At 35.6% G+C, this 144,179-nt stretch overlaps 1 protein-coding gene and 3 long non-coding RNA genes across 4 annotated transcripts in view; 1 reads left to right on the top strand and 3 right to left on the bottom strand.

Moving 5' to 3' along the window:
- Window positions 1-18,452: 18,452 nt before the first annotated feature.
- LOC122362761 (ZP domain-containing protein-like) lies at window positions 18,453-22,259 on the bottom strand. Its single transcript, XM_043264320.1, has 3 exons — window positions 22,169-22,259; window positions 18,630-19,011; window positions 18,453-18,558 (listed from the first exon to the last, which is right to left on the bottom strand). Exons 1-3 carry the CDS (start codon window positions 22,257-22,259, stop codon window positions 18,468-18,470), a joined length of 564 nt encoding a protein of 187 aa, XP_043120255.1. The 3' UTR covers window positions 18,453-18,467.
- A 17,481-nt stretch (window positions 22,260-39,740) lies between these two features.
- On the top strand, window positions 39,741-41,133 carry LOC122323168. Its single transcript, XR_006246960.1, has 3 exons — window positions 39,741-39,826; window positions 39,923-40,070; window positions 40,228-41,133. It is a non-coding gene; the product is annotated as an uncharacterized LOC122323168 (long non-coding RNA).
- A 12,652-nt stretch (window positions 41,134-53,785) lies between these two features.
- LOC122323166 lies at window positions 53,786-134,701 on the bottom strand. The gene is made up of 5 exons (XR_006246958.1): window positions 134,649-134,701; window positions 89,550-89,672; window positions 64,700-64,893; window positions 54,632-54,709; window positions 53,786-53,925 (listed from the first exon to the last, which is right to left on the bottom strand). It is a non-coding gene; the product is annotated as an uncharacterized LOC122323166 (long non-coding RNA).
- A 7,348-nt stretch (window positions 134,702-142,049) lies between these two features.
- LOC122323165 overlaps window positions 142,050-144,179 on the bottom strand; it is a 27,692-nt gene continuing 25,562 nt past the window's right edge. The window contains exon 5 of the long non-coding RNA XR_006246957.1: window positions 142,050-142,582. This is a non-coding gene — a long non-coding RNA (uncharacterized LOC122323165). The remainder of the gene's footprint in view (window positions 142,583-144,179) is intronic.

Here is a 144,179-nt window from a genome sequence, read left to right as displayed (position 1 = left end):
TAAAATATCACTGATGATCAGATTTTATTTTCCTCGCCTTCATTTTCAATCAGAAGTAGTTAAGGGCATTCTGATTTAATAAATCTGCCCTGACAAGTATCTGATTGGTGGCAGCGACACGCGGGCCGCTGTGTGAGAGCCGTCGTCTCTGATTACAATCTTCAGGTGCCGCGTTTCTTAAAGATCGGCCCCTGCTGCCGTGTAGCGCGATCCCTCTGGTGTCTAATCAGCCGCGTGTCCGTGTGCCGCATCACGCTGGAGAATCAATCATCCAATCACTCATCAGCCTGACAGGAAATGAGACAATTGCGCCAGGCGAGACAAAACACCAATTAGCTGCCTTTGATTCGTCACGACTTCTACAGACGTAGCATCTGTGAAATGAATATGTGAAAAAAAAGTGGCATATTCATAACAAAAATCTTACCTATCTCCCTTTTTACCCAATTTCACCAAGACATTACCATTGGTGATAACCGAATAAGGATTTCAAATTAAAACCATATCGTGTGCGCAAAGAACAATTTCCATGCTATTTTCTAGAGCAAATAACTTGAATAGAATAGAAATATTCTTGACTTTCAATTTTGTAAATTTTTTAAATATTATTTTTATCTTCCCTTGTTTTTTTAGCTCTCAATTTATTTATTCCATGAATTGTAGATTATTTTATTTCTAAAAATGAAATATATTTTTATTTTATTATATACCACAATTTTACCTATACATTTCATTGATTCATTCAGTTATTTATTTAACGGTCATCGATCATAAATTATTTTTATGCTGCCTTTATGTCCTTTTCAGATTTCATTTGATATGTTTTTATGATTTTTATGAGTCTACATTTTAAATTTTGACTAACTGTAGAATACAGTAAAAATTAAAAAAAAAAAGATAATCAAAATCGACAAGATCAAATGTTTCAATGCAACTTTAATGCAAGGTTTTGATTCACTTCTTATGTTGACTATACTGTATATACCTACATCTACATTTTTATTGATTGATTGATTGCAGATTATGTCAACGCTACTCTATTTTTAAACTCCCCATTTGTAGACTATTTTAGCATTTCATCATCTTTTGATAATACGTTTGAGGCGAACTACAGCATTATGGACTTTTACATTTAGAAAAGTCGTCATGTATGTTTTGTATGCATTTTGCGAAGCGGCCAGCTTTGACCCATGCACGCAATTTGTGTCCAAAGTGCACACACACACACACACACACACACACTCAAAATAACCAATCCACAGAACAAGTTTTCAAGGTTGCTGTTGACAAGCCCCCTGTGATATATCTCTTTTTTCAGTAACCTGCCTGCATTTCTCGGAGAAACACATCAGCAATATAAATATTTCAGCTGATTGATAAAACAGACCCAAAGAGCGTCCTCCCAACTGTCTTGTGAAACTTTCAATATGAAAGCCATTAGTCAAAGGACGACGGAGGCTCCATTGAAGCAGACGAGCCTGTTAATGTCACCAATATGCTGTTAACGTCCATTTAAAAAATCTTTCTCCATCTAATTTGGAATCCATCAGTGCAAACTTATCCGCCTGTCTCCATTACTTGTAGCAATAAAGACAGAAATGCAGCGCGAGCGAGCGAGACGGGCGGCTGAGCTTCCTCTCTTATCGCCGCGCCGTTTTATCTTCCGCTCCTTCTTAGTGTTTATGCACATACTGTTCTCCAATCACGCTGCTCCCGCATCCTAACAGAGTTCCCAGAGCCAGATTTCCTTCAAAAAGCCCAGTCGTCTGAAACGGGGAGAGCTAAAGTTACCGCCAGCCATCAGAGGTAATTTAAAAACATGATGTTATACTAAAAGAAATTTGTCTTTCACAACATGATTTGGGCAGATGTGGTTTTCTGATTGCTGCCGGTGTTATGTGGGAAGTCGAAATGAAAAGTCAAGGCTTTGTAAGTCGTGTTCGGAGCTCTTCAAAGCTGATATTGCCTCTGTGGAAAACTCACAAAGACAGGTTAATAAATTATTCATCTGTTAATGAAATGACTAGTATACACTGTAGTTTATATAGTAGCATTTCTGTTCATCTCCAGACGATTGTTGATTAGTTTTGTTGCTTACTGTTTAGAAAGAGAAGCAGAAAAACAGTATTAAAGTAATTTATAATTGATAAACTGAATGAATAATTATTTACCATTTCTGCAGTATATATGTATGCTACGCAGTTGTGTATGCATGCAAATTATGCCCATTTTTCTTCATTTAAAAATTCTCTATTTTCTCTACACTAATTTGACTGTCAAATGCAAAGTCGTTTTATACAAAAATTGATTAGAAATGCAAAATATCTAGGCTGCAAAATATTTCGTTTTTTTAGAACCAATTTAAAAATATAACTATCTCACATTTTGTCAGATAATCGGTTGGGTGGCATTTTCTTCTGATGAAAATATTTGTCGAATGTACTATTTTTTTCCCCAACACACCTCAATTTTGTTCCCGTAACCGCTGTTTCACACCAGTGGCACGAAAAACTTCAAAACTGCGCATTTAAGTGTTTGTTTTATTACACTTTAGCTGTCTGCATCTGTAGATTTCTATCGCAAAACATATCTTTAAAGGTCATTTCCTTAAAAAGCCTTTTTTTTTTTTCCTCCTCTTAAGCAACTTTTGCAGATTTATTCCTATCTATCTTTTGAAGTCACGGACTTGTTTGTTCATATATCACATTTCTATTACACTGTATTTCTTAAAGTATGGCAATCTGTTTCCTGGCGGTTTGCAGTAATTCCCTCTGTAGAAAACTTTAATATTTCAGAAAAGGATACAACCGAACTGGTGCAAAAGCTACCACCATTTTTAAAGTACTTTTAAAGTACTAATATGCATTATTTGGGGGCCAAAAAGGTACTATCTGGGAGTTTATTGCAGGTTTTAAAATGTATGCAAATGTGCATATATTTAGTTAGATAATGCATCATTTGAAACCGTGCCTTAAAGTAGGCTACTGTAATTAATCAACAGAGGGAAAGTATATGATAATATCTAGAGTTTTCCCTCAATAGACTGTAGTTGTTGTAGTAGTTACGTTTAGGCATTGGGTGGGGTTAAGGGATCTAGAAAACGGCCATGCATCAATATGTGCTTTATACCGAAAAGCCAATATGCCATGCAGCCATGCAATACATTTTTAGCATATTCACCTTTTCGCGATTGAAAACATTTCGTCCATTTCTGGTCCACCTTGAAATATCGCACTCGGATATCAAACCGAAATATACTTCCACATCCATTCATGCTTCTGATCCGCGACAGGTGTTTTACGAGAAAATCCCATTCAAGACAACCTTGATGAGTCCCGTGCATAAGAGATCAGACCCGATGTCAGAGCTCATAAGAGTCGGAAGCATCAGCGGAGGACGAGCGGCGCAGCGGGTCTCTCACTGATAAATTGCATAATGGACACCTCGGCCGGTCTGGGCCTTTGGGACGCGGGTCATCTTACAGTGGCCAGATGCCGGTGGGTATTTATAGTACTTTTCTATTACACTTTCACCCCGACGCTCCTTTAAAATTCATTCATTTCTTTTCTGTCAAGACCTTCCTGGCTGGCTCTGTCAGGCATCACAAAGCTCTCGACCACACCAGTCCATGGAGTCTTCTCACTCTCTTAACATTCATTTTCTATTTGCCGCTGTTTGCCTTTCATCTCACATCAGACGGGGTCTATTCACGACAACGGATGCATTATTACAAGCGGTGAAGTTGAACGAACTAAACGCTGAACCGAAATTTTTGTAACATTTTTTTGAAAAATTGTATGTAATAATATTTAATGTAGTAATAATACTTTATAACATCATAATGCACTCTCTGTGTATACAGTATATACAGTTTGATTGGGAATTTTTTTTATTAATTGAAAAGAATATAAGAGTATTATACATTTATTTAATGCAAAATACATAAAATTAAAAAACATTAAAAAATACAGATGACCACAGTATTAAAAAAATAATAAATAACTGTTTGTTATTTAAATATATTTAAAAATAATTCTATGAAAAACCTGTTTTTAGCAGCCAATCTGGTGATGCTTTAAATCTTTTTACATAATTTTTTGACACAATTTAATTTAATTTAATTTAATTTAATTTAATTTAATTTAATTTAATTTAATTTATTTAATTTAATTTTACTTTATTTTTTCATCAATAATGCCCTTGCTAACTAAATGTAATTTCTTAAAAAAATTTATAAATAAAAATTACTGATCCAAATATCTAAACAGTAATTTTCTTGTCTTATCTAAATTGAAATAGAAATCGTCTAGAACACTGTGAGTACAGGTAAGTTTTTTTAGGTAATGATAAGTATATATATTATCATATAAGTTATGAGTGACAGTGGTGAGGTGGAGGTTAGCCACTCATATACTGCTGAGATTTGATTGACAGGATAAGATGAACCAGCTCTGAACGTCGTTTAAAACTTAATTTAGTTTCTAATGAAGGGCCTGCACCGTTCTCTTCTCGCTCTCATATTGTTCGAATAAAAGCCTCATTTTTTTTAAAGCGCTCCCACATTATTATCTGACATAATCCTATTCAAGCATCGGCAGTGTAGCGGGTGTAAGAGGAAAGAAATGGTATTGTGCCGAATCTCTGTTCTGATACTCTTTCAAACACGTTCAAAGAGCGGTTTAACTGTGCCGTGCAGCGAGGGATACGCCGTCCCAGAGTGCATTGTGCGGAGGCTGGCTCTTACTCCCAGGCAGCGTGCCGCGGTAACCCGCTTTAGACGCTTCTCTGATGCTGAGAGTCACTCTGCTCAATGCGTCCGCTCCCAATGAATGCCCTCCTCCCACAGTTTCACACACGTGAGGACCACCGGCGACTCGGGGACGTGTCTGATCTTTCCGGACACGAAGGCGCTCTCGCCTTTCGGCTGAATAATGCATTGCTCGCACTTGTGTGGAGAGGAGCTTCGGCGAGACGAGTCAGGGATCCGGGATCATCCGTCAGCCGCGTGCTCTCATTTAAGAGCCGTCCTTACTAGTCATTTACACCGCTTTTTAATGCTAGTGTTCCAGCCACACAGTCGATTTTGCCCTCTGACCCTCTCTTATCAGTTGCTTCTATATGTATAGTGCTGCTGCTTTCCTATAGCACTGTATGTATAGTGCTACTGCTACTTTGTGTGACAGCATTGCTGACATACCACGAGAATCGGACTTTTCCAGGTTCTAAGTGCGTCCACCAACCAAGGAAATGTGAAAAAGATGAATCCAGTAGCTTTGTTTCAGCAAGCCATTTTCTGCAAAACTCTCGCTCCCCAAGTGACTTTGCAATGGGATCTCATTGTAATATCACCGCCCCTTAATCTATAAATTTCCGTCTGCTGTGCGGTCATCGTGATGTAACTTGTGTGTTTTTAGCCTGAACTTGTGTGTGAATGAGAATTCAGTTTAGCACTCGGGCGCTTTGACAGCCGCTTCCTGTGAAAATGAAGCTAATGTGGTTTAAAATGCACGATTTCAATGCGATAAACGTGATAATCAGAACCAAAACAGATGTTTTTAGCAGGTACCAGCTGTAATGTCACAGCTGTATCCTGGAAAGGGGGCGTGGAGAAGCAGCTCATTTGGATTTAAAGAAACAGGCACCAAAATTTGAGTTGATATAATAATGATATAATAATTGATCTGTAGGGTATTTTGTGCTAAAACTTCACAGACACATTCTGGGGATACCGGAGACTTGTATTGCACTTTGTAAAAAAGGGCATAATATGTCAGTCATTTTATTGTAGTATTGTGCATTATTTACTGAAATGTATTACATAAGGAATATACTTTAATAAAAAAAAATTACACATGCATATCTGTTATTTACATTTTTTTTACATAATATATAATTCTTCATTTTAAATTATTATATAGGCTATTGCAGCTGCTTTACTAATAACTTAATACCTTAATTACTTAATAACATAATGTACATATAGTTTTCGTTTTTATCGTTTAATTCATTATAATTAGTGCTGTCAAATAATTCATCATGATAAGCTGCATGCAAAATAAAAGTTTTTATTTGCAAATCATATGCGCATTCTGTGCATATTTATTTTGTATATGTAAATATACACACATTTAGTATATGTTTAGAAAATATTTACATGCATTTAATGTCTGTATTTATATTAATGTAATTCATAGTATAAATAAATATATTTAAAAAAAAAATTCTGAAATATATCCATGCATGTGTGTTAATCACAAATTAATTGTTTGATAGCTCTAATTATAATGCTTTATTCACTGAAATTTATTATTTGAGTAATCTACTTAATAAGCGGTTTGTGAAGCAGGTTCCTCAAATAATGAATTCCAGTACCGTGTACCATGTAAATATAATTTTTATTAAAATAATTTGATCTTCTATGCATATTCATTCATATGGCTATATCGTAATATGCTAATTAGACTTGAGAGCTGCGCAAAAGAGGTGATTTTCAGTGAACAGTGCCTTATATTGTGTCTTTTACTGCGTCTCTTTCACACAGAGCTATCATATAGCTTCTTTTTTTCTTTTCTGAACATAACAGTCGCTGTTCTTTATGCTTTCATTATGGAAAAGAGCCGTGTGAACATCATCATGTCTGACTGTCTCCTTTTGTGCTCCACACAATCAATTGAAACCATACAAGTTAGGAATGACTGGAGGCTGAGTATACGATGACATAATTCTTCCACAGCGCACATGCTGTTGTGTTGTTATGTACAATTTCAATAATCCGGTAATACTACGAATTCTTGACAAATACCATGGTAAACCTGTTTTGTTTTTGTTTTTTAACATTTTCCATTATTAGTATAGCTTTTGGAGATATACTGTGGCCTAAACTTTTTTTATTTATTGGTACCATAATAATGCCATTATTTATTTATTTACACGGCAGTAATGGCGTTTCATATATGTGTGTGTGTGTGTATATATATATATATATATATATATAGATAGAGATATATATATATATATATAAACATATATATATATATATATATATATATATATATATATATATATATATATATATATATATATATATATATATATCTCTCTCTCTCTCTCACACACACACACACACACCCAAAACTCTTTCAATACTTTAGTCTGTATTTCATTACATCCATCCAATCAAATCCGTCATGATATTTCTATTCGCCATTGTTTCATTCTCATTGTTTCGTAGATCTGTTCATCATAATTGCTTATCCAGACTCAACACGATGACGATTCACTCCCTTTTTCGGCATTACAAGTGACAGTCATCCATCTAATTCATTTTTTTCTTCATTCATGTCTAAAATTAGAGCGCACGTCCTCACTTGATGTGTGCTGAATGCTCATTTCCAGTTTCGTCGAAGCAGGAGCTGAGAGCTGTGCCAATAATTTCCCAAAGCATCCTCTCAGAGCCTCTCACAGCACAAATAAGATGCTTCTCATGGTAAAGGTTGCATAGATCAGTGCAGCGCAATCTGTTCAGCAGGTTTAGTGATGAACAAGTAGGAGACCCTCACCTTTGGTTCCAAGGCTGACAGGCTGACCTTTGACCTTCTGCAACTGTGAAGAAGAGAGAGGAAGAGGATTGCCATCTGTTTCCATACCAACCAGAGCTGACTTCTCGGTAGCGCTGCTCCAAAAACCTAGTGAGACGACTACATAGACAGCATTTAAAGGTATACATATGTAATATATATGTAACATATATGTAGGGATAGATATATATATATATATATATATATATATATATATATATATATATATATATATGTGTGTGTGTGTGTGTGTGTGTGTGTGTGTGTGTGTAACATACAATTTATATAAAGCATTGCACATATTACATGCAGGGCTCTGAAACATCAATGACAGGCATTTGGCAAAGTGTCATAGGCGCCAACATCTGAATCAGCATTGTATCCCTACTCTAGATAGCTCGCAAACGTTCAATCATTTTCTGAAAAAGACGACATTACAGCTACGCGCAGATCCACAGATGGAAACTATAGGGAGGAGAGACTGAGAAAAGAAAAAAAGTTGATGTGTCTTTGTGGTTTAGTGGTTGATAGCAGTAATATGTTTCATCACTTATCCAATTACATGTGTTAGAAGAAACTAATCTGAGACTCCATTAAAACAAGAGACCTGGCGGCGTGAGGTTAAACAATAGCAAATTACATTACCCTCGTACTGCTTAGCGAGAAGACCTTGCCATGTTCGTGCCTGTTCATATCTGCTGAGATATTACCAGGCCACCCTGAGCTTTTTTAAATATTATAATTATCATTTTTTCTTCGTGTGGAGAAAAGGGAGACGGGAAGGTTTTTATTTATTTTATTGACTACACAATCAAAAACACCAAGGCCGCATATTTAAATGGTTATTTTAAATACATTTAACTTAAAGACAATAATTACAAACACATTTAATTTTAAAGGTAATTAATGCTGTCTACTTCTTGTTTATATATATATATATATATATATATATATATATATATATATATATATATATATATATATATATAATTTATAAAGGTATACATTTTGTTAAATATATTTTACAGTGCATGACCGAATTTTTGCCTTTAAACAGACAATATATTAATAAAAATAAACACATAAAAACAAGATTCTTTGCAGTTTAGTTTAGATTTTTATTATTATTTATTTATTGCACTGAGCTTTTGAGTACTGGAGGCTTTTATGAAATTGTTTGTCACGCCACAACCCCTTTAAATCACTTTAGAAAACACCGGGCCTGTTACATTTCTGTTATATCCGGAGGTTAGAAAGTGGGCAAAATCTTTGAACCTTCTGCCCTTTGCTGCTCACTGAACTTTCCTGGTTAAAGTTGAAGTGTCATTTTCTGTAAGTTTCCCTGAAAAAATATTTTCTTCTATCACGGTATAATATGTTGAGACAACTATGAATCACGGTTGGTTTTGGTTATCCGTTATTATTTGGCTTGATTGAAGGGGCAAAATTGACTTGCAAAAATATTTTCTTCTATCACGGTATAATATGTTGTGTTTAAAGCATCGACGAGGTTCATAGGCTCAACCGGTGGCGTGAGCTCAGCTGTGAGAAACCTGTAGAAAATAATTGTTAGTGACGAAGAAATGACCCTAACCGTAAGATGAATGCATAACTTTTTGAATTTATTGAAACAAAAGTGCAGCAGTCGTTCTGCTGGAAAAGTGATTTCACTGAAACATTCATTCTTCTTAGGAAACATATTTAGCCGTATTTTTTTCTTTTATTTTTGATAAGCACATTCAAAAGTGTCACAAAGTCTGACAGAAAATAAAGTCGTGCTAGCAAAAGCCTCTTATTTATGCTGAAACGTGGACCTTTTGGTTCCCCAGGGAGCCTTCGGAATGAGCTCTTACTTACTTCCCTCGGAGACTGAAATGTTTTGAATAAAATAAAAGTTTTTTTTCTAGGTCTAAGTAATGATTTCATGACAAAACATGTGGAGACGTTGAAAGAAAGTCGTTACATGTGTCACTGTAGAACTTTACAAGGTTCACGTCAATTTCATTTACCTGCTCTTGAGAGACCAGGCCTTTCCAGACGTACGAACTGCTGTAATGTCTCTGTAACTTCACAAACAAATTATGGGGTCCAAAAATGACATTTATGGCGATGAATATTGCTTGCTGCTAAAAACATGCGGGAAAACGGACACGCATGAATTCACATTTTTAATGCTTCTGTAATTAAGGACTGCAGAAAATATATGAATTTACAATTGTGTCATTTAATGGTATAGATTTATATTAAAGGTGCAGATTAAATATTTAAAATATAAATATTATCAAAGAAGAATACAGCATGATCCCTGAAAATATTACTTGTTTTTCTGTTTTATTTTATTGAGTTAAATCGAAGTCTGCCAAAAGTATGAATATAATTATTATACCAGTTAAAATACAGAATATGTGAATGGAATATCCTGTAAATATTACTTGTTGATATTTTCTTTTTTTTTTGTTTTATTTATTGCACAATGGAGTGATGTGGAATTTTTTTTAAATCACACACACAAATAAAATATAAATAATAAAAAAAATAAATAATATATATATATATATATATATATATATATATATATATATATATATATATATATATATACACACACAAAAAATATGAATATAGAAAAAAAAAATTATATATATATATATATATATATATATATATATATATATATATATATATATATATATATACACACACACACACCATTTTGTATGTATACCATATATATCTAATACTATTTTTTTGCACTTGTTTGCAGTATATAAGCAGAAATCCAAAATCAACAGTCAGCTGTGCACAGAAAAAAAAGAAAACCTCTTGTAATGCTTGCAATGTCCAAAGATGATTTCAGACCAAATGTGGCAGCAGACACACCAAAAATTCAAATGAAATTACGCCCTTAAACTTTTTCAATAAATGAATAAACTGATGCAACAGATTTTGACTGTGGTGAAGACGGGGAGAATGTGATTGGGTGTTTATGCGTGTCAGACTGTTGGCTGCGGCCTGCTCACGATGCGTGACTTTCAGCAACGGCCCATTAATAACATTTAGCGAGTGTGTCTCTGTAATGAGGATGACTAGCCTCTGTTTTCGGCCCATCCCAGACTACTCCACTTTTTTCAGTGCTTCCAGAGAAATCCAGATTATGTTTTACTCACCTGATAACCCCTCCCATCTGTTACTGTTCTCACCGGCCGCCTTTCCCTGTGCTGATCAGCGTCCATCATATTAACAGCAGCATTTAACGTCTCATTGGACAAAGCATCACATGACGGTCGCTCAGATTTCGAAGCCGAATGAAGGGGTTGATTTACTACCTTTGCTGGACTGTGCAAGACAGTCAAAGGTCAGACTCACAGCTTGTCATTCAGTGAGCGTGTGCTGTTCTTTGTTCACGATAAAGCTTCTCGTGAGTGCTTTCTTCATCTAGACACTCTCCTCCGAAAAAAGACAATTTTCTCCAGAGTCCAAACGGCTGATAAAAACAATAATCCACACCACTCCATGCCATCACTTAACATCTTCTGAAGTTATTTGTAAGAAACAAATTAAGACATTTTAATGTAAACCGGCACTTGTGGACAAAATACGGATCCATAAAAGATGTTCTCCTTTCCCACATATTTGTTCAGAACTGTTTTGGTCTGTTATCTGTGCATATCTGTTTCTCTCCTGATCCAGACCATGTGATATTTTTCATTATGGACGTATATGTTGGTTTTTGCTGATAAAACACGATGAACTCGAGTCCCGTGGATTAGTTTGAACTGATTCTGACGGCACCCATTCACTGCAAAGCAAGTGACGTAAAATTTTTCCAAATCTATTCTGATGAAGAAACAAATTAATCTACGTCTTGAATGGCTTAAGAGTGAGTGTTTTTTGTTATTATTCCTTAAAAAAATAATTAACAATAATTCACCCTATCTCTTGGTATTATTGTAGATATATATTGAATTGAATCAAATTCAGAATACCTTTCAAATTCCATATCAGTTCCTGAATTTAAGGATGTAAAATTAAATAGTACTAAAATTGAAATGAAAGATAGATGATAGATAGATAGATAGATAGATAGATAGATAGATATATAGATAGATAGATAGATAGATAGATAGATAGATAGATAGATAGATAGATAGATAGATAGATAGATAGATAGATAGATAGATAGATAGATAGATAGATAGATAGATAGATAGATAGATAGATAGATAGATAGATATATGATAGATAGATAGATAGATAGATAGATAGATAGATAGATAGATAGATAGATAGATAGATAGATAGATAGATAGATAGATAGATAGATAGATAGATAGATAGATAGATAGATAGATAGATAGATAGATAGATAGATAGATAGATAGATAGATAGATAGATAGATAGATAATAGATATATAGATAGATGATAGATATATAGATAGATGATAGATAGATAGATAGATAGATAGATAGATAGATAGATAGATAGATAGATAGATAGATAGATAGATAGATAGATAGATAGATAATAGATATATAGATAGATAGATAGATATATGATAGATAGATAGATAGATAGATAGATAGATAGATAGATAGATAGATAGATAGATAGATAGACAAAATATATACAGTAGATACATGCAGGAAGTATAACAGTAAATAATGCAAATAATGCATTAGGAATGATATCAATACAACAACTTGTTTGTTTGTTCAGTGACAGTGGGTTTTGGCATTCTGTTTTTTGGTCTCTATAGTAATTACAAACAGAACACAGTAATTCATGGGAACACAGTGTGTATGGGAGCTGAATGATTGAGTCTGGGATTATAAATGAAGTGTGATTCCCTAGAAACACAGTCGGTCTCAGCATCGGTCACATGGTCTGTTGTGTCGAGCAGCTTTAGTGTTCTGTCATTAACTCACAGAGAATCTAAGAGCTCCTGCGAGAAATAACACATTAGAAACAAATTACTCTTAACAAGTTATATCCTCAAACACATATACAGAACATAAAGCACAAAATGTCTCTGAGACCGGGATGTTTCATATCTATAAAAACACAGCGCAGAACAAAGATATCATTTATATTAAAGCTGCATAAACAGTGGGTTGCATTTTCCCAAAACACACATAATCCATCAGTCATAATATTCTGCATATGAAACTATGAATTAGAACGAATACGTAAGGGAGCTGTCTTCAGAACGCTGCAAATATTACACTTACTGTACTGTATGTGCCTTCATGTGCTCAGAAGGATTTAAAAAAAATGCCATGAACAGGACCAAAAAAAAAAAAGAAAAAAAGAGAGAGAGATAAAAACAGTAATGTATTTTTTTTTTTATTTACCTGATCATGTTGACCATCTAAATTGTATTATTTTATTGATTTTTATTATTATAAATGTATTATAAATAATTTATAAATATATTATAAATTTATATTATATATATATATATATATATATATATATATATATATATATATATATATATATATATATATATATATACAGTAGATACAGAAGACTTCTCCGTGGTCTGTTCTGCTCAGGTCTAGAAATCAGAGTCTTTTGGCAGGCGAGCATATTGGTTATAATAATATATACAAGTTAAATAGATTACAAGCGTGAAGAAGCGTGTCACCGAGATGCAACTCCAGCTTCTGCCCATCTCATCGCTGCAACAAATCTATATACTTCAGGTACAGTGTTGGCGTCATAGTTGGAGAAAGTACCTAGAACTACAGACTTCCCTCTCAAGAAGCTCACTATAAAAACACAGCCATCTTATCAGTCTGCTCTCCTGCGAAAGATCTTTCTAAGATGTCTTCTTCTCTGCGTCTGGAGCTCAGCACTCGACGGCAACATTCCTGTTCTTCAAAGTTCTTGCTAATACATATTTTATCTCTGGCTATACTTTAACTAAGTGCTACATATGCCATGCTTAATATCTTTTCTCAATAAACTACTACAAATATGATGCTATGCGTGGTCCTTTTACTGAATAAAGTGAACTATGCATGCTGTATTTCTTATAAATCCTCTGTGTGGTCTCTATGCACACGCACAGTAATACAAAAAATACTTTACTTGTATGTAAAATGTTTAAATAATGTCAGTTTCATTTAATGCAAACGCATAGTTATTTTGGCATTAGAGCTATTTCAATTATTTACATTATTTCTGTCCTTCAATAAGCACCTAAGAGCGCATAAAAACTAGATTAATCCTATTAATTCCAAGCACCGGAATAATTTATTTACTATACAGGCTCCCGTGTGTAATTCAAACATCCGCCATATTTGCACGCATTTGCGTCCCTGGATTGCTGTGTAATAGTTTGTTTTACTCTACATCATGCAATCATTTCAACCGCAGTTCATCCAACAACAAGGGTGTACTCATTACTATGTGATTGAAGACAGTGCGGTTGAGCTAATGGCGTGTCTAACCTTCAGCTCTATGCACAGGGCTTTACCCTCGCCGCTTTTATTGACATAAGCCAAACACCTCTGTGTTTCAATCCAGATACATGTGCCAATGCTGATTTGTTGAGGGGCGACCGTGGCCTTGATTTCTGCCAGTGGTGCATTGGAAGCCTGTCAGTACATGAGTGGGCGGCCAAACCAAAGGTCCAATAAACCATTAACATGTGCTGGTCAGTCAAATCACAGAGCGGGGGAAATATATGGAAATGAATGCAACGGAGCGGCCATCAATCACCGCGGTCCTGCAAACGCGGCTCACGCTGATGCTGTTCACTACGCTCTCAGCGCGCTTCGTGACGGTTGGACTTCGCTGTGCTATGTCAGACTTTTTGCAGTTTATGGGTTCAAAACTCCCAGGGAAGCCGGTGCGGAGAAACTCCGAACTCCACAGTTCGGGATGTCTGCTAAAACTAAGCTTATAGTTACAGCATTAACATTTTCGAAACACTACGACGGTAGCTAAATACAAAACGTGGTTTTCCGACAAGAAGCGATGCTGTTTAATCATTTGGTATGTTTCACAATGAAAAGTATAGCTAGTAAAGGAGAGGTATAAATTGTGAGTACTGCTATTGCATATGTTCAAATTTAAGAAGAGATTTTTTGTGATGATGAGTCGGTCTCCTGGTCACTTCTGATGGAGAAGGAGTTGGACGATGATTGGGAAGGGGGTGTTTCATATGGTTTTGTCCTTCCTACTACATCAATCTGAATAGATGTCTGTGACGCTGCTAGCTCGTGGCCAGTGATGGACTGTGCTGTCTTCGCCAGCCTCTGCAGCCATGCAACCGGTGAGAATACTCTGAACGCGGCATCTGTAGTTTGTCAGAATCAGCGGTGACACGCCAGACATCATGAGCTCGTGGGGAAAAACATGCTTTCTTGACCACAGTGCTAAAATGATGAAGCTGCGATGTTGGGGAAAAAAATAGAGAGAGAGAGATGGCAGTATTGTTTTTCATGATCAGTATGGAACAGGCTATTTATCAAGATTATCGTCTGTGGCAGAAAATAATTTAGCCAAAAAACATTTAATCTTGTGATTATTATTTATACCAGTATTTTTTACATAATACAGAAATATTATTATTAGTATTAATTTATGTTTGTTTTGGCCGCTCATGTGCTTAAAATGTTGATGCACTTGAAAATGATTGGAGGTAAAGGTTAAATAAATAAATAAAATTAATTAATTAATTGATACAAAGCTAAAAACTTTACCTGCTGGATCTTCCAAATATATAATTCATCATTTATCAGTAGACCCCATAAAGACTTTAATGAAAAGACTTTTTAAAGAAGTTTATGATTAATATCAGTGTCCACAAAATATTAATAAGCACAACTGTTTTGAACATTGGTAATGATGAAACATTTCTTTGGCAGCAAATATTAGAATAATTTCTGAAGGATCACGTGATACTAAGAACAATGACACTGAAAATTCAGCTTTTCATCACAAGAATAAATAAAAAATGTAAATATATTCAAATAGAAAATGGTTATTTTAAATTACTAAAATGTTTATATATTATTAATAACAAATGTAACATTTTATTTTATTTTATTTTTTGATCATTTCATTATCTTTCGTAAATATGTATCTGCTACTATAGCTCCCTTTGTTTCGTTTCTTTTCTTTTCTTTTGTTTTATCAGCTAATTATATAACCGTACCTGTAAAGATACGGTCTAATAGTAATTAACTACTTCTTCATAAGTAATAACTCGATTCTACTTGAGTTACTTTAAAGCGTGAGAAGCTCGTAGCTCAACAAGCTACAGTTTCAAAGCATCTTCCCCAGCATTGGATATCTATATATTTCCTTGTGCGTTCATACGTCAAGGAAAGCATTCAAGATTAATTATGAAACGTAGAAGCTTGCGGTGTTTATACGTTGCTGAGGGAGCCCCATAGCTTCCGTCGCTGTGTCTTTAAGTCATCCAACATGGGCTCGAACTCGTTCATTCCTCTTCCAGAGCAGCGTGGGCTCTCTTTCTTCTACGCGTGGCTCTCAAACACATACACTCACAGTCAGATTAGAGCTCCGGCCCTCATCTGTAGTTCCCTTCTCGCCCTGAACTCTTATTAGCTTGACAGCGGTTCATTATCTCTCTCAACAGGAGATGTGCTCGCACGCCGTTCTGCCATCTTGATGTGTCTGCACACCACCTCTGCTGAAGAGAGTCGACTGTCCGCAGGAAGTCAGACGGGACAATGACGTGCGCCCCTGAAGACGGCGAGCGTCTCGAGGATGTAAGTTTTGCAATGTTAAAATACTTTTTCCTATTTGACTTCACGTGTGGATACAAGGATGCTAAAAGAAAAAAAACTAAAAGGAAGCCAGTTGTAGGCTGATTCCTTTAGGAGTAGGGTTGGGAATTTTGGATTGTATATATTGGTACCATTATTAATATTTTTTATTGTTTGCTTTTGTTCGATAGATAGATAGATAATTATTAGTATTATTTTTACAAATATTATATGGTTATTGTATAATGAAATATATACTGAATAAAAAAATACAATTATTAAAAATATATATTTTTATTATTATTAATAAGAATATTTTATACACTTTAATATTAATGATGTTCACTTCTGTTAACATTCCTATAATCAAAGCATTTATAATAAATGTTACACACACACACACACACACACAAACTTAAAATGTATTTAAAATATATATATATATATATATATATATATATATATATATATATATATATATATATATATATATATATATATATATATATATATTTTAAGCAATGACTGCTGGACAAATCATCTACTGTTGGCAATTTTCCTCTTATGAAGTGTTGTCCTAACATGGACTAAAGCAGAATAGGCTTAAAAATTTACATAAAAATTAAAAATAGAAAAGTTGAGCCAACTTACAATTTTAAGGCAACAAGATTTTTATTTTTTTTTTGGTTTGTTTTTTTACAACTTGCAATTTCCTGTGCATTTAGAAGAATGATTTTGCTGCATATTTTAAAAAAACACATAAAATAAATAATATTTAGTTTTTGAATCTCTGCCTTTTCCTCATGATTTCGTGTTTTGCCGTACGTTTTAAATGACAATAATTTGCAAAAATGTCCCATCAATGAGTATGATTATAATGAAAGGAGAAATGATGTTATCATGGTCATATAATACCTTATAATAGCAGTGATGAGGAATGCTTGATAAACCAATTATAGTGTGGCCATGTGCAGAACAAACGATGGTTAATTTGAATCACATATTTAATTTCAAATCATCATGTTGAAAGGCTGTGACTGAATAACTGAATAACCCCAATCAGATTTACTGAAGACCCTCACACTCTAATCTCTAAAGTGGCCTATTGAATCAAACACATCATTTATTAAGGCCATTAAAAGTTTCATTGTGCAGACATAACCGTCATACCATTATGAAGTTTTTTCTATAACAAAAGATCATTTAGAGAAACAAGTTGCTTTTGAAGGCAGGAAATAAATCAGGGCAGTGTATTTGTTTCGGTTTTCTTTTCGTTTCGGTGTAAATCTGTCACTGAACAGTTTTTCAATTATATTCATCAAAGCGGTCTGTGCACTTATCACAGCCTCTCTCAATTTCTCTTTCTTCCTCTATTCTTTTTCCGTCAGTCCTCCTTAATAACACACGACTCACACACTCTATCACAACCTCCAGCTTGTCAGTAAAATCATCCGAAACGGTTTGAGCCAATTTAAATATTAAACACTTCGTTCTTTGTGTAATAATAATAATAATATATATATATATATATATATATATATATATATATATATATATAATTTTTATAATAACTCTTTTGTTTGAAGATTTTTTTTATGCATCTTTGGAGTTAATTAAAAGTTTTTAATGATGTCCGGTCCTGTTAAGGGCCCCGGTCTTGATTGATTTTGTAGCCCGCAAAAAGTTCCTAAATGATTTGACAGGTATTGACATATAATGCCACATACATATAAATGATATCTGTTTATTCATTCATTTCCAAACTAGATTCTATAAAACAGTCCAGCCAGTACATTTCATGCACCCAACATCTATAGACCAATCCTTCATCTTAATTATCTGTGCTTTTTCATGCTTCAGAACAGTTTACTAACTAGTAAGTGGTTTACTAAAATTACTTCTTTATATATGTATTATATATGAATAAATATCATTAGAACACAAAAGCAGCGGGTGTTGGGATTGTTGGCCTCGCACAGAATTACCGAACACCTAGGAATAAAGAGAGAGATTAAGTCATTAATGGGCAGTTAATTAATAGGTACAGTTGACTGCTAAACTGCTTTCACCATAACCTTGAGAGAAAGCGTGACAATATGTCATGGTTGTCTGGAATACTTCATACTGATTAGTCAGTAGCAGCGTCAATTGGTTTTTAACCGGAAGGCTTGAAGGCCGAAACGGACCAGTGGCTGATGGCTTGTGTAGAACTCAACCGTTTCATCCAAGATACACCTGTAGAACGTACAGTAATCCATAAAGACTTGCTATATAGAGTGTAACAGATCCATTGTGAATTAATTAACCCGTTTTGGATGATTGTGTAGGATGTTTGGTAGCTGGGGTCGTTGTATGGTGTCGCCACACAAGATTCAACGAAAAGCTCTGTGTTGTTGATCGTAGATTGGGATTCGATCTGCATATAAATCATCTCTCCAAGGTCATACTCCGCTGGATATGTGGTCACGTCTATTTCTGTGTTGTAGTTTACTGTTCTGAAGAGTCCAAAGCTGTAGGTGAGGGTACCAAAGCCTTTCTCGGTGATGGTGGTTATATGTCTACGTGCGGTGAACTCCAGGGAGATGTTGTTTTTCTTCTCGTAACGACAGGAGAACTCAATCTCCACTTCATGTTTTCTGGTAATGATGCTGCTTGAGTCATCGGTCGAGAAAATCTCATTTTTTGAAACTTTTTATCCTCCTGTAGAGGGAAACAGAGCATGAAAAATTATTGGTTTTAACTGCTCTTAAATTAAACCTTTGTTATTATTTGTGCACACCAGTGCACACACGAGTGCCGTTTGACTCCTAAGTGCAGGCAGGATCATTGAGTGGACGGAGTGCAGCTGCTCAATTTCAACAAACATGTTGGTTGCGGTTGCAAATCACAAAACTTTGCATTTCGGTTTTTAAATCATACGTGACAGGAAAGTGTTTATTAAGTTTGAAATATGGATATATATCTTACAAAAAGTATGGTTCCACCACAGGAGGCCTTTATTCACCCCCTGGATCCATGGCTAAAAGACCACATAATGGTTATAATGTGTTTCCTTCATGTGCTATTTTCTAATTCTCATTTCTGAAGTTGTAATTATAAGTTTGTCACACTGAAGCGTTTTCCTGTTGGAAAGAACGTAAATCATAAAGGACAGCTCATTTATGAGTTCATTTTCGCCCATTTATTTGGGAAATCTCATTCAATACAAAATCTATAGTCAATATCCCACAGAATTTTAATGAAATGTAGCGTCGCATTCAGTAGTAACCATATACCGGAACATATCCCACAAGAACATGCAAAAAATTCCCGTCCAGGTCATTGTTAGTTCTAGCCTGCACTATGCAATGCTCTTTTGGCCGGATTTCCATCATGCGTAATCAGACCTCTGCAAATGATTCAGAATGCAGCAGCTTGTCTTGTTTTCAATGGGCCCAAGAGAGCCCATGTCACATCGCTTCTCATCTCTGGCTTCCAGTCAACAAGTTCAAGACACTGGCGTTTGCCTACAGAACAGCCACGGGCTCCGCTCTATATCTATATCCCCTCTAGAAGCCTGCGGTCGGTAAACAAGCGGCGGCTCGTGGTCCCATCGCATAGAGGCACAAAATCACACTCCAGGATGTTTTCTTTCACCATTCCTTGCTGGTGGAATGACCTAACTAACTCCGGCAGAAAACTTTCTGCAAGGAAACGGCCGAAATCCCACTAACTAGCTTGGAAGGATACAGATTCATCACGAGTGAAAAAAAGCTTAACGCACCTTACCCCATTTTCAATATCATAGGGGGAAAAAATTAAAAAAGAAAAGACAACTGCTCATGGTGGACCTCAGACATTAGAACTTTTCAAACGTACTATTGCACACTTTTTAGTTAGGTAATTGATATATATATTTGTTTCAAAAAATATGAAACGTCTGTTAATTATTTAATGAGATATGAGTGATTTATTTAACGAGATATGAATGAATATGCTGCATATTTGATCTTTAATTTTGAGACCACGCCCCTTCCGCGCTTCACATGTGAAGATGTTGACATGTGCACGCGTCTCTGTGAAAGCCCTGATGGACTGCATTTAACAAACCTGCTTCAAAAAATACACAGGTTGCTAGCCTTAATATTTTGTATTAATAAAATAATATGATGTGTTAACCGTTTCATAAAAGCTGTAAGGCACTCAAGGCAGTGCTGTATATATGTGTGTGTAAAGTAAAGCATGTAACATTTATTTATTTAGGAATAAAGCACAAAGAGGGTGTCGCAGAAGATCATTACTGAAAGGGCTGGCTGTTCACAGAGTACTGTATCAAAGCACATTAAATGCAAAGTTGAATGGAAGGAAGAAACTGGGTAGGAAAGGGTGTTTAAGCAACAGGGATGACTGCAAGTTTTAGAATACTGTCAAGCAAAACCGATTCAGTCACTTGGGAGAACTTCACAAGGAGTGGACTGAAGCTGGAGTTCAAGAGTCACCTGCTCAGATGTTTTCAGGAACAGGGCTACCAAGCCATTTCTGAAACTGAGGTTTTGGAGCACTTTATGCTTCCATCCGCTGACAAGGTCTATAGAGATGCTGATGTCCTTTTCCAGCAGGACTTTAGTCCTAAATCCACTTCCACGGTATGATTTTATAAGAAAGATGAGAAACAGTCAATCCAACAAACCATATAGTAAAGAAATTTTACTGTTTTGTTTTGCAAATTAGTTTAACATGGAAGTAAAACAAATACTGTTAAAATGAATGTCACGATTCCCACTACAACCGTAGAGGATCATTTATTGTCTCATTCACAATTTTAATTTGTATTCGTATTGAGACATTATAAAATTATATACTTAAAACTGCTTCTCCGTCTCTCTTTAACGTTAATCAAGTGCCCATTCGCAAACAGTTAAATATAATGCAGTAAGTTAAATATAATAACCCTGGAAAAGGATATGAGCTAAATTTTCTCTAATATGATAAAATGTCCAGTATTTAATGTAAAACGTTTAATGTAAATATGCAAATAATTTAAATAAATTCCGTATTATAAATTTCACATTAGCAAAAGTTTATTTACCTAAAAGAATAATTTATACAGCTTTACAAATTACAATGTGAGAAATTAAAAGACAAATTAATATATAATATAGGCTAAATATAGGCTAAAAAATACTTTAAGCACTAGAATTAAATATATAAGCCCAATAAAAATAGCAGCTCATTTCCGCTTTTATATAAAGTATCTTTAACGACCTTCCTTCCAAACGGATTTTGTATATGATATCCATGGGACAATCTACATTTATATTTAGCAGACACTCTTGTCCTGCAGCTTTGAGTTAAATTGAATAAAACAGGGGAACAGTCAAGAGATGTGAAAAAAGAGGAATTAGCTTCGTGACAGATTGAGAACACAAAGGGCTTATTACATACAACTATCCATAGGATTGGTGCTGTGTACTTTGGAGGTATCAGAGGAACACTGCATTGTTATCCTAACAAACGTCGCTTCCAAAGACAAAGTAGAAATGCACACACAGCTGAACATTCACCGGAGATTACGGACACCGTTCTGGGACAGGCTGCCACACACACACACACACACACACACACAGGGAACGTTTTTCCTATCATCTCTTTCCAAAATCACGTCCAAGAGTCTGCAAAGGCTCTGAATTTTACACTACACATTTGCTTGTCATTTATCTCTTTGATCGTAAATCCAAGCTCAAATCAGAAAGGACGGGACAGAAATAAATGCAGGCTAGCTGTGGAAACACACAGAGCAGAGATGTTTTCCGCAGGCTTGCTTTGGGAAGATTGTGCGTGTTTTGCCGTCTCGTGCAGATCGCACTGGCGTTGAAGACCTGAGCTCTGATCAGCTCATCCCATCGACTGCTGATCGATGAGTCCAGGACTGATGGATCTACAGGGAGCTCCTGCATCCTTCATCTCATCCTAATGTGGAGCTACACGGCCATTTTCCTTCTATTAGTACAGAAAGTCAGAAATAAGAGACTTCACACTTCACTTATATTAACAATACTATCTATCTATCTATCTATCTATCTATCTATCTATCTATCTATCTATCTATCTATCTATCTATCTATCTATCCGTCTGTCTGTCTGTCTATCTATTTTCTTTACTTGCAATAAAACAAGACATAGAAGAAAATATATAAAAACCTAACCTATTATATTTAAATATGTCTTTGAGAATTCAATTACTAAGCAGACTAACACTAAATAAACTAAAACAAATAAAACCGGCATTTAACTACATGAAATATATGAATAAAAACCAACCAAAAATATTTACATTTATGAAATTAAATCAAAATAACATCAAATCCAAAATATGAACAAAAATAAATAAATCTACATATCTGTTGGGTACTATTGGTAACTATATAGACATAAAATAAAATAAAAGTAAAAATAAGAAGTGCAAAAAATAAAACAATAAAAATTAAAAATTTCCTCAAACCTAAAAATCAACCAATCAATACATTTTTCAGTATCTATCTATCTATCTATCTATCTATCTATCTATCTATCTATCTATCTGTCTATCTATCTAATATCACATAGACAGTTACGCAACTCTGTCAAACCAGTTACACATCAGTCATCATAGAGCACAGCATTATGTATGCAGATCATATGCAAATAGCATTACATCTTTAGCAGATGGGCAGTTCTATCAAAATGATGTCTGAATGACTTCAGAGAAGATCTGCTGAGGAAACATGCCAACTTTATTAGAGCGATAATGCTCTGAACCACATGGTTTATGGAATGTGCATTAAAATAAATCTAAGAAGGACAACTATTATTATTAGAAAATGAATTCAATAAGTAGCAGTGCTGCACTAAATCATGATTGTTATTATTAGATAAACATTATTAGTAGTACTGCCCATACCTATGGTTAGGGGTTCGACATGGCTTTTTTGGATTGGACCCATAAGCAGGGACCTAGCAACCACCCAGGACACCCTAGCAACCGCAAACAATTTTAATTACGCTGTGCATATTTAAAAATGTACTGTTTAAACCCAAGTTTGGACTACAGTCAATATTAGCTGACATGACGACTTGTTCTGTGCTTTCATCTGATGGATTTAGGGGCAGCAGACTGCTTTATGATGACTTTCAAACATTAATCTCCCAAAATCCTTTTGCAATAGCTTTAAATTAGGTTTTAACCCCACAGGCGTTCCCCATATGACGGCTGTGCTTTCAGAAAGTTTGACTTTCAACGTGAAGAGAGGTCGCGCCAGAGGTCAGAACTTCAGAGGAACGCCTGTATATTTTGAAAATGTTCCATTTGGAGTCATTGCTTTTAAAAGACGCCCTGTTTAAAGCCGCTGCCTTTCAAACACAGCTCAAGCTATTGTTCTTGGGATGGATTTATTCACTTTTAGAGATACCGTGGAACATTTATTCTCTGCGGGTTATCGAGTGGCCCATTTTGACAAACGCATTAAAATCAGTTCACGTCGCATTGGACCCAGTTAATCTTTCCATTACCTTCATTCCTGTTTAAATAAGTCTATTTTCTCCCCACTAATAGTGTATTTTCATTTGCTAAGTGTCTCATTTGCTGAACTTTATTGAATTTAAGAGGAACAGCTTAATTTCCGGCTTTGTGAGTTGGTATTTTGAAATGGTCTGTTGGGAAGCTTGCAGATTGAAGCTGTGGTCACTTTTTTTCATCTCATTTTCGCATTTGACCAGTAAGATTAATTTGTCTTTTTAATAAAAACGGGCATGTTTAATTACACAGGCTGATTGGAAAAGATTACTGTTTGGGTGAACTCATAAAAACCTGTCGAGAACTTACTCAGCCATATTTCTTCTTTATATTAAAACACAGAAATAAGACATGATGATCTGTATTAAGAAAAATAAAGCTATTTGTAAGACCTGTGGTGCTTGTTTAATAATTTTTCTATTATTAGCACAATTTTATTACTATAACGGTTAAAAATATATGTAAAACATTGCATGGCAATATGTGATGCAATGCATTCAATTCATGCTTTCAAATAAATATTTAAAATTTTTAAATATACTATATATATTATTTGTATAATATAATAAAAATATATATATATATATATATATATATATATATATATATATATATATATATATATATATTTGTAGATATATTATTTACAATAAAGTATGACTTTTTTATAATACACAAAATTAATGCTATAAACTGCTTCATTGCATTGCATTTAATTAACATTTCGTGTTTTCAAAAATTTATATCACATCCATTTTACCACAAAATTCACATTTCAACACATTTTCATGATGATATATCACAATGCTTTTTTTTTTTTAAGGTTATTTCTTTACGTTTATCATTCTCAAAAAAAGTACACATACCGTATATCAATTTCAGCACATAAATGACATGCGCTCCATAAAAGTCGTGTTTTTTTTGTTTTTTTTTAAATCTAAGTAGCCTGTTTAGATGAGTTGAATGAAAGCTCCCTTGTCCTTAAGCATCTGTTCTTGAGAATAAACCCAAACCCTTGCATTTCCTCATCTGTATGTGCAGCTACGTTCGACGTGCATATGCTTCTGTGTTTAATTCATCCTCCAAAGTGACAGTAATTGCTTGACTCATGTTTGTCTGGCCAAGCACAAATTCCAGCAGTGACCAGGCATCTGTCACATTATATCTGTGAAAGGCAGAGTAAAAAATGAAAGCAGGACATCGGGTGCTCTGAGCTCACTAATTGGGATCGAGGAACATCTTGTTGAACCTCCAAGGAACGGGAATATGTGCTTTATACCCCCACCTCATGCTCATGGAGGCAGCGAAGGATGTATTATTTTTTTATCGGGGGGTCGCTTTTCCAAAATACTTCTGTGCCTTATAAATAATAAACAATATTTTTGGTCTGCTTATCTGGCCATCGATCTTATCACAAATGGGATTTAAAAATAGTAAAACGTTGTTGTGTTTTAACAAGGAATCAGGTTTCCTGCAGGTATAAGGTATAGTTTTGAGCAGACAAGGTTTGCATATAAATTGCAACAGTGTATAATGCATCATATCCTGAAACGATTATCAATGCATGAATTAAACTCACTTAAAATGGCAAAATGATCTGACATAGATTTCCATCATACATTCCTGCAGGTCAATGAATGAATGAATTTTAGATCACATTGGACCCAGTTATGTGTGTGTTTGTATTTTCATTAAATTCTATTTGATTGGAACAGCTTTTGCTTTTAGCTGAAGCTCCCGTTTACCATTCCAGCTCATTTTCTGGATTGCTGCCTTTTTAAGCCAATAAAATTGAAAAAATAAATAAATAAATAAAATAAATTGTGCATTTGGCCGGTATGACTGATCGATCAGTAATGATTCTGATTGAACAGGCAGGTTTGATTTCATGCATTTTTTGAAGGCTCTAAATAATAAATATTAATCAAGGTCACCTGGAATACTGACAATTTCTGTTTTTTAATAGTTGTTTTTATCAGTGCACCAATTTCGCTTACATTAAATTCTAGTACATGCAAAAACTACAGTCCGTAACTTTTTGTTTGTAAAAAAAGTAAGAAAGTAGATATCCAGTTCAAAAAATATCACCTTACTTTAGTTAGTAGTATTTTTTTTTTCTCCATTTTCTCCATTCGACATCCACAGTATTTTGGTTTTCCATACTACGGAAATCAATGAGCACCGATGGGTCACCAAATTTCAAAATCTTCCTTTGTGTTCAACAATAAGAACCTCATACGTGGTTAACTTAATCAATTCTGAAAAACGTTTTAAGTTTGGGTGTACTGTCCCTTTAAGGCCGATTACAGGCGCTTGGAATCCAAATTATCCTCCCTTTTCTTCAGTGCGGAAGTGGGTGAGGCTTCCGGTTCTTTGACGCTATAGGTAGATAACAAGGAGAACGGACATGCAGCAAATATTAAAACTGCTTGCACTACGAACCAGCGGGTTCATAATTAACACAATACATTAAAATAACATCACAGGAAACAAAATCAAACAGCAAAACTGTTTTGCACGGCTAAAAACAGCTGGTAGCTTGAATTTACAAATGGCCACTCCCATTTTTACAGCAAGAAAAAGATAGATAGGCCTAGTGTTGCTTATTTTGCTTTGCTAACATCCTTTTGCTGATTCACTTCTACGTATATCGCCTTGCCCTCGCTTGCTCCTGGGAGTCCTGGGAACATCTCCGTTCTCCCTCCTCGCCATGGCGTCTTCTAGGGGCTGAACTAATCTAATGATCGCTCCCTGGGCAATAATATTAGACCTGCCCGTGAGCGCAGGGATTCGTTTCGGAAAGGTCAAGTTTTGCATTTCCCGCCCCCTCCGCCGTCGCCGGGGCATGCGAGTCTCGCGTCGCGGCAGGACCGCATAATTACTCGACGGTACCGGTGTCACCGGAGAAGACACCTCTCTCAGATACGTCCTATCTGCCTCACACAGGAAGCGGCCGGGGTTAAGCGTCTAAAGACTGCTCGTCCCAAACTCCCAAGATTAATTGACTGTGGAAGGGGCGAGATAAAGAAGCACATTAAGACTAAAGAAATCTCGCCGCATCCAGATCCGCTCCAGGTTTTAAGCGCTATTTTAAAGTCGGCCGAAATGTTCTCCGAGCTGTCAAACTCGGAGGCGTAAACGAATTCGAAATCCGGCCGTTTCAAAACAGCAAACTCTCCTCACGCAATGAAAATTTCAGTGTCTTTTATTTAATAGAATCGCATTAAAGAGTAATCATTCCTTGCGCTGTTTCTCCTCAGATTTATGGCATATATAAAGAGAATACCCACGGTCAAGGGCAGTTTTTTCTCTTTGGGGTTGTTGATGATGGGCAGAGCGTGAGCGATCGTGACAAGATGAGGCGGGAGAATCGCGTAGTTCAGCTTTGATCAGCTTTCCAGTTCTTCTTTTCTTGTATCACCCTGGAATGAATGACCTCAATAATGCACAAGTTCAAGAAAGAGATGTGTAGATGATGATGAAAGATTCTCGATGCAAACGTACATCACGAGCTTCGCTTTGCCCAGGTAATCATTCGGCACGATTAATGAATCAAATTCAGAACAATAAAAACAATATCAGGACGTCAGTGATTAAGAAATGAATACTTTTAATCTGCATGCGAACAAATCTGACCGTATGAAATTTTATAATCTATTTAAAACGGGCCTAAATGCCGTTTTGAGCAGTTTCCTGTTCACTTTTCTTTGCACAACAAGAAATATTTTACATTTTCATTGTTATTAATGTTTTGGTTAATGTTTTATTCAGTATGTTGTCATTTTCTAGTGATGTCGAATTATTTAATTGCGATTAATTGCATCCAAAATAAAAGTTTTTGTTTACACAGTATAGTTGTGTGTACATAAAGACACACATATGTACATATATATATATATATATATATATATATATATATATATATATATATATATATATATATATATATATATATATATATATATATATATATATATATATATATATATATATATATATATATATATATATATATATATATATATATATATATTAAAATCTTTTCAAAATCGTAATGATTTAAAATGCCGTCTTTGCTAACATCTGATCTTATTAGATATGTAACATATTTAAATAAATGCAATAATAATGATCAATATCATAGCGAATATCCATCACTGTTTTTTTCAAACCCATATTCCTGCGGAGCAAAAACACACAGCTTGTATTAGTGCACTTCTGCAACACGTAGACGAATCACAACTTCATTTGAAAAAACGCATTTCAAACATAAGTACTGTATCATTTTGTGTACGCATGTTTAGATACAATTGTTTGTACTTAAAGCTATTAAAAGAGCCTTAAGGGATCTCAAAACACACAAGGGTTCAGCCTTACACACGGCACCGCCGCACAACAGACGTCTCTCTGCCTATTACAGACGAGATGCAAACACACGACTCCCAGGAGGGCGAAACAAAGATCTCAATTATCTGTCAAATGTCATCTGCGCCGCTGCACAGCAGTGTACTTCAGGGAACGGTGCTCTTTAAAAGACAGATTTAACACACGGATTTAAATGCAGAAGCAGGATCGTTGTGAGCACTCTGAGTATATTGGTTAATGCTTGACTTTATGAAGACGAATGTGGAAATGATATCCAGAGTTTGTTTAATGTGATGTCGATCCGTAAGTGTGTATCTCAGCTCATTAACAGAACAGGGGGAGAGGCCAAATCCTCTTATTTCAACATGTGCTAAGATTTATTCAAATACTCGACGAGGAAAGAGAGAGAGAGAGAGCTCTTTAATATGACAGAGTAGAACCGACGAGAGCTCTTTTTAACTTTCACTCCACTAAATTACATCTATGGTCACCACCTGGAGTTTATTTTCCTCTTTACAATGACAGGAATGGACTTACCTGGATGGTGGGAATAATGTGCGGGCATTCTTGCTGAATGTTGTGTTGCACTCAGAAGCACTCGTCACAGCGAGGAAATAAAAAAAAGGTTGTAAATCCTGTTTCGTGTTGACTTCATGTGGCCAGACAATCTTTAAAATATGTAAAACACATAATTACCAAACAAACATTTGAATATTCATATTTATTCACTGCAGGATCCCATTCACTCACAGATGGTACGTATCTAGACCCCAAGCAACTGTCATTATATATAGATGCTTATAATGGCAACCCAACACAACATGTATATACAGTCATATACAGTATATAAATATATATGATTCTTATTTTATTTAATTATTAAAATAATAATTATATATATATATATATATATATATATATATATATATATATATATATATATATATATATATATATATATATATATATATATATATATATATATATATATATATATATATATATATATATATATATATATATATACACACACACACACACACACACACATATATATATATATATATATATAAATAATGTGACACCCCAAACAGTTACTGGGTCAATTTGAAATTAAGATGCATACATCATCAGAATAAATAAGCTTTCCATTGATATATGATTTGTTTGAATAGGACAATATTTGAATATTTGGATTTTACTACATGTTACTAGTCAAAATTAAAGTTTTAATATACTTATGGTAAGAAAAGTACAAAATATTTTAATGGAACGTGATCTTTACTCAATATGCGAATGATTTTTGGCATAAAATAAAAAATGTGCTGATACTTTTGGTCCATACAATGTATTATTGGTTATTGTTGTTATACCCGTGCTACTTATGACTGATTTTTGGGTCCAATGTAAAATAATACTATATTTACGTAAAAAACTGATTGTAAATCAAACAGTTTTAGGCCTAGTTAGAGAAAAAACGAAGTTTTTTTTTTTTCTCAGAAGAAAGCACTACGCAAAATTAAGATACGGAGTAAAATAAATATATAAATAAAATAAAGTCTTGGCAGCCTCAAGTCTTACTGCGAGACCTCATAACCCGAACAAGAACAGAACAGTATGCTGGCTTGAATTGCTCAATATCTGAGCGCCGCCTAACCCCGGGATGCTGTCCGATAAATGAACGCCACACTGAGCCGGTTTAAGACAGAAATCAGCGCCGTCTGTATGTTTGTGCTCCATCACACAAACGTGATCAATGGCCAGTGTTTTGGAGGTCTGCCTGTGATGTGCATTTACTGTGGATTGAACATTTGTCTCTGCTACCTGTGCTTGTTTAACAGCAGAACATTCCATGAGACAGCAATTTATCAGAGGCTGAGCAAGCATTAGCCGTACAGCTAAAGGTGACGCTGATTGATAATTAGCAAGACTAATGAGTCGTTTAAATGTTAAAAGAAGCAAGGGAGGTCAAAGGTTAAGAGTCAATCTTTGTCCTCCAAACAGCAGGAAACTGAGTGAACTCACACACACATATATATATATATATATACACTTGCATATATAATTGCAATCTGTAAGTACACAGCATGAGCTGAACAAGCCAATTAGGATTATGAAAACAGTTTCTGTCAGCATTAGTTAGCATGCGCTTTTACGTGCAAGGTAGCATTTAATGGCATTTCCATTCCAAACACAATTACACTTTATGTTATTTACACATAAAAAAAAAACATTATTCACACACACACTCACACACAAAATAAATTACCGTTAATGCCTCGCGGTGCATGATTATTTAATAGCATATCACGGTAATATTTTATATTAATGCTGCAACATTCACACAGGGAAATATCTACTGGTTTATACAGGGAACGTGATTTTTTCTGTCCTCTGCCCCTAAACCGAACCCTCACAAACCATTATTGCAATGTGCAGATTTTTATTAAGACCTTAAAATAAAATATAAAAATGATCTACTATCATAAACTGAACTACACACACACAGGAGTAATAAATAAATGCATTTCCGTTAACACAAATAATAAATAAAAATACGAATAAAAATACAAAAGTTTTACGAAGTTAGATTTAAGACCTTGTAAGACTAATTTAAGGAATAAAATGACATTTATTGACATGTAAATATGCTCTGAAAATGTAAATGTCTGAGCAAAAACACAACGAGGATGATAGTGTTACAGCTTACAACTGATCTCCATCACTTTTTAATTCATTTTTAATGAATTAATTTAATTACTTACAAACAACAGATAAACTATTCTTAAATCAAGGTAGATGCAAAAATAACACGTACAAAAAAAATCGCGTTTTTGAGAAACGTATGATAGAAAAGGACAAACAGCATACACGCTCAGTCAGCTTCTTAGGATTAAATATTATATTTGTTGCCCATTTATAGCATATTAAGATTGAAGAGGCCTAACTTTTAGCGCAAAAGGCCAGTTCTCATTATCCAGGACTAAGTGAGGTCAGCAGAAAAGGAAAGTCACTGCAGGAAGAGCAAGTTATTACGTTCTGATTAAAGATCAGAAAGATAAAATGTGCACAATAAGAGCAGGGACATGCAATAAGAAAGTTCATTCTGATTTCGTGTTGACTCCAACGTAAAGCTCAGGCACGCATCTACAGGCCAAAAACAGACAAATAAATAAATAAAAAGCAGCCAAACCGTTTCAGATGAAACCCTTCACACTGGGGTGTGACGTTTGCTTTGAGGTATTAATGGCTTCTTTCACATATTCGCCGTCTAATCCAGGCTGTGGGAATGGAGGAAGCGCATTTCCATAGAATTGCACTAGCAGGCAAAATTGCATAAACGCAAGTTGGTGAAAAAGCCTTTTTCATCACTCTGCGGGATTAAATCTCCTAGCTAAGCCCAGATCAAATATTGGATTGTTCGGGCTGGCTCAAGGTGAGACGGAAATGAATGGGAAAATATAAATATATGCATATCCTTCCTCCAAATGGGTCTCAAATCGATTTGATTGGATATCTTTGAGTACTTGTTTCTCATTGCTGAAACGATGAAACACTTTGCCCAGAAGTCTCTGACGTGCATCTATTTAATGTGAAAAGTCACATTAAACATAGCGGAAAATATGTCCGTTTTGTTTCTCGAATCTCCTCCCTTCATTTTTAAAGGTTCGTCAACCTCTGCGTAACGGAAGAAGCAAAATAAATAGTTGTGTTATAGACACTGAGGCTAAAAAATGAAGTGAAATTAAGTTTCATTTAGTTAAATTGAGTATGGGAAGGGGATGCATTTAATTACATGTCAGTGGGAAAGGGAATAATACAATTAGTTTGAATGGATTTAGTTCAGATGCAGTTCTGGCAGAGGATTTTTTATATATATATATATATCTAAGATTTGATACTTATGATTTTAAACAGGAAATTGAAGGGTTGAAAAATGAACGGAGCATAAACAGGGGGTCTTTTTTAATGCGAGAGATGTGATAACAGTTTTCAAACTGTGTAAAATCAGGAAGCCTCGTAGGCCTGATAATACAAGGGCTTTCATTAAACTGTGACAGAATGGTGGAAGAAGTCTGTAGCAGGGCTATTCAGTTGTGTTCATTTAATTTGAAGGGGGCCGTCCTGAAATCTTCCTGGGGGGCCCTATAAAATTCGAAATTGAATTTAACTGCATAGTTTAGTAGTAAAATTAAATAATATTACCACGAGTGATATCTATAATGGTTTATATAAGTGCTGTCTGTCAGAATATTATCAATGAAGACCGGTGCCGGTATAGTTACTGATCTCTAAATAAATGTTTCTCCCAATTTTAAGCATTATTAAAGCCGTTTAACATTACAATGGCTAGCGCTCATCGGGGATTTGATTATAAAGATCCTATTGAAAACGAGCTGATTTGGATTTAGATAATGAAATAAATAAAGTTCAATAAAGTGATCTGGATTCATTTCCAAGACATCTCAATGTACAGCGCGAAAGAACATCCAGCACGTTTATGAAGGCAACCTCAAGGGTTTTTAAGACCAAAAAAGTTCATGAATATATTGAACGAAACACTTTTTGTTTAATTTCATGCAAAATAGTAATACATTAGCTGTAATATGGATACTGCGCCTGATCCGATCGCACCGCGCAAACACGATCTTTCTCAATCGTTTGTCTTGTTTTCCAGCGCAAACGTCAAAAATGACGCGCGGCGAGGACATTTTCTGAGAAACTCTTTCCAGGAGCCCTTAAAGCGGGACTATTCACATCCTGAAGACTATTAATAGTTCAATCGTGTTCGACTTGTGCTAAAAAATGGTTTGTGTTCTCAACTTTCCTACCAATCCTGTCCAATGTTCTTGGTTTACAGGGTTTACCTTACTTCTTCAGGGAGGTTGACGATCTTTCATTTCATCACACAGTTCCATGTAATAATAATAATAATAATAATAATGCATTTATATTACACAGCGACTTTAAAAATCGCTTTCACAAAGCGCTTCACAAGCGAACGATACAATGCACACGCAGCAAACAATGCAAAAACAAAATGAGCAATCGTATAAAAGTAATCCTAAAATAATACGTTTTAAGAAGAGATTTAAAAGGCACTAGTGAGCTTGCTTCCCTGATGTCTGCCGGGGGATCATTTAAAAGCTGAGGAGCATACGAAGAAAATAATACGGGTGGTTTTATGTAATAAGCGTTTTGTGTCCTCGGTCTGTCACGAAGCTAATTCTTTCAGCTATTTTTTTTTTCCACGTCTCTGTTCCTTTCACTATTTTATTCGATTTAGCTTAAAGCCGTACATAGATTAAACAGGACAGGGGTGTTTTCTAAATATATGTAGATTATGCCGTGGATATCGTGAACAAAATATTAACCGAGAGTACAGGTGCATCAATTAAAAGGAGGGCCGTCAAAATTACATTATTTATAAGCAGAAACGAGCAGCTTGTATTTTTATTGGGTTTATATTATGCCATATGCTTAATTCTAATGCTTATGTTATATTAATATGTCATATCTCTTATTCTAATTTGTATAAATTATTCTTTTAGGGATGAGATTTATAGTCTACAAGGTGCAGTTATGTGAAATTTGTAATGTAAGGTATTTTTTTATAATGCATATCATGCAGAAGTTAATTGCATCTGCATATTTACATGGAATATTTTACATTAAATATTTGACATTTTATTGTATTATCGTACAGCCTCACTCGAACAAATTCATACAGTTTTTTTGTAAGAATGATCTACTCCCCAAAGCTTTCCTGTCACCGTGGTTTTAGACAAATCATACAAAAACATACGAGTGAGATCGTATGAAGTAATATAGTTATGAAACTGTGTTGTTAGAGCAAATATACTGTTGGATAAAATATATTAATATTATATAAACTTTACTAATTAAATAAATAAATAAAATGAATAAGTAAATATAATTTAGTTTAACTTGAAGTACTAAAGTAACTACAACTAAATAAAATTAAGAAATATATATATATATATATATATATATACACACACACACACACATATATATATACACACACACACACACACACACACACACATATATATATATATATATATATATATATATATATAAACTATTCAAAAGCTACAAAACAGAAACATTTTACTAAAATTTCAAAATATAACTATATTGAAGAAACTGCGTATTTCTAATACAATATAACAAAAACGACAAAACAATATGTTAAAATACTCAAAGTGAAAAAGTCGAGGTTAAAGCTGAACTTTTGAATTTCCAAACCAAGTTCTATAAACCACCCCCAAAAACCATAGCAACCATCTACAATACAGCTAGTGCACAGCAACTTTACATTACATTATATGAAATTTAGCTTGATTTGTAAATATAGCTGTAAATACATGTACAAGTCTGGCTACACTAAGAAAAGTTTAGTCAGCACCTTTTTTAAGTTGATTTTTTTTATATATAGTGTCTGCAAATTTTGCACTTGGTCTTTTAGCTGTTAAAAGTTGATATTCTGAGCCATAAAATTATAACGAAGAGCTGTCAGGTAGGAAATATGTAGAATGTATCAAAAGTAGAGAGATTTAATGCAAAGTATGGCCCTTATATAAGATTCTCTGGTTGTTCTATGATTGATTTCCATCTTAATCAAAGCGGGCAAACAAGGACTCGGATGCGCAGCATGTGGACCCAGGAGAAGGACACGTGGAGGAAGGAAGAACAGAATAAAAGGAGGCGAGGAAGAATGAAGTGAAAGTACTGATGCGGTTCGGTGTCAGCTGCCATTAACTGGGCGGTTATATGCTCCTGAAGCTCAAACACAGACCAGATGATTCCAGATGATTCCAGCTGTCACAGCGGTGAACATGTGGGGGATGGTTTGGTCGTGCCTTTTAAAAAACAGACAGATGTTGTTTGAAGGGTCCTGAATGTTTAACAGGCATAACGTTAAAAAAGGGTATATTTACAATGACTATTTATTAGCAATTATTGAAAAAAACAATGCAGAAGTGTGCAAAATTATTTAGAAATTTTAATGATAACATTGTGAGCCAGCAGTGACTGACACATTAGAATATTGATTTAAAAATAATGAAAATGAGATAACCAGCTCAAATGTTATTTAGCTATAATAATCCTGATTAGACTAAATAAATAAATAAATATACCTGCTATATCTACAACAGGGATATCAATATTTATCCTTATTATTTCTTATTTGTTCTTGTAGTTTATATATATATATATATATATATATTTAAATTAAGAGGCACAATGTTGTTACACATCACTTGTGAAATATCACTATATATATATATATATATATATATTTTTATTATTAATTTTTTTCACATATGCAGGACTAAAGGGCCAATAAATAAATAAATAAACCTTTAGTAGGGCCAATAAATAAATAAATAAACCTTTCTTATTCAATGAAACGTTATAACTTTATAGTATAACTCATCGTTCCTTTCCATGCATCATCTCCACACCCTTTCTGTATCATCGTGACAACAGCTGTTGCTTCCAAAGGATTCATAATTACGCGTAAGTGCTTTTTGCCTTTCATCAATAGCTGTAATTACAGGGAGAGCAGCACCAGGCGTCTCTGCACGCTTATTTTTTCCCTCTTTCGTTTTTTCCCGGGTTCTTGTGGTGTTTGATGAAACCCTGGAATGAATTGCCATTGAATTAAGTCAAAATTACGGAGACCCACTGTTTACAGAACATCATCCGCTCCGAAGCCGGAAACCTGCTAGCGATCACGGCTGTTGAAAAACTCAGAAGACGAGAAGGTTTCCTCAAATGTGAAGAGTTTTAATGCATACATGCACACCTGCTGAGATAACAGCTGTTTTGATTGACACACGATTCACTCCACGCCAGCCTTCATTTGCTCTTCTCGGTCCTTCATTGTACGTCCACTAACATCTCCCACACATCCGCGTTGACTAGCCATGATTGAGAGCGCTCTTCACCACATGTACTGTGGGTATTTCAGTGATGCGCAGCGTGAAAGCTGCAGTGTGTCTTGGAGAGCGTTTAGTGATGCATATGGCCACACTGCATTTCTAGTGTGAACGCTAATGTGTCCAGACAACATCTACTCGTGTAACACATCATCACTGCACACAAGCAAGAGTTTTGCATTTTAAAGCTAAGCTCAGATGAATAGAGAAATAGAAATCCATCTGTATTTTTCATGCTTTTCATTATAAAGAAGTGTGCATAATTGTATTGCATGTTAAAATATGCACTTAAAATTTTGAGGTATTGTTATATATATATATATATATATATATATATATATATATATATACTTGCACATTAGCTAATGCTATTAAATCAATTTCATTAATTGCCAAGGCAAAATTTTAAAAATGTAAATTCGAAATAGCAATTAAATAAAAGTGCTAATATATAAATTTGAAAAATGGCAAAAGCACACAACATTATTACTAAATAAATACTAATACTACAATTAAAATGAACATGAAAATGGGGAAAAAAGTGACTGACAATATTGATAAAATAATATCTTTACATTTTTTAATCAATATTTTCATCATACTTAAATAGGCCAAAAATGTTACATTTAAACTATAATTTATTTTCATAGCAATTAACATGCAGAACTTTTAACAGAGGCAACGTATTTTTCTTTTTTTTATTTAGTTTAATTAGATGGACTAAAAAATAAAAATGCTAACATAAATGCATTAAAATATTCAAAATATTAACAAAAGTTATACATTTTAAAAAAGTTATAAAATAACACCGGTCCTACATAAATGGGTCAAAAACTTACAAGAAATGTTATCTATAATACATTTATTTAATTGCAATTAACATGCAATTGAGTAAAAACGTTGCTCTATATTCAGTATTATTTTTGTAAAAAGTACTTGCTAAAGTGTACTTTTAGCACAAGGGTCTGGTTACAAATCCCTGTTGCGTAGTCTTGATTCAAATAAAGAAATTATTGGTAATCATGAAACAGTGATCAAAGTGTGAGTTTTAGACCTTTACTTGGCATGCGCATGGAAATCAAAGACCCATGCTTTGAAAATATTGACACAATCTAATCTCACATGATTACTGGAGACGGACAATATGTCCCAGCTGACTTCTTGTGATCAGATCATCCAAGAAGAGCGTTTAAACAGGGTGATGGTGATTAACCTTACGAGACAGGAGTCGGTGTGATGGACAACTCTGAAGAAGTACTGCTTGAAATGATCCTAACACAATGCCTGTATGGACACACCATCAGTGCAGACGCTTTAGCTAATCAAGCTTTATTTCACACAGCTTCTCAGAGACATCACACGGAGTGCTTGCACGGAAAGTTGATATCTGAGAAGTCATAATAGTGGTTCCTACTATTTTTCATGTTCTCCAGCGCTTGGCCCAGGAGGGTCACGAGGGTCATGAGGCTGATCTCACACGGTTAGGATAGAAGGAGGATGAGTTGGACTTCTAGACAGTCATCCCAAAATCAAAATAAGGAATTTTATTGTAACATACATTAATATACGCATTATTATTATTGTTAAAAATGTTTACTTTTTTTTTAATTAGACTTTCTTTTCTTCATGCAAATTTAAAATAGCATTTCATTTATTTATTTACTTTATATATTTATTTTTCTATTTGTTTTGGTAGCCTATTTCTGAAATTATATATTATTTTTCGAATAGATTGATTAATTGATTTTTAAGTCTCATAAATCTGACTTATATTTTTTAATATTTCTATTGAAAATTCTTACTTCATTACTCACCTTTTAGCATTTTAATATACAGTATATTAAATTAAAAAGGCTAAATTGTCATTCTATAAATATATATATATATATATATATATATATATATATATATATAAATACAAAGTTCTAATGGAAAATTGTACATTTTGAGATGAAAAAGTTGTTTTATAAATGATCAAATCAAAATTCAAAATTTTAAAAAATTTTCAAAATTTTAAGGCGCACTTCCATACTATTTTAATATACTTTATATTTTTAGCCTGATTACACTGATGCTGTGTCACACGATCCTTCAGAAATCATTCTGCTATGCTGATTTTCATGCAGAAGCGTTTATGATTATCATCAATGTTGAAAACAGTAATGCTGCTTGACTTGTTAATAACTTGTTTCCCTGCTGCCTAAAACGTTTCTGTTTAGTCAACTAACATATTTTGGTCGTCACTTAAATTAACATTAAGTGTCTCCGAAGTAACTACAAATTTTAAGTTGACTCAAAAAATTAGGCAGCAGGGCAACAAGTTATTTCAAGTTGAAACAACTATTTTTTTTACAGTGTCATTTGATGAAAAACAGCACTTAAAAACTAATTTACAGACGTTTTGATGACACAGTATGCCATGAACAAGTGTCAGTAAGAATAACATGCATGTGTGGATGATTCATCTTTAAATCATCCTTCAACGTGTCGTGTGGTGCAGGCAAAATCTGCATCCCAGAATGCATCAGTCTTGATTATGTCACTGTTTAAGGCACGCAATTATTTATGAACATACTTCTTAGCCAGCGCTATAAAACAGTGTGTGATATATGTTGACAGGACAGTGGGCAGCTGGCAGCAATGCCCTTCAGTGGTGATAACATATCCCATCATGCCCTGTGAAGTACCAATTACAATAATTTACATGCAGACACGCAGCGTTTGCGTTACTATATCGCTGTTGATGACATCTAAAGTCAAAGATGATAACATCTAATATTAAATACATCAGCATGACTGTGATCCTCCGTTCCAGCGGAGCATGTCACGCCTCTTAATTAATAACCACCAAAAAAAAGATCATTTCTTGCTACTGATACGAGGAGGGTGCAGAGGTGAAGAAGGTCGGTTCTCCATAAACAATCATTCCCCACGGCATATTTACATCTCCCCCTCGCTCCAGTCTCCTCCTTCGAGCTCTAATAGCCTGTCAACACGAATCTTACGACCACTGAAGGATGGCAAGGAGTGGGCAGCCAAAATGCCACCTTGAAGGGTTTCCATTAGCGAGCGCCCCCGCCAGCGCTGTGAAGGCATGTTAATGCAAATGCAGTGGTCTTCATCTGATAGGCCGCTACTGTCCTGAGCTTTACTCTATGTATTCTTACAGCTTTACTGTCTCTCTGAGCCTCTTTTACCTCGTCTGTCTTTTTGTTTTTTCTTCACTTTTAAGGAGGCAACTGTACTGTCTCTTAGGACGATGATATTAAAGAAAAGTTTTTCTTAAAGTGTTCCAGTTTTAATGCATATATCTTTTTTTTCCTCTCTATTCACTCCCTCCCTCCTGCTGAAAGGTTAAATAAGGCTTCTATGCAAAAACGCAAGTTCAAGGTACACTAAATCTACTAAATGCATTCAAGAGCATGATAAAGCGTAGTATGCAAAAGTTTAGTTTTGAAAAAATGTCGTAAAAAGTGTCTCAAACTAAAAATCGACATCTCTTTCACTCATTTGCTGGTTTCTCTTACATTTGTATTACAATAATGCTTTATTTTTCTCAGGTCCCAGCGTGGCTCTCAAATGAACTTCTTACAGACCGCTTCGGACCTTTCACTGCTGCATGCAGAATGCTGTGAATGTGTGTCATTAATTGGAAATTACATTTAATCTAAGCACAAAAGTAGCACTTTGCCAGCCGCTAATTGCTGAAGACATGCTCCGCTATTCACTGCAGGACTTTCCACGGGGTAGACAGAAAGGAAAGATAATTTCAGGGATGGTGGAGTGGAACAATAGACAGCGCCGAGGAGAAATTGGCCTCTGTGGGAAAGGTCCTAGTTCACTGGAGTTAATGCTGAGCTCTGTATTGAAGTTAAAAGAAGGTATGCCCTAAAGTTGAAGTACTCACTGTGATACTATGCGAGTGTGTATGTTTGTCTATATATGTTAGCATATAACTCAAATTCCGTTGTTTTAAAATTGAATACTGTTACGATACCCGGCATCGTGGCTTTTGTGTGTTTGAATGTATGTGTGCAGGGATTGGCTGTTCCTCGAGGGACGTGATTGGGCGAATCCTGACGTGGACGTCTTTAAAAGGGCGGCGCTCCCAAAATATGGCGAGCTCACTTCGTCGATATTGTGTCGGTTTCAGTTAACAAAAAGTGATTAATGGCTTAAGGAACTACTCTGGAGCGTAGGAGAGGTCTGCCCTTTATTTTTGATATGATTTTGCGATGCGTTTTTGCCTAGGGAGTTAGGGAAGTTGATTTGTATTTTCTTTTCCTTATCGTTAGGTAATTTATATATTTTATTTTATTATGGTCTTTTGGTTTGTTATTCTGGCCTTGGGTCTCTCTGAAGTTAATGCTCCTTTATATATTAATTTTACTTGTTACCCAATAAATAACTTAAAATTCACTTATTCTTATTCTTAAATCTTATTCGCGTCTCACCCATTAAAATGGGCCCGTAACAATACAATTAAAACTAAAAGACTTTCAAACCACATGAGCCAATATTTTATTTACAATGGAACATTGAGAACATAATCAGTGTTTAAATGAAGAAATTTGACAGTTTGAGCTCGTTTAAAATTTGATGCCTGCTACTGGTCTCAAAAAAGTTGACACGTGTCAACAAAGGGCTGTGAAAGCAAAAAATGTTGAAAACATTCAGCTGGGGGAACATATAGCAACTAATTGGGATAATTGACATCAGGTCTGTAATATGAAATATTAGCTATAAAAAGGATGTCTTTTAAAGAGGCAGAATCTCACACAAGTAAAGATCTGTGAAAGAATTTGTAAATAGATTGTGAAATGCGTTCCTCAACGTCAAATTGTAAAGGTTTTGCTAATCTCATCATCTACAGCGTATGACATTGAGCTTCTCAAAAGATTCAGAGAAACTGGAAACATATGTGTGCGTAAGGGACAAGGCCAACAGTCCATCATTCATCGGCATGATTCTGTCATTGACATTAATAAATGGGCCCAGGAATACGTCCAGAAACCTTAAATGTATGTATGTGTGTGTGTGTCTCATCCCTGGATTGTTTTGAGTTTGTTTTCATTCCTCATGAGACCTAGTTTCTGTCTTGTGCTAATCAGTTTATTATGTTCAGGTATGTCATAATTCAATTTACCTTTCCCTGTGTGTGTGTGTGTATGTGTGTGTGTATAATATATAATTGATTAATGAAACATATAGAAGTGAAACTGGGTCATGTTAAAAAAGTAAAAGTATTTTTGTCAAATTAATGAGAAAAGTAGCGTTTTATATACACATACAATTTTTTTTACTATTTACTGCACAAGAAAAAAATTATGTTCTCATGAAAGCGTCTCCTTGTGACGTCATTCTCAAGTCTCCAGCCCTGCTCAAGATGATCTGTGTTGAAGAGGAAGAGAGCTGAGGAAATCAAGCCCAGGGCATTGATGGAGGCCACAGGAAGCCCTCAGGACATGTGCCAGCCGCTCTGTGGGGCTCTTCATTACTTGTTTTCTGTGTCTCTGAGGATGATGAAGGTGTCTTACCTCTGGAAGACTCCCTGCATGATCCCGGTGTCAATGATGGAGCGCCTCGTTCCCCAGAGACTCTACAGGCCATTTGCTCTCTAGCCGCCGATCACGAAGCAGCAGACAAGCTTGCTCCACAGCTCGAGGTGTGATCTTTGACTGCTCCGCTGCCTTCAACAACAACCTGCCGATGTGACTGGGAAACAAGCTCAATGTCTTCTTGTTCACGACCTTCCTTACTGACAACGGGAAGATAGTGAGGATACAAGACTGTCAAACATCGCGGTAACAATTCACACAATAGGTCTCGTTACGTCCAAACTTGCAGCCATACATTTGTAAGATTAAGAGGAATAATCAGTTCTATGTGTGTGTGTGTGTGTGTGTGTGTGTGTGTGGTGTGCTGTCAGCTAACAAAAACAACAGTTCTATACATGCAATAAATATATGTTTGAGAATATAACAATGTGTATTAAACCTTAAATACATCAAGTTAAAAACCTTAGAAATCACAAAAACATACTCATAAAATATTATATTATATACTGAATATCATATAATAAAATATATTTCGTTTCTCTAAAAAAATTAGTGAGATGAAAATATATTTTTTTTAAATTTATAAATATTTATTGTTTTACATGGAATGTCCCAATATACTCAATATATAGACGTATTTAATATCTATATATAATTCACACATTTTACATTAAATATTATAAATTACAGTTTTGTTTGATTTTATATATATATATATATATATATATATATATATATATATATATATATATATATACAGAATGATGTTTTCTTTATATTTTGAAATAGATTGTAATGTTTCTCTTTCATCATTTTATTATATTGTTTTCTTTATTATATTTAGTTTCAGTTTTCTTATTTAGCGACTGCGACTGTTAGAATTGGTCACGTTTGTTTACACAGCGATAAATAGTTAGATAAAACAGAGAACTAAAAGGTTTGAACGCCCTGTAAATGTACAGTAGACTTGTGATGTTCTAGAGCTAACCAGTGAAGGAGGTATTGCTGGTACAGTCCATCTATATATAGTCCATCTGAGCAGCAGGAGGGATCAACACCATCTCAGGTGATTCCAGACCTCTGTGCTTCTGATCGGGACGACCAAAGCCATCAGACTCATTGGGAGAGTAGAGAACAGTGGAAAAATCGTTTCATAATGGGCAATTCCTTTCTGTAATACTGGAGCTCCTTTAAACCCTCATTTATTCTACCATAGTGTTCAAAGAAGCACAGCTAGACATTTACCTTCCCTGCTGCCATCAGAAAATAAAACGTTGTCTCTTGCTCTTCCCGCTGTGCCCAACCGCAGATTATTCTTCGCTGTTACATCAGTAAGGAGTAATGACTTTTCTTTCTTTTACAGATACCGCTAATGCATTCAAGCTTTGTCTGGCGCTGTCTGGCTTGATTGTACTACAGTGTTTATAACAGACTCTCTGCTACACTACAGATAGTCTGTGGTCCAATAGACTCACATTTCTATCTATATATTTATCTATCTATCGACAATATTTTGTAGTAATCTATCATTTATATAATCATGACGAGTGGGTAATTTATATCATTGCATGCTTTAAATGTACCATGTTTAATGTAATTCTCATTTAAAGTTTATACAATACACATTTTTTTAACTACTATAATATATTACTATATTACACATATATATATATATATATATATATATATATATATATATATATATATATATTACTGTATATATGTGTGTGTGTATACTAATATATATATATATATATATATATATATATATATATATATATATATATATATATATATGTATTAATTTACATAATTTAATATTATCATATACAATATAATGTTAATTAAATGACAAATACGCAGATATTACAAATACGTTAGAATGTTATATAATATAAATTGTATGCAACATACAATTTAATATTACATATAATATATTCTTTGGGAGATGAAATATGACCCAAATGTCTATTCATCTATTCATCAAATTAATAAAATTTACATTAGAGTTGAAGATTACTTTTGAAGTTTGAAGTGATTAAGTAATTTCCATGTAAATAAAATCATCTGGGCTTTCGACGCCTCAGATCCGTGATTTGCACATCAGTGGAAGTGGCCTTTGTGAGAAAGGTCACCCCTGGCAGGATATCAGTCTAAAAAGGGTCCTCTTGCTCCTTCCGGGACCTCTAGACATCTAAAGCATGTCTTTGGGCGAGAGCAATCCCACTGAAGTAATTGATTTTTGGACAGTTTGATTGTATCTGTTTACCTGGTGTATTTTAGGCAGGCAGCAGAAAATGCCATATGACTGTTGTTAAATTGCATCATCTGACCACCGGGCACCTCTCCTTTCATCTCCTCCCTCCTCCTCCTCCCCCCAGTCACGTCTTTCACTTTTCTTTCTTTTTTCCAGCTCTCTCCCCATCATCAAAGTTCTGCTCTCTTATTTCTCTCCCCACCCCTGCTCTCTTTTCTAGTTCCCCCTCTCATTATCTCACGGGGCACGAAGGGAACGGCAACTGACTCCTGAACAATTTCAGGATCTCACGAACGCCCACGCTCGCTCTTTAACACGCACAGTATCATCAAATTCCAAAATAGGACCTCTTTCTTTTCACGCGCAGGCGCGTGAAGGAAGTTCACACAAAGCCCGGCGAGGCTTGACAGGATGTGACAAAAGCGAGCGAGCGACTCAGGCTTCAGCTCTGATCAGAGATCAAGTCTCCTCCGCGGCTCCGGGGCGCTCTGGGACTGGCAAACTTCACAGAGTGCCACCTCCAGAAGAGCTTGTGGAACTCGTGTGACAAAACACTGAACCCAGAAGTGACAGACGGAGGGTGTGACGAACAGGTGTCCGCTCTGCCCTTCTCGTACCGTCACCCCGATAGCAGCGCGTTGTCCAGACCGGAGACTCTTAAAAGCAAAGGGGGTTTCGGTGATGCCACAGAAGAACCTTTTTCGGTTCCCCAAAGAAGATTTTTATTGGTCAGCTTTTCCATTTTGCAAATCCATTGACTAGTTCTTCATCAGAAATGCTTTTCGTGGCAAACTAAAGCAAGTCATGATAGACTGGTGAAAAAGTTTTCCCTGGCTAGTAGACGTTCTTGCCCCTACACATATTTATATAAAAATCAAATCATAACTGACCCTCCACAGGCGGCTTGATTGACAGGCAATCTGACCAATCATTATGCAAAATATACAATTTTGATCGGCTCACGTGCCTCTTGAACTGATTGGCATGGATTATCGGACATAGCAACAGTAACTAAGGGGAATGGGTCTTTGCAAAGGGGTCAATTATTACATGAAGCAAAATAAATAAAAAAAAAATTATCATAATTATGAAGTGTTATCTCATAATTTTGACTTGTTGAGTCAAATGTTCAGTTTGTTGGAAAAAAAAAAAACATTGGCATAATTTGACTCAATCTCAATTCCATTTTTATCTCATAATTATTAATACCTTAATAATTTTCATAGTAATTTTTTGGACTTTTTTTGGAGAAATTTGGACTTTCCGCACCATTTCAACTTTTTAAATAACTAAATGTTTTGAATTGTATCTCATAATTGTGACTGAGTATCTCACAATTTTTTTACTTTTTGTCATAATTGTAATAACTTTACATTAACTTAGTATCTAATTTGAAACTTTTTATCTTATAATTATTACAGTACTTTTTTCTTTATCTTAATTTTGAATTTTTATCACATAATTATGACAGTCCATTTTTAGCTGATCTTTTATTTTGCATTTTATCTTTTAATAATTGCTTAGCACCTCACAATAATGTTTTGATATACTCTTTACTTTCTCATTTTCAATTTTATCCCATAATTACGATTACCGTTTCATAATTTCAACTTCTTTAAGAACTTATCCCAGTTCGACTTTTGTCATAATGATGCATTATCATAATTCTGATCGACATATATCAAAGCGTGTTTTGTTTTATTTTATTTTCACGCAAAAACAGATTGCCATAGCACAGAGCATGGCATTACAATCAGAAGAAATCATTGTTTTCATCTTTTCCATCATTTCCATTTAAAAAAGCTTCAAATCTCTAAATGTTTCAGCTGCTCCTTTTGAAAAGCCCAGAGAACAGACTTTCATTAAAGTCCATTTATATTCATTACATCCATTCATATAAAGCGCGTTTGTGTTTGTTTTCTTTAAAACATAAAACAGACGGTTGTTCTTTTTCTAACACAAAGCGCATCGGTCTATGACCAGGACTGTCGGGCCTTTTTATAAAGTCAGGAGGTTTCTAAAAAAAAATGCCTTTTTATGTCATTTGTCTTTTAATTATGCATGTCATGAAATGCTGTGACATCTGATAATAAAAAAAGAGGAATCTGCCAGTTTTAGCTTTTAATTCAAATAGACCATTTTATGGGTCACTGCAATTTTAATATCGTAGATTTAATTAAGATCAGAAAGATTGTTGAGTATGAGTTTGACATGGTTTGATTTGATGCATCTCTACAAGATATCAAATATATGTTACTATCAAAAATAAATGCCTACTTTAAACCGTTCTATCTTCAGCATCTTCGCACCGTCCCCTAAAACGAGCAGATCTTCTTATACGAGCGAACACCACGATGATCTACGAGTAGCTGAAAAAGTCAAAAATGTACAACGCGCAAAGGTAAAAGGGTGCAAAGCGCTTTAATGAGTTCAGTATAAAGCAGGAACATTTTTACGGTTAATAGCAGCGATTACTGCTAAGATCTGCTAAATGTGTGTTTTTCAAACTGGATTTTGTCCCATTCTTCTTGGCAAAATTGCCCGCGCTTCATCAATTTGGACAGAGGCCATTTGTGAACAGCAGTTTTTAAGTCATACAGATGTTCGATCGAAAGCCCCACTCCAGAAAATAAGCCCGATAGTCCAGAGAGTGGCCTACTTCGGATGCATATGAACTGAACGTCTGCATCCCATGACGTAAGCTGATGTTCAAAAGGTTAGGACGTTTTTCTGGCACTTTCATTCATTAAAAATGCACTACATTGATCAAAAGTGACAGTAAAGAGAGAAAAAAAAGCACTTAAGGGCGTCAAATCAGCATATTAGAATCATTCCTGAGAGATCAGGTGACTGAAGACTGAAGCAACGCTGCTGAAAACTCAATATTTTGCAATGCTTTATGAGAATTGGACATCCAGTGTTTCACTCTTTTGGGTTGATTCCTGTTAGCTGTATTAGCTGCGTGTTTAAAATCACTTGATGATTTTCCACAAGTGATATAAAGGTTCAGAGATCTGTTTCATAACGTGGACGGAATAGGTAGGAAACCCATCAAACACACGTCTCTGTAGTCCGAGGAACGCAGCTGTAGTATTTACAAGTGACAATATAACACACCACAAATTACGGGTTTATCACGTTATGACCAACAACAGAAATTTACAGAGTGTGTTTTACAGGCAGCCGTAAAAACACACCGAAAGTAAAAGCCATCAGGTGTCTACCGTGCACTCCAGCAAAATGTGTCTTCACGTGGAGTTAATGTTCTTTGACAAAGTTGAAAACGCGTGACTTTAAAATTCCAACCAAACCAAAATGAACGCTGTTTTTTAGCCAAAGAGCTCTGCGCTGTCAACTCGATTTCACAAAATTAGACCGAAGGCGAACTTGACCTCTCCGTGCTGTCAGCCGAAGATGCTTCAGTGCCCAGAAACCAAACACATCTACAGCTGCTCGGTGAGAACATAAAAAAAAATCCTTCAAATGTTTCAGAAGAACTTCGCTAGGAAACACCATCCAATCGATTCCTAACGGATACAAGCCCAACCCTGCATTTTCTGCCATTTCACTCAGAAATATGGCACATTACTGAACTAAAATGGGTTATGCATGAAGATCTCTTGAATTGGTTCTGCTTTCTTTAGTAATAGCTCAGCCCATGACGGCGCTACAGTGAGCCGACGGCGTCTCACCAGTTTGATATTTACAGACAGTCCTTCCCTAGTCGCTCTCATCTCACTGAAGAGAGCGTCTCTTTCATCACATGAATAAAATGATCACACAAAGTTTCCCTGTAGCTTTCACCTCCTAAGAAAAGCCGAAAGCCCTCCACACAGCCATTGAGCGTCAGATTATTCACAATTAAAATGTTGAACGGCTGAAAGCGATGTTTGTTGTTATTCGGCTTAATTCTGTGGCTTGAGACGGCCATTGTGCACGGAGCAGAAAGAAAGAGATTTTTGTTTTTTTTGCCAAAGTACATTTAAAAAAGTCTAAATTGTGAGATAAAAATCTGAAATTGTTATTATATTTTTTTAATTCCATGTAGGAAACAGGTTTTATATTCTTCAGAAAAAAGAATCTAACCGTCTGTAAAACTAGTATTTTAAAGATGTTTACATCAGGCTGCATTTGTGAAACAGCGATAACTATTCTATTTTTTATACATTTTATAATTATATATGATTATATAATATTTAATATATTTTATTTATAATTATATAATAAAATGTTAAAATATGTAATAGGAATATATTTTTTTTTGCAAAATACAATAAAAAAAGTCTAAATTGTAAATAAAAATAGAAAAAGATAATTTATATATATATATATATATATATATATATATATATATATATATATTTATAAACATCTGTAAAACTATTGCTTTAAAGATTTTACATAAGGCTGCATTTATTTTAGCAAAAATAAAAAATACGGTACAATGAAACAGTGATAACTGTTTTACAATATATATATATATATATATATATATATATATATATATATATATATATATATATATATATATATATAAAACATTTAAACATTTAAATTTATATATATATATACTTTTAATATAATCAATTTAATATAATCAAAATAAATAATACATAAATATTTTTACTGATAATGGCAAATCTTCAAATCAATGTTGAAAGCAGTTGTGCTGCCTAATATATTTATAGAAACCATGATCTATCGTTTTTTTTTCTGTGAGAGCATAAAGTTCAAAACAACAGCATTCATTTGAAATACAAATAATTTGGAACATTCTAAATATCTCTTCTATCATTTGCGATCAATTTATTGTCCTTACCGAATAAAAGTGTTAACTCGTTCAAAAAGTATTTTATAAAACTAATTTATTAAAATAGTGTGAAAAAAAAAAATCACAAAGAATTTTACAAGTAAAAAAAAAATTCAATAATCTTTGAAGAAATCGTATTTTACCCAACTGTTGACATCATAAGATTCTCTTCAAATATCAACGTCTAGAGTGACCTGCAAACAGTTTGAGGATCCTTCCACATGCACCCCTCTGCTTCCTGCGTGCAACCAATCGCAGCTCAGTCAACGATTAGGACGATGGAGGGGAAAGTGACAGGTGGCAGAGAGGAGGATTAAAGCGTTGTATCTGTCAAGCAGCGGCTCACTGAGAAATTGTGGGATGCGCGTGATTCCATTCAGAGCTAGTTAGCATGCTCAGTGCTTTATATCTGCAGCTGACAGGGTCTTACAGCAAGATCAGTGGAGAGCAGCGATTGATGGACCGTCTCAGGTGTGCATGTCAAGAGCAACAAAGAACATGCTAATGAGCCGCTGTTTGTGTGTTTGTTTGTGTGTGTGCATTTCTCACACTCGCTTAGCACAAACAAGTTCAGATCGGAATGATATCGATAATAAAAAGCAAAAAGGACATGTCTAAACCTTTATGCCATTTTCAAGGCAAGTAATCTTGCGTATTAATGCAAGTTGAATACTGTACATTTTAAATTTTGAACATGAAATAATTGATCAAATCATTACTTCAGTGTCTTCAGTGTCACGTGATTCTTCAGAAATAGTTTAAGAAGGCTGATTTATTATCAGTTGTGCTGCTTAATCATTTTTTCGAATCGTAATACTTGTTGAATAAAAAATGTAAAAAGAAGAACATATATTTAAAATAAAAAAATATATTTTCTAAATGCACTACTATTTAAACGTTTGGGGTCAGTACATTTTTGTTCTTTCTTTTTTTATATAAGAAATTAATATTTTGATTCAGCAAGGATGTGTTAATTTGTGAATATTATTATTTTATTATGGTTATATTATTATAAACAATAAATGCTGTTTTTTTTTATTCAGCAAAGAATTCTAAAAGAATATTGCATTTAAATAATAATAATAATAATAATAATAATAATAATAATACTTTAAGACTGAAGTAATGGCTGATGGAAATTCATCTTTGCATCAGAAATAAATGAAATCTGACTGTATATTAAAACAGAGACCCATAATTTTAAATTGTAATACTATTTCACAACATTACAGTTTTTTTCTGCATTTTTGATCTAATAAATGCAGCCTTGATGAGCATATGAAACTATCTTTATCTTCTAACTCTATGGCTTTTTTGTCATATCTCAGCGAATCAGGCTGTGAAATGTACAGTGTCAGATGAAGGTTGGTCCACGACGGAGGCTAAAATGAATTCCCAATCAATCCTTCAGCTCTCTTCTCCTTTTTTTTAAAACAATTTCCATATTCATTTGTCCTCAGAAGCCTGAAGAAGTCATGCGTTTCATGTCTAACACAAAGTAAAGAGGAGCACAGACAGGGCTAATGAGGTCTCGAGTGGATTTGTCCGGGTCCAACCTTCACTGCAACACAAATGACACTTTAGTTAATCCAATTACTCTTAGATCATGATCAAAAATGCATAAGCCTATGAAATGATCCCATCTCAGAAAGGCTGTGTTAGGGTCCTCTCCACCTAGACTTTCTCTTGTTGAGAAAGTTAAAGCTTATAATTGTTGCATTTCTATTCTTTCAGGCTATTTTCGTGCAACGTTTTTAATATTTAGCGCTCTACAATCGAAGCTACGGGAATGAAGCGACGCACGCTTTTGACTCAATGAGCAATAATCTACAGGATCTCAGGATGCAATTCTGTCTATTTTGCTTTTTAATATTCTGACTGTCCTACAGAGTTAATCAAACTTTTCGTAATATTGAACTTCAGGCCACTGACGGACTGAGTCGGCGAGTTTTCTTTTGTTACGGTCAGCGCATTTCAATAAGCCTCCGCCACGGAGTTGGGATGAGATAAAGTTTATTAATAATTTACAGGCGGTCTTCGTGGCCTGAGCTCCGCCGGATCATTTAGGCTCGAGCGCACGCCTCGGTCTGCTGTCTGCTTTCTGTCAAGCGTGGCTTTTATGTCGCTATTTCCAAGGTCAAAATACTGGTAGCATCAGATGTACAGTGAGTGGTCACAGCGCGCCACTCGCCACTAAAGAGACTCTCAGAGCTGTTTGGAGCTCAAAGACTCCTTCGGAAAGGTTCAGAACAATCTATAGAGCAATCCATCACGCTGCTAGCCGTATGACAGCTAACTTCCTGTCTCACACTGTGTGGCCTAGAGAGAGGCTGCGTGGGTCAGATGCCATTCATAACCATAACGCTCCACCGTTCAGATACAGTGTGTGTCAAGAAGGGTTTCGCAGTTGATCAGATATGAAGTTCAATATATTCTAATTCAATTTATTTCCATTCCATGTTTACACAAGATTAAACATCTACAGTAATTTACTGTAGTGTTGGACGAACACATAGGAACTGGGGTGCAGAAAAATGCCAGCAGGTGCTCCGGACTGATGAGTCAAATATTGAAATATTTGTCTGTAGCAGAAGGCAGTTTGTTCGTCGAAGAGCTGGAGAGCGGTACAATAATGAGTGTCTGCAGGCAGCAGTGAAGCATGGTTCCTTGAATGTTTGGGGCTGTGTTTCTGCAAACGAAGTTGGAGATTTGGTCAGGATTGGTGTTCTCAATGCTGAGAAATATAAGCAGATACTTATCCATCACGCACTACCATAAGGCTTATGATTACTTTGCAGCAGGACAAGTACCCCAAACGTACTGCCAAAGTCATTAAGAACTATCTTCAGCGTAAAGAAGAACAAGAAGTACTGGAAGTGATGGCATGGCATCATCGAGTGTGTCTGGGATTACATGAAGAGACAGAAGGATGTGAGAAAGCTTACATCCAAAGAAGATCTGTGGTTAGTTCTCCAAGATGTTTGGAACAACCTACCAGCAGAGTTCCTTCAAAAACTGTGTGCAAGTGTATCTAGAAGAATTGCTGCTGTTTCGAAGGCAAAGGGTGGTTAGACCAAATATTGATTTGATTTAGATTTCTCTTCGGTTCATTCATTGCATTTTGTTCATTTATGAAAATAAATGTTTAACACTTCCACTTTTGAAAGCATTCTTTGTTTACAGCATTTTTTCACACCTGCCTTTTGCACAGTATGTGTGTATATATATATATATATATATATATATATATATATATATATATATATATATATATCGTCTTTACTCATAATTCATAGTAAGAATAATAATTATTATTATTAACAATAGTAATGCTTTTATAATTATAATAGTACAAGTTGCAAAAAAAAGATTAATAAATTGTAGAGCACAATAACTGTTAAAAAAGGGGCAATATTTTATCCAAAGCTGACAAAAAAACAAACAAACAAAAAAAAGACTGCACAGTAAAAAGTTTTAATGTGACTTTCAAATAGTTCCATATGTTTAGATTTGCTAAAAATCTTTTTTGTGGATTTTTTTGAATACTTCACAAATATATTGTATATAAATGTTGAAGCTAAGCTGGAAATTCTTGAAGAAAACTAGTCAGGGTTCTTCAGCAGTTCGTCAGCACTGAGACACATGAAGGCGATCTGCGGCTCACGGTGGGAGTCTGATGTATAGGTTCTGTGTAGGAGGCGGTACTCTGACAGGAACACAATGAAAAACAACCCCTTCTACATACGGTCCTGCCAAACTGTCAGAGAGACGGCTTCATCTGCCATTCCTCACAGCTGCACCATACAAAAAGCCCACCAGCAGCTCCGAGCCCAGAACGCTCCCAAACACCAGCCTGAGCGAGACGCTAAATACATGCAAATTACAGTGCTTTTGTGGATTAACACCTGCACTGGACCGTCAAATACTTCGCTAAAGGGAGGACGGGTATATTTTCCGTCGCTTCGGAGTTTTGCCTTTGTAGTTGCAAACTCCCACCAGGGTTGCTATAGTTAACTAACAATAAAAACTATGTGAAAGGTTCATTTGAAAAAACTGATTTTTAACATTTCTCAGAAATCGTGTTTTTTCACTGTGCTTTTCAGTTAATCCCAATCAAAGTGCAGTTGGGTTATTTGATTAGGATAAAAAAATAACATAAAATAAAGCTCTTTAACACAATAACCAAAACAAAACATGATTTTTGAAAATTAAAAATGGAAACAAAAAATTGTGTGCAAACAAAAAATATATATATATATATATATATATATATATATATATATATATATATATATATATATATATATATATATATATATATATAATATATTAAAATATAATAATATAAAATTACACTATTTGACAGAATGGCAGCCTTTTTATTGCTGCTATATTTAATATGCATGTGATTCGTGCATTAACACATTTCAAAATGCATGAATTTGAGAATGCATAATTAGAAGCATTGTTGAGTTGTGTTGAGCGTAAACCAAACATGAATACAGAAAACAGTCAATCAAAGTCTTATAGCTTAAAATAAAGCAATGGCAACTTTAAGATTAGTTCGAAATCACATAAGTCTTTGAGTTTAGCGTTCTGGACCAGAAACGAGTTTAGCGTGCCAGTGATAATTTCGCTGACTGTCTTCGTCTCCCCTGACTTGAGCAAAAGGGGTTTGATATCCGTTTTTGATATCTTTCAGCTCAACCCAAATAAAGAAATCTCTTGAGCAGCTCTCTTGCCCGTACTCGAACACAGTTCTGCCAACTTGCATTTTCTCCAGCATGCACAGACACTACATCTGGGCCGGTTCTGCACTGCTGTCCCAGATCTTCACATCAAAAAGAAAAGACCCAGTCCACACGCTCAGTGGGATCGGCCTCTTTAGCCTTACATTTTCAGTGTTTGGGAGAAAGTTTTAGTTGTGGAAGCTCTATAGTGTGTCTGTGAAGCTCTCGAGTGATTTGCTAAGTACCTCTGAAAAGAAGTCTTCGCCGAAGCTTCTGCATTTAGTTGGATTCTTTATCAGGTCTGAACTCGTTCGAGTCAATCTGATGCAGTAGGTATCAGTCTGCACATCACGTTCTTGACAGCTTCTAGAAAATCCATGACTGAAAAAAAAATCACAAAGTTAAATAAGATACACAGTCTCAGGGATTTTGGCATTTAAATCAAATATTTATGTTATAGGGACCAATTAAAAACAGTTAGGGACTATCACTAAAACTACTTTCTTGGTAAAAAAGGTGATTATAAGTTGTTTAATATTCAAGTAAAAGCAGCTACATTTTTTTGCATTTAATTTGTACTCTGTTACAATTTTAATATATTTATAAATATAAATTTAAATTTATTTCTGTAATGACAACAACACCCAGGATTATTAAAATTAAAAAAACCTAAATAATAATCATATATATATATATATATATATATATATATATATATATATATATATATATATATATATTTTTTTTTTTTTTTTTTTCAAGCTAGTTGCAAGGCATTTCAGTTTAATCTAATATGATGCACTAAAATAACTAAGTTTCAGTTCCATGTGATCTTTTGGAAATCAACCAGAAAACATTTGTGCATCTTCATATTTTGTGGAAACAGTAATACATTATTTAAGACTGTTAAAATGAAAAGCAAAATAAAAAACAAAAACATTAATTGAAAAATAAATACAGTTGTAACACTGTTAATGCCTTTACATTTTGATGAATTTATTGCATATTTGCTGAATAAAAGTAGTCATTTCTTTATAGTGTGCTATATAAACTAAATGTGTTCTGGGAGTTGTATGTGGTTGCTTACCGGTCCAAGTCAGAAGAGCCCATTTAAAGCTCGATGATGTTCTTGCCAATTGGTTTGACACTCCTCTGTCATTCATGTCTGTAAACACAAACAATGTGGAAAGAGTTACACAAACAGCGTCGACGGCGATGCTTGACTTACTGCAGCGATCCCCACTAACAGATATGTGATAATTACTGAACATATACAGCATGCAAATGAATTCACTTTCACAAACGGTTTCATATTTCAAGCCCAAGAGGCCTGTATTCTGAACCACCTGTTCTGCACAAGTGGGTGTAATTGCTTTTTGGATGAAGTAGCCGTCGTGCCGTATCGTCTCCAACTATTTGCATGGCAGTGACAGAAAGCCTTTTATCCCGTGTACGTTATCGCTGCTATCTGCAATACAGATGCCAGGTCGGTCGCCGGTTTAGGAGTCAGCGATGATCAGAGGCAACACAAATAATCAACCCCCCCTTTCGCCGAAGCATTACGGAGATTGCATCCGAGGGAGTGACTGATTGTCCCCAGTTTATCTGATATTAGGGGAAATGGATTATTCAGACGCTTCAACAATTGTCTGTGGAAGCCCGTGGCAAGAAAACTCATTCGCCTGATCCTGAAAGATACAGGCCCAACGCGGCCGGACGGCTTTCTTTATAGATACCAGATGGGAATTTAGAGAGGAAATTTCCTGCCTCTGAGGATGAAATAAATGTACGACAGATAGATTTGTATTTTTGCCATACATCCAGTTGTTTGTCATAGAGAGAGAGAGGACGCAGAGTATTTTTCGTTAGCTATTAGAACCCGACTTCTGTTTTGATGCGCCTGCAACCAGTCTGAGTCGCGAGGAAGTCGTTCGGCATCTCAACACGAACAACTTGACACCGAACGCTGTGGAGAAAATGACATAATGGAGAATAAATATAAAAAGTGCTGCAGTTGCACACGCGCGGTACGGCGGGGTCACCGAATCAAGCAGTCCCTTGTCGGGTTTGGTGACTCTGTTGTTGTGTATCTGCAGCCGTTCACATCGGAGCAGTGGTCACGAATCAAGCAAACATTAAAGGAACACGCCACTTTTTTTTCAAAATAGACTCATTTTCCAACTCCCCTAGAGCTAAACAGTTGAGTTTTACCATTTTTGCATCCGTTCAGCCGATCCCCGGTCTGGCGGTAGCACTTTTAGCAGTAGCTTAGCATAGATCACTGAATCTGATTAGACCGTTAGCATCACTCTTAAAAATGAGCAAAGAGTTTATCAACAGAGATATTTTTCCTATTTAAAAGTTGACTTCTACAGTTAGAGAAATGCAAAAATTGGGATTTTCTAGGCCGATATAACTAGGAACTATACTTTCATTGTGGCGTAATAGAGAATTTTGCTGCCTGAGATTGATAATATATTTATTCACGCAACCGTTCAGTCTGGTTCTCTCACCTGATTGGCTGAGAGCCTTTCCTATAGTATCCTAATAGTATGATTATCACTATCTGAATCTCTCCATATTGTGAGATTGTAGTTAAGTCTTTACATTTTTGATGTATATGTGAAGATGCTGACTTTTTGACGATTAGTTTCTAAGTTTTTTTTGGAGATGTGAGATCCGGGTTCATAGTGGTTGTTCAAAAAAACAGCTTTAGATCTGGAATTTGATGCTGTGTTTTATGAACAAGGTGTTATGAAAACTGATAAATTTTGGTTATATTAAATGGTCAATCTTCGTTTGTATTAATCCATTTAATCCACAAATAGTAGATTCATACTAGATTTTTATTTCATTAAATCCTGTACTAACTTAAGTGCTGCTTTTCTACTTTTGACTCAGTTGTAAAAGACTTCGTAATTTCATAATAATTATTACTAATTATTAAGACTGACAACTGGCATATGCTTTATCTCTGCAAAAATATAAGCAGTAGAGAAGTTTAAATGTTATCAGTTTTTAGGTGAAAAAAAATTGTAAATGGACATCAGGAAAAAAAAGGCATGGCTTTTAAGCATTATTCTAGATCTATAAATCTCACAGAACTCATTCAACACGCAATGTGATCAAATGCAGCTTCTGATAAATCCCGTTTCAGATTTACATCCTCTGGGACGTCCGTCTTTACAGCAGTGATGTGCAAACGATAGAATTTACTGCTGCACATAAAAAACAACCCCTCGTAACCCCATTTAGGTCAGTGTCCTGTAGCCTGTGGGAAGAGCGGTGTACAGTTGTTCACACCAAGTGGAAAGTGTGTGTGTGTGTGTGTGACGGGGTGAAGGCAGGGCCACCAGCCACTTTAATTAATAAGAGAATACCTCTGGACGACAGCCCAGAGCCCAGCTATCATACAGCCGTTCTGTCAACACACACTGCCAAAACTCTGGGGTCAGTCCGTGTGAGGTGAAACGCGGAAGGACGAAGTAAGATGTAGGAAGAGATGCTAAAGCATTTGCTTGCATTTAAAATTAGGTAACCAGCAACTGCATCGCTTAAACCTGGCTAAAAATGGCAACACTACACCTACTCAGTTCAGAATTGACACTCGTTTTCTGAGGAGAGTTTTTTTTGAGGAGGAATCTGCATTTACAGCAGAAATTGTTTAAACGTGGTAAATGAGAGCACTGCACTCTTATTGGTAGATGATAATGCTATAATCACATTGGCCAAGGATGTGCATTCAGAATAGAGTTCATAGATGGTTTATTTTATTTTATTTATTTTTTGTTGGAAGGAATGTAATACTTTTATATGGAAAATATGTATTACATTTAACAAAAGTCACAATAATAATAATAATAATAATAATAATAATGAAATACAAAATATTTATATTTAAACTTAAAAATATAAAAAATGTAATCAGTCAAAAAAGTTAATTATAATGTCAATGAAAATATTAAGCAGCATAAATAATATAAATGTTTATTGCTCAAAACAATCAGCATATTAGAATGATTTCTAAATGTTAATGTGACACTGAAGACTGGATTAATGATGATAAAGTGATTTAGTGATGATTCCACTAAAATATTCCACAATATTCTTGTATTTTCATTCAATACAAATAAATAATTCCAATCCCAAATATTTAATAATTTCAGTGTTTATAGAAAGATGCGAGGTGTTACGCTTAAGGCGTTATAGAGTGCTTTCAAGGTGGTTTCTCACTAGTCCACGTTAAAGGAGTCCATTTTGACATTTTTAGATGTTTTCTGTTTTTTGATTCCCATTATGGCATCCAGCATGCATAAATAGTCTGAAAATAAAATGCATAAAAAAACGTGAGAGCAAATTTTCCCCTCAACATGCTGCACAATCTGAGATATTAGTGCGTTGCGTGAGTTATTAAACAGAGTTAGGGAGTAGAAATATAAGAAAAGATGAGACCGGCTGATGGCTTCTTGCTACACATACTGTAAATTAATAATTGATACCGGACCCATCATCTATGGCGAACAATTTCCACCAAGGAGACAGATGAAACTCCATTTGATCTTCACACCACACAGACATGCATTTTGATTGGCTTCAATGCTGATTAAAGGAATAACCAATTTGACTTAAATGAGATTGGTCCTCTGATGCAGTAAAATGACTTGAGTTACAGGTCTTAAGTAAAGTACCGTTCATTAACTCCGTACGTCATTAACGTTTGAGGATAACGTCTTCTGATTAGACTCATCTATTCGAAGCATCTCGCTTATTTATTTGACAGGGTCTTTTTGTAAATGTACAAATGCACATACCAACAACCTCCGCAAAAAAAAAAAATAATTGAGGGGCAAATTACACTGAAGCATTTGAGATTGCATCAAACTGGTAGAGACAGGAAATGTGTGTGTGTGAGAGAGAGAGAGAGGGAAGGGAAAATGTGAGATAGGAAAATGAGTGCGACATTAAAGCAAGACACTTTATGATGTTAAATGGAGCTCTGGCAAATGTCACTCAACCTTTGAAACACTTGAATCAGACACGTCACCACAGAGTGAAGGTTTTATTGAGCTCTTAAATATTCAGTTTGGTCTTCTAAATCATTCCTGTCAGAACTTTGGAAAACCATTTCTTAAAGTAATTTTTAGAAAATCCTCTGTTCTGGAGCAGACTAGAGGTTTGCTGTTCAAAGACGCCTTGGAGAAGCAGTTCACCTATAAATTAATATTAACTGAAAACGTACACGGCCTCGGGCAATCCAAGATGTAGAGGAGTTTGTTTGTTCATCAGAATGGATTTGGAGAAATGTAGCGTTGCATCACATCACTTGCAGTGAATGGGTGCCGTCAGAACGAGAACGAGTCCGAAACCTCACAATAATCTACACCACTACAGTCCATTGGTTAACTTCTTGTGTAGTGAAAAACCAATCCATTTAAACTTAAAAAACAAAATAATAGTCCATAATACAAAATAATGTTTCCTCCAATCAAAAAGTTTTCCTCTCAGATCAAAATCCACCAACACATCATTTAGACTATTTTCCCTACTAAATGGTGCTTGACCTGTGCATGTTTTTCAAATAAGGTAGAAAGCTGGAAGATTACAGATATTAGAGTTTGAATTTAAAAACATTCCTATTAGAATTTCGACTTTTTTTCTTTTCACTTCCAAGATGTTAATTGATGGATTGATGGATTACTTGTGTTGCTTTTATCAGCTGTTTGGACTTTCATTTTGACGGCACTCATTCACTGCAGAGCTGCTACATTTCTCGCATTTTGTATCCATCTTGGATCTTTTCCTTCAACATATGCGTACTGTATCTCATAAGCAACATCTGTCTAATGTACTTGTTCCAACAGATGAAAAGAAAGCCCATTCACATATGTGCCAATATCACCCTCCACCAAGACATGAACGCTGTTAAATTTACTTTGCATTTACACTTTTATCTAATGTTACCCAGAGTACATTGCATTCAGGTCACGCATTTTACAAGTTCATGCACTTGAAACAGAATCGATAACCTTGACATTGATTGCGCACACTCTGTGCTATTGTAAAATCCAGATGCTTCAGTTATTGATTGCATGCATATTCTGCTTATTAATTACGCACTTGCATTTGCTTTGAGCAACTATTAAAAGTTCGATATCAGCAAAGAAACCCTGAGTTTTCATGGAGGTCAATGCTTCGTTCATGGGTATTTTATACAAAATAGTTTCCAAAGTGAAAAAGATGCGTTTATGCTTATGGAAGGAACACTGCTTCAGTCATTACTGTTCACCTCTCTGTGGTATCCGAGATTGAAACGCTGTGATTTTTATTTTTATGGAGTATATTAATGTGTGTAGGAGACAGTGCTGATATGTTTTGCTAGGAGATGTTTCAATGTGCCGAACGGCTGCCTTCTTGTAAACAATTTTATTATATAGCAATTGTTTAATTTCCGTATTCGTTTATTCCTTTACCCACAAAAATCTGAGAAATAGTATTGGAGGGCAATTGTTTTCCATTTTAGTTTTATTGCATGTCGAAGTGTTTTCTTGATGTTTTTATTAGCTATTTAAACAATATGCTCCGATATGTATTAGTGAGGGAAAATGATTTGCTTGCTTTGACCTTGTTGATGTGAGCAGGATGGAAAAAAGACAACCACTGGAGAAGATCCATTTTGGATCTTAAGGAGACCATCTGTTGGTAGAGAGAGCTGAATGCGAAAAGAAGACGACCTATAGAGAGAAAAACATAGCCGAAATCTCACAAAAACATGTCCAGGTCACATTAACGCAGAAGGAAAGAACAGCCAATTAAACAATTAATTTAGGAAAATTTGCAATTATAATTTGGATGAAGGAAATGAAGCCACTTCGGGACCATTAAGGTTTTTTCCCCCCTGGTTTACTGACATTATTGTCATGATAATTAAACACATTTTCCCTCTCAATGACTCTAGAGTTGTTTTTTTAATTATTTTAAAATCAGAATAAATTATAAGCATCATTCTACGCTAAATGCTACCAAAATACTTTTTAAATGTAATTTGCATAAATGTTCTAAACACAATTAAACACAAAATTCTCAAATATCCATCCATCATCCATCCATCCATCCATCCATCCATCCATCCATCCATCAATCCATCCATCATCCATCCATCCATCAAAACTCTGTATGTATAAATGTTTATACAGTTTTCCAAATGTAAGGTTATAAAAAAAGAAAATGCTTCTAGTAAGGCCATTCCTTTGACACCAAACAGTACAAGTCAAGTTCATGATTTGATGTATTTACTTAATTTTGTATATAACCATTTGACCAAAGAGCAAAAGAAATTTCCATACTTTTTTGGCATCTGCATTTATGGCAGGCCGTCCTCTTCACGGTGGCTTGATTTTTCAGGTTTTGGACAGTATTTCTACAGCATGAGAGGAGCAGTCACGGCGCAGGGAGACATCACACTGGATTCGTGGGTGACGAGGAAGAGGGAGAATCAGGTTTGTAATCATGATCTGTCAGCGGTCGTCTCAAGAGTCTGAACCTGAGCTGCAGACAGACAGATCCTCACCATCATCACAGCCTTATGTTGTGTCCTCGATACAGTACATAAACGCACCTCGAACAAGCGTGTTTACACTGGACGTGTTCCTGCATTTCAAAACCCAAAAAGAATCAAACAGCATCTCGTTTTGTCTAAAGGTTGGACCTAATGAAAATGAAATCTTTTCCACATATGCAATATATGGTATTTATTAGTAACACAAACCCCTCAGATGTTACACCTACGGGGCACATTGTCACATTTTATATTCATTTTTGATTGGTAAATAAATAAAAACAATGTGACATCAGCTCTAGACAAGTGTGACATTACTGTTTATAAAAAAAAAGAGTACTTTGAATCATGTGGATTAATACAGACAGTGCTCAGTGATTTTTTTTTCCCATATAGCCATTATTTGTATGAATGATTACAGCTAGAAAAATTTGCTCAGTAGCTCACATGACACAGACATTATAGTATTTGAATGATAAGAATGATGAGAACGAAGCCTGTGAAATTTAGTTCGAAAAAAGAACTCAAATCTGCATAAGGGAGATCCGTTTGGTAATTGAAAAAAAGCAAAAAAAATAATAGAAAATAAAATATTAGATTAGATTAGAACTAACTGCAATAAAATATGTATAAAGCAGTACTGAAAATTATTAATTATAAAATAAGAAATTGAAATACACACACACACACACACACACACACACACACACACACATATATATATATATATATATATATATATATATATATATATATACATACGTACACATTTACATTTTTTTAATGAGAACTGTTGTACAACTTATTCCAACATTTTTTGACCATGTTTTATATAGTATAATATTATTTAAAATATTTAAATACTAAAATAACCCAGTATCTTATCCAAACCTAAGCCACTCTGAAAGTATGAAGACTACATTTGAAATCAAATTAAAAGCGTAATTATGAAACAATGCGAAAGTTCCTTTAGAAAATGAATTAAACATGGATGCTTAGGTTTCACTCCCAAAATCTAAATTAAAATATTTAACTAACTAACTTTAGTTAGCTAACTGGAACATTTTTATTGTCACTGACAGCCAGTAAGATTTAGTCCGTGACATCCGGTCTGTGCTGTCGATCAGTGATCTGTACTTTTTAACTGAATCGATCTGTGAGCTGGTTTGTGTCATCCTGAAGTCTGCTGAGCCGATCCTTCCTGTCTGAGTCATTAGCTGTCATGACGTGACCTCAGATCTGCTGATTCCAGCTGCCGCTCGGCTTTCCTTCAGGTATCATCTGGAGGAGAAAAGCTCACAAAAACCTCATCCTACATCCGGTGCACCATGTCAGGCTCTTTTTTTTTCTCCTCCTTGACAGACTGGACATTATTAGTTTCAACACATTCTACACAGCTTTCGGTGGTTTATTGCTTTCATAACACTGCAGCAACATAATAGAGGTGAGAGGCAAAAGCTTGCCTGTTTCCGTTCTAGCTGCTTGTATGTATTGCTGCAATTATATGGGATACTAGGATAAACACAAAAACAAATCACAACGTGTAGTCAGTATCAGGTACATGTACTGTTCTATGTAGACAGTGTGTGTGTGTGTGTGTGAAGAGTTTATTTGCAAAAGCAGATAACTCCATTTTGTCATGTTTTTTATTATATTATCACTTTTTTAATGTGTTTTATTGTTGGTCACCTAATCAAAATAACCCAGCTGAATTTTGATTGAAATGAATAGAAACGCACAATGAAAAAACATGATTTAAGACTTATGAAGTCTTCCTATATTGCAGATTTTTTGCTTTAATTGTCTCTTATGGTCATTAAAGACAGTAAAAATACAGTAAAATTCAATAAAAGCAGTAATACTGTAAAATATTATTACTGCAATTTAAAATAATGATCGCCACACCTACTTGACACAGTATTAGATCAATAAACAAATGTGAAAACAATGCAATAAAGTCGAATATTAGTTTACAACAAATATCCAACCCAGAGACAAAAACACTGGCATTTAATTAACTAACTACATTTCTGTCTCTCAGTACATTGTGTCTTATTAAAAAAACAAACACACAATATTTTCCCAATTAGCACTGCAGTAATCCCAACTACAGAAAACAAAAATTATGTTTAAATAAGATGTTTGTGCACATTTTCTATTGATCATGGCAGCAGTAATTCTGCTGATGATCAAATGATGGAGGGCAGCATTATAACCGGGCGCACGTCCAGACTTACGCTACGCTTTTGGCATTTTAAATAGACGATTCTAGAGTCTGGATCGCAGGTTGAGTAATTCATTAAGGTCCTAGTAAAGTCGCAACATACAGTAGTAACACAACCCAGGACCCTGAACTGCCCAGCAAGACGAAGAACCGCACAGAACAAATCTGTGCTGAATTTGTGAGGAAATCTGCACTGTTAACACGATTTTTATAAGAATAAAAAGCTTAATTATATTGTTTCCCTGAAGTAGCTTGTATCTCTAACCAATATAGAACAGCAGTTCTTGCAGAATCGATATCCTATATGAAATACATATATGTTCCCAAGATTGTGTTTAGACAGGATATGAGATTGTAATTACTAACTTAAGGCACGGTATTGCTAAAGACCTCAGGGTCAGATAATAATATAAAGCACAATATCCTGAAAGCGGTTCACAATAGTGACATGTAATGTACCTGGTGGTTAAGTTCATAAAATGCAATCAAATATGAACTGGTAAGACATATTAGTAACAGAACATTTTCTGCACAAATGTACCTAAAATTAGTTTCCAGATGACGTAAAAGGCCAATAACATACATTCATGATTACATGAACAATGCAATCTCAAAATGCTTTTATTATACTATATGATGTGCAAACTAATACATTTTACTGTTTGCATCACGAAACAAGCTTCATATGTATGGCTTTTCTGGTGTGGTAAACTTGCTCGGTAGTGCACCCGGTGAAGCACAGCACTTACACGAATCACACGCCAGAGCTTAAATACTTGTAAAAGCAAGCTTTTCTTGCTTTAGCTAATACATTTTTACCTTAAGTTTGCTTTAATGCTATCAGTTATGTAGATAATAAGTTCGGGCTAGGTAATATACTCATTTCAAATGGACTTTTTTTGCCACTCACTTGAAAATCTGTAACGCATGCAACAACCGACGCAATAAAAAGTAGCTTAGCTTAGCTTAGCTTTAACGTTTAAGTTTCAGAGAAAATTAAGCATGCTATTTAGCACCATACAGGAAACATGTCTCTTTGAATCTGCCATGAAACACGCTATGACCAACGCAATGTAATTTTGTAACTATTTGATAACCACAGGTATGCTTTTCGTGACGCTGCGCAAATTTAAGGGAGAGAAAAAAATAATTATATTGCTCACAGTGCCTCTCGCGGACGTGCAATCCTGCAAATTGCACCAAAAACGTACCCACAGCAACATACTTCAGGTTTTCCAGAAATGCAGGCATCGTGTCATATTTGCAACGAACACGGATTAGCAACGGAGTGTATAGTGTTTTCAGGGGCCACTCTTCCCAACCGCCCTTGAAATGATTGCAAAAATGACAACGGTGGACATGCTCGCAGAACTGACCTCCTAGACGCTTCGGAGGGGATTACGGCTTTAATGAAATAATCCTCAGCCGATCTCCAGCGTGCTCCGTGTTTGATTGGAGAAATCGTGTGGGTGTTTTGGCTCTCTCCGCGGGTAGCAGCCGAGTCGATGTCACGACGAGCAGCCAATTACTGCGCCATACCGGTTGTCCTACGCATCACCAAGGTGCCAACCTGCCAAAAACAAAAGGTGTGAGAAGCGCGAGGCTTCACCGGTCCTGTGCGAGATCTTTTCTAAGCATTTTGTATTATTTATGTTGCTGTAAAGATCTCAACATAGTAGTCACTAAGGCATAACACGTTCTAAAATTACTAACCGAGTGCGGATTTTAAAAGAAAACATGTTTTGAAACAGGTGGCTTTCCCAGCTGGCGCTTTGGAGCCGAGTTCAGCATTTCTCTGTTGTTTACAAGAAATCAACAATGACCCTATTTACTTTTATTAATATAAGTTCCTGGTCTGCTTTTATTCGTCTCAGAGAATACGATCAAAAGTCGTCAGTGCAGACGGGATTTTACACCTAAAATGTAAAAACACGCCAAACTTCACGGAAAGGCAATAAAATGCGCATGTTCTGTGAATTTTAAGCTAATTATAAACGTGAAATGAGTTACATTTATGTTATTCATCACTAGAATGTACAGAATGAATAATGCATACATAACAAGCACATGTAATTTGTATTATTTTGTTATTATTTTTAATATATCACCGATATTAAATTTAAAGTATTTATACTCATTTATTAAATATTATTTATATACCTCATCACTTATATTTGTCTTTGAATATTAATACATTTGAGTTCATAATCTTTCATCATAAAAGTGTAACCTTTGGTCCCAGATATTTTTTCCCTGTCAGTCCCGCTGCACTTGAAATATGTTTTTGTTTATGCGATTACAGTCGTAATGTGTTTATTTTTCAAGATAAACAGATCTCGGGGTAGAAGAAACGACAGCGACCTTTGACCCTGCTCTCAAATGTGTCATTTTTGCAGATGGACTGTGACTCCTCCGCTTATTTAGACAGCTCGCAGGAAGAAAGTGAAGAATTGCTTTGTCATCTCATTTAAATCCTGTCCATCCACCAACCGCTGATTGTTTCACCTGCCGACATCCACCTCGCTGAGACGAAAATGCCTCCAGGAAAATGAACTCTGGGGAACCGAGCTCTTAGATTGTTCTGGCAGGGGTGAAGCGGGTTGGCGGGGCGGTGTGTGTAACACACTTCATTTTCCCACCACACGCTGAACTTAGCAAGTCAATCGACGGATCAGCGTGTGGGCTATTCGCAGGCTGTTGCCATGGTTTTGTTAAACAGTGGACTAATCTACCTCTTCACACATTACAGGAACTCACAGTCACAGTCGCTGAAGGCTATGATTCTTTGCTCATGTTTTCTGACTTGGGTGGGTGATATAACAATCTGTCAAATGGTACACAAACGGTGAACCAAAAAAAAGTGCAATGAAATCTATGATTGTACATAAAGTAAATGTCATAAATGCTGTAGTGAAAGGTCAGTGGGCTGTATAAGAAATGGTTCGTGAAATTTAAATCACAGTTGGCGCGAGAACTGTAGCATTGTCCTGAACCGCAAGGTTCAGCGACCAGCGCTGAGCTTCAGCATGCGTAAACAAACTCAGCTAAACTTGCATTTTGAGCTAAAACTGATGAAAGACAAAAAAAAAAAAAAAACAATAATCAAGATGTTACAGTCTAATGGCAAACCGTTTATAAAAAGCGTCATCGCAGCTTGACTCCATTCGCCCAGACAGTTCGTCTCCACCTCCTTGTCTTCCCTCTGTCTCTGTCCTCTCATGTTTACTCATTTCCTCTCCGAGCACATTATTCCTGCTTTTACTCTGCCAATCAAATCTACATGCCCATTACCGAATGGAGACTGGAGTGGATCACAGCTAATTGTTTCTCCACACATCAGAGCGGTGATCTCACACATTAAAGGGGCTCTGGCTCTGTAATCAGAACAATGCAAGGATCTGCGCGAGTTTGGAGTAATAAGAATTATGCTAATAGCCAAAATGATGAGTTTAGAGAGAAAAACGACACAGAGACAGTGCAGTTCAAGAAAAAAGGCCTGTTTTGACAACATAATTACTTATTAAGCTTAAACTGCTTCGTGCCAGTCAGATACGACACAAAGAGAAGGGAAAACTCAACAGAGATTGAGCTAATGTTGTCTTTTGTTGTCAAAAGCAGAGGTGACAGTAGGACGGTAGGCCTTCTCTCAGTAACTGAGCTGCTGTGAAGGGTTTTTGGTCATTAGTGTTCCCAGATACAGAAACCGACTAAGCTTCGGCTCAAATGACAAGATCAGAACTGAGTTTACTGCAACGATGGGGTTCAATTCAGAGTTTTAAGGAACAGTTTGTCCAGAATGAAAATTATGTCTATTTATTCACCCTCGTGCCTTTTTTAAAAGTGTATTTTATTCTGTGGAGCACAAAAGGAATTTTGGAAAAAGCTTAATGCAGCAGTTTTTCGTTCAGCAATATTTCATAGTGATCATGGAAACAAAAAATAAAAAACACACACATTATATATATATATATGTGTGTGTGTGTGTGTATGTGTGTGTGTGTGTGTCTGAAGTGCCTCCATGATCATTAGTATATATATATATATATATATATATATATATATATATACATATATATTTTATATATTATATATATATATATATATATATATATATATATATATATATATATATATATATATATATATATATATATATATTATGCAGCATAAAATAGTAAACAAAATTACAACATTTCCTCAAGCCGGTTATCACTTTGTCTGGCAATAAACCAAAATTAAAAATCATAATTCATTCATATTTATTCATGTAGCAGACACTTTTATCCAAATTGACTAACAAATGAGGAGTACAACAAAGATCAGCGGGATGCATTCTCTCCCAAAAAATATGACTTAGGAACATTAATGAATAGGAACATTAATGTTATACTATTAAATATGTAAATATTCCATATTAAATCTAACTAAACATAAATATTACTATTTATTATATGCTATTCTTTGATTTTCAGCTGCCTTAATTGTTTGTTTTGTACTGATCACAGGTGAAGTCAGGGTTTGCAGAAGTTGGCTCTGTTTTTGGCGGAGCACAAATTGTGTGCTGGGCGTGTTGAAGGGTTTCCCGGGGGGCTTTCTCTTTGGGCCGTGTGGGAAGGTGCCGATTGGTTCCACCACAATGCAACCCACAGCGACTGACTAGGCCTCCTCTCTCGCAGTTTGTCACCAGCCGTGCGCCAAACAGATGGAGCTCACACAGCGTCATGCCGTGCCATGAGCTACCTGGCACCGAAATGAGAACGAGGAAAGGGAGGGCGGCTGAGAGAACTGGCGAGGACTCGTTCTGCAGTCGGTCTGACTCTACCGGATTCTCAAGATGATCTGACGTGGTTGATTTCCAACATCTTGACCTCCTTCACAACTTCTATCAGAAGAGAGCCAGCCAAGTTAACCTTAAAAAGGCGAGAATAACAACCTGGATGTCAACACTGCCAATGTATGTTAAATTATGCCCTTAAAATATACTAAAAAACACATCAAGCTTGGTTTATACATAAGAAACAGTGCAAAATTCAACAAGGCTACGGAAAATACTTTTTAATTCATGAAGAAAAACAGAACTGACCTCCCAGTGCTAACCTGACTGAATTTGTTGCACAGCACACTTTGGTTTATGGATGTGGAATCTAGTGTATGTGAAGAATGGGACCCAATGGAGTAAAAAACGGTAACTATAAAGATAATGACATTAGCATCTACACCAGCGGACAATATCATCTGTTCATTCCAAGTGCACGCACATCTGTCGCTTTAAAGTGCCCATCTTATGGATTTTTGAAAATTACCTTTCATTCAGTGTGTAACAACTGAATGAAAACATCCTGCAGAGTTTTAAATCTGAAGGGTAGCATGTGTTAATTAAAAAAAAAAAAGAAAAAAGTTGACTCTGAATCATCTGAATCAAACCTAATGTCCTAAAATGAAACATTAGCATATTTATTTCCGGCCCAATTGTGCCAGCAGACCTGGGAAAACTTAATTTTTCATGCTGGTCTGAATGAAAATGCAAATTCATCCTTTGCCACTACATGCCACTTTTGGAGCGATAATGAGGTTAAATCAACCAATCATCGCAGACTAGCATCACAAAAAACAGGGCTTTGGAAAATGTATCCTTGAGAGAATCGTTTGGGAGTCATTGAGCAAGTAAGGTAAAAATAAATACAGTTTATTTTAGTTAGTTTTTTGACCTTGCATGCATGTCAACCTGTTGTCGGGGACTCCCAAAACTAAAATATGAACATTTCATAATCCATAATAGGGGCACTTCAAGTTCTCGTGCTCCTTATGAAAGGACGGCATCTGATTAGGTGGATTTTTTTCTGCTGGAAAAACAAAACGTGCTGAAAGTGATTTTAAAGATATCTTTTCTCTGTGCCTTCAAATTGTTGCAGTTGTAGACTCTGCTACTCTTTAACACTAAGATTGATTTTTAGAACTATATATTAATCAATATCTTTCTTATTGTAGGTGGGCCTTAAGACTTGAATAAATGTACTTCATAAAAAAATAAAGTAAAAACTGAATTATAAAAAATATCCAAGAAGTGGTTAATAATGTGTACAGTCACATGAGCATGAGTGACAGAGCAAACCAAAATACATGAATCTAATTACAGTTTCAGCGATCCTCTAAAACAGCCTATGAATACCTTCAATGCAATTCAAGCAGCATTGGGTAAAAGCATTTGCCAAATGCACAGAAATGTTAAACGTCAGAAGCATTTATGTTTAACGTCAAAATGATGACGAGGAGCAAAATGATTTGACACTGGATTGAAATGACAGTAAAAGTTGGCAAACAGGAAGACAAAAAATGTCTCAACCTCATGCTGTTCCAAACCTTTCTTTTTATTTTGCATACTAAAACGGTCATTTTGGGCTTCTGTTGTACACTAAACCCTCGGTTTCACAGACGAGGCTTAATGTAAGTCTTAGCTGTTTCAGTTGAAATAAACTGGCTAATCTTTAAATATATCAGTGCCTTTGTTTTGTCTCGAGATGCACCCCGGTAATGTTTTTATAAGAATTTTGACAAGACCAAAGCACAAAAGTATTCATATCACTTGCATGTCTCTGTGTTTTTATGCATCTCAGAGAGGCTTTGGAAAGTGATTTGCAGCGAGGGTCCTATCCTACGCCTTTCAAAGCTAGCTTGCAAATGCTAGGCTCTCACAAACGGCCTACCCTGCCTTTAAATGCTGAGATTTTGGGGAAAACTGTTCCTTAGCACTGAAAATACAAAGAACAGAAGAGCTGGCACCAAGAGCGACCCGACACTAAGAAATAAGCCCTGACAATGGTAAGACTCAGCAAATGTTACTTTCCCAGAGAGACAAGAAAGTACAAGCAAAACCTGCTACAAAGGAGTACAGCCTGTACTAGTCTTCACCGATACGAAACAAATCTTACTTTTTGACCCTTATGGCCTTACTGTACACAAATTAAGAGCACATTCTTTCCCCGTCTCTCCACCGAGCACTGACGATTTCAGCAGAAATGGAAAACCAACAGAGTCCCACACCTGGCCAGAATGTGCAACCACTGCCGCGAGGTGTACGAGAAGTCAAGGCCAAGAACCTGCGGGAATCAAACTCTGCTGAAAGTGACCTTACTCGGTCAGGACCGGCCTCTTCAGATATTAGCGTAAACCAACAGAACGCATACAAGAGCAGAATCCACCATTAAGAGTAAACGCTCGTGCTAATCCTGAGGAAAAACACCAAATGCCTTCAAATCCCCATCTGCGGATGATAAAGCATAACACTTCTAGTTTTGGATCAAAAGGATAACTTTACTTAACTTTGCCGTTTGTTCGTGCATGGAATCAAAATCCTTAGCTTTGAACCGCGGTGGTCTGGACACAATGAAGTCTGTAGATTAATCGACAAGAAAATGTGTCTTTCAGTCAAACAAAGGCTCTGGTTGCTTGATGTTTTTTTGATTATTTTGCATGAGCAGCGCTCTGAGATGCAAATGCACTTTCAAAATAAATCTGAATGCCACATGGGGCAGGGATGGGGAAAAATGAAATTATAATTAGTAATGCTCAACAGTAACTTCACATGAAGCGAGCGAGTCAACATTAATTCATCTCGGGATGTTTTCGTTCTCCTTTGTCACACGCAATTTTCTGATGAAATTTTCCTCAATGGTAATAGGATGTCTTAAAGTAATACCGGGGTCTTTCTGTAATTTAGGGTACATTTCATGCCCAATTTTGATAATTATATTTTTTTTAATAATTTTCTTACATACAATAATCACACAAATATATTTTCCGGCACACGTTTTTTTTCTAACTTTAATTCAAAATTGATTGACAGTGAACTCACTAAGTGAAGACGTCTAAATGAATATGCATTTATATCATCTGCAGAGCATAAAATCTTAACCTGATCAAGAAAATAACATTTGTTGGCCAAACAAGCCCCCACATTGAAATGAACATAGTCTGTAACATAGTTGACAAACATCTTTTTCCTTGTAATATCAAAATGTACTTACATTTTTTTAAGCTCAAATACTTATTATTGAGAACAAAAATAAAATGTACCACAAATTATACACTCGGCTCTATATTATCTTTTCAACCTGACTTATTTACTACTGTATAACGACTTTCTAAGCTAAAAATCTAGCAGATATATCACTCTGCCAAAGACCGTGTGGTCTCATCTAACAGACTAAGCACCTGAAGTAAACAATCGCTTCTATTTTAGGAAATGATTCTTCTTGAGTCCTTTAAGATTAACGTAGCCGTCTGCGTGACAGAATAAGAACGTGTGTGAGAGTGCGATGGAGGAAAAATTGGACAATCTGTTGCCGTATCCAACGCTTGCACCAAACTGTCAATTAAAACATGATGCCCAGATGTTTGGCTCCCTTCGTTAAGTTTAATAGAGATTTCTTCATCAGTTACGAGCCAAGCTCTCACGGTCCGTATCAAGTGACGAGTGTACTGCACTTATCGCCAACACTTTACCAAGGTGGCAGCGTTCTAGAACGCTACTTTATAGGGACACACGCAGTTGGGTGCCATCCTATGTTGTTTGATAATGACATTTCCTCAAATTACTCGCCTGTAGCTGATGGGCTCATTGTTGAGCGCTTATTTTTCCTTCTTACCCGAGGGAGGTTGGGTAAAAGTGTTGGCTGCTCTACAATAAGTAAGTCTCACCTTGAATCTCACCTTAGAAAGCAAAACAAAAAGACATATTTCAGATTAAAGACTCTATAGGGCTGGGGTGTATGTGATCACACACTAATATAGACTGCAGAAACCTAAATAAAACTGCAGAAATCTTTGCTGTAAAATTCCAAATAAAAAGAAAAATTAATGAGTTGAGATGCAGTACCTTTAACATATTTAGTTCACTGTATTATAAAAAAACAATATATATATATATATATATATATATATATATATATATATATATATATATATATATATATATATATATATATATATATATATATATATAAAATAGGTAAAAATAACCTAATTATTTAATAAATGAGTAATTTTTTCATTCTTATTACTGTTGATAATTATAGATTTGGAATAATTCTAAATATTCTTTTTCTTTTTCTTTATTTATTTTTGTTGAAAGAAGCATGGATATTGGGGTATATGGGTATATTACAAAAACAAAGATGCATAAAAATTGATCAAAAGATTCTATTTTTAAGAATTGTTATTTACTGATCTTTCTATTTATCAAAAAATCCTGAAAGAAAAATGGTTTCTACAAAATATTAAGCAGCAAAAATCTGTCTCTCAACATTAAAATGAATTATTAGAACCATTATTTCTGAGCACCAATAATCAGCATATTAGAATAATTTCTGAAGGATCATGTGGCACTGAAGACCAGTGAAATGATGCTGAAAATTCAGCTTTGCATCAAAGGAATAAAATACATTTTGAATATTTTCAATTAGAAAGCAGTCATTTTAAAACGCAATTATATTTCACAACAACTTTGCATCCGTTTTTACTTTTTTCAAATAAACGCAGTTTTTGGTCACACCGCATATAGGCGCCTACCTGTACTTTTCTCAGGTAAATAATAGTTGTTTGCCCTCGTTTAGAAACAGCAGAAAGAAACAGAGTCTAAATCTCCTCTAAATCTCAAATCTATCTTGGCCGCGATGCTGGAAATTACAGAATGTAGTTCAAGACCTCTCTCTGAAAAACACAAACACATTTATAGCTCACACAGATTACGTGACGGGACCCTGGGGAGATAACACTCATCTGTGAGTGAGACTGCGCACGCTGACATTGGACGGGGGCTTTATCAAGCCCAGGGGCATTGTGGGATACCGAAGGACCGAGCAGATCATCGCTCAGGGGACCGGGGCTCCGGGTCTGCCTTTAATACCTGCCTGCATTGAGCAAACCCAAGCGCCATTTCACATTTCCCTGCGGACGGATGAGTGATTGCTCTCTTCTCGTACCACACATACTGGTTTATGCACAGAAAGAGACGCGCAAACCCTCGTGGGCTAGACAAAAGCGCAGTGCCGGGAGAACAGACTGGCGCCGGAGAACAGTCAGGCTCATGGGAGGCTGGCGTTCTTTCAAGATATGAACAAGGAGTTAGAAACCGGTGCCTAAAACTGTGCTCTGATTCACCATCTACCCCAAGGTGGTGCTGTGCTATTAGCAATCTTCTGGTTTGCTTTTGTCGCTGCCATTTGTATTTTTGCCCACGTTTGATAATGACACGCAGTGCGTGTGAGGCTGAATTTCGGAGAGGGAAAATGAGTCACATGCCGGTGAGATCGGTTTTCAATATCACGCCTGCTGACGTCGCGTATGTAGGGAAGCACAGTAGTCACTTATCAATGTTTTTTTTCCTAACTTGCATTTTTTAACAGCTGCTTCCAAAAATGCAACTAAACGGAGCAACTTAAGGACGAAGATCATTGATTAGACTCGGAACGATCTTTACAGTGAATAAAAAGAGAGGTTATGAAAGCTAAAATTAATATTACGACTGCTAATTGCATCTCTGGGTGCTCTATGTGTGACTGAATAACAGCTGTGCTGTTAATTTCAAAACTGTCATGCGAATCACCATTTCAATTAGGGGTCATTTGTTACAAAGTCCTGACCAATCATCACACAGAGCTTCCAGATGGGTCTGAAATACTAAACGCAAGCCTTACTATGCCTTAATAAAGCCTTAACAAGCATTCACTTGTATTTTCCACAATGAAAATAGCACTCATGAGCAGGTGCCAGCAGTGTTGGCCAAGATTACTTTTTAAAGTAGTGCATTACAATTTTGCACTACTCCCCAAAAAAAGTAACTAAGTTTTGATTGTTTGTATTTACCATAAGAAGTTATATGAATTTATATCAAATGTAAAAAGCCTTTCGCGCCAAAAGCGTATTGAATAAACCTAAGGTTGAAGAAAAAATGTATTCTCATCTGTACAGTACAATACATGAGAAAGAGGTTCAATGCTCTTCAACAATTAAACACAATGAAGAACAACTGTTAGTTTATTGTAATTTTTGCTTATTAGGATGGCTGAACTGGATCACAAGAGGTCAGCAAAAAGACATTGGTTAATAAAATGGTATTTGTGTTAACATTGAATTATTGCAGGTTTGCGTCATTTTTCGCATTCGACTGTTTTAATTCGTTTTGATGAATACTACATCTGTTTTTTAGTTACATTTAGTCTAGAACTAAGCTGCATTCGCTCGCACACAACACCACTGCCCTCCCGATTTCTCCCAACATTGGGACAGGACACTCGTCAGTCAATAAATGGGAAAACAAAGTAAAGCAACGTGAATTAAAAAGTAAAGCATTACTTTACTAGTTACTTGAAAACGTAATCTTATTACGTAACTCGCGCTACTTGTAATGAGTTACCTCCAACACTTCCTGCCAGAGACTCCAATAAAGCGCGCTTTCTGATTGGGACATATTCCCTGTATAGAGACAACTTGTTACTTGGCAAATCTCACTTTGAAAAAACAAAGAAAAGTTTGGGATCTTTAGAAGTTGCATTGATGATCTACAGAATATAGGTAGAAGTCTAGGCTCCTATTTTAAAACCACTTAAAACATGACTCACTCAATCAGATGTCGGTGTTCACCATCGCAGATAAATCATGTTTTTACGTATTTATGAATGTAAGTTTGCAACCCTGTGCGTTCCCAACAAGATATGGTACTTTGGATTGAGAACATGACTGTCATATTAAGGGTTGTTCCAAACCTAAAAAACGGTGCACTTCAAACTTAGGACGCTTTCAAAACATAACCACTGAAGGACTTAACCAATAAGTGAGGTTATCAGGGGGCCCCATCTGATATCGACAAAACGTTTTTTGGCGAACAATCCATTTGTGTTCTGGAGAGCCTCAAATAATCACTCACTGTTCAAAATGTCAAGTTTTTCTCAGTTGCTCAGAGTTCGGCAAGCTCGCGAAACCTCTCATTATAACAACGTGTAGATACGATGTAAACAAAAGAGTCGTTGTGCAGTGCAGACAGCTTAAGAGATCGTCATGAGATCGCAATGAACTGAAGTGAACGACCCTGCATAACATCTTTTTGTTTTAAATGTAGCACACTTTACACGCTTTCTTGGCTGTATAATACTGACTCATAACGGATATACTGACCTTAGAAAGAAAGAGCTGTATTGTGTCCTGATTTTATTTGTCTTGATGTTTCATATGACTCGCTCGTGTGATTTTTTTAGGCACGCCGCCATAGACTGCTGCGCACACAAATAATAGGTTAGGTTTCTATTTGTTTCTCATCAAACCCAACCATATGGGATATTGCTTACTTTTTACATTTTTGAGCTGGTAATAAATGACTAATTTATGATGGTATTCATTCATTGGTTAAAGTGAAGGAAACAAAGCTAAATTGTAACACTGACTCATCCAATATATCCTCTGATTCATGATAAATGTCTTCCAATTTTTTTTTTTTTTTTTTTTTTTTTGAACTCCAAGGCAACGGACATGCTGAAAGGACTTTTTTTTTGGCGTGACTCTTACAGCGATTATACTTGAGAAGTTCATAAAGCTACAAGACGACGAAAAGCTAATTTCTTTCCACCAAAACCCATCCAATATGGAGATGGACATCTTCCACGAACTTCCATTTTCTTTAACGAGGTAGAGGAAGAACATAAGCTACCAAACATATGACAATACATATTCATATTCATATTTGATATAGATATGCCGCTGATCCCTAATGCACGCATGCATAGACAAATGCACACGCATGAGCGCGCGCTCAATGAAAATGAATATGTCATACGATTATGATAGATGCTCATGAGAGAGTAATGTGCTCCAAGAATGATGACTAGAGTCAAATTTACATATGAAAAAGAGTTCAGTCGGAGGTCTTCTTCATACATTACAGTAATTTCTGTTTGACTGAGTGTATGATTCGATTTTTTGGTTATGAGGAATAGACAATTTGAGCCATTAGGTCGACGGTTAGGCTGACAAATAACTCTCGGTTAACCAGGGTTAAAAGAGTGTCTGTTTGAAGACTTGCATCGCGTGGATGTGGCACATCTATTTTTGTTACTGTAAAGATATCACCGTATGACATTTGTAAATGTCATCAGCACTTTTGCACTCTTCATCAAATACGAGCAATAATTTGGTACAGACGCGCGTGTTTGTGAGCGCAAGCGCGCGAGGAGCAGCAGGCAGTCGGTTAGAGACTCAGAAAATGTCATGAAGGGTTGATAGTGGCTGTGTTGAGTATAAAGGAGCTGTGAAGCGAAAAGACACATTACTGTGACATTAAAGAGGTCTGGGATGTGCTCATAAATCAACGCGAGACGTGCCGAGGCACCACAGATGATGTGCTTTGTGTGAGAGGGCTAAATGCGTCTTGCGCAGCGAAGAAAAAAAAAAAAAACTCGGAAAGATTTCGCAATCACTGGTTGAGAGTCAAGCTGACCTGAGATGACTTTGCACCTTGCGGCTGTCGTATCAATCATGCAATCAAGAGACATGTTAAGTGATAATTGAAATTCACATGTGCGATGGGCCGTGCGTGAGCGGAGAGGATCATTCATTTAAACATGAAATAGGTCAGTGGCGTCCAATGATTTGAGCGCTTTATATGTTCACTGACATTAAACTGACCCTCCCATTAGACGGATTGAAATTTCAAAGGGTCCGTCATGTGGACAGAGGGTTTTTATTTTATCTTGAAGGCCCGCAAGCTGACGTTCAAGCGGTATACATTATGCAGGCCACTGTCCAGAAGCATATTAACAGCTCCTTTAAAAAAATTCATCCGTTTTAGTGTGAAATAATTAAAGCTGTCAGTTTAACTTGCACAAAGTGTGATTAAGTTATTGTAAAAAAATCCAATAAATTACAGCAATTAATAATGTTCTGTGTTATAATTAGCATATCATGTAATTAATCTTGTTAATTGATAACTGACTGACAGCCATGTGTTAGTGGGCATTGATAGCATCATTTCAGTATTATTGATATTAGCTTTATCGTATACTATTAGTTTTAGCTAATATTTACTAATGTTTTCTCTTTTTACCTTAACTTTAAGTCTGTTATTGTTATTATTATTTTAATAAATAGGCTATATCAATCAATCACTTTATATAGCGCTATTAACAATGCAGATTGTAGTATAAAAGAGCAGAATAGAGTGATAGTAATGTAGAAAGACAAGATTAAGCACTTAATTATTTCATTAAATGCAGAGACAATCTTTGTAATAAAATTTTCGATTATTAGTTTAAAAATGTATGCAGTTATAGTTATTTTAGTTCAAGTTAAACTAGACGAAAATTAATTAATTTCACGTAATGTTTATTTGGCATCATTTATAACTGCCTAATTATTTTTATATAACAACAACAATAATAATAACAATAATAATTGTTATAATAATAAAAAATATTAATAATGATGCGTTAGTACTTAAATTTAGGACCTAGTAAGCTCAGAAAAATAAATAAAATGAAGATAAATAAATAATAAATAAAATTATGATTAAATAAAAATAAGCTAAAAAAATTATAATAAACAAAGGGCAATCGGTGAAATCTGATTCATGAATTCTACTAATCTCTGGTATCTTTGTTTATTAAATTGTTTAAAAAGTTCTGTTGTATTCAGTTTGCCATATTGAACGGAATCATTCAGAGAGGTTACTTTACTGAACTTTATTCACTAAGCTGGAAGTTTTCATCAATAAATGAATGAATATTCTCATATAGTGAAGCAAATTCTGAAAAAACTTGACTCAGCTGTTATATCTACCAGTATTACTACAATTATTTTTATAACTTTACTAAGGCCGTGAACATACTGACAGGACTGTTTTGACGCAACTTACAGCGATAATTTTAAGTTTATAAATATTCATGAACTGAGCTGCTGTGGCTGGTTCATCACGACCAAACTGTGTTCGGATTTGTAAAGGCTTGTGGAGGATATCTTGAAGACACAAAACAAATGCAAAATACACCTTACTGGAAACTGAGACTGAGCTGAACACTGTTAGGAGTTTTTACTAAACCCTGTGTTACAGAACAGCATTGTTTATAGGCTGATTAGGGAAATCATTTGGTCTGCCGTACACACTAATTGGCAAATTTGCAGTTTTTGTGCAAATTTTCAAGCTGATTAGAATAAGCTAAGAGGTTTGTTTGTAATCCTGAGAGGTTAGAAGTATTCTGGGAATTGCTTACAGTATGAAAATACATTCGGAATTTCTAATAAAAGTTATTATTTACATACAAAGTTGTAATGTATAAAATATCGCCGTGTTTTCAAACGAATAAAAACATTACTGCTGATGTCTGTCTTTGGAGCCTGAGTTTTAGCATTGGAGGATCAAACTATTATTTCGATTGACAGGCTGACAGAAAATGACTGGACGACTCTCTATGCCAGCTCAATTTTACAGACAATTGTCCTCATGCTGTCAGAAATAAGATCATAACCTTTCAAACAGAAATCAGTTCTATTGTGGAGCTCTGTAAGGATGGAAGATATGGTAGCTATATAAGTGGATGGCTATTCGCCTGGCAATAATGTAATTTAACACCAAGCAGTCTTGCAACAATCTCTGTTCAAACACACTCAAGTCATTAGCTGTTCTTTTCTTCTTTCTTTTTCCTGCAATGTCTCGGATTTGTGTCGATGGGTTTAAGACTTAAGTTTAACAAAGCTGTGCACAGTGGTGGAACTTTACACCATTGACTTTTTTTTGTGAATGGAGGCCTACTGCAAGTGAAATGACTCTCTTTCGGTCCTAGGTTTCCATACGCTAACGTTTACGCGACCCTTTTGCGCTTATAAGTGATATATTTTCCTTGTCTGACAGAGCTCGAAAAATAACACGAGCTTCGAATGCATTCGGCGATCGCAAACTTGACGCGTCGTACGTCATGCAAACTGCGAGGTGAACAAGTGAACATTTCCAAGAATTTCGATTTGCCGAACATTTACTCATGCTCAGGCCAGCCAAGATGAAGATGAGCTTGCTTCTTCATCAGAACAGATTTAGCAGTACGTCACTTGCTTACCAGTGAATGGGTGCCGTCAGAATGAGAGTCCGGCTGATAAAATCCAAAATAACGTTTGTAAGAAACAAAGCCATATCGCTTTCTCCAGTGAAAAAGTCTTCTTGTCTGAACCATGAGACAAATATGCACAGATTGAGCACCGTTTACAAGCCAAAACAAGTGAATTTTGATGTAAGAGGACAACAGCAGAGGCACTTTTTCACTGGAGGGAACCTGTTATGGTTTATGGACTGTTATTTTAGAAGTAAAAACATATTAATAATAGCTTTTCTCTTACAAAAAACATAGCCTTTCACTTCACAGAATCTTAACTGGCAGACTGGAGTGGGGTGGATTAATTATGATTCATTTGTTAGCTGTTTGGACTGTCATTCTGACGGCACCCATTCACTGCAGAGTCTGAGCAAGTGACGCAATGCTAAAGTTCTCCAAATCTGAATCTTGGCTGGGCTGGGAATGAGTAAATGTTCGCAAATTGAAATTTTTGGGTGAACTATTCCTTTAAATGCCAAACAGCCCATGCTGCCCTGCTGTCATCCTTAGTATTTCATAATAATAATGATAGCTAGGAGTTGCTGGATATTCCAGGAACCAAGGGCTGTATAGGGCGCAGTTGATCGGCCATTATTAAAGCCCTGCAGAAATCAATGAAGTCCTGTCACATTAAGTGCATCTGTATTCCCGGCACAAACTCGCTGGAATTCAAATACTTACCTGGACGCAGACAGGAGGATCAGTAGCTAATTATTGCTTTTAAATAACCAGTGTGGAAAGGGATGATAAACATTGTGAGTTTGAGTTATAATATGATTTTTCTTTTTTTGTGGCTGGAAGCGCCTGAAGCGAAATTCCAATCACGTTTGCTGAGGACACTGTGGTGCGTGAAGATTCATGCCATGGGGAACATATGTAATTACGCAGAACTCTCTCTGTCACATAGAAACACATATTCATATACCAAATGAGATTAGTATACCAGCGGCACATAACATAGATCATATACATCACGTTTCCCATAAAAGATCCATTATCTCAATCCAACGTGAAACCCAGCGGCGGCGATATTGGTGTGCGGTGGAGGTGAAGGTATTACAATCAACGCTTGAATCAACCGCAGTATTTAGGAAAGACTCTAATTCACGCCAGAAAACTGTGGCTTGAAGTGCTCGTGCTGAAATTACCATTGTATGCGCAAATGCATACACGCTATGAAAGTAAACACTGATAATGGCGCTCTATTAAAGATTAAAGCTGCTGTGGGTTTCAAAAATGTTCAAAGGGAGAGAAATGGTAAGAAATAAGGAAATTTTCAATCGTTTTGTGAGGCCCCTGCAAGTATTTCTCTCTATTACTCTCGTCTTACTCTTCTGCTAAATAATAATTAACATTTATTCAGAATTGTGCAAATCATAGCAGTTAACCTCCAATGCAGTGGACCTCCATTGGTAACCTGGTGTAACAGGTTATTTATTTAGTAAATATAATATAATATAAACCCAACCATCTAAATATCGCCATGAAAAATGTACATGTACAAAGATTCTGTGTTTATTCAGTGCACCATAACTTGAGGAAAGTTATTCTTAGTTAACCATGTACACTGAAAAAAAGATGACTTTCTACATTTTTTTCATATGCATAATGTGTGATTAAAGTCCTTATGAAAAGTTAGACAATTTTTTTTACTTTTTCCATCATTTTCCATCAAGCAGACATTAAAAAGAACAAAAGTGACAACAAAGGCATTTAAGATTGTACTTCTATTACAAATGACGTTCTAAAACGCTCTTTTGAACCTTTTGGAACCTGAGGAAAAGTTTTCACAAAAATACGAAGCAGCCAAACTTTTTTGCAACACTGATAATATTAAATGTTTCTTGAGCAGCAAATCAGCATATCAGAATGATTGCTGAAGGATCAAACATATAAGAAAGTCTCGCCAACCCCATCTTCTGAGCAGTGGTGAATATATAACACCTTTCTTTTTTTCCAGAGCAATGAAAATTTCACACGCTTCTCCAAAACCCCAAGCCCTCGTGCTAGAACACAACAAACACGTGCTCCATGGGAATCAGCACGAACGTCATTTTTTTTTCTTGTTGTCTTGTTGCTAATGTCATACACAGAGCCGTCTCTGCAGAGTTTGACCTCCACTTTTATCTCCACACACACAAAGGTCCTGGACTAGCCTTCCCGAGCCTCTTCAGATCCCCTATTAGTGATTCCCTGGTGTGGTGAAGAGCGGCCGACAGCATTCATATTTAATCGCTACAGATCAATTATTAAACTCTGGGATCTTATCCCCCTTCTCTGGTGTGAAACATCTAATAGGATGGGACATATCCCCTGACTCCTTCTCTCTCCTCCGCCCAAACGCTTCTCCATGGAGTAAATGGGATGTTGAGCAGCAGTGGAGCTCTGTATTACTACCGCAGGGCTTTCTTTGTGTTTCGGGCCCTGGAGCGAGGAAACCTGACCTGTGAGTCTAAACAAGCCCATTTGCTCTGGATGAAAGTATGGTTAGCGTGGAACCAAATCTGTTCCTGTACTCGAAGTGATAGAGGATAACAGCAAATAAGACGAAGCTCGCAAACTGAATGAGAAAAGCGTTGCTTAAAATATATAAAGAGAGTTGTTTAGGAGAGTGTTTATAGTGTGTGGAAACCTGGCTTGGAAGCAATCATTATTATTATATTTGAAATGTGCAGCATAAGTATAAATACTGAGAACAAAAAAAAAAAAAAAGATTCACTTAATGTTAACCAACAGCAAGTAACATTTTGACCTATTTTAAGTAGAAAGACTGAAATAGCATTTTCTTTTAACTGCCAACTTTTGCTACTGCTTTTTCATAATCAAGTAGATTCTGATTGGCCATCAAATGTTTGTTTTTTTCATTAATCAGCATTTAACTGTGAAAGTGACTCCAACACAGTTGTATCTCTGTGGCATTATCATTATTATAGTTAGGGCTGATTTAAAATGTACCACTATAGCTTCAAAGGCCCTTTATAGCATCTTAATTATCTGAAAATAACACCGAGTGACACAAGTGCCACGGAACTTCCTGAAATGACCTCGAGCAGATGCTAGAAGTTCATCGCATGCAACTTATTGTGTGTCACCTTTCCAACAACATGGAAAATAACTTGAGAGAGACTGACATCTTTCCTTTCAGCTCTGTCTGTGGCTCTCGTTCTTTCCCTGAAGTACTCCCTGGAGGTGCTGATATTTTATGAGGCGTGAGGACTGATTGAAAAAGACATTCAGACCCATGGCGGACTTGAGAGAATGGAATAGCTTCTCATCTTCCATTTCTTCCCTGCCTGCTCCTCTCTGCTGCTTATTTCAGTCATCGTGGCTGAATTGGACACCTGCTGTCTGTAGTTGCTGGATCTCCCAGAGCTGCTATGCATGTGCGTTTGCGAGCGAAAGATGCTAAAACATGCGTACGCGTCTATATGGTACTGGAGTGTAGCGAAATAGGCTATTCAGTGATGGAGGAACTTCATTAGTGACCATTGGGAATTCAGAATGGAGCCGCGTGGGAACGGGATCTTATTACACGTATGGATGTTCGGAATAGCATGCCCCAATGAATCATTCACAAACATTAAATGATTAGTTCACTATCAACATAAAAAAATGCTGAAAATGTACCACCATGTCGTCCGATATATTAGAGGAAAACATTCCAGGGGAAATAAAAAGTCTCTTTGAGATTGACGAAAGAAAGACATGAACATCTTGAATGAATTTAAATTGAAATAGAATGTGTAGAAATGTAAAATGTTACAATTTAAAGAATTATTAAGTCAGAACTGCAAAATATAAACTCACACAATCAATAAATGTTTACATTTATCGTGCCATTATGAATATACTTAGATGTTCAGCACACGGCGTATATGAAATGTTGAAATATACGCTCATTCATTTTAAAATTTGTAAATACACAAATATAGTTTTTTTTTATTATAAATATTGAATAATGAATTATTCACTTTGATTGATGCTCTATTTATTAAATTTATTATATAATTAATCTTTTTTCCCTATAAATGCTAATATGCCAAAACACGGCTGTTAATTGTTTTGACAGTATTAAACTTGGAGAAATATGTCCAATTAGTTGAGGATAAAATTATTCTCCAACATCAGGGAATACAGAGGCATAATTATTCCAAATTAATGATGTGATAATTTATGTATAGTGTCAGACTAATGAAATTCTTCTGTAATTCCAATTCAAATACCAACTCTACATCTCTACTCTAAATTTCATTCCTCCAGAGTGTGAGAAGTGAAGGTTCGATCACTTCCTCCCATCTTTACGCCACTTCAAGACGCGAACCATTTTGCTCTGCATCAGAATGCTTTCGGTTGCCAGGCGACAGTACCAATGTTTTTGTTTTTTTGTTTTTCCCTCCAGTGATAAAAATGATTCTGTGCGGCACAAAAAAGGGGAAAGGTATAACAGGGAAGAGAACCAACAGAAGAAATCAAATTACGGTTACATTTCAATCTGCCAGAGGTGATGGGATGCTTTAACAAGGTATAAACGTGCAAACATTAAATAAATTAATAAATAAATAGCAATCCAAAATTGTCATTATGCAAATGCGGAGGTCTTCAAAAGGTGGTCACCATTAGATACAGGCTTCGAGGCTTGGCTTGTTTAATTCATCAGAAGCTTTTCACATATCTGTGTTTCACCTTTTGAAGGTTTATTAAAGCAAAACAGCTAAAATAAAACCTTATAATTCACTGTATTCACTATAATAAATAGTTATATTTACTGTCAATAAAAATGGAAATAACTCACTTTTTCAGCTGAAACTTGTTTATTTTTTCTATATATTTGTTCCATAAAGATTTAAAAGCTGCAAAGTGCAACAAAACATTACGAACTTTAATTTGAAAGAAAAAAGTATTTCAGCATCAGACAAAAAAAAAGAATAATGCAAGATAACGATTAACGGCATGAATGAAGGAAAGACCTAATTGAAACAAAACAACATAATTGATTTAAAAACAATAGAGAAATATAACATTTAAATTTGTTGATTGTGCACAATATACTGTATATATATATATACTATATATTATTAATATATATATATATATATATATATATATATATATATATATATATATATATATTAACTTTATTGAAAAATATACTGTATATATAAAGTGTTTTAAGAATGTGAGGGACTTCTTGGGAGTGGGCGGAGCTCTGCTAACTGCGACTCTCTGATTGGTAGAATTTTCCGTATAGCATAAAAGAGGATTTTTTTTTTATACTAGGAATTCCACCATTAAATGTAAAACATAAGCTAGAATAATTTAAAATAATGGCAACAAAAGCATATAACATTGATTAAAAACCTTAGAGCTTAAGCCCCGTTCACACCAAGAACGATAACTATAAAGATATAGTTCTAAACTTCGTTCTCAATATTATAGAATAGCAGAGACCACACTACAACTATAACAACAAAGGCAATATTGTTGGAATCACTTCTTTGAGGGATTTTTTCCAGCTAATCGCTCTTGGTGTGCACGGGTCTTTAGAGTAGGCCTGTCTTTAAAGTTATCGTTAAAACGAACACTGTCCCTATGGAGAAAATGATAGGCAATTTTTACGAAACGTACGATGAGTTTCTTTTTTCGAAAACCCTGTATCACTTCTGAAAGTACAGTCTGTGCAATTCACATACAAAGCACGGTACACAAACTTTACAGAAAGTAAAAAAAAAAGTTGACGTTAACAAGACAGTGAAGATGAAAACGTTCGGCGGGGCCTGGTAACGTGCGAGAACAAAAAAGCAAATCTTGTCGACCCTTTAAATAATTTATGCTGGAAATCAGAAACGATTTCTAAAGTCAGGAGGAGGAGAAGGCATTCCCAAAACTAGAAACAATTGAGCGCTGTGCTCTTTGACATACAAATGAGAGACTTCAAAGGCTTCCTTCGAGAAACTGTCAGCTGCACAAGCCATCTACTATTCCCTGATGTGTTCGCCACTCTCCCGGAGAACTGCGGCTCTGAGCTCAGCAGAAACGCACGCTTGGTTCTGGCTGCACAGAGAAACAGGGTCGCGGCTCTCTCAGGCTTTTAACCTCATTTCTGAGGATCCGGTAAAGCCTCAGTTCTCCTAAGATGTTACCGAGTGCCTGAAGGGCAGAGAAATACAGTAAGCATCGACAACAGCAATGGAGCCTCGTAATTTTAAGCGCATTTCGAATGCCATTTCTCTTTTGCATCCGCCACATCAGCAGTAAGCATGCCGCGAAAAAAGGAAGAGATTATGACAGTAACATTATGCGTAAAAATATAATGCAAATGATTTTTCAATCGTTCTTGTTGTTCTGTGCAATTAATTGTCAAATTAACAGCAAATTGAAAGAAAGTTTTTTCAGGGTTTTATATTTTTTTTTTATTTTGTTATTATTTTTAGGATTTGTATGACTTTAAAGCACATTTCTGTCCAAATGTCTTACTAATGTAATGCTTTGGATGTCTAACTATATTCGCATTGCTCTTAGTGGTGATTTGCACACTTTCACGTAATAAAAATGTATTGTAACTTTTTTTTTTGTTCGCTTTTTTTATGATGTAAAAAAATATCTCAGTGCAAGAATGCTTAACTTTTTTTCTGCCATAAATTATACACTGCTCAACAAATACCAGCACGGTGCATGAAGCCTTATTTATTTTAGACGGTGTTAAAAATTAGATTTGTTTAATGACTTGCACGTTATTCTCAGTGGTGAAAATTTGCATAATTTTATACAATAAAAAAAATACTGTAAGAGAATTTTGTTGTAATATTTAATGTCACAAATTAGCCTAAATGTACAACAGATAGCATGATGTATAAATTTTCTTTTTCACATGCATTGTTTTTTGTTTTGTTTTTATGGATATTGGGTTAAAATGATCATGTGCGGTTGAAATTAAGCTCACATTTGACTTGAATTGTCAAGAATTAGTAAAATATAGTTTCGATATATACAGCAGGACTGGACGTGTTCTCAACAGGTTATGTGAGAAGCACCTAAACGCGCCGTGCATTCAGACGCGACAGCAGTTGTTTTCGCTCTCGACGGTCACACAAACAAGTGACATTTTTCACTCCGGTCTGAACCGACGCAAACCCCCTTCACAATCCACCTTCATTAGAGCTCCACTTCACACGGCTCCGAGCCTCGGCTTTAAATAGAGAATTAGCTGCTGGATCGCTCTCTCTTTCTCACTCACGGCTCAGGACTCATTACCCACAGTCTCAGGCAGTGGGTGGCCTAAGTGTTAAAATGATTTATTTTCGTAATAAATACTCAGTCTCTCTCCGTCTCTCTCTGTCCTCCTGCGTGTTTATGCATTCCCCTGATGTAGCCCAGCCAGACTAGAACACTTTTACTAAGGTGACTTTGATTCCAGGGGGTTGTTAATGTTTTAACAGTCTTATGTGGCTCCACTCACTTTCTTTTCCTATTACAGGCCTTTATATCGGTCTTAATGTGCTTTTTCTGTGCGTCTGTTTTCATGCAATGCAGATGAGATGTGCTGTCCGGGTCACGGCACCATTTTATGGGCAATGGTTAACATTCTCTCTTAAAGTGTTATGAAACCCCTCATTTCAACAAAGGTCAGTTCATACCACAGTTTTAGAAAATGCACAAAAAAGTAGTTAAGGCACACCGCGACGAGAGGAGAGAATAAAAAAAACTGTCTGTGCTCTGGTTTTATCTCGCGTTAATGGATTTAACGGTTTCTCTCACAAATGCTCGCCGCAATTCACAAACGCATGCAACAAAATGCTGAAATGTATTATGCACCAATTTGTATGCTCACAAAACAAATACGCACAGGCCATTTTGATTACGCAGTTTAATGCACAAATAAAGGCAGAGCTGCTTGCATTCGTACTCTATATCGAAGATGTATGTGTAAAAGGAGGAAAACAGAAAACATGTGAACGCACATTTGCATTTTTTATGACTTTGGAGGCTGTTTCTCACTGGCGATTTCAACCAGAAAAAAAGGCCTTAAATCTATAAATCAACAGCTTTACTCTTAAGGTTTTAAATTAGACATGCTAATATTAAACTCTACCTTGGGCAACACATTTATAGCTCTGTGTATCTTAAAAATCTCAAAAAATGAGTGTTTTTGAGTCATATCATGTAAAAGTATTTCTTAAAAAATACTCATAGCAATTCGCACATGCATGTAACAAAAGGCTTATAACGTGTGTACACCATTTTGTATGCTCACAAAACAAATACACACAATCCATTTTATTGGAAATCACCTTAAAATCAATAAACTGCAGCAGTACTCTGAAGCTGGGGTTTGTGGGTCCCGTTTGAAATTGTTTAGTTTGAATGTTTGTTCTATTTATTTCTTAATGCTATTAATCTAATCTAAAATAGCACTGCATAATGTTCACAGTAAAAATTAAATATAGAGTTAAACCGCACCAAACCCAAAGAGTGGGTACTCAGTTGAGCTTTTTCTGCATCTTGTGGTTGAATGCTTTAAATTATTTTGAACGTCTTTTAGGCTGGCCTCAGTCAGTCGGTTGAGATTGCCGGGGACTCCCCCTCAGCCATGGACCCCAATAATTGTTACCACTTTCAACACCGGCCCAGAATTTATATCTATATATCTGTCTCTGTCTCAAAAAATGAAATACATTTACAATACATTTATATACCTGTCTGCATCTAAAAAAAAAACCATACAAATAAGTCATGTCACATAAGAGATTTCACAGTTTCTCTCACAAATGCTCGCTGCAATTCACAATGCTTTTGTATGCTCGCGAAACAATTACACACAGCCAATTTTATTGGAAATCAACGGTGATTTCAACCTGGAAAAAGCTTTAAAATCTATTAAAAAGACTAAGTGCCACACATCCGTATATACAAACTAATAGATCATCTCACATAAACAGATCGACTGCACAAGGAATTGTTCAAAAGCAAAAGCTCTAGGTCTTTTCCAAAGTGTTTTTTTTTCTTTCCTCCTCTAGCTGTATATTTGTCTCACAGGGTTGCTGCTTTGCAGTGAGTGTTAAATAGCTTTTGGTGAGTCCCATAATTTGTAACATCAAAGCTATGGATGTGATATTTTGCCAGCACTTTGAAAACTACACAGCCTTCATAGCATATTAGTTAAATGTACTTTACGCCATCCGATTAAATCCTGATGGATAAAATTACGTTATAAAGATGCACGCTGCACTTATTCAAGCAAAACCTGTTGTCAGCTCAGTGAAGCCGACCCATCCTAACTGTTTACGTCTCTCTATGCACTTTCACATCTATTTCCCTGTCTGACGTTGTAGTGCGCACCGAGAAAACACTGGTTGTGCTGACCTCTCTACCTTTGGCCAAGGAGCCGTGAGATTAAAACAGCCCACGCTCTCTCTCTCTCTCTCTCTCTGTCATCAACAGTCTCGCTCGCTCAACTTATTGGCCCCTGAGTCGGAAGAATTATAAATTCAGGTTATCCCTCAGAATTAAGTAGATAAGGGTCTGTGTCCAGAGCTTATCCTTAATTTATGCAGATACTCTCGGAATCCCACGTTAAGAGCTGGATTTGGCTCCAAAGTAGTCCAATTAGATGGTCTATTCGGCCTCATCATACTTATAATTCAAATTGTTTGGCTGAGTGAGGTTTATGCAATACAGGTAATGATGAGCGGGAGAATCTATCAGCATTCGGCAATTGAGAGTGTTTAATATTTATGACGAGTCAAGATGTCTTTTCCAGCTGAATACAAATGCATTTCTGAGTGTGCAAATCAGCTGAAAATTCTCAATTTCTGCCCCTAAAGTGTTTTTGTCATTCATGTCTACTGATTTTTTTCTCTCCTCCAGCAAGACCATTATGTAAACTAGATTGAAAAACAACATCAACAACAACACCACCACCAGCACAAAAAAATAATATACGAATCCGCACTTCACTGGGCTAAATCTTGTATTTTTAGATAAATGTTGCACGAGCTGGGTACGAAACACCTGATTGACATGCCTGGCCTTTGCTTTCAGGAACCCTTGAGTGCTTTGCGGTTTGTTTTGTGTTCGCTCTTTTATGAATGAACTTGCTCACCTTGTCTTGCAAAAATCAGATCATGATTATGTGCCCGTCCGTCCGTCTGTCCTTCTGGTGGGCTCTGTCGAGGCTTGTAAAGGGAGGACAACCCAATGGCAGGAGTCATTTGAGTGCCTGTCGCTTGGAAATAAAAATATATACATTGAGAAACATGGAAGCGACATTCAATCAGACGGCTGTAAATTGTACCACAGATCAAAGCAAAAAAGGCACATGTGGTGCATCAACAATTCCTTTAGATTGCTATAACGCTACAAAGAGACAAAAGTGATAAATATAGTTGCAAGCAACTAAAATCAAAGAGACAAAATGGCCTTAGTCAAATGGCTGAGGGTGGTTTAGTTATAGCGCCCCCTTTTTGAGGGAATTCAATAACATTTGGTGCGACTATTAGAAATTCCTTTTTGTCATTGCATAGTCAGTTTCATGATGATTGGACAAGGAGTTCAGAAGAAACAGGCAAATTACTCAATACAGGACATAGCCAAAATGCACTGGTCGACACAAGGCAAACTGTGGTCTAGGTATATCTGCTAGGATTCTTAAATGTTGAATTGGAAATTCAGATCCTGGAATGAGACACCTGAAAACTACTCTTCTGAGTCTTGTTGTTTTTAAATGTCCAGACCAAAACACACAGTGAAGAGAGTCATGCTTCACATATTGTATTGAACTAATGACAAGGGCTTCTGTAACCTCGTTCTCTCAGCTGTGAAATTACAGCTCTGCCTTACCAGACCCATATAATGAACACAATAAAAGTGAGGGAGGGACAAGATGAGTTAATAAAGAAATTTAGAGAAACAGAAAGAAATTTGTTCAGAGGACAGACCCAGACTTCTAGCCCTGTTTAAGACTATAAATTCAATGGGTTACCTGGATGATTCAATTTGCTACAAAAAATGTGTGTTCCTAAGACAACTGCATTTTTTTAATTAAGGTTATATTAAAACTTTGAATCTAAAAAAAAAAAAAAAAAAACCTTTTTAATACCTTTTTCTCAATATTTTGTTCTTTATTCTTTATATCTTTATTCCAGACCCACACGTTCAATCTTAAAATATGAATTTAATTTTTTTTTTTTACATGGTTACAATTAAGAATGAAGAAGATATATACCATATTGACTGTGAAAACTGTTTCAATCTAATATCTAACTATCTATATATATATATATATATATATATATATATATATATATATATATATATATATATATATATATATATATATATATATATATTATTATTTCAATCAAAATACAAATTTTTAAAATTGAATTACCGCAACAACCAACAAAATATAAGCTATAAAATCTCTGAATATTTTTATTATGGCTAAATTATTTCATTTGTGTATTTAAGATACATAAAATGCTATTTAAATAGCCTTTTATGTATCTAACCCATTGCTGCATAAATGTTTAAAATGTCATTCACACCACAGAATAATTGATTTGAGCTGTAATAGAAATAAAAATGATGTACGTTTTGGATAACTAAAAGTTTAAAAGTCCCAAAAAGTGCCCATACTTGAAGAAACTCCCATATACTCTATAGTCTCTTGAGTTGTTTAACAGTATAAAACTCAACAGTTATGCACATTCTAGAAATATTGCATAAAAAACACTGGATGAAAACGCAGAGACGTGCATAAATAACTTATGCACACATTTGAGTAGTATAAACCTTTTATCTGATAAGAAAAAATACACATAAACTGCAATGAAAACTTTTTTACAGAATAAATTTCTCCATACGCATCGGAAAAGTCATGTGACTTTGTGCTGTCAGACAGGATAACTTGACGAACCAGCTGACCGATCTCATTCACAGCATCTATATGTTTTTATGGTCGTTCTAAATTGCACAAGCAAAGTCTGTCATCAAGTATTTCTTTATAAACACAACTTTGCTTCCAAACAGCAGCATCCACCTCCGAAAGCAGTGACAGCATCTATTGTGCTTTGTTTGCTTGCCCTAATAATTACATTCAGTGGCTTTTCTTACTGATATTTAGTGCCAGTTTACCAGAAAGTGATGGTTTTGTTCTCTTGGACTCGCTGGATGGAAATGGTGCTGGGTGCTTTTTTGATAGTTCTACGCATGGATGGAAACACATAGCCAATGTCTACCTCAGTAAGAGCCTCCATGATGGATTCAACAGACATGTGACAGTCAGTCATAATCAATACACCTCTTTCACTCCTAATTTGACTCTGATCTCATCCGCTCCCACGGATACAACTTGCACTTTGCATTTCAATAGCTTCCAAGCCTAACCCTTGTGCACAGTTCCAGATGTGTGGCAAAATATGGATGAGATGAGGTCGTGCGCAGCGGGGAACATGCTGGAACATGCATCCAGATCCTCATTTATGGAACATGTCCTAGATATGCAGCTGAGAAGCAAAATAAATCAACACTCACACTGTGTGATTGTGGCTTTAATGCAATTCTGTGCATGGCACGTCTATAAAAGAACTCACAACAGCATTTCAGAAAGTCTTATAGATATATTTGCTTCTTTTTGGGGATATAATGCAGCATTTTCTAGCTCAAATAAACACTGAGCACAGAAAATTAAACAAAGGTTTGAGGAAACTTGATTCAGCTGGTAAGGAGCCTCTATCCTTGGCACCACAGGGTCACAAACGGCACCAAAATAAAAACCGACGTGGCTGTGATATAAAGGTAAAGTAGTAGTCATGGAAATGGCCTGTTGGAGCTAATCAACCTCAGCTGCAATAAAAGTCTTCACAATGACCTCTACCTGAACTTTGACCTTAAAGAGGAATATAAAACAACATGACCAGAAACTCCTTTATAGACTCCTACAACAAACCTCTGACCCAAGGATTTCAACAAACTTGCTTGTTCTCTAACAAACCCCTTTTGTTAATTACAATAAAGTCTTTATTCATCACCTGACAGCAGCTAATGAACTTCATTAAGCGGCTTTAATGATGCACAAATTGCGTACACGGCATCTTGTCATTCAAAATCTGTATGATTTTCTTCAGTGGAAGACAGCAGAATATATAGTGCTCATTTTCATAACGGATATTGTTAGGCTAAAAAAATCAAAATAAAATCCACATGACCATACGGCACTATATCTCAAGGATTCGAAAGCTATACAATAGCTTTCTGCATAGAAAAGGCCAAAATAATGTTATTCACCTGACAAACTCGCCTTTCGCCACAGCTCTTAAATCTTACTTGATTTAAAAACCTGAATTCATTTGCTGCCTTAAATTTGTGTTGTGTAGTATATAATTGAAAATACTCCAGCTATTATTTTTATAGGTAAACAAATTATTATTGCCGTTTGTAATATTTATATATATTTAATATAATAGCTTTTATTTTTTTAGTTAAATTTTGTAACGCTTTGTCATTTCATTTTTTCTTAAATTACACACACACACACACACACACACACACACACACACACACACACACACACACATATATATATATATATAATATAGTTTTAATTTCAGTTCATAACCACAATGGAAGTCAATAATGCCCTATTTGAGAAATTTTGAAATGTTCTCCATATAAAGCTATCATATGCTTCTTCTAAATATGCTAAAGTCATACATTATGGTGCAATTTTTATAAGATTTTTGGCATATAAAAGCATACCCACTGCACAGAATTTCTAAAATCTTCAAATGGAAGAAAGAAACTCATACAGATTTTGATTGTTATATATATTTTGAGTGAAGTGTCTCAGTCTCTCAGTACTGACCTGTTCCACATGGGTCAGTTAATTGATCATTCATGGGTGACTTTTGGTTGCTTTGAGCTGTCAGTCTTTCAATTACTCGGCTAGGCTACGACACCAAGATAAATAAATCCAATTCCTGCACACTTTCATTAAGAACACTTTGTCTTCATTCCTCGACACCTATACGAGCTTGTAGTCCGGCCAATGGCAGAGAGCCGTTTGTTTGTGAGTAATGACCTAGGTGATGTACAGGGACAGAAGGTCATTCATCCCACGGAGGATGGACTCACCAGCAGCCTGAAGCTTCTCTTTCCTTTTTTTTAAGTTGCTTTATTACTTGTTGCTTATTTTTTGAGTGGCAGAAAGCTGCTCTCTCAGTTTCCCTCAGGTTATGGGCAAACTTAAACAATAAAACTCTAAAAAACAGTGTGTGTTTGTGCCTGGCGAGGTTCGAACAAGAGACCTGGGAAGAAGGAGAAAGAGAGAAAGAAAGTGTGTGCGTGATAGACAGATACATATCAAAGTTAATGAAAAAACTACACAACTGCAGACCTTCCTCTGCTTACTCGTGCTGAATCACACGGCTCAAAAGCTGATACCCAGCAGACATTATTGGTTTATGAGTGCGAGCCGTCCATCAAGGCTTTGGCAGATACAGTACTAAAGAAATGAAGGAAATAACTAGTTCGGTCATGCCTAATTTCACACCGTTTTCAAGCCCCGCTTGGCCTGAAGCTCAACGCCTGCTTGCACACGATACACAATATTCCCAAAACTTCAAATATAAAATAGGAAATTATGCCTGATGCTGCAATGATAAAATATTTCTGAATGTTGTTTTAAACAAGAAATTTCGGAATTGATTCATATAAAAGATCGTTTTATAATAAAGTTTGATATATATATATATATATATATATATATATATATATATATATATATATATATATATATATATATATATTTATAAATGATTAAAAGTCTTATTTAAAATAAACTTTAAAGCAAGATGGTATGAATAAATCTGTTTAATTAATCTATTTGAAAACTCCTCTTGATTAACATTGGATAATGCCAGAGAACCAATTAGACAACAATAACTAAATTAGTTTATCTAATGAGAGCCAGACGGTGGCTTTATTATAAAACCCCACATGCATTTATTATGCTGGATAAAATAAAGCCGCTAACTATTCCATTATATCCACTCACTCACAGCGCACTTTAGGACAAGTGCTGATACTGTGTTAGCTTGGACTGACTAATGAGTTGCAGAATTGCCGAATCACTTTGATGTCTATAGTGACATGCTTCAAACATAACTCACATACATTACGCATTAATGGCCAACGTCTCAGAGGGGAGGCCGGTTAAGGAGCGCCTGTCACAAATTCAGAAATAGAATCACAGACACGTCTCGAATCTGAGAACTTTTCCAAGAATACACGATGGCTTTAGCTTTTACATCACATATTGTTTCTCTTTCAGAACAGGAGAATAGGTTCACAATGTCCTGTGTCGGAGGTTTCTAGCACACATGCATTACATTTACAAGAAAGTATTGAACAGATCCAAAGCTACTGATGGCACACTGATGTTGATAACAATTTGCACAAAGCATATGCTCGAAATGATATTAGATCTATAGCTTTCTTAAAATAGCATACATTAAATGCACAAAATTTGAATGTTAAGCTATTTTTTAAGACATCACTTATGCTCCCCAAGGCTGCATTTAAGATAAAAAATACATAAACATTTGAAAATATTAATATTAATATTTTTTTTGTTCTAAAATGTAATTTATACATGTACTGTAAAATAAAATTTTCATGATGATCGTGTCATGATCGTATGCTGATTTGCATATTTGGACATTTCTTACTAATATTAATGTAGAAAACAGCTATACTTCCTTATATTTTTGTAAACCCGTGGTACCTTTTTTCAGGATGCTTAAAATGCATTGAACAGATCCAAAGTTACTAACAGCGACTTGGTGACTTTGGCATTGCTAATATCTTTTCATCAGTTGAGCTACAGAAGCACATTAGGCATTATTTGAGCTAAATTACGTCTTAGCTTAGAAGTCGACTGTGTCAATTAATTCATGGGTAGAGAGTACATTGCAGTGAAATTCAATCACCTGTTTGATTTTGAGGACTGCTTGGGTTCCCGTGGAGGTATTGATCGTCTGCCAAAGTTCTTATAGAGGCTTAAAAACGTTAAAAAATCTAAGGGGGTTGAAAATGAAAAGCAACGGGACATTTTGACCCAACTTGAGTAAGATTAAATTGAATGGTCACTTGATTAAGAAAAGGAAAGTTAAATAAGAACAATGAACATCCTCTGACCAAATTAGAAGGACATTTTAACCTCCCTCAGGGCTTTAGACTAGAGCTTTGTGGTCTGTTTGTAGTCAGAGTTTGATTCTTTTGGTTGGTTCAAAAAGTCATTTTACATCCGCGGTTTGAATCATGTGGTTTGCGATCTGTGAAAGCAATTCAGATTACATTGTGCAAGTGAACAACTATTGATGCTGTATAATTATACTAATTAATTATACTTTTAGTCCTAATCAAGGCCAATGTTACCGATACACACCTGAAGTTAATTCTGTGTAAACTCATTCTTAAAATTGTTTTGGTAGGACTTGAGTAAGTAAAATTATTTTGCTTACCAAAGCTATATTTATTTGTAAATAATAAGTGATCTGATGCTTTGAAAACAGTTTTGCTGCTAAATATCTTTATGGAAATAATGATACTTAGTTTCTTCCCGGATTCTTTGATAAATCATAGTAAATTTTGCATGAACACATTTAATTAAATGTTGCTTGTTACTTAGTATTTGATGTGCCGGATGCCCCCTCTCTGTGTTTCATTCTAAGTGAAGATTCTTTGCAGTTCGGAAGTGCTTTGTCCATGAAAAGCAATAAAAAGCTTTGATCATGAAAAAAAAAAAGCCTATTATGGAATAATGCATTTCTCATTGCTGCTTGTCTCCCCTAAATTACGAGCAGCTCACACAATCTCTTATAGTCATTTCAAAAAAGAGTGGCCGGAAGTGTGTTGGAGGAATACAACTATGAATGAAAATAGAAAAACTGAGTCATTACAGGTAAGCGTCAATGCTGACAGAAGTGCATCATGATTTGTCTAAGACCATGTAATTAAATCAAGCTTCTTGACCTCAACCCAATGCTTTTCTTGTGTTTGTGAATCGCATCCAGGCTGGAGTTGCATGCATGAGGACCTGGTTTCATTGCTTTTGTGTTTTGTGATTCTAGGACGGTCCAGCTCGGTGTGCGTCCAGGACTTGGAGAGACACTCGAGCAGAATTAGCCTGGCTGTGGGTTCTTGGAAATCCACCAGAGAACAACTGGCACCGAAAGCTGGGCAGAAACGCCTCTGCTCTCCTCAAGGTGATGAACATGCCTGGTGGGACCACCTTGAAACGCCACACACACACATAACCATTTGAGCAGAGGCCAAACAGATGATCGCAGTATGAGTTGGAGATTGCCAACGGGATGCCAGCGAGATGCATTACCCATCACCCAACAGGGATAAATGATGAGCATCATCGCCATGCAAATACCTGCCACAGTGAATCACACCCCAGCGGAGGAGATCTGCGCGTCCTCCAAGCCTAATCTCTCGAATGCCAAATCAAAGAGCTCACGGTACTAATTTACCTCTCTCCAGCTGTTCCGAACGAGCCAGGACGCATGCGGAGGCGATTGAGACATCTCTGCAGGGTCGAGGCTTATAAAACAGTGCTTGGCGATCTGAGAACAGGACACGTACGATGATGCACATGTGGTGCGTTTGTGCGCGCTGGGAAGCACTGAGCATAATGACAATATGGCATTACCCAGCCTTGCGTAAAGCAACACAAACAGCCTACAGCAGTAGACTTTACTATGGGGGTCCCACTCCCGACGTGGAGGAGAGAGCATCTCGACCAGACAAGCATCACATTGAGTCTGTAGCCTCAGGACTGACAAGGATGTTCTTGTAAATGGAGACTAACACAGATGTAGCAGCCATTTCTTCAGAACTTCACTGTCTTAGCCATTGAGTGGAAACCTCGCATGAGAAGAGTCTGCATAATCAAATCAGGGGTCATATAGCGCGATTTCATGATTTCTGTTCTTTTTTTTGGGCGTTATAAGCTGTGCAAATGCATAGATGAGATCCCTAAAGTTGCAAAGACTAAAATGTCAAACCCAAAGATGTTTTTTTAAAAGTTAAGACTTCACCACGCCTTTGCAAAACATATAACAAAATTACAAGTATACTTACAGTATAAAACTACTAAACCAGTAGTTTACTGAGACTTTAATGTGTACTAAACATCAATATACCTATAAGTTCACTTTTAGTGTAGTTGCAGGACAAGCTAAAAACATTAATGTAAACTAGTCGTGTACTGTACTCATAGTTTAATATTGTTATACTTAAAAGTACACTTTTACATACTAGAAAATGGGCCAATTTAGCCCAATGAGTATTGAAATAGTATACTTACAAGTATAGTACTTTTTGTTTAATGGTTGGTATCTGGGTAAATCTTCCAAGCAAAATGTATCTTGCATAAAAATCGAAAGAGCTGTCGGAAGCAATTTGTGGTGTAGTTTGTTTATAGCCTACATTTAGCTTTCTACTTATAATAAATGGGTTTAGGCTTTAAAATGCGTAAATGCTGTCTCATTTGTGAAGATTATCACAATTACAAGAAAACACTGCTCTGTATATAGTTATAGAGTCACGGCAATAGTTAAGTCAATCTGAATAATCGAATGCATTTTCAAATTAAACGTTCAATCAATGACCAAAGTTCACAGGTCAAAGGAAAAGATGTAAAATGATGCCTCAGTGGATATTTGGCTACTGGTTAGCATTATTTAATAGTGGCGTCAAACAATGGAAGAGACCCAACAGAATAGCATGCAACAATAAACCACTCATAATTAGATCAGGAACATGCAATAATAAAGAAAATCAGATCATTTTATATTTCAGTTGGGATTTTTCATTCATCTAACTTTTAATTATCTTAGAAAATCTCGCCGCCTGATAAAGAGCAATGGATGAACTGACAAGCCACAAAGGAAGAGGGAAGATGGGGATAAAATGAGCCAAACGCATACCAACAGACCAGGAAGTCTCCGACTCGGAGGAGAATTCGGCCTAATTATATTTTGCTGGGTGGCTGAGCAGACCAGGCCTAGTTAGCACTGCACCAGTGAAGACCACAGCTACATTAACAAGAGCTGCCCTGCCTGGGACAAGTGATAATTATCATCACTAAGCCCTGAGAGAGTGACAAGGACTAGCTGCTCTCAGGGGCACGTCTCTAATGTGGTAGAGAGGACGAGCCGAGCGCTAATTATCAGAGTGAGAGAGCTCCTATCAGTCCTGTTCCTGCAGCACGGAGAGAACCCAGACACCGATCGGCTGCCGTTTTATCAGAGCATGCATGATACTCGGGAGGATTGCTTGGACACTTGTTGTAAAATTGAACGCGCTACAAAGCTCCAGTTTCTGGGAACCGCGGCCAGACATTTTTTTGTTTTTTCAAGAGGCGATAAGAGGCTGATAAATATCCAGCAGCTTCTTACAGCACCATGAGCAATGGCCATGAGCGAAAGCTAAAAATAAATAAATAAAGACAAATGGTATAAGATCATTTGCTACTATGCAGTTTGTGTTTTAATATTTTGGAGATGATATAATCAGTGCCTTTTTTTTAGTAGAACGTCACAAATGCACACCGAACAAAAGCTGTTCTGTGGGATTTCGCATAGAAATTGCTAGTAAATTTCACAAATTATGAATTATAAAGAAACATAAAAAAAAAAAAAATAACCAAAAACTGACGATTTAACATTTTTGTTATTTTATATATTTTGGGTGGGGGTATGGGTAAAAAAAAATATATATATTTAATTTTAATAAAAAATAAATAAATGCATTTAAAATCATATGTGACAAACTGCAATTTTGTTTTATTTCCATTGTTCAATACATTTTAAACGTCTGAGCTTGACCAAAACATATCAACATATCAACATCACAACCTCAGCATATTTAAATGAATTATTTACTTTATTAATATTTTAACATTACTAAGACATACTACGTAACAGGACTGACTCTCCACAGCTCATTCTGGTTTGGTTCTGGTGTGAAGTGTTTCTAATTTCATCTATAGCTAAATTCATAAATACTAATCTCTCCTACTTTCATCTGTCTTCCCTCCATTTTTCTTTCCTGCCATTAGTCTTCCATCAAACATCAGCAGGCCTTAAGTTACCCATCAGGGGGGAAGATGGGAGGTAATTACAGTAACCTAGCAATAAGCCCAGAGAGCTGCGACAAGATGAACAGATGGAGGACAGAGGAGGAGGATGAGAATTTAAGACTCTTTTAGCAGGTAATCATGGCACAGAGACTGCTCTGAAGCAAGTAGTGGAGTTTGTTTTTGTGCTACCTGGTCTCATGGTCTCTAAACGTCAGTTTTTAGGGAAATACGTATCAATAAGTACATATCACTGCAGTTTCCAAAAGATATGCACACCAGAGGCAGCCTTTCATTCCTTTTTCACACAAATTTACAGCGTTTTGATTAATAAAGCACAATTTTTGCACAATTACTTGATGAATGTCATGTTATGCCTTCAAAACAATATTAATATGCATCAGATATTTGAAAACCGATGCGTTTGAATGTTAGCAGCACATAAAGTGCACAGATGTACATATTTCTATGAGACCAGGTTGGTTTTGCAGCATGGAGTACCTTGGAAATAAACAAAAAGCAAATGACAAAAGTATAAATAAAAACGCAACCCTAATATTTCCCCTAAAATGTTCTCTCTTTTGTTAATTGCATGCAATCAATCATTTAAAAAAATAATAATCATGCCCTCAGAATACTACTAACTAGCATGCATTGATGTGCTATAAGCATAACTAGCGTACAATATGATGATGAATGATGCTTTGTGGTAATTCTCAGATTGAAGAGAGTCATCAACAATGGCCTGCAGATGTGATTAGAATGCTGAACCGCAATCGTGAGCGAAGTCTACGAGGGTGAATACGATTAGACGCCGCTTGTAACGAGTCTCTGAAAAGGTTAAAGAAATCAATCAACGACGCAACAAGCCACACTAAATACTGTCAGCTACTCACAGCTATGTGGAATAACAACTGCGTAACTCATTTTCCTTGGAATAACATTCATTTTCACAGTTTGTGAGTGCCCTTGAAATGTATCACACGGCTAAACAAGTGAAGCAAGTTTAGACAACATCATTTTCTGATTTGGAATCAGTCTCAGGAAGTTAGGAGGAACAAGTGGCATGGGTGTAAATGCTCACACTGTCTTAAGTGTCATGTTGAGCTGCTGGTGCAGTGACAAGGAAAATTTCACAAAAAAAAAGGCTTATAACATACTATTTAAAGTTTCCAGCCGATCAGACACGCTTTTTGATTAATAAAACTCAATTAAAGCATCACAATGGAATGCAGAAAAACTAACACTAAAGAATAAGGGAAAAATATAACGGTAACAAAACAGAATTCAGTTCACAGGGCCCTGAAATGAAATTTTTATCAAGCTTTTGATATTTTGTTGTTAAACTGTGTATGTTTTGATATTTCCAATTATACATGCTTAAAAAAAAAAGAATCTGTGACTAAAAGATTATTAAAAGGGTCTCAGTATTTTTTATTTTCTTTTCAAAAATATTGAAAAATATATTTAGACTTTTTCTAAGTATATATATATATATATACTTAGAAAAAGTATATGTATATATATTATATATATATACTTACACACATACATATACACATACATACATACATACATATGCACACATATACAGTGCTGTCAAATGATTAATCATAATTTATTTGCACCCAAAATAAACATTTCTGATTTCATAATGTGTGTGCTCTGTGTATATTATATTATGCACATATAAATACACACTATATATTTAGAAAATTTATAATTTGATATGCATATAATTTTATATATATATATATATATATATATATATATATATATATATATATATATATATATATATATATATATATCTTAAATATATAAATGCATGTGCATTTATACATAAATAATAGATATACACAGCATATTCATATAATAAAGTACGTAAACAAAAGCTTTTATTTTGGATGCATTTAACTGTGTGACAACTCTAATACACACACACACATCACACACACACAATACAACATACTTTTTTGTTTCTTTTTAACCAAAAGATTACTGTCTGTGTGTGGCTGCTATCTGAGTGATTTTATGTGTTCGGGGTGTTTTTGTGTCTGTGCAGCGGTGCGTCTCTGCATGTATGATTGTGTGTTTGTGAAACAAAGGCAGGAGGTTGCTCAACTCTGACTGCTGTTCCACGGGCTATCTGTGATTCTCACTGTATGAATGTGCTCTTTTTCTCGGTGGCTGGTCAGCACCGGTGGGACTCCACTATTGATTTGCGCATAGCCTTGTGGGTCTGGATAAAGTGTGTGATACCAAACAGAAGCACAGGCTGAGAAAGGGTCCTGTCACAACAAAGAAAGCGCAGTTACACATTAAACGAGGTCTGCGTTTCCTATATGACAAGGTATGCGAGGATGTGAGAGCGCGCAGACACACACTCCAGATTTATGTACAGACAAGAAGGATTTGTGTTTCAGGCTAGATGGCAGATTCTCTCCACTGACTCAGATAAAGAGGAAGAAAGAGAGCGAGGGAGAGAAATATGTCACACGTACCAAAAACATGGATCCTCGAAGTAAGAAACAACTGTTATGTGTTAATGGTAGATAAGACACGTGCTATCGGCAAACTTGCAATGTCATCTTGCTGTTATCAACATCTCCTAAAGGGATAAAGCTCTGCAAACCAGTCAAGAACGGCTCCACGGCACCCCAAAAGAAATAAATACAAATCAAAAATACAATCAAATAAATAATAATAATAATAATAAATAAATGTTGCATGCATACACAGACACACACACACACATACATTTATATTATGCTTGAAAATATCATGAAAATAATGGAACAAGGCATCTATATAATCTATAAATCTATAGAAATTTTGTAATAATTTTTGTAATTTATATATATATATATATATATATATATATATATATATATATATATATATATACATACATCTTAAACTACTACTTAACCAAGATTTACAAATTAATTAAAATACAAATTTAAAATTACAATACTGCTGCTTAAATAGTTTCATGAACAACTATTCTTTGTGCCTATCATCAACCATGGCCTATAGTGAGATCTCTGTAAAGTGAGGCTTTGAGCGATTTATTTCCTAAAATACAGGAAAGAAGTGCTGTTTTGTGAATGTAGTCATGTTCCCGTGGACATGGACCAGAAGTACACGGACCTGTGGATTGAAGAACATCTTAAAATCTGTGAAACAAAACGAGCCGGGGATATCTGGGTCAGCAGGAAACCTCTGACGCGCATAATTTTGGGCGAGAACATCTCTGTGCGAGCAGCACGAGCACCTGGACACGGCTGACCTGACCAGGACGTCCAGAAAGGCCAGATCACGATGTACTTAGAGAACAGACAGGTCTTTCAGCGAGTACAGCTGCTAGAGCAAACGCAGGCGGTTTTTCTACTTTTCTACACTGCGATGTGCTGAGGGGGCAGAATCGGCCCGAGCGACTCCAAATGCTCAATCAAGTAGGCCAACTGTGTTATCAGACTCAAACTGGCCTCACTGGGGGCAGCGCTGCAGGATGTTTGGCGTAATTGGACTCCACTGGGAGCAGCATCACCGCATCCGTCACCGGAGCTGCCTGATTGGTCGATCAACATGTATGGACTTAATCGTTCGGTTTGACCCTGAAGCGCAAACAGGATCGAACGAGCGCATATTTACATGACATTATGACAGTCTATCACACACAAGTCCAGGCAGGGACTCGACTTCCGCTGCTTGGAACACAAGTGGAAAAGTACTGTGCTTGCTTCTAGTTACATGCTGGAGTAATTGGGAAGCCATTGCGCCGCTGAGCAGAAAGAAGACAGGACACACAAGGGATCACATTTTGCATCATCTATATGAATTAATAGGCCAACTGACCCTTCATGGAGTGTACTGGTGCACACTATTTCAGTCTCATTGCTTCTGGAAATATATAATATATATAATTTATAAATATATATATATAATTTATAAATATATATATATATAAATATAAAAAATATATATATATATATATATATATATATATATATATATATATATATAAATAATAGATTAAAAAATTACAAAAATCAGCTAATACTATCTACCTATCTCTCTTTCTTTCTTTCTTTAATATATATATACACACACACACACACACACATACATACATATTATTTTCAAAATACATACGTATTTTCACTCTTTTCAAACATTACCTAAAAAGGCCTATGGAGAGCTGTGTGCTTTGATCAAAAGCAAATGTTTTATATGAACATTTGGTCACAAACGTTTCCAGGTCACATGACAGTGACACAAGGTAGCTTTAAATTTTTCAAACTTCAAAGTAACTGAACATTTTATTTAAAGGAACATACAAATGCTCTGAAATGTTGCAACTCATTCTCACAAATCCATTGTTACCATTGTATGGAACATGTCTGACTGAAAATCACGCTGTTCAACTGAAATTTCCAACTCATATGGGACAAAGCTTGAAGAGCTACTTTTTTTAATACATCAAAATGTAATGTCCCCCAGCATGCAGCATTACTTTTTTTAGCACTTTTTTTTACGCACTACCAAAGAGCCTTTCTCTGAGAAAAGAAATTATGCAGCAGATGTTTTAGTATTGCATAATTCAGTCCAAAATTGCTCTATATGAATGAACTCAAGTCCACTTTTGTTCCTTTTTTTGTTTCCCTAACCTGTGGTCATCTGTGCAAGAGACCCCATATGAGAACATCCTCCCGTTTTCAATTCAGCTCATGCAAATTCAATCGAGCCACGCCGAGGTAGATAATTAAACAGTTTTAATTGTGTTTGCAGACGGCTCTTCTTGGAGGAGCTGTGCAATTGAGAAACTGACTTGAAGTAGACCTTTCAATGTCACATACTTGTGAAAATCTCCTGTCATCTGGCACAATGACACTGCGCACATGCAGAGAATTAATGAAAGCGTCAATTTGCAATCTCGTGACTGAAACCAAAAAAAGGGAAAAGAAAAAAAGCGAAATAATAAAAAAAGTATTATTATTACATAAAAATGTATTAATAAAAAATGTAAAACATAACTTTAATGTAATAAAAATATGTGCTGAAATAGAATAAATAAATATATAAATATATAAATATATATATATATATATATATATGTGTGTGTGTGTGTGTGTGTGTGTGTGTCTGTGTGCATGTTCTATCACTTTAAGTAAACACTTCAACACTTAACAATTCTCAAAAATCAAGTTTTTTTCATTGTGCATTCCAATTAATCTCAATTAATCTGCATTTCTTGTTAAAAAATAGCTTTTAAAAACAGCTAACTCTAACACAATACAACACAAGAAAAACATGATAAAATACACATTAAAGAAAACATGATTTTTGAACATTCATCTCTTTTAGCCAATAAACTCATCACTTGTTCTTTTTAAAAGTCAATTATTGACATCCCTATCCAACACTAACAGTATTTACAGCCATATCTTCTGGTGTTCAGGCTGTCCTCATCTCCAAACTCATCTGTGCGGCCCAACGCCGGAGGAAACACACCGGGGAAACGCAGAAACCGTAGTGACTGGAGCTCATTAAGAAAAGCAATACGCCCGTGAAAGCGCATCAGCATTCTTGCATGATAAATGTGCTATATTTGTTTTCTAAGAAGTGAAATTAACTAATCTTTTCGTGGCAGAGAGCGTGTTGAGTGCGCAGCAGCAGTGTTTGTTGCTCATCACGTCCTCCTGAACTCGAGATTGAGACTATTTGCGAGAAAAGTCGAGAAATTGACTGCGGATCCCTGGCAGACAAATTTAAGAGGATTAGTGACTTTACGCCTTGATGACACACAGTCATTTTCAAACTGAAAGCTCCGGCATAAGCGGTGAAATACATACTGTAAACAATTTAGTTAATAAGTTAAAGCGGTTACTCGTGCTATTGTCAGTAGTTCAACAAGTCAGAAGAAAGAATTGCAAAAATAATCACCCTCAGCGCACGAAATTAAAGCATTTCATCTCGCATTCATAAAGCTATAATAGACTTTTAGGTATTAACAAGGGAAACACTCATAAATTTACAATAACGGCAGCTGGCATTTACCCGAGAGGAAATTTTTATTGCGTAAAGGTTGCTCTGTCATAGCCGGAGAGACTTTATCAACCTCTTCGGTATGATTCACTGAAATAGCAACTTTTGCCTCAGATGTTTCGTTTGAGAGACAAAACAGTTTGTGTGGATTGCATAGATAATTCAGACTTGTACGAGCTGAATGGAAAATGAGATTTTGCTCAAAATTTGCTCGCACACCGTTTGAGAAACTGACATCTCTTCTGATGACACAGAGGAAAAGTGAGACTTGCGGGGTCTTTTGTTCTGGAGAAAAATCATTGTGGGCAATACTGTAGATATGAGTCACGTATCATACCTCAGAATAGAAATACATCCAGAGCAAAACGACTAGCAAATTAATCAACTTGCATTTATTTATACTGCACTTTATACCGTACGGATTAATTGCTTCAAAGCAGCTTCACAGTAAACAAGAAAATAACATCGGTTTTAACGTTGCAAAGTTCTTCAGTTATGAAACTAATTAAATATCAACCGTAAAGCAGCTGTGAAAAGACATTAGTGTCATTATTCAGCTGAATTCAGATCAGCGTTGATTTAATTTCATTCAATAAATGTGTGAATGTTCATTATGAACTTACAGAAAACAACAGTTATTTGTCGCCTCAATTCAGTTTTCATGATAAAATAAGCTCAGTTCAGCTCTAGAGAAGGCGGTACGATGTTGATTCAGTTCAGTTCAACGTTGATGTCGCAGTTTATCCATCGTGAAGCTATTTTGATTGAGCCATAAAGCAACTCTACAGAAGACAGTAGCATCCCCATCCAGCTCAATTTGCTTCATTTAGTCAGTGCATTCATACTGATACTGATATAATTAATTACTAACTGGGTTAATGACGGCTGCTGAACTGACAAAAGTGACAAATCTATGCAGTCAAATGTAAATGAATGTCCAAGGAATGAACTGACTAATAAGCATGAATCAGGAAGCATGTGCTCTGAAGTTCCTGTCAGTTAGCGGAGGAAAGGATGCTTTAAATCAGTCACATCTCACTGCAACAGACTGCAAGACCGATTGCCTTATGAGGTAAGATTACACAGACATACAAAATATGCATGCATACGTTTGTTTCTGCAAATTTTCATAGACCTCTATTACTTTTATACTAACCAAACATTTATTTTTATCCTCTAAACCTAAACCTACCCTTCACAGAAAATCTGTTTGCATTGTTAAAGATTACTCTATATATATATATATATATATATATATATATATATATATATATATATATATATATATATATATATATATATATATATATATATATCCCCTACGGAGACCACAGGCTGGGTCACACAATGTCAAAAAAATCCATGTTTTACTATTCTTATGGGGACATATAGCAACAAGTACACACACACTATAAATTCATTTTTATTCAAGAACAAGATCTGCAAAAAGCCCTCAAATGTACAAAAGTAATGCACTTCATTATCATATAAAAATAGTAAGAACAGTGCTTCATTATCAAGTCAAAATAGTAACAATGCAAAAACTCTTCTCACGCCTACAAATGGGCTTCATTATCTTTATGCAATTAGGACATTCGCCCATGATTTCACACAGACAAATGTGAAATTCCTACCTGAAAGTGGACTTTCAAACCCACATAAATAGCATTAAATGTCATCACCAAAAATGATGTGGCAATGGGAAATTACGATTACTAACATAATTTTCTAATGTACAAAATATGTTTTCTTCTTTCCTTCCTCTCTTGGGATAAAAATAACATGTTCAACAAAACATGAGCTCGATAACAAGTTATTATACAACTATTAATCATTATATGATTTAAACACTGCTAGTAGCAAAGAAAATGATAAAATACATATATACATTATTTTCAAAAAGCGCACCTTTAAAGTACAAAGCAGTTCATGATCCTCTTACAGTTCACCTTCATCTGACTGCTACATTTTGCCCTTCTCTTATACCAGCAGGATAATTAAACTCACTCATGACAATAACACGTCATTATAATTCCCAGGTGATCTTATATAAAGCTGGCGTGTGATCTGTGTGTAAGAGCTCATGTGTGTGTGTGTGTGTGTGTAAATGCCACACTGCCCACCCGGCGTGTCACACGGAGCAGCGGTGACGTGATAGGCAGGTGTGACATTTACCCTTATAATTTCATCCTCCCTTCTCCCATCCATCTATGTCCATGTCACACACACACACACACACACACACACACACCTCTGCTCACAGTGCAAACTCTGCTCTCTGTGTCCCTGCCTCCTCGGTGTCTCTACAACTCCACACTAACATGACTAATGATCCACACATCAAATAATCACCATATTATCTAACACGTTTTTTTAAAGGGGTCATAAGATCTTGCTAAAAAGAACATTACTTTGTGTATTTAGTGCAATGCAATGTGTTTATGTGGTTTAAGGTTCAAAAAACACATTATTTTTATTATTTACATTACAGTTGTCTTCCTAAGTTCTAAAAAAAAAGAGGTTAGCTCTGATTGGCCAGCTATCCAGTGTGTTGTGATTGGTCGAATACCTCAAGCATGTGGCAGAAATGTTATGTCCCTTACTATAATGTGTCCCGATGCAATGACACAAAACAATAAACGCTATTACAAATTAGGCGTTCGTTGCATGCAGTGAGGACATAGTTACTGTCTTTCGCCACTTCACATCTTGTAAACATGACCACGTCTGCATTTGTGATCGAGAAATACAAACAACAAGCGCTACTCGTCATTGCGCAAAAAACTCGCATTTGAATAATAAGTAGCAGATTCTTTTCATAAGTAAATGTAACTTACTTAAAGGTTGTGAGTCAGAAGCACCAGATGGTTCTTGCAGATTCACTTTATAGCCTCTGTACTCAACTAGAATAGGCTGCTATGATTTGGTGTTATAATTGGTCATAAATCATATATATATATATATATATATATATATATATATATATATATATATATATATATATATATATATATATATATATATATACACTCTGTTATTTTATTTTGACAATCTAATAAATAGTTAGAAGGTAACAGTGAACCATCAGCACTCAATAGTTTAAGTTTAACGTGCAAACCCATTTCCGGCAGTCTTACTTAATTTTGTGCTTTAATATATGGGGGTGGGTTGTTGATGCCGCTGGCCTGTTTTGCTGTTAGCAGTCCAGAGGCTGTTGTTAAGATCTATGGCATAATGAATTTCACCAGGTGTCAGCTACTTCAATATTTCAGCCCCAAACCTGACTGTCTTGCCAAGAAGGTAAAGGCCAAGATAGTGACATTCATCTATACATAGTTGTCAACACAGAAGTACAAAATCAATGTCAAAGTCAACTGACTGAAGAAAACCTCACTGAATAGAGCTGGAAGACAAGCTACAGTCTATCAATAAGCAATCAATGACTGTGTTGACATGCACAAAAATATTCAGATGTCAAAACCAAATGTTAATCTACCGATCTATGTTTTTACAATACTATAACATTCTTTAGTTGCCACAGCATAAAATGGACCTTAATCGAAATGCATGTGAACACCGTTCAATGTCTGTCTCTCTAAATATCCAAAAATGCATTAGCTATAAAATAGATTCGAGCAATATGAACACAAAGCCGGTGTGGGTGGCCCGCTGATCCGTTTCAGCTATTGTGGATTGTTTCATAGTTTTATTTGGCACACTGTTGACAGAGTTTTGGCAGCTTTGAATGCGATGAACAAAGCAGCAGCAGTGCAGCAATTTGAACGAGCGGCACCAAAGACAAAGCGAGACAGATCCAGAGAGGAACATTTTGGAAAATGAGAATTCTGCTCGTATGACTTTTAGGGACTCGTCTGCACCCGGAGGACATGGCGAGGGGCTTTAAAAATCCAGGGCGTCACTCTCAATTCCACTCAATTCCTTCCCAATGTGTGCTGCTGCTGTAATTTCGCATGATTTATTTACTTTTTGCCAGAGGGTGAGGCAGAATGCTCAAAGATTAATCCAGAATCCCTGCTTTTTTTCAGACAGACACCAGCATCTAATGCTTCATTGCGTTAGAAAGACTCGTTTAAAGAGATTTTATATTTTTAGTTTGACGTAATTTGCCAAAGAACACGCTTCTGTCATCTAAGGAGCCACATTTAACCCTTTGAGGTTCAGGTATGGAAAGTTCAAATATTCTCCTCGAACAACATTTAACATCCAGTTCTCATTTTAAACCTTAATCTTCATTCTGAACCTCATTCAACCCTAAAAATGAACACAGACCCTTGAGAAAACAGCAGGTTCACCTAACCACTAGCTAGCAATCCAAATACCAACCTGCAATATGCCTCTAAAAATATCTACAGTTTGAGTGTTGTGACGTATTTTCTCTTTCGTGTGTCAGTAAAACATTTCTCTACTAAAATTGGTGGACACCAGTAACACCCTTTCATAAAACACTAAAAATGTGCATAGATCAGGCAACCAAAAATCTAATTTCAGCAAATAAATAATTAAAATAATAATATAATATACACATTTCTTGTTCATATTTGGAAAAAAATAAATACATATTGCCTATTTGTGAATATAATTTATTTTCTAGTTTTCAATTATATAGTCCATTTTTAGTCCATCTTCTGCATTATTTAAAAAATATTTGAATATTTTGAATATTTATTACGTATAAAAAAGTATTAAGATATGTAGAAGAGATATAGCGTGTGTATATGTGTGTAGATATATATATATATATATATATATATATATATATATATATATATATATATATATATATATATGTATGTGTGTGTGTATTATATTATATTACAATCTAAATCAAAATGCTGGCAAAGAAATTTTTTGTTGACTTGTTTTGAAACCAACAATGCTTCTTCTCATCTCGTGATGAGCATTACTAGAGTCCACAGTTGCTGTTTACCAAGTGATTGCTGTGTATAGCAGAGCACGAAAAAAAAAACACAGTCAAATCAATTAGCAAAAAGTGCAAATGCTTCCTTCGCCTCTCACATGCAAGCTAGCTAATCCATTTGGATGATGAATCCATTGTTTACACTGCTCAAAGACATCTCGGCTGGATTAAAAAACAAAAAACCCCAAATCTAATTAACCTTTTACAGTGTTTCCAAATCAGAACCCATTCAGCACGTTCTTCTTTCTCTTTCCTCCTCCTTCTTCCATGTCCCTCTTTGTCTGTTTCCCCGGGCTCCGATGCATACGCATATTGCCTTCAGACTGCCTATTCTCTCTTACGCACCATTTGAAATGAGTTCTTCAAAGTTGCAGCCTAATCTATTCTTTATTAGCTTCCTTAAAGTAATTACTCCTCCAGGGCCAAGCCGCCACACTAAAAAGGAAATGAAGGAGAAGTCGGAGCACCAGGATCTTTTCCTGTGCGTTCCGCGACTCCATCGCTCTGCTCTTTGACACGGCTGATTTGAAAGCGCTGTTTATTACGCCGGGCCTGACAGCGCACTTTTTGGTTCACGTCTAGGTGCCGACTTAGTTTAAGAAGATTTTGCCCTCGTCAGGCTTCATCGGGCAGCTTCAGGTTTTTATTTTCTTTGGATTGTCTTGCCTTTGTTTGCTTTTCTGAGCTGTTAATGTTGGCTTATTTGAAAGCACAATTTCAGCTGAGTTCCTCTCGACCTCTCCTCTCCTGTGAGATTTCTGAATCCTCAGAGCTATGATTACTGCATTATATCGACCCAGCCTGTTATTATTTCTCCCCCGAAATGATTGTGGTTTATGCATTTTCTAAAAACGCGAGTGCGCTTTAAACAAAGGGTCAAAGTTCACCTGCTTAGCATGACCCACTTAGCTTTGCGAGCTATTCAAAACTTTGAGTAGATGCTTTACTAGTTTTTGGAAGGCATGGAACGCATCGCATTACTGAACACCCGGGACTGTGCATGCACTTTTGATGCCATCAGTCAATCTGTGCTGTCATGATGTCATTTCCTGCAGCTCGAAATTGATTAATCACTTGACATTTACAGCTCAAATGATAGGCTCAAAATAACCTGGATGCAGAAAGTGGAATTACATATTAGGGGAAAAATAAGGTCTGTGGCTAATGTTCACATTTTTACGCCTGCATCAATTACAGAAAGTCATAGCCCAAACATAATTTCACAGTTTAAATGCCAGTGTCTTTTATAAGTTTATGACATAAATGACAAAAAAAGATTATATATATAGAAGTTGCTACATATTGTAATTACTGAAAGATTTTGTCCTTATATTGGCCTCAAAAATAGATAATGTATATAATAGATAATATAATGTAAAATAATGTAATATATGTAATATGACATGGTATATTTTTGATATAGACGTACTTATGTTATATTGAAAACTCAACATTTTGAAAGAGACTACTTTCAAAACCATAAAAAATAGATTATTCCCAAAACCAAAATATGATATGCATGCAAGGTCAAAAAACACATTTATTTTTACCTTGCTTGCTCAACCACTCTAAAACAATTCCTTTAACCATTCATTTTTCCAATCCTATCCTTTGCGTGACGCTAATCTGCGGTGACTGGCCAAAGTGCTTTCATTTTCTTCTAATCATGCCTTTAATTCCCGATAAAGCAGTGTTTGCGAGCACAGTGATGCATTTTTTTTACATTGCTACCGCTATTTTACCGCTATAAATGCGACATCTAGTGGCTAAGAATCAATTCGCGTTTTCATGCAGACCAACAAGCTGGCGGGCAATATGCTGTTGACATCGACATGAAGCAACTTGTTTCAATCATTCAGAGTCGAGTATTTCTTTTGAGAGATAATAACTTATACAAGGTGCACTTCCATATTTAAAACTCGCATCGCAGGATGTTTTCATTTACTTAGAGCTGTGTTACACACTGAATGAAAGGTTATCTTCAAAAATCCGGGGCCATTTAGTAGCGAACACCACCAAATAAAATCAGTGGAGAAAAAGACTAAATTGAGAGCTTGATTTGCATAACTTTTGTAAATAACACAGTCATCTCTAAAGCAGATCAAGGACACAGGTGCAGATCAACCAGCCCTAGAAACATTTCAGCACAGATATATTTCAGCGCTCGTGTTTGTGAGAGTCTGATGCCTTTAGTTTGACTCTGCTGACTTACTTTCACCGCTCCAAATAAGAGACGGGCACCATGACAATAGCATTTCATTACGAAGCTTTCATCACATAACTCTCGAACCCCAGAGAAACGGTGCTCCACTTTAGACAACGCTTGACCTGAACTTGACTGGAACTAATCGCTGCTGAAAATTAACCGCTAGGCAGTTTATTAACAGAAACAAGTGGATGAAAACAGTTCTATTCATAGGCGGGGATGAAAATGAAGAGGCGGAAGTTTGAGGAAAGACTTATCTGAAAGTGAAATGAGAAGGATGCGTGGTTTAGAATAGAAATATTCAAGGTTATTTTCATGCTGCATGAGTGGGTTTCGATTTAGCGCATGCAACGCAACGCAAGCCAGTCAGGTTTTGAACAACACGGTGAGTAAATGATGACAGAAGTTTCATTTCTTAAAATAAAAAAAACAAGCTTCGCATTTCTACAAAAATAACCTAAAACAAAACAAAAAAATTCTTTCATGAAGTCTCCGGTGAACACAAGCAAAACCTGCGTAAAACATGATATCTTTGCAACATCACAATCGATGAGAGCGTTCATCAATCTGCGTGAGGCGATGCAGCGCGCAGTTCCTTTCGCTGCACTTTCATCTAGTGCGCACTTGACAGAGAGCAAGAGTATCGACTGCTTCACATGAGGTAAATCTTAGCAGCAACAGCGCACAGCTTTTAGCCAAACAAAACACATGATTGATGGACACTGCTGGTAATGAGGTTAACGAAGAAAGTTACAGCTGAAGCCTTCCCAACTGCATAGATAAAGAGAATTAGAAAAAGAAAGAAAAAAACAGCATGAAGCGTGAGGTCTGTTCCAAAACATAACAAGCTCCCTCGCTCTCCGCTGCCCATATACTGTAGGAAGCGAAACAGAAATGGAGTTTCATAAGAACCTTATTCGAACGGCCTCTTCGTGGGTAGAAACTTTCACTCAATACTCAACTAACACTCCAGCTTCTAGCAGTAAATAATGCATAATAAAACGTGTCGATAACCTGGTTTGAAAATGTTATGGACACACAGCTATGGCTTCTGAATAGCTGACCGCTAATGAAATATGGCTGGTAAAAAAGCCATGCTAATGACCAGCTCCCGGTGGTTTATCCACGCTCTCCAGGAAGTAAAGAGACATCGTTTCCAAAGTGTCAAACTCAAACATATATTTTTGTTAGAAAATGCTTTGATAAAGCAATGACCTGTACATATCTGACACTTATAGTAATAATAATAATAATAATAAATGTTTAATTATTAAATAATATTAAAACAATATAATGCATATATTATTACATTGCTATTATAAATAAATAAATCAATACAAAAAATATTTTTATTATTTCAAATGTTATTTTTACATATTTTGTGTGGTTTTCTAAAATGTCTTATAAAATTCAGTATGTATTTTAATAATAATAATAATAATGTTTAATTTAATGTAATAGTTTAATATAATAATTACTGTTTATTATATAATAATATAGATAGATATATATTATATTTGTAGTAAAATAAATATGATAATAATTTAGATTTTGATTATAAAATAAAAATGGCAATTTTATTATTTATATATTTAAATTAAATATATTAAATATATTTATATTATTCTAACTTTATTTTTATGTTCTGTATGATATAGTTTTCTATGCCCGGCTTCACAGGGTTAAGAAACCCAGCTGCCTTCGCTAGAATGGTAATGCAAATTTATCCAGCAGTTTCTTACTATTTATATCTATTAGGAAAAACTTTGTCGAGACCTTGTTGCGCAGCGCTCTGCCATTGCCTTTTTTTGCAGTGCTGTCTTCGATTTTGGCTGAAATGAGGCAACTTAAAAACAGCATAATTTAGGTGCGGTTTGCAACAGCGAACCTGCAATGCCTCGGCTAGGTGTTGGAACAGAGCTGATGAATCATAAGTCAGTTACACTGTCAGGAGAGTTTTAGGTCATGGAGAGAAAGCCCTGAAGAACAGTGTTGATATTACATTACACGGGTCAAGGAGAAGGAGGCCAAAAAATGAGCAGCGAGCTCCAGCTCTGCTCTCCAGTCTAATTAACTGCTGAACACTTGTCATATCCTGATCCAGAACTTCAAAATCCAGTTATTACCACGTTCAACTACAGACCGCAGTCTGATATAATTGTGTGTGTACGGCTGGGACACACAAGCGTATCTGAACCCAGATACGAGCAATAATTGAACGCGAAAGCATAGCAGCCACTACTGAAATGTCTTTGAGAGAAAATGTTTTCATTAACAACTTTCTGCAACTACTTAAACTTAGTTAAAACTTAATTCAACTCCCAGTTCATCCAAAAATCAACATCTTGACATCACTTACTTGCTACCATCTTCACAATCTACAAGTTGTTGGGTTGTCTGTTGAATATAAGTTGACAGATTTGGATGTTCAGACTTGTTCTTGTGCTGAAAAACAGAACAAAACGAACTGGAAGAGAACACAACGGGCAACTTATTCAGTCAACGAAAAAATACTGCTGAATGTCCACATAATGGGGATTGGGGTTTTTGGACTCCACAAGAGATGATAACTGGAGTCCATTTGACTAGTGCACTTTATCCCAAGTCTATTGAAGCTTTTTGGTGAGAAAAGGCCGATACTTAAGCTATTATTTGCTGCATTTCGCCACAGCTTTTGAAATCCCATTCAGTTCAAATATGGCAAAACGTGACTTACTTAGAAAAAAAAAAAAAAAAAAAAAGTACAAATGAGATCAACAGCAGACAGGAAGATTTTCAGCAAATGCTGTAACTTATAAAGTAATGACTCTGTGTGTGTGTGTGTGTGTGTGTGTGTGTGGGACAAAATTTGAATATTTTGTTTTATGGAGAAAAAAAATTGGGACAAAATTTGGAATATTTTGTTATCTATGGAAAAATATATTATATATATATTGATCAAATACATTGAAATAAACAATCAGCTCACAAAACATTTCTTCGTATGATAAATGTATCCTTTTATTTCCAGGATGCTTTATAATTAGACATTATAAATGTCTTAAAAATGTCTGTACTGTCCTATTTATTTGATAAAATATACAGTAACACTAATATGGCTAATATTATTACACTAATATTATTACAATTTCAGAGAACCGTGTTATATTTCAATATATTTTACAATGCAATTTATATATTTTTATGCAAAGCTGAATTCTTCGGTGATCCTTCAGAAACCTTTCTAAGATGCTAATAAACCACAAGATTAGCATTTATTTATTTGCTTTTATTTTTTGGTTAGCATACGAGGCTTCTTTAAAAAACATCAATGGCTTAAATTGGTATTTATTTAAGGCAAAGCGGCTCCGGTGCTGCATTTCCACAGAAGAACCCCAACACCTAACCTCAACTAAACTTTAACACCATTCATTTTCTTCCCCGCAGGCAGCGTTCTTCCCTTCAGCGAAAGTATCTGAATTAAGCTGAAAGCCTGAATTCTGATCACAACACATTTTTTGCCTCTCTAGGCCCCAGACTTGGCAATGAGGGATGAACTGTCTGAAAACACTGCGGTGAAATGTCACGTCTCGGTGCGGGGACACACCAAAGTGAATAAATTCAAACGTACACCACCAGAAACAATAGCTACCCGGCGCCGGCGTCCCAAACATGTGCCGAGGCTGACAGCTTCAGAAGTGTAAAATGAAATGAACACAACTAGCAAAGAAAAACACCGGCGACAGCTTTTCAAAAAAGCTCCTGGGGTAATGGCCCCAACATGTCGCTTATTGGCAAACTGACAAAGCAAACTTGAAATTATACAGGAAATGGGATTGGGGAGAAGGTACTGTGAGCGGGATCATTGAATTTAGACATTATAATTATGGCTCCCAGCATGCTGTGGCAGGAGTCGGTGCTATTCGCCACGGGACTGTCGAGGTGAAGAAATCACACACCACAAACAACTCGCCGAGCGTCGAGCACAATTCTTTTCTACTTCCAATTTATCGTTATATTCTCACAATTTACCTTTTTATTTACTAATGTGCTGGAATGGCCACCACCTGCTGCACAAAAATGAAGAAAAGAAAAAAATCCTAGTGCTCCAGTTAAAATAAACAATGAGAAAATCGTTATAAAGTGAACAACCAGTTGCTCTCTTTTGCTTTCATTATAAAAAAAAAAACAAAAAAACAATTGAAATAATTTGCAAATCATTATAATTACATAAAATCACGAACATTACAGGTCTATATTTTCTTTATAAGTTGTATGAGATATACTATACACTGTATAATATTCTATGAATATTTTTATTGCATGTATTATTTTTATTGTATGTATATAGCAAATATGCAATTGATAGTGCATGCATTAAAACATACTCTCTCTCTCTCTCTCTAAATAACGCATGATTTTGAAAACTTTTTTTTCAGTTCCATCAGTTTTCAGAGTATAAAATAGTTGGCCTTTTTTCAAATGATTTATAAATAAGCTCATACCATAATGAGCTTATAAATAACACAACGATCCACTCAAACGCTGATTCATTCAGGAATGAAACGATTATGACTGAATCAAAACCGAACTAAATCAATTTGTTCAAAAGGGCTGGTTCATTTTCGAACATTCTCGGACAAGCCAAATTACGAGCGAGTTATTGAATAATTCATGAACCTTAAAACCCAACTACAATTGGGATTTGAAGTCAGGTTCGGTTCATAATCTAACTTTGGGTTTCAAGTTTGTAATTCATTTTAATGCCGGTGCAGATATAAGAGAACAGAAAATCAAGGAATAGTGATACATGTGCAAATGGTTCAGAGAAACACTAGAAGAATATAAAATAAGTTCCATGTCTCTCTTCCTCCCTCTCCGCTGTTCATATGGCAGATCATTGCATATTCCTTTTGTTTCCGGAGGGATCGTGACTAGTGTGAGCCGTCACACCCCATGCCTGTCAAACCAGGTCAAGATGCCAGCGCTTTACAGACTAAAAGTGTGAGAAAAAAGAACAGAACTTGATTTCAACTTATTTTCTTTGGACTTTATTTTGCTATTCTATTTGCTACGTCAAGAACTGAGTATCATGACATCCCCGTCACAAATCAGATCTACTTAATACTGAGCAAATGGACTTTCTAGGAATAAAAAAAACACCCAACATTAAAAAAAAAAAAATGGCATTAATCACAGTCAAGGATTGTTATTATTCATGATTAATCGCTAATTTAAAATACTACGATTTACCTGTAAATGTGTTCAAATAAAGAAATGCATGGCTTATTAAGGAAACCTCCGCCAGGTGTGACATAGTCCTGATTATTCTTTTATCATCATTCTTCTGATTTTATTCAGCCATTATCAGCCTTTATACTGGCAATAAAATGTTTATTGCAACATCGCTTCAATCCCAGTAAACGTCTACCCAATATTTGTCGACCTTACGAGAAATATTAAACAAAAATGCATTACAAAGGAGAATTGGACCTGTTCTGCAGCTGCATTAGAGCTAACATTAGTATCACGGTACTGAATTAAATTTGTTAGATTACACTTTCACTCAAAACCCATTTTAAACCACCATCGAAGGTTTGAAATGACTTCATTTTGCCATCACATGTGGAACTTTAGTTGTTCACTGTTGTTAAAATGTGCTATTTATAGCCTTTTGTACTGCTATACAAATTAATTAGCTGCACAAATTAAAATTTCTGATACATTACTAGTGAAAGGACCATCATAAACCATCAAAGGACCAGCATCCCAGCATTAAAATATATGGCATAAATGGCGAAAACCTATTTTGACGCAACTGACCTGCATTCAAATCCGTCTTTTCAAATGTTCTTTTCCATTCAAATCATTTCAAATCATCAGAAAAGCATTTATTTGCCATAAAAAAAGAAGGAAATCATTTGAAAATTAAGTATTATTAGGGTTAGGGTAGGTGTTGGAAGGGCTTCATTATCCCAGTAAGGTTGTCAACCATGTAATTTATTTAATAACATTTTGCATTTTTATAACATTTACACTCAATAAGCTGCATTCTGTTTTATAATGCACTTCAAAACTGAGGTGCAGATAATTGCCTCTTGCAATAAGTGGTATAAATAGCAGAAAATGCTAGTTGCATATCACTAAATGATGCCATATAAAAATCAGTCATGGGTGCGTAAACTTTTGAATTGGGTCATTTGTACAATTTCTGTTAGAATTTTTTAGCATAAGTAAACATCTGTTAAAATCTGCAAAAAAGCTTATTTCAATTATTAACATTTTGCACATTCTGCATGGGGTATATAAACTTATGAGCACAAATGTATGCACCTATATATAATAAATAAATCTCTAAAGCTCCTCTGAGCTACTAACCAACCCATTGAAGCTTCTTCTTTACAAGCCCACCAGAGATCAATTTGAAATAAACAGCTTTACCAAGACTTTCAGCGAATAAGTGTTTCCTCAAAAAGCAACAGCTCTGTAGTGTATGTCTTTGTGCAGCAAGCGAGAGGCTTCCATTTAAACCCACCAGGACACAGACCGAACGCGGTCATCAAAAAGCACTGTCAGCGTCCGTGTGGTCAGCCTTTCATCAGCAGTATAGAGCTTCACGGAGAGTCGCACACCGGGGGACACGCAGGGTCTCACAAAATCACGTGTGTGTGTGTGCATGTGCTATAAGTGGGTTTAAATTCATGTTACCGAGAGACTCACCTCTGGTGACGTTTGTCTTCTCCTAGATGAGCTTTTCTAGGAGGAGACCGAAGACTGATCTTCAGCTGAAGAGATGGCAAAAATGCTCAAATGAAAATAAAAAGCACACTTCTGAGAAACAGGCAGGGTGCGAACTACGGGAGAGCTAGGGGGAGTTCGTCTCCTCTTAATAAGACATGTGTTATCCCCTGAAGGTGTTATTTTGACGTGCCATTTCAGTTTTGGGTAATGCGATCATCGTGAATTATTATGTGTAAAATTGCGAAATTATCATTCGTTCGTGCATGACGGTGATTTAAACTTAATTCACTTCAATAAAGATAACACTATTATATACACTATTCTTGTCATGAGCATCAAGGTGTTTGTGTAACTGAAAGATTTGTAGGAAAAATATAATTTATTTATTATTAATTTTATTTTATATATATATATATATATATATATATATATTTATATTTTTTTTTTTTTTTTTTTTTAAGACACAATATACTATTATAATGCACATTTATGCTACGCGAAAAACATGCCAAAATCATAATGCTTAAAAACTGTTTGACTGTAGGCCACTTCTACCTCTCCAATGTTAAAAACATCGCAGGCTGCAGTCACGGCACAAGACCTTTCTCCATTAGGGGTCAACTACTGCTCTGACAGAGACAGAATCAGAGAAACAAGACTAAAAGAAACAGATCTGAGCATCCTCAAACGGAGAAAGCGGGTCTGTATTTAGCTGCCGTTCGCTCACGCTGCCTGTCATCTCCCTCAGGAACGCTTGTGAAAAAATTCACTCGGCTTTATCCCTCAAGGTAAACCGGTTTTTAAATCGTTTTTCATACATTTTGTATGGCAGTTATATTTGCCCCTGTTCACTCTTTACAAGAACAAAATGTCACGGCTGGAAATAACAACTGTCACAGCAACACGCACTTATGTCTGCTTATCAAAACACTGTCCATCCAGTAAAGCTGCTGGTTGACAGACTGAACGAGTTAAATGAGGACGTTTTAGAAATGTCAGAGAAAAACATACTAAAAGATGTACTGAAAGCAAATTGTGGATTTCATTTACAGAACAAACACTCGCGGGAGAGGTCAAGTGTGTGAATGACTGCTTTTGAGCAGCTGCCTTATGTGCATTAATAGGTCTAATCTACTCTCCGACGGGGTCGTGCAAAGGTCACAAATGCATGCCTACGATCTTTGCCCAGTTCTCCACAGCAATATGTGTATAGATGCTCAGCCTGTATCTAATCGCTAAGTTATAACGGCTAAAAAAATAAAAAGGCTGGACATTTCTTACCCTCACCCTAACTTGTTAATAATCTCTAAAATCAGATTTAATGACAGATGAATGACAAGCAGCAAAAACTGATTGTAAGCCTATAAAATTGTTCTTCAAATCCAACGTGCTTCCAAGATCAGCGAAGGTGTTGATCCAGGAACATGTATAAAAAAGTGCCTCTATTATGGACTCTGAAAATAACCTTTCAATGAAAGTGAATGAAAACAACCTGCAAAGCTCGAAATCTGAAAGCGCACCGCGTATAAAGTCATTGTCTCAAAAGAAAGAGTCGACTCTGAATCACTGAAACGAGTAGTTTTCAAAAGAGTCTGGTGGATGTCAACAGGAAATATCACTTGTTGCGCATACAGACCTGGGAAAACGTAATTATTGCGTTGATCTGAACGAAAATTGGAAGTACGTTCCCGGTTTTGGAGCTGTAAAAATAGCCGTTTCCCCGGTAACGCTGTACACAAAGCAGCACTGCTAGCAGGCGTTACAGGCATAATGGCATGGAAATTAAATCAGCCAACCACCGCAGATTAGCATGTCGAAAAAGAGGGAAAAATTCAGCGTTGAGCAAATAAGTTAAAAATATGCATGTCAACCTTTTTGTTGGGTCCTGAAACCAAAATACGATCCTTTCATAACCCATAATAGGGGCGCTTTAATTATATTAACTTCTATATGCTTTATTAATTGATTATTATTTAAGTGTTAAATAATAAATCTTGTGTTGACTTAGTTGACTTATGTTATGAATGCGTCTTCTGAATTATTTCAAGACATGGTTGTGACAACGACTCATATCTGGTGCACCTTCTGGTTTTATACTAATGCACAGCTGCTGAATAAACACTTCTGAGGTGGATATATACGCATGCAAGTGAAAGCGTACGTGAAAGTATGAATTAACAAATTTAGGCAAGTGATATGCACTCCTACAGGAATATGCGAACACTGCGTGAGGACCCTGAATGCAGCTTCACCGTCAGCACACAATAAAAAGAAGATATAGCCAAGAAAGGACAGGTAATCTTCGCAGCCATTCTGTTGAAATTCAAAAGCAGTTTCTCTCTCTTTCGCTTTTCACCTCTCCTTGCTATGTGAGGTTGGGGTATTTATTTGGGCACATCTATCTCACTCTTTGTTAGTGACAGTGTGGCGCTCACTGAACCCGACGACGAGTTTAAGCTGAGGACACACCATATTTTTCCCCACTTCCTTCCTCATAACAGTCGTTCTACTGTGACAGTGTGTTGTTTTGTTATTCTCAGCCAACTGCAGAGCTGCATCTGTTCTCCTCTGCCTTGTTAGTGGAAAGGCAACTGACAACAAACCTATAATCTTAAGCATTAAACTTTACAGTTCACCCATCATCGTGGATATGAATGATACTGTAAGTTAAGACTCATGACTTATTATGGATATGATATAAGTGAGATGGTTTTATACGCTAAGGAGTCGAACAAATCAAGAAATAAAATAAAAAAACACTTAAAATTTTAGAAACACAGTATTGTTCCTATAGCAACCCCAGAGCCTTTTTACAAAGTCTTAATAGGTTTTCATGCTTGATTTATTTTACACAGTGTACATTAGTGCCTCTCTTCCAGGGTTGCCAGGTTTTGACAGCAAAACCCACCCGAATGCAACCCAAAACTAGCCCTCTCGCTTTTTAGGTGGGGTTCCTGGTAAAAAAATCGCGTTCCCGCGGGGTGAAATGCACTATTTTGGTGGGTTCGCCTGATAAAAGTCACATTCCAGGGGCTAAATATCACGTCCATGGGGTCGTTTCAACCCGCGGATATGAAAAACATCCCGCAGAAAGAGCGTCAAAGCAGCTCAATTACGCTTTTTCCAGATTTTGCACTTAACTGAACAAAAGACATATCAAAACAAAGTGTGGAATGTTGCACACTTAATGCATCCAGGTCAAAATCAGATACGTGTGCAAAATACTGTGCCAAAAAAGTAGTATTCTTTTAGCAGACGTTAAGCTTCGTAACTTTTTTGCCATAAACAGTAACATTAAAGAGATACTCCACCCAAAATAGAAAAAAAAAGTCATTAATCACTTACCCCATGTCGTTCCAAACCCGTAAAAGATTTGTTCGTCTTTGGAACACAATTTAAGATATTTTTGATGAAAACGAGGAGGACTGTCCCATTGACTGCCAAGTAAAATACACTGTTAGAGTCTGAATACTGCCATCAGTGGCTCAATCAAAATGCTATGAAGTGAACAAAACAAAATAATGACTTTATTCTACAATTCGGCACAGTAACGTCACTCACGCTCTACTGTGTCACTATTCATCCAAAATATCTTAAATTGTGTTCTGAACAAAAGCTTTTATGGGTTTGGAACAACATGGGGGTAAGTGACTGATGACAAAAATGCTAATTCTGAGGTGGAGCATCCCTTTAAACACATGAACTAAAGATGAAATTATTAATAGGACCAGTTTAAAACACTGTAGCGACCTCATAGCAATGCACTGGCAATCAACCAAAAAATTGGCAGCAACTTCATAAGCACCATTAGAATTTTCTGCAGAAAATGAATCAGGTTGTGAGTAACGTCTGGCCCAAGCACCTGTCCTGCATCTTCAGCCAGCCTGTGCTAGGACCGGAGAACTTTTACCACATGGCGATTTTAAAACTTTAAACAGCTCTCCGGGGCCCGGGTCATTTCCACTATCCTCACAGCATGTGCACAGCGCTCTGTTATTCCGAGGCTTTTAGCAAAGCTCCACCGCAGTCACCAGCTCTCCCTCTGGAGAACCGGTACGATCAGACAGGCCTTGCAGAGAAGCAAAAGAGATCAGCTGTATGTGTGTGTGGTTTGATGTGGCGATAAATATGAGATATGTCTTGCAGTGGTGCTATATTGCACACATTAAGCACCGTTTCACACAATACAGACGCTGGCCATAAGGAAGCTGGTTACATGTGCCTCATGAAATACATTTTCTCGTCTCTGTCCATATATGATATAAAAAATTTACTTACATTATTTAAAAATGGAAGCCGTCTTAGTTTACTTTCAGCATAACAGCACAGTTAAATCAACGAATACGAATGAATATGGGTGGATTGTAAAGTTATTCAGTTTTTCGGTGTCCGTGTTGGGATTTTTTTCACCTCACATAAATCTAATTGTAAAAAATTAAACATTGTTTTAATTTACAATAATTTATAAGCTTGTAGGTCCTGAATATATAGATATAAATAATATATAAATAATAATATATAAATAATATATAAATAAATGAACAAACACAGTGAAATAAGTAAGCTAATATTAGAATTTCATACATATAAAATAAATATATAAAATCTATATAAAGATATAAATATATAAAAATAAAATCTATATAAAGAGCTTATTCGCAAGAGATATTTGCATCTGTAGATCTTTATTTTAAAATATCATTGTTATCATATTTTATTATACAAAAAAGTTTGAGTGAGTTTTGTAATGTAATGTATATATACAATTATATATATATATATATATATATATATTTTTTTTTCATCATCATCATTATTATTATTATTATTATTATTATTATTATTATTATTATTATTAATATATATATATATATATATATATATATATATATATATATATATATATATATATACATCAGCATCATTAAAGGAATAGTTCACCCAAAAAATGTTATTATAAAATTATTATTATACCTATAGCTGTATATGACTTTCTTCTATCAGACAAACACAGTCTGAGTTAAAACTTTAATCTGACTCTTCCAAGCTTGGGAAAGCTACTGGATAGCGGCCATTATTTTGAAGCTCTGTAAATCAGATATATATCTGCAAGTACTGCAACGTAAAACTAAGCTACACGGGTATCACGTGACCTCTGAAGCAGATCACACGAACCTTCTGAAATCGTTACAATATGCTGATTCGCTGCTTAAATAAAAGCTTCATAAAAATAAAAGCACGGATTCAAACAACGAGCGGCGGCACAGGAATGCTCCCGCTAATTTCCTTTGGCCATGTCTGTCTCATCAGCTGGCCTGTGATGAAGCGTTTGCCTGCCTTCACCTCTCCACACCATCTGATTCTCACCTGCTGTGCACTGAGCCGTGAGTGATGGAGAGGAACTCTCAGAATCACGTCCGCAGGGACGTCCTGACACCCTCGCCTGCTCCACACCACTACCAGCCATCAGCAGATGGCCATGCCACCTGCCACACTCCATCAACAAAAGGTCCAATTATCCCATAAGCCCCTGCACTCACCTTGATATCCCACAATCCCTCTTTCCCACACCTGTCCACTCACATTAAAGCCCTCACTAGTCATCATACCGGAGTTTATTGCCTCAGAATCCGAGTGCAAGAACACATGTTTTCTTTGATGACCGCTTTGATGGCAAACTGTTTTGATGAAGCAAGTTCTTCACACTCTGCAGAACATAATTAGTTGATCTAAAAAGTTTTCCCTCCAAAAACAGATACCATTTTGACATCGTATAAGCTGGTTAGCTGTGCACAAAGAGCCATATTCAGATCACGTGACCAGCCAAATATTTATTAAGTTAAACTCCTACGGACAGTTTTGGCTGTAGAAAGGAATTATAATACAATAATGTATGCAAATACAATATATATGACCAAATGATCAAAATCCTCAATGTTATTGTCAGTATCAAAATAAAACAAAACAGTACTACTAATAAAAGTTATTTAATTCAATAATATACCAATACAATTTACAATACAGTGTTTTTTGCTGTTACATGTAATGATATTTTTATTGTTGTTATTAATATTTCTGGATGAACACTTGGAGCAACTTAGGTTTGCTTTATTATCCATACAAAAGATTTTTTATTTTTATTAAAATCATTCTAAAATATTAAATATTATACGGCTTGTCAACCCCAAGTTACTGTTGTACCGCAACAGAAATGTTATCATTCGCTGTATATCATCTTATAAGAAATATTATTGAGAGATACAGATATTTTATGCAAAAAAAAAAAAAAAAAAAAAGTCTGCTATACAGTTATAATACTCACGGATATACATTACGAGTTCAATATGAATAGTGTCACCTTTTGGAAATATAAAAAAAGTCTGCTATACAACTGATATAATACTCGCTGTATTGTATAAAGCCTGATGTATCAATATGAATAACTTTATTTTTTTTTCAGAACATATAATCAAATGTATCAAACTAAATACTTGAACCGATTAAAAAAGCACCTCCACATTTGCTCAATTCTCGCTGTATTGTACTAAAGCCTGATGTATCAGCTATGATGCTTAACTGACACTTTTTTTCAGATCGAGAACTGGCATGGTGTGAAAAAGCTTTTATTAGACTCCGGACTAAGGTATCGCTTTTCGATTCGTCGATTCAGGTAAATACCTGCTTTCGATTAACAGTCTAGCACCTCCACATTTGCTCAAATTCAGCAAGCGTTATCTCTTAACTCTGCCGAACGCAAAAGTAACACTAATTATATGGTATAAATGTCACGTTGTAAACGCGGAGAGAGAAGGCATGTGGTAATGGAACCTGGTTTTGAAGAAGAATGAAAGAAGTCATTAGCGGATAATGATTTTAATTACACTCTCTTTGTCAGTTACGGCATGCGAAGGCAGCGCTTGACAAGAGGTTCCCCCTCCGCATAATTACAGTGTGATTGACATGCTAAATAAACAGGGTCTGAATGACACTGACTGCGCGCAGTTGCCAAGAGCAACAGGTTGATCGAGGAACTGGAAAATACATGTTTGTGATTAGAGGCTAGCGCTGCGCAAGAAGCGGCGTTTTTATTAGACTCGGACTAAGGTATCGTTTTAGGATGTCGATTCAGGTCTGCGAAGAACAAAGGCTAGACCTGTGTACAGACGTACGAATCTTTTCCCGACCAGACAGAAACGTCACTGCGCAGAGACTGCTCTTTCAAAGCTCAAAGGGCTTCGTGAAATTCTCATTTAGAGACCATATTTTCTCCTAAAATGATTTAGGACACAAGAGATGAGACATTTAACGTGTTAAATGAAACGTGGGCCTTCTAGATCAGATTGTTAGAGATGAGTTTGTGCAAGATCTCTGAAATATGACAAGCCTGACAAATTTGAGATGTTATGGAGATCTCTTCTGAAACTGAAGAGGAGATGCATGTCAGATTCCTGGAATATGATCCCCCAAAAAAAGTCTCAGTTTAGTCATCATTCCAATACACTGATAAATTGTGATAAATTGTTACCAATTACTATTAGCACTCATTTATTAATATTGTTCTAATCAAAAAGAGTTTTTGCTAGAGTGTTTGTGGAAATCATGATTTATTATATATATATATATTTATTTATTTATTATTTATTTATTTTTATTTTATTTATTTTATTTATTTTTTTTTTTTTTTTTACTTTCTTTTTTTTTTACCAGAATTCAGAATATGTATAATATTATTTTTCATTTATTTTTTAGGTTTTACTTTTAATTTAATGCATTTTTGCTGAATAAAAATATGCTTATTTGCTTTTGTTTTTTTTTACTTTGAATGGTATTACAATAAAATATTATACAAAAATATTCAGCAGCAAAACATTTTTTTATTAATAATACAAAATGTTTATTGATTATCATAAGCAGCATGTAGTAATGGTAGTAATTATTCTAAAATTTCAACTTCACAAAAATAAATTACATTATAATAAGATAAATATATTACAATATCAAATATATTAGAGCCAACCAATAATAACAATAAATAAATAAATACGTAAAACGATCTAAGTCGAAATAATTTCAAGAAAAAAAGTAAAGATGAATTTTGAAAAAGTCATTATGTTTATTACAATTACATTTTAAGTAAAAAGTCAAGAATGTACATACTTGTGGCTTGTTCATTTCATCAGTCAATATTAATATTACTGTATGTTTTCATAAAAATAAATGCAGCCTTAGTGAGCATAAGAGACTTTATTCAATTAAAGATTTTTTCCAAACTTTTGACTGGTTTAAAAAGTGAGAGAGAGATTTTCTTTCCTCCGTCTTGTTTTCACGCGCCATCATGTGAAATTTAACAGGTTAGTTAAGGCAACCTGTTAGTTCACGGCAGCAGCAGACAGATTTTTGGAAGTTTATGTAACATCAGGTTACATTTCAGCGTGATGACAAACACATCTGCTGATGGGAGCCACCGGGGACACCGGACCAGACATCGGCTCATAAAAGCCCACCGTCACCGCAAACTAAATCAGACACAGACACACGTGACCTGAAAAGAGCTTCATCTAAATGATGGATTAAAAACAACCAGGACTGTTTCTAAACCCACCGTCTTTAAGAAATAAACGGGAATTTAATCTGGTATCGTGTGAAATTTTGGAAACATTTAGACAGTGGAGGAAATACGCGTTTGGAAATGCATTTTAAAATCTCATGAAAAATCGATGTTTTTAATGAAACAAAGTGACCAAGCGAACACTCTATGCCACTCGTTATCGCACGCTTTTTTAATTTGCATTAAATGGAGTATCCGTTTTTTCCAGTTCCACATATAATCTGTCTGGAAAACATCTCACTTATCTTGAACTATTTACGGAGACTAAAAAGGTCTACTTACGAATATCACAAATAACTGAAAGCGGAGTTTCAGGAAAGAAGTAAGTAGACTTCCGTCTCTTTCTAAAAATATAATTTTCTCCCTGGGTTAATAGTCTTTTGTTTACGTAACAAATACAGAGAAACCGAGCACAGCTGGCTTTCAGAGGTAATATTCCATTTATTTTCTCAGAAGAGAAAAAGACTTTAAAATAAACGTAACCTTTCAAAACAGTCCTACAATAAGATCAGTAGAAGCCCCAAGTCATGCTTTTTTTGTTTTATTAAATAAACACCAAATAATAATAACTGCAATAATGAAAATTAAAGCACAATTTGCATTGAAAATTCTGTCAGAGGTCTAAATCTATCTATCCTTTTTTTACATTTTAAATAATTAATTTTGTATGAATTAGTATTTGTATATAATTAGAAACTGGAAGTGAATATAATTAGGGCTGGAAATGAATAATACCTAATATTTACATGCATGATTGTTACACCGTTTACAGGTAAAATGGGCAAAAAAAATAAAACATGCAGCTGGTAACGTTTAACATTAAACCCATGAATATGCAGATCATAATGTTAAAGTCTGTCGTTGATTTATTACCTCTGTACACATAAATACAGGCAGCTACAAAGTCTCATATTAAATCATTACGGTATTACCGCAACATGTAAAGGACATTAAATTTTTTATTTTTTTTTTCTCCTATCTCACATGTTTTTGTTTCATATCACAGTATAAAAGTTAGAATTCATCTGAGATCCGGCTGATTTGGTTCAAGGCTCAAAACTCCCGATGGAGAAAAATCCCTATAAAGAAAACAAATTGGGGGAAAAACACTACAGAAACCAAGGCCACCGAAAGAAAAAGTGGCCTTGAAATGCACTCCTATCAATAGAAGATGCCGTCTACGAGCACGGCCTTACTAGAAAACAAACCGATAAAGCCCTTTAACCTATATTTAACAGTAAGCAGAGGGAAATGTTGTTGGTCAAACGCATTCAAGTCTATTTGTGTAATTACAGAGGAACAAAAAGAGCGGTTTGCACTGATGCTAGGCTTTGAAAATAACCGCGGGGAGAGCGATCTGGCACTCTTCCGTCTGGCTGGGAAGTGCGTGACATGGAGAGCCTTCTCTTAATGGATTTCCCGATGAGCTGTTTTTGCAGGAATTAAAATGCACGATCTGTCACTTTTGAGGCCTCAAGTCCTTCACCGAACGCTAATTCGTTCAGCCCTCACTCCAGTACAGGTGTACCTGAAGGTGACAGCTTTGATTTTAGTGCCTATCTTGAGACAACTCAATTAAGCCAACTGTGATTTCTGACGCGCCGTCTCGATTTGGTGGGGGATCGACAAAAAGCGAGAGCGCGAAGCTGAACTTGCGCGGCCTGTATGCATTCACGGTGTTTTCTTTCTGTCAGGTAAATGACAAACGTTTCTCATTTTCCAATAGCAGGCTGACCCACTTTTTATTTTAACTGCGAAACGTAGTGGAAAAAAATGAGACCGTATCGCATCAACTTGCAGCAAATCTGTCATTTCCATCTCTATTATGCCCTAAAGCACCACATACAAAAATAATATGTTTTACAATGTCAAATAAATCTTTTTCCCTCTATGTTTCGTGTAGTGCACATACAGTGTTCACCCTGAATCGCTGAATATGTATATTGTGGTAGGATTTAGTAACAAATCTTCTGTCGGTCTGTTATTCTTTAGAGGGTTTGCGCACATGAAAATTAAAATTCATGAAAAAAAAAAAATCACATCATTTCAAACTTGTATGATGTATGATGGAATACAGAAAAAGCATATTTTCCATGCAACAACTTTATTTGTGTGATAATAAAACAATACAAATTGAATATAATAAAATACAGACAAATAATGGCAACTAAATTATATAAAATATTTTATAGTAATATTACATCTAAAATATATAAGTGAAATATATATTTTTGGTGTAATTGGAAAATATAAAAAAATTAAATATAATAATATAATATTAAAAATATGAAATAAAATAAAACTATGAAAACTAACTAAGCAGCTTTCTTATAATCAAATTATATTTACAAGAGTAAATACTAAAATACTAGTTAATGTCAGTTTATTTCTTTATCAAACTAAAATTATGTAATATGTAAAAAAACATTTTCAGCTTTACAGAACAAAGCACATGCAAAAGAAAGCAAAGCAAAATAGCATATAAGTTGGAAACACATATATATATATATATATATATATATATATATATATATATATATATATATATATATATATATATATATACATAAATATTATATATATACATATATATTATATATATATATATATATATATATATTTATATATATATATACATAAATATATATATATACATAAATATTATATATATATATATATATATATATATATGTATATATATATATATATATATAAATATTATATATATATATATATATATATATATATATATATATATATATATATATATATATATATATATATATATATATATATATATATATATATATATATATATATATATATATATGAATTTCTGTCTGAACTCTGCAGCAAAGCATACGTTTTCCTGATATATATTAAAAACATGCCACTACATGCCGTGTGCTGCCTCATGGGCCCGTGACTCTGCCTCTGCGATGACCTTTACGACGGGCTTTTATGCCTCAAAGTCCAGAGCGCCTCTTTCACAGATAGGCAGTCAAGACGCCCTGAGTGAAATGACCCTCGAGTCAGACACGTATTAAACCCCAGAGTTCTCACCCATCAGCCAAAACAACTCAAGTATCCGGCAAATACAGTCACACATATTCCATCGGATCCTTCATAAACTGTGAGAGCACATCTGTCACTTACATGCTGCACTATCCGAATCAGTGTTTCCAAAAGAGCCAGAGATTACAGGATAGACTCGGGGATCACAAAAAGGCAATTTTCACAGGAAAAAAAAAAGAATTATGCATCAGTTCACAAATTGAACCCTTCCACATTAAAAATCATTGGATTGGAAAGAGTCACTGAGATGCTTATTGGATTTCTCATTTAAAGGCCACAACTTTTCCATTATGTGAAGAGTTTGACTCCATTTTGGTAGACATTTGCATTTCTTTTTCCTTTTTAATCACGCTTTATGCATTTTGGTTTTCTTTTCTAGGATCATAAAAAAGTAAACAAAAAATAAATCACACAAAATTATGCTACATCTTTTAATGCAATTATGCAAAAAATCTTTTCGTGTTTATTTTGCTTCGCAAAGCACTTTGAATCGCATAAAACATGCATAACAAATAGATGCATTTGTAAAAAAAACATAGCCAGAAGTTGAAAAAAGAACAATTTGGTTCAAGCTAAATATTTCTATTGTGTTTTACTGAACAATTCATGTAGGTGATTATCCAAAAAAAAAAAAAAAAAAACTTGTCTGGTAGACTTCCATTGTAAGCATAATACTGTACGACTGAAGGTCAAGTCTGTGGTAAACAACATCATGTCTCAAGTGCAGGACTGAAACAGCCCAGAATCCTTGAGGACACAGTGAGTTTGTTGGTATGTGGATGTTTACCTCAATGAAAAAAAAAAAAAAAAAAACCAGGCTGCTTCACTGTTGTGACCCTGTCATGAACGGTCACAAACTTTTACATCTTGTTCTATTCAATTAGCACAGTGCTGCCTGAAGAGACGTCTTTGAGAAATGTTCTTCAGTTCTCAAGTGGCACTGCTGTGATCTTAAATTAAAAAATCTATTCACTCGCCTCACAGACGTGGATTCACTTATAACTCCAGGCATTAGTTCTACTTGTTCTCTCCTGCTTTACCCATTATGCCGAAAACGCTCAAATTCACAGCCATTCATTTGCGTCTGTCGAGGGCCCGATGCTGCAGTTTCTTTTAATCCGAAATTTGATGGGCCAATAACAACTAATTATAGACCATTGTGCGTTCTCAATCTGACCAATTTACATTTACCTGCCTTTGCAAACATCTCTTATTTCTGTTTTTCCATTTTAACGTGTCTGTAATTAGTTAACACCGCTTCGGGTAATTATACCAAATGGAAAACACTCTGAATCAGCCTTTTGCGTTTCTCGAGTTTTATGAGTTTTTTACGGAAAACCTCAGAAGTGGGTGGATGGATAGATGGAAGGAAGGAGGGAAGGACAGATGGACGAATGGCCAGATGGAGTAAAAATCTCAAAGGTGGATGGATGGATGGAAGGAAGAAAGGAAGGACGCACAGACAGAAAACCTCAGAGGTGGAAGGATGCATGGATGGATGGAAGACCTCAGAGGTGGATAGATGAAATGAAGAAAGGAAGGTAGGAAGGATGGACAGACAGAAAACCTCAAAGGTCAAACCTCAGAGGACGGACGAACGGACAACCTCAGAGGTGGAAGGATGCATAGATGGATGGAAAACCTTAGAGGTGAATGGATGGAAGAAAGGAAGGAAAGATGGACAGACAGAAAACCTCAAAGGTGGATAGATGAGCGGAAAACCTCAGAGGATGGACGGATGGATGGATGGATGGATGGATAGAAAACCTCAGTGGTGGGTGGATGGATGGATGGATGGAATACCTCAGTGGTGGAAGGAAGGAAGAAAGGACGGATGAATGGATCGATGAATGGTTGGATGGATGGAAAATCTCAGAGGTGGAAGGATATATTCTTTTCTTTAATACTTGCATCTAAATATAAACTTATATTAAATGTAAAAAAATAATGATTTAATATGAATATGACATTAGATAACACAAACACACAGGTCTCTCTCTCTCTCTCTCTCTCTCTCTCTCTCTCTCTCTCTCTCATAAACCTTGACTGGCCACTCTCTCTTGTCTATTATAATGGAAACATTTGAACTAAAATCAATATTTTATGTCTATTTATTTATTTATTTATTTGCTAAGTAGTCGTGTAATCAGCTTCATGTCTGGTTCCTGGTCACTCTGTCTGGGTTTATTCTGCAATAATGACTGGCTGACGGCACCTTATACTTTATGTATATCTCGCAAATCACAATGAATTATTTAAGTCGCTTGTTTGCTTTTGTAGTCTCAGCATATTAACGTTTGGAAAAACCAAACGGATTTGTTGAGAATACAGAATGCCTGCACACCCAGCTGGGGAGAAGGGCGTCAGAGATTTCCGCACATGGCAGAAAGAAAACACAAGCAATGTGGGCCAGTGATAGGCTCCTGCCATGTTTAATAAATGACTTGGCAAAGTCTTCGATGGGCCGTGCCATCAAAGCTTGCAAGCTTGGCGGTTGGTATCGTTGCGAAATTGCAGAGAGCGGCGGGCCAACCGGCGGTTCACCCTGTGCTGCAGAGACATGTGAACGGAGAAAGGCCATGCTTGAGCTCCACTCGAACGGCAAATGAATTCACGGAGTGCACTTAACCTTGTTAAAAAAGCATTTCACGGCAAGAGTAAGAAAGCAAGGGTTGATCTGGGTTTACGTTCATTCTACCTCGAGTGATGCGACACTGAAAAGCAAAACTCCACAATCAGAGCTTTTATATCGAGTGTTTGCCTTGAGTAAGTAGAAGAAGTCTCAGAGCTCATGATAGCGAAACAGGAATTATGTTTTAGTTCCCACAATCCCACACTGAGAGTCGCGATTGACTTTGTGGATCATCTGAAAACTGTTAAATCACCTTGAGAACAAGATCTCCTTCTAGAGCACTTTCAGACTGATTTAGAACTTATTTATACACCAGAGAATATTGTCCTAGTTTTGATGTGTATGTTTTGTATTAGCGCAATACTGCCATAAAGTATTAACATATAATCACAGTCAACTATTGAATACTGTACCTCCAACATGCCTGCCTATCTATCCATCTATCTATCTATCTCTATTGTCATTTTGAATCTATTGATCTATCATTCTGAATATCTATCTATCTATCTATCTATCTATCATCTATCTATCTACCTGTCATATATATATATATATATATATATATATATATATATATATATATATATATATATATACCTGTCTGTCTATCTATCTATCTATCTATCTAACTTTACAGCTAGAATAGGCAGTTTCAGTGGTGCTACAAAATAAAGCATGCTTTCAAACAACCTTCAACAACAAACAACCCAATCCCAGCTCTTACCGCTCTATTAAAGCGAAGGCACGTCTCGTGTGAAAGTAGGATACTTACAATATAAGTCCAACATATTAAAAATACTTTTATCTTGAAGTTAGCTCACCTGTTGAGAAGAAACACCGGAAGTGTATTGGCATTGACACCGTCGCCTGAATTTTGGACAAGTCTTCACATTTTGTTTTACTAAACAACACTGATTGGCTCAGCCTGCTCCGGTAGCCCCGCCCCCGAAATGCTATCGATTCTACCGGTATGCAAATGCGAAGGCTGACAGACAGGTCGGACACCCTATCATCGCATTCAGAAAAATTACAACGATTGGGCAAACATTTTTCCACGGAAGATATATATTTATAATATTTAGACCATTTTATTTTATTATTATTTTTTATTGCTATCATCCCGAGAAGAGACTTTAAACCAATATATAAAAAAAAAGTCTCTAGCTAAAATCGCCTACCTTTAAAGTGTCCGTGTTATAGATTTTTTGGAAATGATCTTTCGCGCAGTGCGTGAATTAAAACATCCTGCAAGTTTTACATCTGAAAGTGCACCACGTATAAAGTTATTATCTCTCAAAAGAAAGAGTCGCGTCGACTCTGAATCATTCAAACGAGTCTTTTAAAACGAATCCCAAGCCGTTTAATGCTGATGTCAACGTGAAATATTAGCGTGTTGCCCGCCCGCTGGTATTTCGCTTTAGTCTGAATGAAAATTTAAAATAGTGGGAGGAGGGCAAAAAAAATAAAAATGTCAAAGGAATCGTTTGGGAGTCGTTAAACAAATAAGGTAAAAACGAATGCATATTATGGAAGTGAAAAAGAAAGTGTTTTTTGACCGTCCATGCATGTCAACCTGTTATTAGCGACTCCCAAATGATGCTTTCATAACTCATAATAGGGGCACTTTAACAATGCTAACAGTGAATGAATAATACTAAATTAACACATTATATATTATATATATATATATATATATATATATATATATATATATATATATATATATATATATATATATATATATATATATATATATATATATATATATATATATATATATATATATATATATATATATATATAGCTATCTAGAGTCTTAAATACAGACTGATAATGTCAGTAAGTGAGAAACACGAAACAGGATGCTGAAGAATAAGGGCCAGGATCAGTCTGTTTGACCAAAGGCAGTGTAAAACGATATATTTCACCTTCAGCTTTCATGATGGGCCTTATTTCCGAATGAATCAGAAAACTCAGCAGTGAAACAATGTAGGGTGCAAGTTGATTGGATCCTGAAAAGTTAGACTATCATATTACTATTCCACAGTCGCATGGTCTTGGATAAGTCAGCAGGAAAGAAAAGTAATTTCAGAGCCCAAACGTACTACGTTTTGATGAAATATGATCAAAACAAACATATTTTTCTTTAGAATAATGCACACTGATGAAGCTAACCCGATACGGCCTGGGACATTTACACACACACACACACACACACACACACACACAGGAAAGTATTTTCATGCATGAAATCAATTTCGTGTCATCTTGAAAGAAATCAGAACTGCGCAAACTTTATGACACTGTCTATTCTTCTAACATGTTCATTTGTATCATTCTCCAGATTTATTGAAGATTGCATCATGCATTCATGTTTGTAAAACCTCATGCAAATAAAAACGAGGCCGGGGATTTTTATTCCATCACTCATAGAAAACGTGGCAAGGCTTCCGGTCTTTAATGCACTGAGAGTAACTCGGCTCCATGTACCGGAAAGATTATTCATGCGTAACAATTCAATTTATCAGGAGGGGGACGAAATAGATTGAGGGACGTTTTGTTATCCTCTCACTCGGGCCATCAGGTGAGGAGGGGAACAGGACCTGGTCATCTCCCCAGAAATCAATCAGTGTAAGCGAGTACAGATCCTTCTCCCCGCTCTGCCTCGCGGGCCGTCTGAACAAATCAATTTCCCCTCATTCATTCCCGTGGCCTCCTCCTGGGGCATCTGCCTGTCAGAAAATCTGCATCTTTCACCTGACAGATTACCATTGAGAAAAAAGATGTGAGGAAATGAGGAAAAAACTCAGGCTCTCGGCTTGAAACTGTGTTGCCAGGGAAACCGTGAGAGATCCTAAAGACTCTCTTGATTTGAGAAGACAGAGATTGACATGTCTTTAAAAAAAAAACAAAGTTGCAATTATTTGTAATAATAATTATGTGTGTGTGTGTGTGTGTGTGTGTGTGTGCGTTCCTCGTTTCAGCTAGGTGAGTGTTTCACAGCAGGGCGCTAAAATCGGCGGCAAGAGAAAGAGAAATAAGCAGTGGGTATTCATTACTGCCGGACTGAGTCCTCAGCCGCTGATCGATCTGCTAAATGAGAAAGTTCAGAAGTGAACTCTAAAAGACTTTCAGGGTGAACGATCGGATTCTTACAAGTTTTACAGCTAAAGAAAGAGAAAGAAAGAGAGCGCACTGTTACACAACGAATATGTACACACACGTACACCGCCATTCAAAAGTTTGAGGTCAGTAAGAAGTTAGAGTAGAAGTCAGTACGAATATATAAATATGAAGCAGCACAACTCTCAACATTGATAATAACCAGAAATGACTGTACCAGTAATGATGGAGAAAATTCTGCACTGATCACAGGAATAAATTACAATTTAAAATATAGCACAGAAAACAGACATTTTATTTTTGATGCTGTATTTTTGATCAAATGATGCATAAAATACTTCCTTTAAAAATGCAACACCCTAAACTTTGTGTCTGTGTGTGTATATATATATATATATATATATATATATATATATATATATATATATATATATATATATATATATATATATAAAATAGAAATAGAAATAAATAGAAATAAAAGTAAACTTGTGTAGCTTGCGAGCTCGGTCGTTCTGGCTCACTTCTAAGTGCAGCCCTCCTATATAGACTACAGGTGCAAGTCCACACTTTTTGGGACAGGCCCGTACAGCTGGAGACCTCCCTCTCAAGAAGCTCACTATAAAAACACAGCCATCTTATCAGTCTGCTCTCCTGCGAAGATCTTTCTAAGATGTCTTCTTCTCTGCGTCTGGAGCTCAGCACTCGACGGCAACATTCCTGTTCTTCAAAGTTCTTGCTAATACATATTTTATCTCTGGCTATACTTTAACTAAATGCTACATATATCATACCTAATGTCTTTTCTCAATAAACTACTTTTAAACATGATGCTGTGGGGGTCTTTCTTTCTACTATTCAATGACGTGAATACAATACCATGTGTACTGTGTATCTTATGAATACTTATCAAATAAAAGTATTCAAGTATTTGAATAAAAACAAATATTCTGTGTGGTCTCTTCTTCTTGATAAATCAGTAAGACATCACAATGTGTTCACAATACAAGGTATCACTCAAATAAACAAGGCAAACTTACAAAATCGAAAAAAAAAAATATATATATATATATATATATATATATATATATATATATATATATATATATATATATATATATATATATATATATATATATATATATATATATATATATATGTATATATATATGTATATATATATGTATATTCATGTTTTAGAAAATACAAATGTGTATTTATGTTGAAATACGGCTTAAGTATTACAGTAAGGTCTAACAAGAAATCCAGCTGAACCTCAGTTTTCTTTCTTATCAGGTTTACATGCAATTTTTTTTTGTTGCCCTATATTTGGCCTCTCATATGTAATCGCTGTTTCCGTGATTAAAATTTTAACTTCACCTTGATCAATATTTGCAGCTTGAGTTCGTCCTCCGTCCGACCCACGCGAATACACTTTACATGCAGGCCATGAAAACGAGCTCCAATTATTACAGTAAATATTTGAAAGACCTTGAATTCACCATATGCTGCAATAAAAGTCACGGAGCAGGACTTTCAGGCGTGTATCCCCATGAAAAAATAACAACAGACCTTCGGTCCACAGAACACATGCCTTCTGATAGCGTGCGTTCATCAATATGTCGAGTAATTGCTCTAGCGACCTTTACTGATAAGAAACTGTGGCTCCCCAAATCTCTATCGCTCTCCGTCAGGATCTCTTTTAGTATTCCTTCTCCTCTATACATTCAATTTATCTCTGTCATTTTCTCAGTCTCCCTCTGGCTTCTGTTCCAATCACATACAAACAAAACGAGGCTGGAAGAACTCTAGATAGCAACTTCACCGTGACTATAAACAACAACACTGGCCTGGAAAGTACATGATAAACACAAAGGCAGACACACAGGCTGTAAATGCACAAGGGTAAACAATGCAACAAGATCACCTGACAACAAGATACGCATGAAGGCGGTCGGGAAAGGCTAGGATGTGACCGCATATACCGGACACAAAGGAAGCTTTCTTCAGCGTTTGACACTGGGGACCCAATAAAAAGATCTCACAAAATTCCGAAACGGCGATACTTCAAAGTAAAAAGAAAACTACGTTTCAAAATAAAAGACATGAGACTCACGCAAACATTGCTGTGCGCTATTTTGTTCTTTCTTTTTTCCTGTTACGCTATCTAGATTTTTAGTGTAATGTATTATGTTTGGTGTAAAATGTACTTTTTTTTACAAATCAGACTTATAACGTATATAGTTGATAGTTTTTGTATTTTGTTTATTTTTTGTATTTATTATTATTATTATTTTATTGTATCTATCTATACGTGCAAACAGAGAAAAAAATGATTAAAAAATATTGTAAAAAATGTACACATTTAATCAACGATAGTATGATCTCCGGTGTGTGTGTTAGATATTAGTTTACAGTGTGTTCTTGTGCAGTCTAGTGAAGACGTCTTCACTCTTCAGTAGATGACAAGATGAGATTGCTCACTGTGTCGTCTCGATAGTCCATCAGGCTCGGCCCTGATTGAGTCCGGGCCCCTCGGGCCCCTCGTGCCACCAGAACCCTGATTACACACGTTCTGCTCCTAGGCTCACATTCTTCTTTCAAACCCCTGGACCCTGATGACGCTCTTAAGACTTTAACAAGCATCTCAAGACCACGAACAAATACAGTAACAAACTAAAACAGAAACTCTTTAGCTAGGATTCGTCAAGCTTAATTATTTATTGTTTTTTTCTTCTTCTCCTTCTTTTTCTGACAGTGTTAATTTAGCTGTAATTTTATTTTATTATTGTTTTTTGTTTTTTTTTAGGCAAGACACTGCAGGTGAATAAAATGAAATTTTCCACTAATAGATATTACCATATTACCCAGGTTGATTATTCAATTGTTTTGTATTATAAATCTAAAAGTCATTATCCACATTAATTAAGCATACTAACAATAAAACATATACTTGTTAGAAACCGGAAAATTGCACAGTTCAAAATTATTTTGTATTTATGTGGACATTAAATCAGAAACGCGCCCGATTCTCTACATCACAGTGTGGCCTTATTTTTATAACACCACCAAAATCCTTACGCAAAAAAAGAAGGTGGAGCTATTGTTCTTGCTGTAGCGTTGTTGCGGGCGCCATGTTCTGGAGCACACCTCGCTTTTTTAGAACGATGATCTTTGTACAAACCGACCCGTTTCAGGAAGTGGGGCTTTCGAAGAGAAACAATAATGTACATTACACCAAATACACAAAATAATGCATCATATGACATCTTCAGATGTGTGCTTTCGAGGTTTTCTTTTCAATATTTTAAAAGAAGACACATTGCGTAAGCCAAAATCTCAAAATTGCCCAGTCAATGAAAAATGATGGTTTTAGCATTGCCTAAAAAGCTGAAACATTACCGCGACCTTATTATCCTTCATCCGTGTATTCAATAAAAAAAACTACTCCGTGTTTCAAAATGCTTTTGAAATGGTTTAATTTCATCGAAGGTCTTGAGAATAAAAATGCTGTGTAATTTTTAGTTTTACGGCACAGTAAGTTCCTACCGTTTCATTTATTGAATTATTTGTGTCGCTGTAACGTTAATGTTTAGTAAAGCATAAAATCGATAAGGCTCGGAGGTGCGAGCAAGTCGCATTTTTCACGAACAATCTCTGCTGTCGCTTTCCTCTTCTGGTTCTTCCGCAGGCGGTGTTCGGGCTGGAGCGCTGTAGTAACGGTGTCAGACCCGGCGTCTCTGTGGTCAGGTGGAGGAGAGCTGATTCAGCATCCGTCCGTCCGCCTGCAGACTCTTGACTGTCAGCACTCGGCTCGCTCACATCCTCACATATCAAACCTCGCTCTCTCTGGAGTCTAATCAATCCTGTACCATCTCTCTGCCTGAATCAGAGCAGCTCGGTCTGAGAGAATACATTTCAGTCTCTCTCTCTCTCTCTCTCGAGTGTTTTTCATTTACTCCGCCTTATTGGAACGGCAAAACGGTGCAGTACACGGGAAAGAGACAGTAATGTTAACAAATGAAATGTAATTGGCAGATTTTGCCTAGAAAACATATTTGAATAACAAAATTGGTCGCCCGTAATGTTTTGCCGGGTGCTAAGTCCGCACTTAATTCTTTATGATATTAAAGTGGGTCACATATTCAACTTAAATCTATTCATTGCCTATGCCTTTAAATGGACAAAAATATTCTCAATTAGCAGTGATTTCTAAAAATCATTTTATTTGCAAAAACGGGTAAGCAAATGTGACATGATGTGAACAGTTGGATGAAAGAAAGCTAAAAATTTGATGGTTCGGTAAAATAATAATAAGAAGAAATTATAGTAAAATAGCATGTAATGTAATATCTTTTTGGGCATGTGCAGACACATTAAACATAAATAAAATGATAAAATGGTGGACATTTGGAAGTAGCTGCATGTGTTGATGGAATCCCTTTTGTTATACATATATATATATATATATATATATATATATATATATATATATATATATATATATATATATATATATATATATATATATATATACACTATAAAAAAATTGGACCTCCCAACTCAAAATTTTCTATTGACTGGTTGCATAAAATTTTTTCCATTGGGCCTAATTTCTGAACTCCTCTGCACAATTTTATTTAAAATCAATAAATAAATTCAGTGTATGTATGACCTTCAACAGGAATCATTAACCTAATAATAATAATAATTTTGAAATATATACTGCATGTGTGTGCCTTTACATATGCATAATATACACTGAAAAAAAAATTTCAGTGTACAAAAACACACACAAAAAATATTAATACAACTTTATAAAATCCGTTCTTTTTTTTTTTTTTGCTGATGTCAGACATAAAACAGCAAGCGTTTGAGAAGATGCATGAACTTCATGGAAAGAAGCAATATAGTTTCTTTCTCTCGCTCTCTCTCTCTCCATTCAAAGCGCTGTATCAGCATTACTTTTGATGGTATGATAGTGTTGATGGCATGACTTTATTGGCATCTCTCTTTCTCGCTCTCCATCTTTGGCTTTTAGACTGCCGGCTAAATTAATTGCATTAATGCACTGGTCAGGCTGTATGCAGTGCTGAGTCTGAGACACAGGTACCAATCTCAGTAGAATCAATTTCCAGCTGTCAGGCAGCCAGCTGTAGAGAGCAGATGGGCCCTGATGCAAGTCCCTCCAACTTCCTGTTCACCGGGCTTTGTGCACAAATCTAAATACCCGCATGGACGTCTGCTGCCCCAATCTGTGCCCATGAAGACAGGTGGGCAGAGACACAGGCCTGGCTAACATAAAGAAACAACAACAAGAGAGAGAAAGTAAGTGACAAGAGGAAGCTTTCTTTATTCATTTCCCATTGTGTTGCACCTTTGTAATGCAATGTGGAATATGCATAAAGCATCCCAAGTAAAGCAGTGATGTCGTCCATATGTCCAAATGAGTTATTTAAAGCCTTTCTTAACGCCTTGGGAAACAAAAGCAACGGCGGTTTCCGTGTCCTGCTGGTGCATTATGGAGTGTGCATCTGTTTTGTCGGTTATATTGGTGTCACGTCTTATTTCCTCCTCCTGTGGGCCAGACTCACGCTGGGAGTGATATTCGGTTCCAGGTTTAAGTCATGCACTGTATAAAAAAAAAAAAATCTCTTAAGATGTAGCAGATGTAGCTGCCTGCTACCAGAACAATTAACAAAGTTATGCTTTAGTTTGCTCGTTGCGTAATAATGGCTTTAACTCACATTTAACTCATACAGTTGTAATATAAAATTTAAAAAAAGAAGAAAAAAAAGAAAGAAAATAAAATATTAATAAATCACATAAACATATTTTGGTTATATATATTTAAAAGTTTTTCAAAGTAAAAAAATTGATAATTGATAAACATTTATTACGATAGAAAATAACTGCTTTATATTTTCATACATATTAAAATGTAATTTATTCTTCAGCATTACTCCAGTTTTATATGTCACATGATCCTTCATAAATATTTTGATATGCATAATTTGTAAAAGATTTTTATTATTATTATATATATATATATATATATATATATATATATATATATATATATATATATATATATATATATATATATATATATATATATATATGTATTATTCTTAATTAGAATTATCAGTTTCCCTGCTTAATAATTTTTGTGGATAGATTTATTGTGTTAACAAATTCTTTGATGAAAAGTAGGATCAAGAGAAAAGCATAAATATATTGTAAAACTAAACATGCCATTACTAAATTTAAAGTGAAGATAAATCTAAAGCATCCTTGCTTAATTAAAGTACAGTGTCAAAGTGCAATTTTGTCAAGATGTGATTATTTCAAGATTTTTGTTTCATACATATTTGAATCTTCCTCTTGTCCTTTTACTAATCGAAAAAACATCCTTGTGCAGTATGTACATCTCTTGCCCTATCAGGAAAAAAATCACAACCAATTTTGTTCTCCTGGATCTCACCATCGAAGGTTAAACATCTTTACATACCGACATCTTAGAGCCACGCTCTCCAGTTTAGGACTTGTGTTCTGTAAATTATTCAAATCAGGTGTTGAGTGCTAAATACTTGAGAGGCCAGTCGGGCAATTAAGATTAATAATAGAGCAGGTAAATTAAATCAGAACAAGAGCGGCACATTTGGAGAGTGTGTAGTTATATTCCATAGCAGATTTGAAAAGCAGTTCTGTGAATTTGTAATGTCAGCCAGATGATATTTGCTTGAAATGTCAGTCTAGCCAAGTGGTGTTTTCAAAAGAGTTCACGCTACAGAAGCTAATTCGACACATTAGCAGTGTTTCTGAGTGGGTGGAACCACTCCGACCGGCCTCGCAGGAATCAAAACTCGGGAGTCTTTGATGGTAGGACTGACCACGGGTTCATCCGAGCTAGTCGCACAAGATCAAGCGACCAAACTGGGTTCAGATTGCACACTTTTTTTCTGCGGCACGAGTCCTAGAATTACATTATGGACACTGTATAAGGCAGAGAAGGGTTATTAGTAAATACACAAATAGGAGATTTAGATTTAGGTGACTTAATTCCTCAAATCACAATCACGTTTTATCAACTAACTAATATGGAAAAATCTATACCTACCGTATCTAGCCTCATATAAACTCCACACAGCCTCTAAAACCTTCACTGGTTACCATTTTAATAGAAATAATTCACCCAGACTTGAGAATTGAAATATATTAACCCTCAG

The sequence above is a fragment of the Puntigrus tetrazona genome, chromosome 18, assembly GCF_018831695.1.
Source record: "Puntigrus tetrazona isolate hp1 chromosome 18, ASM1883169v1, whole genome shotgun sequence".
In the NCBI taxonomy this organism is placed as follows: domain Eukaryota; kingdom Metazoa; phylum Chordata; class Actinopteri; order Cypriniformes; family Cyprinidae; genus Puntigrus; species Puntigrus tetrazona.
The sequence above is the reverse complement of the archived record's forward strand: the minus strand, read 5'-3'. Positions and strand labels throughout refer to the sequence as shown.

What these genes read in the sequence shown, in the direction of transcription:
- LOC122362761 (XM_043264320.1), bottom strand. Translation starts at nt 22,259, where the DNA reads ATGCAGGAGCTCCCTGTAGATCCATCAGTCCTGGACTCATCGATCAGC. An exon ending in AGCTCAGGTCTTCAACGCCA is followed by an intron (nt 19,012 to 22,168) that starts GTGCGATCTGCA and finishes GAGGATAAAAAG; the next exon opens with TTTCAAAAAATGAGATTTTC. An exon ending in TACACAATCATCCAAAACGG is followed by an intron (nt 18,559 to 18,629) that starts GTTAATTAATTC and finishes TACGTTCTACAG; the next exon opens with GTGTATCTTGGATGAAACGG.